General features: G+C 39.2%; 2 protein-coding genes and 1 long non-coding RNA gene across 10 annotated transcripts; 1 reads left to right on the top strand and 2 right to left on the bottom strand.

The window, feature by feature from the left end:
• Window positions 1–1,411: 1,411 nt before the first annotated feature.
• On the bottom strand, window positions 1,412–65,775 carry LOC137866399 (glutamate receptor 2-like). 6 transcript variants are annotated; one of them, XM_068702279.1, is made up of 20 exons: window positions 65,506–65,775; window positions 56,450–56,590; window positions 50,118–50,357; window positions 49,710–49,831; window positions 48,497–48,571; window positions 47,671–47,724; window positions 46,538–46,696; window positions 44,425–44,592; window positions 43,621–43,725; window positions 43,422–43,529; window positions 42,947–43,010; window positions 42,345–42,487; window positions 41,972–42,187; window positions 41,191–41,345; window positions 29,598–29,796; window positions 28,998–29,245; window positions 18,682–18,796; window positions 14,523–14,657; window positions 12,398–12,543; window positions 5,707–5,797 (listed from the first exon to the last, which is right to left on the bottom strand). In XM_068702279.1, the coding sequence occupies exons 1-19, from the start codon at window positions 65,606–65,608 to the stop codon at window positions 12,403–12,405; spliced, it is 2,691 nt and encodes an 896-aa protein (XP_068558380.1). In that variant the 5' UTR covers window positions 65,609–65,775; the 3' UTR covers window positions 5,707–5,797; window positions 12,398–12,402. The 6 variants fall into 6 exon arrangements, with proteins under 6 accessions (XP_068558381.1, XP_068558382.1, XP_068558380.1 ...); XM_068702277.1 differs by lacking the exon at window positions 18,682–18,796 and adding an exon at window positions 17,793–17,907 and having other exon boundaries at window positions 12,398–12,573; XM_068702276.1 differs by having other exon boundaries at window positions 12,398–12,573; window positions 65,506–65,774.
• A 21,201-nt stretch (window positions 65,776–86,976) lies between these two features.
• On the top strand, window positions 86,977–88,441 carry LOC137866378 (uncharacterized). Its single transcript, XR_011102116.1, has 3 exons — window positions 86,977–87,026; window positions 87,920–87,985; window positions 88,283–88,441. It is a non-coding gene; the product is annotated as an uncharacterized lncRNA (long non-coding RNA).
• An 11,541-nt stretch (window positions 88,442–99,982) lies between these two features.
• Window positions 99,983–110,340, bottom strand: ankrd49 (ankyrin repeat domain 49). Of its 3 annotated transcripts, none has more exons than XM_068702284.1 (3): window positions 110,310–110,340; window positions 109,139–109,421; window positions 99,983–102,880 (listed from the first exon to the last, which is right to left on the bottom strand). In XM_068702284.1, exons 2-3 carry the CDS (start codon window positions 109,352–109,354, stop codon window positions 102,404–102,406), a joined length of 693 nt encoding a protein of 230 aa, XP_068558385.1. In that variant the 5' UTR covers window positions 109,355–109,421; window positions 110,310–110,340; the 3' UTR covers window positions 99,983–102,403. The 3 variants fall into 3 exon arrangements, with proteins under 3 accessions (XP_068558385.1, XP_068558386.1, XP_068558387.1); XM_068702285.1 differs by having other exon boundaries at window positions 109,139–109,360; window positions 110,310–110,336; XM_068702286.1 differs by lacking the exon at window positions 110,310–110,340 and adding an exon at window positions 110,196–110,297 and having other exon boundaries at window positions 109,139–109,360.
• Window positions 110,341–111,633: the final 1,293 nt, after the last annotated feature.

Here is a 111,633-nt window from a genome sequence, read left to right as displayed (position 1 = left end):
AGCATCAGTAGCATCAGTTACATCAGAACCAGAGAGAATTTTTTAAAGTGCCTTTGTGTCTTTTTCCAAACAGTTTTCAATGACGGCTTCTCAAATGGTTCTGTGTAACAAACCATCTGGCGGGTCAGGTTATGTCAACAGTTAATTGGCCAAGGCGACTTGTTTTGTTTCCGGTTTGTAAATTTCTTCTTTATCTAGTAGTGGATTGCAGCCAACTTCCATCGAAACTACACTTTGCATAGCCTAATTTATTTGCTCTAAACCACTTTATGTAAACACATCAAATCCACATTTCAAAAGTTATCTTAACATTAACTTGACAGTTGAATTGATACACGACTGCTGTCTTACAAACTGCGCATGCTGACACAACAATTAGAGGTGTTTTAGGCCTGCTCGCTTTCTCTGCCTCTGTTCTCTCCAACAACGCCGGTGTCTTCCTCCTGAAATTGATCCTGACGATCTCCGCTGTTATCCGCTCTCTGTCAAACACAAGGTGATTGCATATATTGCCGATTCTTAAGAGGTCATAGCGGTTGTAGGCTAAGTATATTGAAAGTGTGCAGACAAACTGTGAATCAATCGATCATACTATCAATTATTGTGCCCGATATATCTTTTGTGTCCTAGAACTCCATTGTTGTTTAAATAATTCACAACACATCAATGAGCCACACTGTTGCACTGGGGGACATATTCCTTCATTATCATGAACACACTGTTGTTTATTTTGACTAAATCCCACATACATGGCCTTGCTGCTCCAAATATTAACTAGAGCACCAAATGTGTATTAATACACTGCTGAAAATAGTCCCCAACAAATTTCCCCCTGTTTGAGTAACATTTAATTAAAAATTACAGTAACCAGCTATGTTTGGAAATTACTGAACCTCTTTAAAGCACCATAAAATGATGCACCATTTTCAAAGGTTTCTTCAGTTGGAAGCAATGGGCTCGGAGCTGAGAGAATCAAACAGGTTAGGGAAGTCAGCGGGTGTTGAAAGAGCAAGGACCAAAGCTGGTTTTGCTCCCTATTGGGAAATTTGTTGACAATAAGACAAATATAGAGTAATTCCACATTTGTCCTTTACACTATTGTTAAAGTTAGGCAACTTATTAAGATTAGGAAAAGAGCACTATTGTGCTATAGAGCACTTTTTATGATTTGGTCCTCACATGCATGCACACAAGCATGTGAGTCATTGCTTCCAAACACTATTGCACGGATCTACAGGAATCTGTAATATGTAATGTGACAACAACAGGGAAGGAGAAGACTTCTAGCAAGTAAATAATACAGGATTTAAAATATTCCAAAAATTAGATTTTTAACTGCTTCATGACGGAGATGCATTCAACATATTTGTTAGACCCCAAGGATACACACAATACTTTTGGTGAGTGACACTGAAGATTAACAGAAACTTTATTAGTATACAAAAACTCCACAGCAGAGCTTTAATTGATGGTCTTCATCAGGATGTGAATGCCAGTCTCCTACATAAGAGTCAGATGCACCACAGACCTGTCCACGAATTCATCCACACAGAGATGTCTCCCCAAAGACTGACCGTCACAAAGTGCATCTAATGGGGATTGTGGCATTGACTGAAGGCTTTATAAGTTATGTCAGCAAATATTTTACAGTAGAGAAGAATGTATGAAAAGTTCAGTGCGTGTATATATATATATATATATATATATATATATATATATATATATATATATATATATATATATATATATATATATATATATATATATGATAGGTATAAAATCAGAAATGATCAGAGAGGGGATACCAGGTCAGAAAATATATCTTGCAATTGTTAACATTCTGATGTAGGATGGAGTAGCTTCCTGGTTAACTGCTTGGTACTTCTACGCTGCCCTTCTATGCACTGCCTTTCGCAAACTATTTGCACTTGTGCATTTGGTGCGAGACTGGTAAAAGGTTTGGTTAAGTTTAGGCACAAAAACTTCTCGTGAATTTTAGGATATGCAAGGCGCAAGGAAAGATAAAATGAACAGTGATCTCCCCAGTCAAATTCATCACCCAAGCATGTTTAATATATACTGAAAAAGGTCAAATGACACAGAAACTATGTGTTAATATTTGTAAAAAAAATGTGGGTGTCCATTAATCCAATACTTAATTTGCTCCGTTGAAAAGCAACTAACAAGATGTTGGTCAAAATTGATAAGTTTAATAGAAAATTAAATTATACCAGAAGCAAAGCTGTAAGTGAAGGTGATAATTCCCACATTTCTCTTAGTGGTTGACATGTTTGGGAGCCATCCCATGGTAACTCCTTATCACTTGACTATAACACCATCAAAATACCTCTGATAATTACAACATGTGGTCATTGCAAAAATCATATGAGTCCATGAGAAGAAAAAGGAAGTAGATCCCACGACATTTTCAGCTTAATTTAAACCAGACGATCAGGTCTTGGGCATTTATCATGTTGTGGGAGAAGCTTTTCAGCTAACCGGCTGGCTTCTAACTATCAGCACAAATAACAGCTCCCTGGTGAAAGAAAGTAGCAGATTTGAGTTCTTAAAAACATACACTATACATAACAAGAACCACATTAATACTGCAATTAATATTGTTAATATTATTCTTATTACTATCATTATTAAACACTAAAATGCAGCCAGGCACAAAGCTTCAGGCTGACAAGTTCATTTGAAAGAAAAAACTCAAAGTGACATGCAAACGTTCTCTTCTTCCTCTCTTTGTCCTCCTCGTCTCCGTTGCCATCATCAGTGCAGTATATTTATTAAAAGGAAGGTCTTTGTTCACAGTTTCCTGTCCACCTCACAGCAGTGAGAGCTCCTATTGGCTCAGGTTTCAGTATCAGCAGCTGCCATTGGCTGAGCATGGAGAGCTCTGATTGGTTCTCATTCTGTTTGGCACTTCATCCAGTTGGCTTCAGAACTCACATGACAATACTATGTGCATGTGCACGTGCAAAATGTGTGGCTCATGTGTGATACTGTATGTCAGTGTGTACTGATGTACTGTATATGTAAGTGGGATGTGTGTGTTTATGTCTGTATGGGTGTACTGACCTATAGACAGGGATGGGCAACATGTCTCACAAGTATTTTAATTATATTCATGTAAACATGTATATATAGAAACTGACCCTGATGATGTCATAGTGATGTTTTCTTAATCTAGAGAGATTACAAAATGGCTTGGATGTGCACTATTAGGATAGAAATTTTGTGTTGAGCTCTCACTACGAAATTCTGATTGTGTTCATTTATCTTCTTTATGATCCTCTTATTTTTAAAAAGAACAAGGGATTTCCACATATGGCTGAAGTTTTACTGAAGCTAACTGGGACTCAAAGGTCTGGATTTGTGGATGCTGGGTTTTATTTAAATGGGGAGAGAATAATATAGATTTGTTCACAGATCCTTTAACAGCATCCCAGAGAAAGCGGCAATCAACAGCAATGGTGATATTGGTTTGAATAAAGTCAGCTAATTATATTGCAAGATGATATTTGAAATTTAGATTTAGTAAAAGAGAAAACTTGAAACGTCAATTTTCAGGATACAAAAGACAGCACCGAAACCGCAAAGTGCCAGAGGATGAAATACAGTTGCGAAGCCCAAATAAATATGTAACAGATTTATTTTCAATTTTAATCAATACAAGCTGTCACACTTCCATCTTTATTTACTATCTTTATTAACTTTATTTAGTCTATTTTCTTGAAATTATGCACGCAACTACAGTGACTGAGTGCACTACAGTACTGTGGCCGAACAAATCTAATGTAGATACGGATGGAGGCCTGAAGCTGCTGCTCTTTTGATGCTTTCACTGCTCGGCTGCAGCATACAAGTTGTTGCCATTTGAAATCTTGCACAGTTAATTCTATCACATAACCGATGCGGCAAAGCATCTGAACACACCACACGGGTACTGTGTCTTCACCGTTAGCTCAGCTAGGGCAATGTAAATGTGTCTCATTGTGTATCTACTTGCAACATGTCACACACAGACACAGATTAACAGTGCAGTCAGAGAGACATTTCTTAATAAATTATATTTTTGAAAGCCTGCACCTGGCTTTACATGACAAAACCGTTTGAAACTGACCTGAAACCAGATACACATGTTCGGTAGCTAAACTCAACCTCAGACAAATGCAGCGTTATTAAACGCAAGCATTTATTAAATTTGAGCTCTGAGTTTGTTTCTCTCATATTCGACCCAATTTAGATAGTGCTACGTCCCTGTCAATCTCCAGTCTGATGACTGATGGCTTTCTATAAAATATGATAAGAAACAAACGCAATAAATGTAATGCTGTTGTTAACAATGGACATTAAAAAGTAGTTAAAAAGTAACTTTGAATGAACTTTAATGGTTATAATACCATTTTAGAAGAAGAGTTGTGTGCTTCACACAGCCAAGACAATTATTTTGAATGTTAAGCTATTACCCATAAACAGGAACAACATATAAATTGGTGAGTAAAAGCTGTTAAAGACACTATACAATGTATTAATAGGATACTGCTAAAGGCGTAGTAACACCAATAACCAAATGCTAATTTATCAAATGTAGTAGTATGTTTGTGTATAAATAATTGTGAAGTTAATGCTTTTTGGCTTTTGTTTGATCACTTAATCCATCCATGATTTTTGTGTTCATAGAGTCTTTCTAACTATTGTGATGGATTACGTTTTATGTAGAATAATGAGTCAATCGGTTTGAAAACTGGTGCAATCTACATGTTGCTCTCAAACCAGTTATTCTCAACGTTTCTAGTTTGCATTTGTTTGGTGCTCTTTGATGCTACCACTAGGTGTTACCAAAGTCAGAAATGCTCAGATCCAACACAAAGGGGCATTGTGTAAATTATTTTGTACCAACATACATTTTGATTAGTTTTTGCCCATCCCTGTGTATAGTGTATGTATTCATACCGTTGGGTTTGTGTGTGTACTGTATGTGTGTGTGCGTGTGTCAGTCCATGCATCTCTTGGGTCTCTACTAATTAGGGATATTCAGGCAGAAATAAGGAAAACAATTAAGATCAGTAACATCATTATCATTATTTGCTATCACAATTACTATTTTGTCATGGATGCATTTTTTCAGGATGTCAGGTTTTTTTCATAGCACTTGAACTCATTTAAACAAGATTCTGCTTTTAGACCCACAATTCCTGATCACATCCCTGATTAATGTTATTGCGTTAACGTCAGCATCACTGTTGTCCTTAGTTTCTATAGCCTCCATGGCAAAAATCTACGAAACAATGATGTTTGTTTAGAAAACTGTCCACTGTGCTTGATTGTTTTTCATGAATTTGTAAATGACAGACCATCTTTCTTGTTGATGATCAAGTGATTCACTTCGTTGGTGGGCAGGTCTTTGCTAAAGCCTGACAGCCAAGTGGTGGGAGGACTACACCTGTCCAGTCTTTTTAGGCTAGATGTTAAAGAGCAGATCAGAAGTCCTCAGAGAGATATGATTGGCTAAACTCCGGATTGAAAATCAGGGCAGATCACTCACGGTGAGTGGTAATTGGTCACCGAAGGAGATGACAAGCATTTCCACTCACTTTCAGAGGGGAAGGGAAGGTGTGTGTCGATTGGCTGTAAGGCACTGGCTCGGGTGTGGTCAGGACAGATCAGTCATGCTGAGGCTCATGGGTAATCCTGGACGGAGGTAAGCCACCGGGACACGACCATTCTCACCGGTCGATCCTGTGATGGATAGACGAGCTTTGGAGCGCATTGCATCTGTGAATTTCATCTGTACAAGGAAAACATATGTTAAACATGTTTTAATCATTAACACCAAAAATAGATACACATCTGCTTCTGTTGGACCATCTGTTCTGATAAAAAAGTTAACCTTGAAGGAATGGTTCATTGTTTTGGGAAATATACTTATTTGTTTTCAGAAGATTGATGGGGGAGCATACTGTATTTCACAATCCCTTAAAATCATCTACAAATTTGTGATAAAAAAAGAGTAATGTGGTACAAGACAGTAATGTAGAATAGAAATGCAACTCATTTTGATGACCCTTGAGAATATGGAATGAAACGTGAGCATACAAAATTAAAGTTATTATCACACAAGCTATCATCTCTGCATTTCCTTTATAGACCTAAAAGATGCTTTCATTAAGGCACTGCCCCTTTAGTCGTCTGTGCAGTACACTGCTGATATTAAAATATTGCTCAGACAATACATGGACTTGCCAAAGTGTTAATTATGTTATTATTTGATTGTTGCCACCAGATTGTCAATTGACATATTCATTTTAATACAGTGCTGCTATGACCTGTGTGCTTCAGACTTGCATTAGATGTCTGAAATCTAATGGAGTGTGGTGTCATCAGGTTTGATTGAATATGTTATTGAGACCCTTTCCTATGACACTTACAAAACTGACATATTGATCCGTTTAAATGGGTCAATGTGAGTCAGCCGACCTCCTCTCGACCATGGTTGGACATCTTTTCAAGAAACAGCAAGCGTGAAAGTGAGACAAACAGAGGTGAAACTGAAACTAAATCTGGTAATTATTTGATCAATCTATGGTTTATCAGTAAAGTTTACAGGACTTGAGACTTGAAGTCTATCCTTTAAGGTGGACAGCTTTATTTTCAATTTAGTGGCAAGTTTCTCCTAAAAGTTTTGCTCAGCTCCACCCCACCAAAAACTTTTTCTGACACAAACCCTGAATTGTTTAAGACAAATATTGCATTTTAATGGAATTTGCATCAATGTAATAAAGTTCAGTGATTTTCTTTTGTTATTTTATCCACAAAGATTGAAACATTTCTACATTTATTTACCAGAAAATGGACACCAACTCAAAATGTTGTTTTTGTATTATAAAATGACACACACAATTGTGTCATTCCACATCACCCAGTCATTTTTAAGCTCTCTGCAATGTGGTTATTGCGGAGATTATTTTCATCCTTCCCAATTAATGAATAGAAATACATGTTTCCTTAGTTTATGGTATTAGCCCATAGGTTATATGTGTGTTAGTGTGTCTGTGCGCGCTCACAGACACACCAACACACACACACACACACACACACACACACACACACACACACACACACACACACACACACACACACACACACACACACACTCACAGAGAAAGAGAAAGAGAAAGAGAAAGAGAGAGACAGAAATGTAAGGAATTCTTTGAAAATCTACAACATTTCCTGAAGCCACTAAATGCAGCAAGACATACTGTAGCATTATGTCACGAATGAATGGACAATGTGTGTAAAACCAAAGTATCGGGTATACTGCAGTATGACCAAAAGTGTAGAGACATTCAAGGCAAATCAAATCATTGAGGAAGAAACATTGACATTATTGGAGAATGAATACTAGTTTGGAGGAAAGAAACTTCTCACATTATCTCCTTGTTAGGAACACATGTTATGCTTGAATGAGGTTTTAAAATCAATGATTTACCTGAATGGTTTAATAAACTAGTGAAGCTAAACTAAGGAAATCAAATGTTATGACTATAGCTCTTGCTCCCTGAAAGAAAGAAACAAGGTACAATACATATAGTATAGAATATCATGTCTTTGTGTGGCCGGGCTAAAAATATGGTAGCTCATTCCTCTCATTTAGGAAGCAGAAATTATATTCATCATTGCTTTCCTTTCGGTTGATTCACTCCGTACAACACGAATAATTTGCGACGTATATATTTTCCCCCCAAAGTAGCTACGGAGGTGGCAAATCTCCAACACTAGCTTATAGTGTTGACTAAGCAGGAACATATAAACGTTTCATCTGAAAGATCAAACGGAACCAAAGCAATTGAGAACAACTGGCTCACTCACTAATACATCTTTTAGCAACTCCCATGACGTTGCCCTTGCCCCTGGTCGGGTCTGCAATAAAGACTTTTGCTGAATCAAGCCCGGAGAAGCCCCTGCTTAGACAGAGTTTTATCCATCCCTGCATTGTCAACACCGATGAACATGTTCAGATAAACACAATTTGAGCATAATCTATACATGTGTGTAACACTCGCACAGCACACAACTCCAACTTGCACTCTCTCAATATAGAGACACTCGCAGGTCTAAAATGGAGTGCGGTTTCCTTCCTTTCTGCGAAACAACAAAGTTAAGGCTTAAACTCTGAAAGTAGAACCACTGTATTGCTTTCTTTCACAGTGTACTGATGACACAAACACAGTTGTCATAACCAAAACTGAAACCGATAACCAATCGCTACTGTTCTCTCTACGCATACTGAATTTACCAATGTAGATCACTCAGGGAACCCACTGCAAGCTGACGAATCTGCAGCACCATAGTGAGAGTGGCTGCTGCCCTTTGGTGAGCAAATTGAGGATGGCATTATTTATTAATTTAGATTTATTTGACCTGCTCTGTTACTGAGACTGTGTTAAGGGATGTCATCCCTGTTTATCCTAATTTTGTTGATCAGGGAAGTCATTGGACTTTCGGAGCATCAGCGCTCCAAGCTTCACCAACGGGCGTAACTGATTACATGGAACAGCATTACGTAATTATACAAAAAAAGTTAGTTACAAAAAAAAAGACAATCAAATAACCAATACATTTTGTAAAATTTGTAATTACAAACTGGATTACCATTTTAACACTACAGCAGCAAAGCTGTTTGTTTGGAGGTGCAGCAGATCAGTGAGGGAGCCGTCAGGTAGAGGCAGGTGGTGTGGCCCACGTTAGTAAAAAAATTACTATGTATGTATATTTGTTGACGTTTAGCTTTTCAAAAACTACATTTTCACTGCGGTCAAAAAACACAAAGGGTGATGCGCACCTGTTTTAAAAGAACGGTCTAGCAGCAACAGCACCATGAATTCCATTCATATAACACAATATCAATACCACAAAATTATATAATTTTTAGGGTGAGGACATCATAAAATATGAAATGAGCTTTGAATGTAAAAAAAATGGCATGGCACAGACTTAGAGAATTGATGAATTAATTTAATTACCGTATTTTTCGGACTATAAGGCGCACCGGATTATAAGGCGCACTGTGAATTAACGTGTCTATGTTCACACATAAACCGCACTGGATTATAAGGCGCATTAAGCAAAACAAAACAGTCCGGTAAATCAAACTTTATTCAACTCAGTTGTAACAATAAATACCGGTACAGAAAAATACACTCACTTATCGATTCATTCCTCTTCCACAAATCCATTGAATTCTTCATCTTCAGTGTCTGAGTGAAACAGCTGTGCGATTTCGGCATCAAGAATGCCCGAATCCCTCTCGTCATTTTCCGAGTCAGTCTTGTTGCCGTTATCGGTACTTGGCTGTTCAGTGATGATTCCAGCTTTCGTGAAAGCTCGGACGACGGTTGCGACCGATGGTTACTTGTTGTGCTTATTGATCGATTTTGACTTTTAGTTTAGACATTACATTCCTGTTACGGGGCCGATCAGGTAGTGACACAGCGTACCGTAATGCTCCGAATATCCATTGAGCGGAGCGGCTTCGTTGCTTACCAAAGTCGTACTTATACATTTCGGCAGATTTTTGAGCGCATTGTACCACATAAAATCGATCAATAAGCACAACAAGTGACCATACATAAGGCGCGCTGGATTATAAGGCGCATTGTCAATTTTTGAGAAAATTTAAGGATTTTAAGTGCGCCTTATAGTCCGAAAAATACGGTAATATAGGAACTGATGAACACTAATGTGCCAAATGATTTGGATGATGGCAACATTTTCACAGCTAGAAGGCAGAACATGTGCTGCACTGTGATGTTTTTCCCTCTTTAACAGACAAATTAATGGGGACATTTCAGCATTGTTTTTTTCTCTTGTCTTTCTTTGCATATTTGGTATTGAGGTAATCCAAAAGTAATGAAAAGTAATCTGATCACAAAACTTTTATATTGTGATAGTAATTGTATCGGATTCAATTCCACCACACCGTTCACCAGACACATCGCCTGATAAGTTTGTAGCATGGGGCCAGAGCAAAGGGCCCGAACAGAGCCTGTCTGCTCCTGGGAAATTTTCTATAGCTGCATTACCAAAATCAAAATAAATGGCTCAGGGGGAGGGAAAACGCTGCAAACATAAATGGTTGGCAAAGGACAGGTCCACTCCAAAGCCAGTTTCTGAGCTACCTGACAGTACAGGGAGAAAGAGGTTGCGTCATCCAGCCTAAACAACGCAGGAGCAGTGTTCCGGTCTCAAGGCAAAGGCTCTTGTTCATCTTCTGACAGACCATGGATATCCAAGCCATGTCCAGAATGTCATGGTCATCATGGCCACAAGCGAGCTCAAGGTGCTGCTGGCTAGTGCTTTCAGAGGGCTAGACCTTCAACTCTGCTAAATATTACACATATTCCATATGGTCAACCTCGCTAAGTAATGCTTTATGTCGTCTCACTCAGGACAATCTGGGTCTCCTGACTCCTGACAAGAAGAAGAGGTAGTGCCATGCAACAGCAGTTTTTTTCCAAGCACTTTCTCCACAAACGTGACCCACCATTTCAGGGTTGAGTACTGGAGCTGGCAACAAAATGCACAACTGAGGCTCAGTCAATACTTTCCAAGAGGCAATAATCCCCAGGAAAACCAGACAGTGCACTTCGTGGAAGTCCTTTTTGTTCTTAGAAAAATCACAGTTTTTTCCAACCAGGTAGGCTGGTTGGAAACTTTTTCTTTGCCTGCTTTACTTTAGTATTTAGTTGGGGTAGTTCTGTAACACTGAAGTAACCAATCAGAGCATAAGTAGCTCACTTCTTATGCTTCATAAGTGGTGTCCTCAATCAGGCCATGTGTGGGTGTGATATCCCATGTGTTGTAACGAGTAAATCAACTCAAAGGGAACAGTGGTATTTATCACTGTACTGCAGTGGTATTACACTTACATTTGTTCTACCAAGAAGCCCAGTGTTTGATGATGCTACTAGTATAAACCATCCCTTCTTTAAAATGAAATCATGGGCCTGCCTAATGAAAACCTGACATTAAGACGGATGGCAATGATTGGCCAATGAGTCAGTCCATTAAAGAGGATGATTGGCTAGAAAGTAAGAAAGGAGGATCAGGAAAGGCAAAAAGTAAAAAGGGAAAAGTGGAAGTGGGTAAGAGGACAAGAAAGAGAGCGGAAGAGAGGAGAGGAAAGGAAAAAAGGAAGGAGAGAGGTAAAGGAGTGCAGAGAGGGTAGGAGGTGTGGTTAAGGGGAGAGGAGAGGTCAGGGGAGGGGAAAAAAAAGGGATAGAGGAGGTAAGCAAGCTGTTGGGTAATGAGTGAACAAAGGAAAGGAGTTTCACAGCCATATACAGTTTTGACAAGATACCTTGTAAGCAGTGTTAATCTAGAATTTATTATGGTCTTCATGCTACTTTTGTTTACCAAGAACTGCTGCATTCAGAATATGCAGAATATCATACCACTCTGCAATGCCAGTCAGCCTCAGCGGCAGCTTTTGTCTCATTGTAGTGATAATGCAAATAAGCAAAAAGATTCCAGGTTCATGGGCAATAATGAAATCATACAGATCAAAAGCGTTGTGATTTTTCTTTTCAGAACAGGTTATACTATTGATTAAGTATTACATCTAAAACCACCCCCAATAAATTGGAAACAAATCAGCAGCTTGGAGTCTTGCTGAACTAAAACTTGGAATCACATTTTTGTCTTTGGACAGTAGAAGATCTGTTTTATCCTTAGAAGGAAAACGCAAAGACTGGGCTGACATGTGTCTGTCATTTATTCATTTGGAGCATGAGCGTCCCATAAAATGAATGGTCATTGCAATGATAGACGCATTTGCTGTTTAAATGATGGGTCTAATTCTTTAAGCTGTACCAAACCAGTTTTCATGATATTAAATGAAAGCAGGTATGTCAAATAATTATGGTTTAAAAAAATAGCTGTCTGGTGACCAGCCGATTGAGGCCTCAGTACCTCTTTTTAATAGAAAATTCAAATGTTTTCATTCACTAATCATTCCCTCTTTGATTTTGCAATATGTTTTTCCAATTCAATGTGAAATCACTGCCACTAAAACTAAACAATAATCACTCCTTAACAGCCTACCAGAAAAGAGAAGAGCATTTGAGCCACTGTAAGACTCAGGACATTTAGAGTTTAATTGCTTGTGGCTTAACAGCAATCAAAAACAGTTCATGTTTTCCCACAAGTGGCATTATGGATCATTGAGGCCCAATAATGCAGTTTGCCATTGAAGCTGCTATGCATCACCATAATGTGAATGCAGCTGCTGTTCGATGGTATGAATGAAAGCCAATTCAATTAATTGTCTAAACATTGTCTATGACTGTGAGGTTAGGAAAGTTTTAGCCATCAATCATCACTCTCCTACCCGTGTTAGATCTTGACACTCTCAATGCCGTAAACGTTGTAGCCCTCTTTATAGGTGGCGTAGTTTGGCTGGTGGCTGGGGGACAGCAGGTTGAAGTTGGGGGCATGTTGAGGAGAGGACAAAGTGTGTGTGTAGTTTCCTGTGTGCTGGGGGGACGACAAAGTGTTGGCTGCCACCTTCATAACAAAAATAAAGTCATTGTTATTACTATACTGATTGTAACAATGATGACTCTTTAGCCGTGTGGCTGTTATGAATAATTCATCTTACAACAATAGTTTGAGTACTGATGGCACCAATAATAGATGACTGCAAAAGCAATATGGATTTGTAATACAATAGAGAGTGAGAGAGAGACAGAGAGAGCGAAAATGGCCTTTTAAGACCTGTCTACACATGAAAATGTGATAAAAATACAGCTACTTTTTTATACAGTAAATGGCAACAGCATGTGTGTACTCCAAAGCCCAAATGTCATGTTGCAAATAATGAAAGAATAAAAAGATAACAATTCCATTATGACAGAAATGCATTATAACCGACGACTTAATTAAATTGCCTCAATTTCAGTAAATAAAATCCAAAGGAAATACAATGATATAAAGGTGATATGTCGGTTCTGAATTCTGCAGATTGTGCTTGAAAAAATATCAACCTGAAAAACAGCCAGAATAATCATGAATAAGACTACAAATATCACTATCATCACTGGGACAGACCCAGTGAGCCCATATGTGTTTTGAGCTTGAAATTAAAATGTCTAGACCGCTATTTGCAAGGTCCACAAGCTATTAACAAATAGCTGATGAGGAAATTTGTTATTCTGAAAAATAATTTGGGGCTTTAAAACCTTCCCATAAAATGTCCTATTTGCTCCATTGAGCATTGAGCCTGTTAGTCCTTTTGCAAATATAATATAATATTAATAAAAATAGAAATAGTAATTTTTGTGGAAAAGCATAAAAAAAAAAAAACATTCACTGTACACTACCAGCAAACAGCAGACAGGAACAGTTAGAGACTAGCTGGTGAACATAGTGGAGCATTTAGCAGCCAAAGAGAAAGATATTTCACTTAGGATTCATCAGGTGGCCAGAAACATGACTCATGCTGGCAAATATGAAAACATTGAATCACTATAGATTTGACAGTGTTTACCACACAAACCACTCAAAACCTTAAGATTTCAGGTACACCTTAAAAACTGGCTCCTCTAGGGAACGCCAGGTCAGTGAAACAGCAAGGAACCTTAATCTATACTTAACATTAGTGGTTGACCAGAAGTCAGTGGATGGGCAGAGAAAGTAGTTTGTAAATGCTTTGGAGCAGACACACAGCGAGAAGATGAAAACATCTGTCTGGATATATACTTAAGACAGTAACTTCACAAATGAGGTTGAAATCAAGCGTGGATTGATGCTTCTGTGGTGTTTACGCACTGATGAGATCTTACGTCTGGTATGAATTTGAGGTATGACTCTAGTTGTGGATTTCAGATTTCCTATACACATTCATTTGCTAGTTTATTAGGTCAACCGAGATACAACTAATGCAGTCTACTCCAGCAGCCCTAGAATAAATCCTACCTTCATGAAGGTTCTACGGTTCAGTTTTTGTTTTAGAGAGGTGTTGATTAAACTTAATGGTCATGGGGCCAGAGTTTGTGCTGTGTATAATTGTGTTATACTGAGGGGTGTTTCGATTATTTTGTACAACCCCCTTGATCTAAATAGGATGGACGGTATAAAGTATAATGCAATAAAATTCAACAGCATCACAAACAACAAAAATGACCATAAAGGTGTACCTAATAAACAAGCAACTGATTGTAACCTAATAGATGGATAATATCATAAAGACACAGGCATACTATTTCTTATATAACATTGAATGCACTTCTATGTCATATAAATTTCACATTAACCACACAGGATTTTGCTTTTCTGGTTTTATGACTGGAAGGCATTTGATCATTTGTTTCATTACTCATCACACAAATTCAGACTATTTTAGTGAGAATCCTACATGTAGCATATTTAAAACTCATAATATTACAATAATACTAACTATTTTTAAGATGGAAAGTGAATTCAAATTCAAATTGGTATTTGAAAATATAAGGTACCTTCATCTTTTTGGCCTCTGCGCGACTCTTGTAGCAAAACTCTACCAGCGCTACCATCATGGCCAGACCCAGACCTCCAACCAGGATGTAGAAGACCCCTGCTACGTTACTGAGAGACAGGGCGCTGGTCTTCTCCTAATACACACACACAAAGGCAAAAAAAGAAGGCAGCCAGCCAGAGAAAAGTGTTAGTGGGGTGTTTTCATGTTAACAGCCAACTAATGTAACGACTGACACACTACCATTAACCTGTCATCTGCCTGTCTACAGATTATTTAAGATTAAGATAGCACAGAGTCACAGACAACTAAGGTAAACCTGACCTGGACACACTTAAACCATTCTTACCCTTTATCAGTTTGTCTATGTGTAAATATGTGTACCTTTGTATGTAGTGTATTTATGCATGTGTGACTTTTTTTTCACTGATATGACTGTGTTCACAGAAGTCAGCAGTTACTTTGGTGAGTACAATTTCATCATAAACGATAGAAACCTTGGAAACTGTTGTTCTATTTCATTCTTCCTGAAGGTCAAAAGCAGTGCTTAACACTGTACGTTATCCTTCCTATGTGACCTGGGATGACGAAAGGCAGCCTTGCTTACAGCCCATGTCATCATCAAAGATGTCCATTGCAGCTTCTCACAGGTAATCCGTGAATACAGGACAATACAATACAGAACTAAAAGCTTAGAATGAAAAAGCAGGTAATCGGATACTCTTTGCTAGTAGGCCTGTAACTGTATGGTCGGAGCAATGTTTACGTCCTCACAGACAGGTGTTTACGCTGAGTGCCTAACATTATGGATATGATCTTCGCCAGCTCTGAAGCTCGGCAAGAAAGGTCGCCAAATACAATGTTCACACTACGAATGACAAAAGCAACAAAATGGTGGTGTGAACACAGCATAAGGATTGCTTTTGATCCTGTGTAATCTTTTTTCTTTGACCTAACCCATCATTCTTCCTAAAGATGCTGGCTCCGGCCCAATTTAATCAGGGTTAGTGTTACAGGACCTATAGGCTTAAAAGGCGAGGAAGCTTGTTTAGCAGAACTACTCTGCCCAGTGAGGGCCTTAAGGCCTTTTATACAGTGCTCGTCGTGCCTTTCACCACTCTGACGACTTGTTTGGCTGGTATGGGGGCCCCAGGAAACGGCACATCCTGTCCAAGACTTTCCAGATGAATTGCAAAGGTAATTGGGGAGGCATACAGGTCTGCCTTTGCCTCTCAATACAAGGTGCCTCTCCACCAGGAGTGTGCCCACTTTTTGAGATTTGTGCAGCTGCCTTTTAAGAACTATCCAGCCGTAAGGCCAGTAAGGTGGGTACTGGATTCCTTGTGACTATATTGGTAATAGTCATATAGTGTTAGGCACTGCCTCTGTGGGTCAGGAAGAATGAAATAGAGGGGGAGTTATGCATGTTACTCCCGTTCTATGAATTCTTGATGAGCATTCTCTGTAACTTCGAATCTTTCAGAGAATTGAGTGGACATCTTCGATGATGATGTAGACTCACAATGGTGGAACTGGTCTACGTCTACATGACCTGCGCGTATGCACAAGATGGATAACATCCAGTGTTAAACTGTGCCTCTGGTGGTCATCCAGAATTCTTAGAACCATAGTTACATACACAACTCTTATTTACCTTTAATCTTCATATCTTAGTGGAATCAGCCAAATGTCACATACACAGTATAATCAACCAGTTTAACATCTGACTTTAAAAGATAAAATTTACACTTTCTATGTGGATGTCCAATCAGTGTTGATGGTAAATGTAGACAATTGAAGCATTAAATTACTCGGGTGCTATACTGACCGAGAAAGCAAGAGTTCTCATGCAGTAAAATCTGTTGTACTTCCTGAAAGTCAAGGAAGAACTACAAACTACTTCAGCTTATATCTCTCTGGGTAGCCAGCATGGGGGCACTGTGCTCGCTCTAGATGCCGCTCAAAAATGGAACTTCTTAAAGTTGTTGTAAATTCCATTCTATAAAAAAAAAAGTTTAAAAAAAACAAACAAACAAAAAAAACAACAGAAATTCCTTCATTTGTATTGCTAAATAGTTACGTTTGTAACAGCGATAATCGCATCCCAAAATATGAGTGCAGAGGACGTTATGGACGAAGATACATTTTACAGTGATTTGGCTGGCTTGGATATTCAGCCGTATTAATTAGAGCGAGAGTATACCGTTGGAGAAATGAAACAGAGTATTCATCAGTGAATGGGGCAGATTTAGTTGTCATCATGTGACCCAAGTGTGGAAAACTAGGTTAACGGTCCACACTTATGTGATGATGACACCTGATACACTTCCATTTGCTGAAGAAGACTGTGAGATGCAACTGAAAGACCTGAAATCAGGTAAGTGGACCTAAGAGCTTAGGTTTTCACGTACCAACACAGTTTAATCCATATCATCACAGTTCGGTCTGCTCAGTCACCAAGTGCCATCTATGTATCATACTATGCTTAAAGATTGCCTTGAGCTTGAGTTTCCAGGAGTCAAGGGAAACAGGGCTTCATCCAATAATGTACATGCTGCTTCCTGTAAGGTCTGCCAGCTGTTCAAAGTTGACAGTAATATATTCTATGTAAAAGAAGCTAGGCCCCTCTGAAGGGTCTGGGTGTAGCCTTTGGCAGAGCAGATACACCCACGCCTAAACCCACAGAAATGGGGGAAACAAATAACAAAACAAAAGAAGAAGAAAAAATGCCTTGACGCAACATGCCTACCCTCCAAAAAGTCCTTAACCTACAGACATGGCTATCCCCTTCATTACCCCACATAACACATTACTTTTTTTTATGTATATAATGTGATTATTATTAAATCTCCATATACAACTCTTACTTTGCAGACATTAACTTTGAAACTATCAGAATCAGGTTTCAGACAGACGGTCAGACTTAAACATAAGTGTTAAAACAGACAAAACAAACACTTCAGTGAGCCTAACTGCTAATGCACAGTGAGTTTATCTTAAGACGTTTCTCTCTGTTTTCAGGACACTACTTGTTATTCTTATTATCAACATTATACTTACAGTTTGAGTTAAACCTCCACGCTTTAACCTGGGGTGTCCTTAGCATTACATAGAGTTGGAACTAATCTGTACTTAACCATTCTGTGCAAGTTGTGTTTCCTTCAGGTTAACACACATGAACATGTTAAACTACTGTAACCAAGCTACATGTGCATGTTGCATGTGTGAACAGACAATGTGATTGATTGATCCACAGACATATAAAACTAACCTTATTGGTGGAGTCCTTGAAGCCACACTCTCCTTTATCGTACCACCACTTGTTTTTCATCTTGTCTAGGGTCCCTTGCTCATTCAGTTTCAATACGGCAAGGTTTACTGGCACTCTTTAATGGGAATAACATAAATAACATCATTATCAATGTTATCTTATGTTATTAGTGGGGCAGCAATTCTCACACTCTGGTCTAGCGACCAAGACAGGGCCCACTAATGTTTGTTATTCGCAGGGACTTCATTCGTCATGAATGATACAAAATTAAAGCTTGGGAGATTATTTTAGCCCCCAGTGGACTGTGTAGACCTTTCAGTCTGTAACAAAACTGTTAAGAATGAAGTCTTTTACTGTCAAGGCCCCTCTGTTTGGCCTCAGAAACAGAGAATGAGAGGCGCTGCAAAGAAAAGCCTTTCTGCTTTTTCAGCAGTAGTATTCCTCCAGGCCAGAGCCATAGATAAACGGAGTTTGCCCAGTTTGCACAAACTCTTTATCAACAGCCCTTCTCCTGCACTGTTGCTGCCATCTGGTATGAGGTCACCTGACCCTAACCTTGCCCCTGAAGCCTGCCCTAACCCTGACCTCAACCAAACAGGGTGCAACACATCTGTAAAAGAAGCAGCACAGACAACAACGCTACCTGCTGGTGGTACTTATACGCAACTGCTAAATCTAGTATATGTAATAACAATGAGTATTGATTTGTTCTCGGATTTATGTGAAAGGCTACAGCTACAGCACGTTGGTACCTTCACATGTGGCGTTATAACTGTGCTGCTTCTTTAGGTCTTTTTTTACACCTGATAACCCAGCGTTACCTTCATGTTGGTGTGTTTTAGTGTGTACGTGTGTGTGTGTGTGTGTGTGTGTGTGTGTGTGTATTAACCTTGCTCTCTCCTCCTCCGCTGCCGCATTCGCCCTTGTCATACCACCACTTGTTTTTCAGTTTGTCCAGCAGCCCCTGCTCGTTCAACTTTAACACCGCCAGGTTCACAGCATTTCTACATGAACACAGTGGCTGTTAGCAGTTCAGTTGTTGTCAATGTCAGTCCTCCTGCTGGTATGCATGTTAGCAGCATGAACTCTTAAACCTTAGCATAAACAGATTATACACAGCTCAAATGCTTCTCTTTTCTTACCAGCAAACTGATCAGTATTAGAAATGATTAGCTTTAACATGTCTTAGCAGCTAAGCTTGCTTACTTGCCAAGTAAGCATAGAAATAAGAATGTTGAATAGGTCTGCGTTAGAATCACATTATATTCCGTTATAGAACCATAAAGATAGGGTTGGGTTCTGATAGGCAGTTGTTGATTGATAATTTACAAATCTCTTTTCGAATCATTTCTCTCTCCTCGCTCTTTGTTACAAAACTTCCATGAATCAGGTTCCCATTGTTAGCTGGCACTGACTGTTGTTTTTGCAGGTTAAAATTAATTTACTTGCTTAAAAGCCAAAATAAAACTTTTTTTGTCTGGTTAATGTGCTCTCTGCAAGCTATTTTTGTGCGAAACCCTGTTTTCCCTTTAAATAGTGTTTTCTGTAGCAATGTTTAGATCGGTTATGGTAACATTGAACTCGCTAAAATAATTGAGATCTTGGAATCTTGAAACCAGTGGCATCACTGAAATGAAAGACCTCAAGTATTTACAGTAAGTTGTATCAGAGGTTGGTCTGTAAACTGTGATGGATGTTTAAAAACAGACAATTTGCGTAATAATTTTCCCACTTGCCTTCATTCTCTCTTCCAGGTAAGTTTGACTAACCAGGTGGTGTGTTTACAACCTATGCGATCATCTGACGGTTCCATTTTAGTGATGTCAACATGTCCCAAAATTAAAGAGTTTTACTGTGAACTGATTCCCAAACAACAAAAATAAATCCAAAGCTGTAATAAACCATAGTTAAACCATAGTTTGGTTAAAGTTAAGTTGTAGTTTTGCTTATCAGAAATTATTGATGAAACAGTTTGGTCTAAATCTACAATTCAGAACAATAGACCTCATGGTCCTTTCATGTTTTCAGCAATTATGTTCTAACATTTATTCTATGTTTAGGAATACATCTCAAATTTTACTTTGCCTGGAAATAAAATAGGGTCAGAATTTTAGATATATTTACAAATGTATAAAGCTGACCCTTTCTAAAATAGATTCGATACGGGATTTGAAATAATTCAGATTCAATAAGCTTGTTTAATATTATATTCAGTTCCATAAAATGCCATCAGATCCCAACCATATATAGATATAAAAACAACTCGCCCATCCCATCCCAGTTAAAATATTTGTCTGCATTGCAGAAACCAGTAATCATCCTCCTCTAAGCCTTACTGCTGTTATTCAGGGTCAAATCTACATGAGTACCATTATTTTGAGCCTGGTAACATTCACTGATGGTGATTCTGGCGACTGCCAAGTATTAGGCCATTAGTTTTCATGGGTACTTTCACATCTGTGTAAAAGTAACTAAAATTGATGGTAAATGATTGCATGATTAGACCAGGAGCAAATGAAACTGTCATTTTAACATAGCAAAGGGGCTGAGTTATGTATACTTTGGTGAGGCAGATGAATTAGGAGCAAATACATTTTCTAGCATAAGCGCCAAGTTTCCCTTTCATGCTAAGTCAAACTAAAGAATGATTCTTCTCGGTTCTACCGCCCTAATTAGGATTAATTTATATACTGATATATGAAATAACAGTCACAAATATGGTTGACGTTTAATAGATTTACTTAATTAACTATTTTTCTAACTATGCATACCTAATATTATGCATATCATGGTCAACTTTATATCAAATCATATCAAATATATTTAGAATAGTTGGTATAGCCAGTAACATTACAAGTTGATTGTGGTTGTTTTTTTTGGGCAGTATCCAGTGTCACTCAAGATTTAATACCTTTGAAATTGTCGTAAAGTAACAAGCTCTTAAAAAGTAGTTATTTTTCGAACTTCATTCTGTGTTTTCACTGTGGGAATTGCCTTTGAAGCTCCTTTGACACCACATCTGTCCGACATACCAGTCAAACCCCGTCCCCCCCAAAGTCTTTCTTGCACTCTTCCCTTGAGAAACAATACTTAGCTCCCTCATCTTCCCAAGGCTATCTTGGATACTGCTTAATAGGTATCCTGTTCCCAGAACATTTTCCACAGTTTCGAGATTGTGCTGAAAGAGTGTGAAGGAAATAAGCTGTTACTGGTCCAATTCTTTCAAGAGTATGCTTCCTATCAAGGGCTACTCAAAGCTGAAGATCACACAAATTGTGTGATGAACAGAAGGCAGCAATTGATGTGGCCAACAACATGACCAAGGCCTTTTCAGCCCAGCCTTGGAGGCTGGAAGCAGGATTGACCTCTGCTTACCCCAAAAACACATACCCACAATTGGCTTTGCTGCAGCAGTGTGGCAGAGGCAGGGGGTGCCAGAATACAGGCAGGACAACACTGAGAGCCCATGGCCTTAAGTAAACATGCCTTTGCTGCTTTGACAGCTAGGAACTGGCCCTCCAGAATGTTGACACAAGAGGATTCTTGTGTGTGGAGGCAGAACCGTTCATGATGAGAAATAACAGCATCAGAATATTCTCCGACAAAGATAACTATCTCATATGCTCACAATTGCGTGTCAGCAGGCAGTCAGGGATTCTGTTATGGTGATAAACCATCCCAGGGATCTGTCTCCCTTTTTCAGCTGGGGAAAGTTGCAATGTTCAGACTGCCTACACCCTATGTGTCTTATGGCTTCAGTGATATCGGTAGTATCTCTGAATCGTCTTATAATGAGGGATTTGGTAGCATTATCACAACTGTTCCCTTGTGATCACCTTGGGTTGAGGCTTAAAATAACAAAACATTGACTTGCATTGTCACTCTGCATCAGTGGAGGGGCATCAGCTGTGGCGTTGGTAGTCCTGTTTTCCAGGGTAACAATGACAATGGATGCATGCCTGTGCGGTGCAACCATGATGGGCAGGGCAGTGAATGACATTTGGTCCCTGAGGCAGTGTTTTTAGCACTGAAATATTTTCTACACATCAGACAACTCCCATGTATTAACTTACATCGACTACCAGGGTGGCACTTGCTCCTACACAAGAAGCCTTGCAGATAATTATCCAGAGTAGCATGATATTGAACATGGGGGCTAAATCTGCTGTCATGGGGCAACCCCCTTTGCGATAGTAGACCTTCCACGCTCATGCTGTGGAATAAATCTGGCAGAGATACGGCCAGGCAATCATAGATATCTACACCTTATAGGAAAACCCCTAGTATCCATTGTTTTTCTCTGTGTGTAGATGCTCACCCAGTGGCCAAACGTGCTGCTCTATGCCTTCCTTCCTCTCAGCGTGACCTTTCTCACTCCAGCCAGAGTGTCTAAGATGTGCCTGCAGCCCAAGTCAGATTTTGTCCCTAAATTTGATAAAGCCTATAGGTTCCACGAAATGGATCTTTCAACGTTTTACCCACCACCATTCACCTCAGTGAAAGAACAGAGACTTAACAAATCATGACCTGTGTGGGCTCTGCTTGTGCATGTGAGCAGGACAGCAAGATTCAGGAAAGCTGATGAGCTGTTTATGTCCTGGGCCATACAGGCAAGTCATTATACCAACAGAGACTGTCCCATTGCATTGGAAAGCCATATATCTGGTGTGAAGGCCTCACAGGGCCCTCAGGTTTTGAGGGCTTCTTCCACCAGAAGTATGGCCACTGTGTTGGCTCTATTCAAGGGGAGTGTCAGAACAAAACAGAACTGCATTTTGCAGGGTACCCTGGCCGACATGCTTTGAGGCTTCAAGAGCTTATGAAGTCCAAGAGTGGTCTATATGTCCCATAGTTAAACACCCAATTAAGTTGGAAAAACAACTTTGAGTTACTTGATGTTATCATTCCTCATAACACAGCATCATTTCTAACAATGCTTGAATAATTATTGGCTTCCAATAATTCGCCAGTCTTCATTTTTGTAAAAATGTCTTGCTAAGAACTTATCTACGACTGATCTAAATCTGTAGACGAGTCTAATATGTCTTTGTGCAACCAGCCCAGTGGTTTGTTTTTTTATCTTTTAAAGAGCCTACATTTATTAATTAACTCTTGAAAAGAAGAAGAGACAATCCAGCAGGAAGAGCTTTTTACGTTAGAGTAATGATGTAATGGCAAGACGAAAAGGCGGTGAAATTGATGCTAATGGAGAGTGGTATTTTGTACCCTAGTGAATCAAGCCAATGTGTCAATAGCAAACCTCATGTATTATGTAGTGATTAATGCAGGCAAATGTTTTCAAGACATCTAAAATACTCTACATAATGTTGTGTAAAAATGTGACTAATGACTTGGCATGGGCTCAGTTCACATCAGATTTGATGTTGTACGATTTGAATTTGATGATTTTCACATTCCAAAGGATTGTGAGTGTGTTTTTTCTGAACTGAACCCACCATTGAAATCACATCATTAATCATCCACTTTGACTGTGATAGTGGCAACAAGGGGAAAAATACATTAAATGACAACAGTAAGATCATGCTAGGAGCAGAGACATGGGAAGATATTGAAAGATAATTTGGGCAGAAATTAAGTGAATAATTTGTCCAGTATTTCCTGACTGAAAGCCATGGAAATTAAAAAAACTAAATGTCTCTGGTTCTACCATGTTTTAGTACAACAACAGTATATCATACAGTAGATCTATCAAAGGGTTAGACTTAAAGCTCCATTAAGCGATATTAAAATTGAGTCAAGTAATGTGAAAGGGTTTTATGGGCTGCTGATCAGCACACAACTGTCTTCCAACCTCCCCAAACTCATAGCTTCAGTTCACAAGTACATCTGGTTGAATCTCAGTGATTCTAATCGAGCTGCCACCCCCCAATATCACAGCACCCAATTGAAAAATACTGTTATGTTCACCTACAGCCCATTGCAGAGGATTAACCACCACTTGATCCTGACGCAGACATCCTTCTGCTGCTAGAAAGATATTCTAGAAGTCCATGAACTGTGCAGACAGTACAATGGATCCCACAATGCTCCACATGCACAGAAACAAGATCTGGGCTAGGACATCATATTTAATGTGTCTTGGCAATGCCCACAGGCCTGCTACAGCCAGTGCCTTGAAGACCTACATTTTGGAAAAAGGACGCCCAAGTCATCTAAGCCCATGCATGAGCCATATCAAAGTCAAAGAGAACTGCAGCTTTCAAAGGTGGCCTACAATCTCTTCTTAATTGTTTCCGATGCATAACCTGTTAGTGAGAGCCAATGAAGGCAGTCTGGGTCAGACAATCTTCCGTCAACATGAGAATGACAACCAGCTTGCACCGACTATGGAGATAATGCTCTTCCTGCAGATTATGGAGGGAGAGTTCTTCAAGGATAGCAGCAACAGTTGGGTTGCCCCTCTAGCGTTCTGCAAACCTCTAAGATTACTTCCAAATAACAGCGAGTATGCCTACAGTAGATTGGAAGCGCAATCTAGAAAATAAACCAGAAATGAAAACACACTTGGAGTGGAGTTCATGTAAAATGTATTGGGCCTCAACCATGCAGGGAGAGCACCACCGCTTGAAGAGGACAAAGAATGTTGGTATATTCCCATATTTGGAGTATGCCATCCCCAGAAACCAGGAAAGATTGGTGTTTATTCGACTCTAGTGCACAATAGGATGGTGTTGAGAAAGAGTGGCAAACATGGCTGACACACAAGAAATGTTCCACTGTTTATCTTTTTGTTCTTTCTGTGGTACCATGATAACAACTTCAACAACTAAATTGTTGACTACAGCATGATAATCCACGTCTTCGTAAACAGGCCATCCCCAGCAGTAGCTATGTTCAGACTGAAGAAGAATTCAAGAGTCAAGGAAAATGACTTTGGTAGTGATATGAGACACTTCAAGAAGAACTGAAAGAGTAGCATGTTCCACGGTCCTACTCATCCTCCTCAAGCTCAAAGACCCAGAACTTAGAACTGCATGTGTTCTCGGATGCTTCAGTCAAGGCAATAGTTGCAGTTGATTACCTGAGGCTCAGAGCAAAAATTGCTCCCAGTGAGGTAGGCGTTGTGTTTGGTAAGGCTAAACTGGCTTCTCAACTCTACCGAGAGCCTTATCCTTCAACCTTGTTGTACCCAAGTCAGATGTGGAGGTGCATTCGAAAGTTAGTCCTCGCCACTCAAGCTAGGACGCTAAGAGAGTGAACATCAAAGCGCTTTAAGCTAACTAGAAACAGTGCTCTTTACAAGCCTCACCAGCTTGACAGTGAAGCCTTACTCCAAGTAGGTGGAAGTCTTACTCAGCTTCAGAAGAGCAATGCCAACCCTCTCACCATCCCAGTACGGCATCATGTTGCAACATTGTTCATTCGCCACCATCATCAATGCGTGTGGCACCAAGGAAGACACCTTACACACTAAGGGTTTATGGATAGTTGGAGCAAAAAGGTGCATCAGTGGAGTCCTTAACAAATGAATGATCTGCAGGAAACTCTGTGAAAGAACAGAGCAGGAGCAAATGTCAGAATGTGTACAGATAGATCCATCACTCTCCTACCTTGTCCTGGATGCGTTTGGTACATGAGAATTAGTCACACGCGGCACAAGAGGTGGTGACGGCAATAGCAAGAGGTGGGCAGTGCTGTTCATATGCATGTCTATGAGCTCATCCAGCTTCCATCCATGCACTCTAAAGATTATTCTCAATAAGTGGGCCTTCCAAGCAGTTGCGCTCTGACTGACAACCAACTTTGTAGGGGCGAGCAAATCAATATACTACAAGGTGAGGCAAGCATCCAGAGCTACCTTCTTGAGCAGAAATGCTCTGTATTCATCGCCCTTGGTGGAGCTTAGGAACGCATGACTGGGTGTCATTGTCAAAACTCATCCCGGCAAAGATTGGATCGTACAAAAGGTGGAAGTCAAGGTGAAACAGCAAGGAAATGTGAAGATCTTATCAAGACATATCTCAGAGGGCATCCTCCTCTTGTCTTTGGAAAGTTAGGATATGTCTGTGTGGCATCTAGTGATGCCAGTGTCACAGATCTCCTGGACTTTAGTTTGACACCTAATGAGCAGTCTGTGTAGAGTGAAGGCAGCATAGTGTAAAAAGCACTGACCATCACTTGACTTAATAAGGATCTTCAGGTGGGTGCTGCTTTATAACCTGATTTTGATGTACTGTCTTAAAGATTGGTCCTGTTTGAAAATCTGCATTCCAGCAGAGAAATACAATACACATTGTACTGGGTAGGATAGGAACCGTGGTCAGTAGGGGCCCACCAGCTAACTACTGTCTCAGTGCATTAGTAAAGATAACTCCTTTGGGAAGTGCAAGCTAACAGATCAGCTATAAACTTGGTAAGTGAAAATACTGGAGAATACTGTATAAGACTTATTACTATGAGTTACTCCTGCCCTTTGGGGTTTAGAAATCGCTTAATGCAGCTTTAACAGCAAATTCACCAAATACAAGTAAATGTAATTGTCACTGAAAACATTCTGCAGAGGAAAATGAACTTTCACAGCCGATTGACAAAGACAGCAACACAAAGAGAGAGAGAAGAGAGAGAATGCAGGGCAGACGTAACCATATAGCCACCTGTAGTGTGCTGAAAAGACACAAAAGTGAGAAACAAACTCAATGACTAGCAGGCAGCTCAACAGACACACACACACACACACACACACACACACACACACACACACACACACACACACATCTGGATCATCATTTACATCAAAATATAAAAAATGAAGTTTGATGCAGTCTGTAAGCAGCAAGACAGTGACACATTTTACATTTGGCTGTCTCTGTACTCCAGAATATTGGATTCAAATTGAAACATGTGAGGTTAAAGTGGTGGCCTTCAGTGCACATCAACAACAGTGTTGACACTGAGAGTCAACAGTGTAGGTTATGTAGTTTTTAAAATACATCCTTAACATGTAAAAGCTAAACAAAGAGGGAATATTCTTTCTTTGTAAAATGCAGGCAGAATTCAGGCTGCTATTGACTGCATACAATTTAAAGCTATAAAATAACATAGATTTAATTACTTGTATGTTAAGTTGTCCAATATATTTTGGCCCCTACATTTTGTGTATAAAATTATATAATTCCTTCACTGTTCATCTGATGAGGATGTAAATTTAAGTCCATAGTTAAATATTGATTTTAAATCCAATATTCTGGAGTAAAGAACCAAAAAAAGATGTCACTATATATGGTTTGGACAGGAAGCTGTGTTTTCAATTGTGAAAACATCTGAAGGGTTTGTAACATTTAGAGGTTTTATTAAAATAGTTATTAAAATATTTATTAAAAAATGTAAAACCTACAATTTACACAGTTAATCAAAAAGTACAAGGCTAGTGTTATTTTATGCTTTTCTTATTGTTGAATGCAGCTAAGGTTATGATAAATAGTAGAGGCTCATTAACATGGTTGTCTGCAGCTGAAGCTGATTGTGACAGGCTATTGTGTACACTAGCTATCCTGCTTACTTGTGTGAATTGACAAAGTTGTGTTGGCTGAGCGTTGTGGTGAAGCTATTCCTGTACTCTTTTGGTGTACTGGCAACACATCTGTTATATCTGATAGAAGTGCCAGATTCAAAAAGTGTCAGACTGTATGCTGTCTATCCCTGTCTTTGCCAAAGTTACTATCTTAGTAGCCAACCCGTCCCAATCACAGCAATAGCTACAGACATAGCCACAGAATGGCTATAGCTCAGGCGATGAGGTAAAGTCAGAGCTCGGCTTTCCTTCATTATTATTGGGCAGCAAATGCAAGGGCCCTTAGGGACAGCCACTGATGCTTTCAAGCCTATTCAACCACCTCTCCCTTGAGGCTCTGTGATAAAGATAAAGATAAAGAATTACAGTTAAATGGGATAAATTAATTACAAATGTTATAAATGGAATCTAAAATTCTAAGCAATTGAACACCATCTTCATTTTCCTTTGAATTTGTACCAACAACTTTTCTAGGAACCTTTCTAAGAAGCTACTTTTACATACGAGTGTTGTGCAATAACTTTCTAATTTGAAATAAAACCACCCTTTTTCCTGCTACCAAACCACTTAAAAACCTGCTAATTTGAATGCTGAGAGAAAGCAGGAACCAAAGATAGAATGTCTGGGTTTCAAACTACAATAAAACAAGACATTTGAGGGGTTGGATAAATTACATAAATACATTTTATCTGTATAAAATATGTACCTATAATATAGAAATAAAATATGGTCCAATAGTTCTTTTGGAAGGAGACATAGGACATTTTCTAATGGAAAATACATGTAGACATACACATAGACAAACATACAAACACACACACACACACACACACACACACACACACACACACACACAGAAACATAACGTCATAAACTCATAGAATCTGGTGATCCAGGTCTTAAAGAGTCAGCTCATCATAATTGTTAAAAAAAACCTGCAGCCAAATTCTCCTCACCAGAAAGAAAATGAAATCAGTCTAAATAGAAATGGATAATGAAAATTTCACATTGGTCATTGTGTCATGATATCCTTTTTTTCACAAAAAAGAGACTACATAATACCAACTTTACACTCAATAAAACACATCCTTTTGAATTTCTGTGATGAAGTATTTCTTTAAGACCTGAAATGTCACATTTTCAACAGCCCTCCCCCAGTTGTCACGGCAACCACCACTAGCCGTTGGTCAGAGGTGGTAACCATGGTAAAAATACAAACCACTGAGATGATGTCATCAGGGTAGGTGGATTATTATAACAACGAGTAAGCCGCCATGCCCCATTCATCACACTCGCATACTGCAACACCCAATTGTCACAAAGGCTTGGGGCCGGACTACATTGCTCCCCATTGGTGGTTTATTTTCCTGAGCAGAGCTGCACATAAACACAGCCACTGCTCACACACTGGCTAAAACCACCTGACTACTATAGCAGATGGTCAGCAAGTGTATTCTGATCATTACTGTTGAGGCTTCAGAGCACTAAGTGAGGGGAAATTTTTATTCCACTTTCAACTGTAAGTTGACAATTAAAAATGTCTCTTTCAAAGTTTTGAGAGTGGGGAAATGAGCTGTGAGTGGGGAGAGGGACATTTACTAGGCAGCAGGTTAGTAGTGTGAATGGTACATGGCAGTGCAGGTTGGCTAGCATTGTTATACTGATCCACCCACCTTAATGGGGATCCTTTGGGCGTGGCGATGCCGTAGCCTTTGGAATCCAGGTTTCCTCCCACTTTCATAGTGTCGCAAGGTTTCCTCTGCTCGATGTACTCGTTCATAGTGGACTCCAGCAGGTAGGCGTACTTCCCTTTGGATTTTCTGACACGCAATACTCCCTCTGATGTTTTCTTGACGAAGGGAGAGGGCTCTGCTGATTTCATGTACTGCCACATCTTGTCAAACAAGGCAATTTTTGAGCGCTAAAAAAGAGAGACACAGACATAGATGAGATCCAAAAACTTAATTTGTGCACCTTGGGTACACGGTAATACAATTGACCACAGGGTACTTCAAGATAGGCCCTAATAAACGTGGTGAATGCATCTCCTTATAAAACATTTACAAAGACACCTTTAAGAATATTTCAAATCAATGTTTCTGTCAGTCTTTCTATTTCCAGCCTTGGCGTGTTACTGCAACCGACTACTGATCGGCGGAACAGCGTAAACTGTTCGCAGAAATGCCCATCGCAAACCTCCTTCCACACTTTTGTATTGCCATTGTGGTATCTTCTGTTGCATTGTGAAATAATACATTTGTATTTGTACTTACCCTGAAGAACTCTTTGGTGGATCCAGAGTCCAGGGTTCCATATGCGATCTCTGTCTGTTTAGCCAGGTCTTCTGCGCTCTCGATGGGAGACACCATCCTCTCCACCGTCAGAAAGGCAGCCAGGTTGGCAGTGTAAGATGAGATGATAATCAGGGTGAAAAACCACCACACACCCCCTACTATACGACCTGACAGAGATCTGCACACACAAACACACACAAACAGACTAAAGTATGCTGCTTTACAGTTATGTTGTGTTATTACAGTCTCATGACTCCAGCACTCAGATGAGAAACTCTTGTGCGTGCTGGGAGGATGTTGAGTATAGACTTCAGAAGAATGAATTTATTATTTTTAGTTTATTTCTATTTTATTTATTGACACAAATTTTATTTATTTCCTTTCCCATCCATCTACCCTATAGACGTCACCCTATACTATGACACACACCCATCTCAAATCAAAACACACGACAACCAACATTACCGTGTTCTCTTATTCTACATTATTGATTTATTTTTTCTGCATGTTATCTGGTCTGTATTCACTGTTCCTGTCTTCCTCTTGTTACTCTTGTTAGGGTTTTGCCTTTTGTCTTGCAAAAATTAAAAAAAATTAAAGCTGCGGGCAGCGATGAACGGGCCCTCGCATCCTCCCGCACGTTGGGGGTGCCGGCGGGACTCCAACGTATGCGGCCGAGATCATGTGCGACCATTGGACAACACGCCTACGAGTCCAATGTTTTTTTTTTCTTCTTGGACCGCGTGATGCAGGAAATGATGTTATGCAAAATAGTCCACCGCTTCCTGTATCTGCTGTGTGGCGCTACAAAACATGCACAAACATGTATTATGTTGCTCTACTTCAAGTGTAAACCACATTGTGAAAAAGTCATGTAAATCGGATGCTGTTAGTCAGACAACGCAGATTTCCTTTTGCCAGCAGGTGGCGCTGTGAGTATTAGTGAAAGTTAGCTTGTAGACATCCTCCGGCCATGAGTGTTATCAAGCATGTGAAGTTTGGGACTGTTTGGAACAAGTCCGGCTGAGTTACATCAGCTTCTTTGGAGGGGAATCACATAAAGTAGCCACCTGCTACGGCTAAGCCATTCCGTCAAATGTAAAGCTTTTGATAATTTTTAATCACAAAGGTCTTGAGACTGTACTGACCAAATTTAAAGTGGATCCGACAAAGTCCCTAGGAGGAGTTCGTTAAACTATAGCGACTAGAAATAAGTCTAAATCTATTGAAAAATGACACAAAAATCGAAATGGCCGACTTCCGGTACGGTTTAGAGCATGGTTCCAAGAGACTTTTTTTTAAGTCTCTCTAAGATACATGTTACTACCAAGTTTCATACAGGTACCTCAAACGTACCACTGGGGCTGCTCTTTTTAAATATTGTAGGGGGCGCTTTGGAAGCAATTTAAAACGGCCAAGCCAAAAACCCATATAAAATATGTCCTCCCATTACCTATGACACATGTATAAAGTTCCATGGGTTTTTAAGCATCCCAAGCCAATGAACCATCAGCTTCCTTTTTCATCACGAATGATGGGTTGCCACGGCAACAGCGTTCAACAAAAACTCACAATATTCATGATGAATCAATGTTTTAAGGCTATATTTCCCAAATTTCAGACTGATCTGGTGAACTGGCTAGGAGGAGTAAATAAAAATATAAAATATGACATTTCCTTTTGCCAGTAGGTGGCGCTATGAGTTATTGAAAATTTTACATTTGAAATGTGCTAAGGGTTGAATCAGCATCATGCATAAGAAATTTCGTGCAGATTGAATAATGTACCTTGGAGTTATAACAACTTCTTTTTTCCCGTCCAATGAGGCAAAATGGCCGCCCCGCCACATCAAGGTTCTTCGATGAAAACTCTAGCTTTTGATAACTTAAGGTCTTAAGAGCATCCTGAACAAATTTGAAGTCGATCGCATGAATTCTCTAGGAGGAGTTTGTTAAAATACAAAGGCTGAAAACGTGAAAAATCACCAAAAAACTGAAATTGAGTGAATTACTGTAGCGCCCTCTATTGGTTGAATGGAATGAAAATTGCAGGGGATGTTCCACCATGCAATGTGCACATAAACTGCAAATTTGGTGATTTTAAGATACACGGTTGAGAAGTTATGTGTATTGATAAACAAGCCACGCCCCAAGAAGTTCATTGGTCCGTATCTTTTAAACGCTATAAGATAAAATATCAACAAGCTTTTGATAACTTTTTGATCTAGATTCAATAATCACCCACAGCAAATTTGGTAGCAAGCGGACCAAGCGTGTAGGAGAAGTTTTCAAAAACGAGTTTTTCACATAATTCAAGATGGCGGAAAATTTTGGTAGGCGGACCTTAGGGGTCTGAGAAGCTTTTTTTTTTAGATCTAGCGGATCTGGACATGTGTGTTGAATTTCAAGTAAATCGGACATACAGGCCGAGGGGCGTCACCGGCTAGAGAGCCATTTCTTTTTTCACACAAATATGCAACCTATATCATACCTCTATTTGCACCAGGCCTGACAACTCTGCACAATTTGGTGAGTTTTAGAGTATGGCAAATACTCCAAATATGCGAATAGAAAATTAAAGCTGCAAGCAGCATTGATCGGGCCCTCGCAACTTCACGCACGTCAAGGGTACTGGCAGGACTCTGGTTGACGCGGCCATGTATTTCTGTGACCGTCATACACTGTGTGCACGAGTTAGATGATTTTTCCTGCTTCGACAAGCAGCGTAGCAAGATCATGTTGCCATGTCTTAAGCCTCAAATGTTTTTAAGTGTACCCCCAATACAATCATAGATGTAAGCCTGTTAAGATCATTAAGAAAATGAATGTGCGTGAATGCGCTTCAATGTTTGAAACATAACAAACTGTCAATTTACTGGGATGGGGTTCAACTCCCTGCAGTGTTCTGATTGTATTTGGACTTACATGAAAGTTAACAGAACAGTAGTGTCATTTGCTTTTACTTGAACACTTCAATTTAACTCTGTTTTCATTTTAAGCTCTTCTGTAACTTTAGATTGTAGTGTGAAGCATTCATTATAACATTTAACCTGATTTTCATGTAGAAGCTCTGGACAGATCATTTATACTAATGCCCACTGACATGGTTTGAGAACCACTGTTGTCTAACTTTTGCTCTCCAAGCATCTTAGTTTGCACATATTTAGATCAGAGAAGTCTTTTTCTCATGGTGTGACCACAAACCCTTTTATTAAGTTCAGTGTTCGGGCCGCTGTAATTATAGAATCCTGCTTACGTCTGTGGTTGCCAGTAGGTGGCGCTATGACTATGAGTTAATATTGGCATGCAGATGTCCTAAAATCATGACAGTAATCAAGCATGTCAACTTTGGGACAGTTTTGACAAAGTACAGTTGAGTTACAACAGCTTGATGGATGATGGCGAACCATGTAAAATGGCCGCTACACCAAGTCCATGTTTGATGAATTCTAAACTTTTAATCACAAAGGTCTTTAGATTGTTCTGACCAAATTCTAAGCTGATCTGATTAATTACCTAGGACTAGTTCGTAGTACAGCACCTGGAAATGGGAAAAATACACGAGAAATTCATACAAAATTAAAGCTGCAAGCAGCATTGATCGGGCCCTCGCGACTTCACGCACGTCGAGGGTACTGGCAGGACTCTGGTTGACGCGGCCATGCATTTCTGTGACCATCATAAACTGCGTGCACGAGTTAAACTATATTTCCTGCGTCTACCAGCAGCGTAGCAAGATCATGTTGCCAGGTCTTAAGCCTCAAATGTTTTGAGTGTACCTCCGATAAAATCATAAATGTAAGCCTGTTAAGATCATTAAGAAAATTAATATGTGTGAATGCGCTTCAGTGTTTGTAAAATAACAGACCGTCAGGTTACTGGGATGGGGTTCAACTCCCTGCAGTGTCCTGCTGATTGTATTTGGACTTACATGAAAGTTAACAGAACAGTAGTGTCATTTGCTTTTACTTGAACACTTCAATTTGACACCGTTTTCATTTTAAGCTCTTCTATAACTTTAGATTGTGGTGTGAAGCATTCATTGTAACATTTAACGTGATTTTCATGTCGAAGCTCTGGACTGATCATTTATACTAATGCCCACTGACGTGGTTTGAGAACCACTGTTATCTAACTTTTGCTCTCCAAGCATCTTAGTTTGCACATATTTAGATCAGAGAAGTCTTTTTCTCATGGTGTGCCCACGAACCCTTTAAATAAATTCAGTGTTTGGGCTGCTGTAATTAAAGAATCCTGCTTACGTCCGTGGTTGTCAGTAGGTGGCGCTATGACTATGAGTTAATATTGGCATGCAGAAGTTCTAAAATCATGACAGTAATCAAGCATGTCAAGTTTGGGACAGTTTTGACAAAGTACAGTTGAGTTATAACAGCTTGATGGATGATGGCGAACCATGTAAAATGGCCGTCAACACCACATCTACATCGTTCGATGAAACCTCAAGCTTTTAGTAACTTTTAAATCGCTAAGGTGTTTCGATTGTTCTAACCAAATTCTAAGTTGATCGGATTAATTCCCTAGGAGGAGTTCGTAGTACAGCACATGGAAATGGGAAAAATACACGAGAAATTCATACAAAATTCAAAATGGCTGACTTCCGGTTGGGTTTAGAGCATGGACCCCTAAGACTTTTTGTTAAGTCTACATGTGATACATCTGCTTACCAAATTTTATACAGCGAGGTGAAACGTACTGCGAGGGCTGCATTGTCAAAAAATTGTAGGGGGCGCTATCGAGCCGACTTGCCGCTCTGAAGAATTAAAATCACATCAGATAACTACATTCAGGATTTTAAATGTTTTTGACATGTTTGGTTACGTTTTGAGCAGTTTTAGCCCCTCAAAAACACCTTTGTTTTTCATGGCGAGGAATGCATCGCCACGGCAACGGCATTTCACGAAACAACAAGCTTTGAGTAACTTTTAATCACAAAGGTCTTTAGATTGTTCTGACCAAATTCTAAGTTGATCTGATTAGTTCCCTGGGAGGAGTTCGTTAAAGTAGAGCGCCTGGAAATTGAAAAAACGACACTAGAAATTCAGACTAAATTCAAAATGGCTGACTTCCGGTTGGGTTTAGGGCATGGCCCCAAGAGACTTTTATTTAAGTCCACATGTGATACATGTGCCTACCAAATTTTGTTAATCTATGTGAAACGTACTGCGAGGGCTGCTTCGTCGAAATTTTGTAGGGGGCGCTATTGAGCCGATTTAACACTCTGATTGAATAAAATCATATTATAGAACTACATTTTGGCCTTGTGATCTGTGTGTCAAGTTTGCTTGTGTTTCGAGCTTTTATAACCTCTCCAAATGACCATCGTTTTTCACGGCGAAGACTGCGTTACCACGGCAACGGCGTTCGACGAAACATCAAAAGCTTAGAGAACTGGCATTATAAACTTCTTACATTTGTGTGGAACAAATTTGATGTTGATCTGATTTTCCAACTAAGAGAAACAAGCCAAAGTATAAAGACTTTAACTTACTGTTGCCAGTAGGTGGCGCTATGACTAGGATTCAAAATTGGCTTGCAGATGTCTTCAGGCCTGGAGTTTAATCAAACATGTGAAATCTGGTAAAGATCTGATGATGCGGAGTCGAGTTACATCAGTTTATTCATTCATGGCGAAGGATCGAAATTCGCAGAGCCGCCACGTCGCCACGCTTCGACAACTTCCTACAATTTTCACAATGAAGCATTAACAAGGTCTTAAGGCTTTTGTGACAAAATTTGAGAGGGATCCGATTAATCTGTGAGCAGTAGGGTGTCAAAGTACACAACATATGACTTCCTGTTGCCACTAGGTGGCGCTATTACTATGATTCAAAATTGTCATATACATGTGTTCAGGGTCAGGATGTTATGACATCTGAGAAATTTGGAGCAGATTAGGCAATGTACAGCCGAGTTACAACAACTTCCTGTTTCATGGCGAATGGTGTTTTTTTGCCGCCACACCACGGACACATAGTTCGATAACTTTTTGATCTTTGAGTATCGTTTCACTGCCAAGGTCTCAAGAGCATACTGACCAAATCTGAAGGCAATCGGGTTTAATCTCTAGGAGGAGTTCGTTAAAGTACGGCGCCTTGAAACGGTCCAAAAACGTCATAAAATTCAAAATGGCCGACTTCCTGTTTGGTTTAGGATATACCTCCTTTTGACTTTTTTGTACGTCCCATCACGTTCCACATACCTACCAAATTTCATACAGCTAGGTGAAACCCAAAGTTGGGGCTACTCTGTAGGGGGCGCTATCGAGCCAAAATGTCATGCCGCAGCTGGACACCCCAATAATACTGGAATTTTCACCACGATTGAATTTTGTGCCAAATTTCAAAAGATTCCCTGTATCCCAAGCACCTCCTTTTTGCGATGAAACTGGTACGATAATAATAATAATAAAAAACATTAGAATAACAATAGGTCCTCCGCTCCGACTACGTCGGTGCTCGGGCCCTAATAATAATTAAAGCTGCAAGCAGCATTGATCGGGCCCTCGCAACTACGCGCACGTCGAGGATACCGGCAGGACTCTGGTTGACGCGGTCATGCATTTCTGTGACCGTCATATACTGCGTGCACGAGTTAGATGATATTTCTGTGTCGACCAGCAGCGTAGCAAGATCATGTTGCCAGGCATTATGCCTCAAATGTTTTGAGTGTACTCCGATGCAATCATAAATGTAAGCCTGTTAAGATCATTAAGAAAATGAATGTGTGTGAATGCGCTTCAGTGTTTGTAACATAACAGACTTGTCAGTTTACTGGGTGCAGTGTCCTGCTGATTGTATTTGGACTCACATGAAAGTTAACAGAACAGTAGTGTAATTTGCTTTTACTTGAACACTTTAATTTAACACTGTTTTCATTTTAAGCTCTTCTGTAACTTTAGTTTGTAGTGTGAAGCATTCATTGCAACATTTATTCTGATTCTCGAGTAGAAGCTCTGGACTGATCAATTATACTAATGCCCACTGACATGGTTTGAGAACCACTGTTGTCTAACTTTTGCTCTCCAAGCATCTTAGTTTGCACATATTTAGATCAGAGAAGTCTTTTTCTCATGGTGTGTCCACAAACCCTTTTATTAAGTTCAGTGTTCGGGCCGCTGTAATTATAGAATCCTGCTTACGTCCGTGGTTGCCAGTAGGTGGCGCTATGACTATGAGTTAATATTGGCATGCAGATGTCCTAAAATCATGACAGTAATCAAGCATGTCAACTTTGGGACAGTTTTGACAAAGTACAGTTGAGTTACAACAGCTTGATGGATGATGGCAAACCATGTAAAATGGCCGCTACACCAAGTCCATGTTTGATGAATTCTAAACTTTTAATCGCAAAGGTCTTTAGATTGTTCTGACCAAATTCTAAGCTGATCTGATTAATTACCTAGGACTAGTTCGTAGTACAGCACCTGGAAATGGGAAAAATACACGAGAAATTCATACAAAATTAAAGCTGCAAGCAGCATTGATCGAGCCCTCGCAACGTCACACACGTCGAGGGTACTGGCAGGACTCTGGTTGATGCGGCAATGCATTTCTGTGACCATCATACACTGCATGCACAAGTTAGATGATATTTCCTGCGTCGACCAGCAGCATAGCAAGACCATGTTGCCAGGTCTTAAGCCTCAAATGTTTTGAGTGTACCTCCGATACAATCATAAATGTAAGCCTGTTAAGATCATTAAGAAAATGAACGTGTGAATGTGCTTCAGTATTTGTAACATAACAGACTGTCAGGTTACTGGGATGGAGTTCAACTCCCTGCAGTGTCCTACTGATTGTATTTGGACTTACATGAAAGTTAACAGAACAGCAGTGTCATTTGTTTTTACTTGAACACTTTCATTTGACACTGTTTTCATTTTAAGCTCTTCTGTAACTTTAGATTGTAGTGTGAAGCATTCATTGTAACATTTAACCTGATTCTCATGTAGAAGCTCTAGACAGATCATTTATACTAATGCCCACTGACATGGTTTGAAAAACACTGTTGATTACCTTTTGTTCTCCAAGCATCTTAGTTTGCACATATTTAGATCAGAGAAGTCTTTTTCTCATGTTGTGCCCACAAACCCTGTTTGGGCCGCTGTTATTATAGAATTCTGTTTACGTCCGTGGTTGCCAGTAGGTGGCGCTATGACTATGAGTTAATATTGGCATGCAGAAGTCCTAAAATCACGACAGCAATCAAGCATGTCAAGTTTGGGGCAGTTTTGACAAAGTAAGGTTGAGTTACAACAGCTTGGTGGATGATGGCGAACCATGTAAAATGGCTGCTACACCAAGTCCATGTTGTTTGATGAAACCTCAAGCTTTTAGTAACTTTTAATCGCTACGGTCTTTAGATTGTTCTGACCAAATTCTAAGTTGATCGGATTAATTCCCTAGGAGGAGTTCGTAGTACAGCACATGGAAATGGAAAAAAACAGGAGAAATTCATACAAAATTCAAAATGGCTGACTTCCGGTTGGGTTTAGAGCATGAACCCCTAAGACTTTTTGTTAAGTCTACATGTGATACATCTGCTTACCAAATTTTATACAGCTAGGTGAAACGTACTGCGAGGGCTGCATCGTCAAAAAATTGTAGGGGGCGCTATCGAGCCAACTTGCCGCTCTGAAGCATTAAAATCACATCAGATAACTACATTCAGGATTTTAAATGTGTTTGACAAGTTTGGTTACGTTTTGAGCATTTTTAACCCCTCAAAAAAACTTTTGTTTTTCGTGGCGAAGAATGCGTTGCCACGGCAACGGCCTTTCACGAAACAACAACCTTTGAGTAACTTTTCATCACAAAGATCTTTAGATTGTACTGACCAAATTTGAAGTCGATCTGATTAATTCCTAAGGAGGAGTTCGTTAAAGTAGAGCCCCTGGAAATGTCTAAAACGACACTAGAAAGTCATACAAATTTCAAAATGGCTGACTTCCGGTTGGGTTTAGGGCATGGCCCCAAGAGACTTTTATTTAAGTCCACATGTGATACATGTGCCTACCAAATTTTGTTAATCTATGTGAAACGTACTGCGAGGGCTGCTTCGTCGAAATTTTGTAGGGGGCGCTATTGAGCCGATTTAACACTCTGATTGAATAAAATCATATTATAGAACTACATTTTGGCCTTGTGATCTGTGTGTCAAGTTTGCTTGTGTTTTGAGCTTTTTTAAACCTCTCCAAATGACCATCGTTTTTCACGGCGAAGACTGCGTTACCACGGCAACGGCGTTCGACGAAACATCAAAAGCTTACAGAACTGGCATTATGAACTTCTTACATTTGTGTGGAACAAATTTGATGTTGATCTGATTTTCCGACTAAGAGAAACAAGCCAAAGTATAAAGACTTTAACTTACTGTTGCCAGTAGGTGGCGCTATGACTTTGATTCAAAATTGGCTTGCAGATGTCTTCAGGCCTGGAGTTTAATCAAACATGTGAAATCTGGTAAAGATCTGATGATGCGGAGTCGAGTTACATCAGTTTATTCGTTCATGGCGAAGGATCGAAATTCGCAGAGCCGCCACGTCGCCATGCTTCGACAACTTCCTACAATTTTCACAATGAAGCATTATCAAGGTCTTAAGGCTTTTGTGACAAAATTTGAGAGGGATCCGATTAATCTGTGAGCAGTAGGGTGTCAAAGTACACAACATATGACTTCCTGTTGCCACTAGGTGGCGCTATTACTATGATTCAAAATTGTCATATACATGTGTTCAGGGTCAGGATGTTATGACATCTGAGAAATTTGGAGCAGATTAGGCAATGTACAGCCGAGTTACAACAACTTCCTGTTTCATGGCGAATGGTGTTTTTTTGCCGCCACGCCACGGACACATAGTTTGATAACTTTTTGATCTTTGAGTATCGTTTCACTGCCAAGGTCTCAAGAGCATACTGACCAAATCTGAAGGCAATCGGGTTTAATCTCTAGGAGGAATTCGTTAAAGTACGGCGCCTTGAAACGGTCCAAAAACGTCATAAAATTCAAAATGGCCGACTTCCTGTTTGGTTTAGGATATACCTCCTTTTGACTTTTTTGTACGTCCCATCACGTTCCACATACCTACCAAATTTCATACAGCTAGGTGAAACCCAAAGTTGGGGCTACTCTGTAGGGGGCGCTATCGAGCCAAAATGTCATGCCGCAGCTGGACACCCCAATAATACTGGAATTTTCACCACGATTGAATTTTGTGCCAAATTTCAAAAGATTCCCAGTATCCCAAGCACCTCCTTTTTGCGATGAAACTGGTACGATAATAATAATAATAATAATAATAATAATAATAATAATAATAATAATAAAAAACATTAGAATAACAATAGGTCCTCCGCTCCGACTACGTCGGTGCTCGGGCCCTAATAATAATAATAATAATAAAAAACATTAGAATAACAATAGGTCCTCCGCTCCGACTACGTCGGTGCTCGGGCCCTAATAATAAAAAACATTAGAATAACAATAGGTCCTCCGCACCGACTACGTCGGTGCTCGGGCCCTAAAAACATTAGAATAACAATAGGTCCTCCGCTCCGACTACGTCGGTGCTCGGGCCCTAATAATAAAAAACATTAGAATAACAATAGGTCCTCCGCTCCGACTACGTCGGTGCTCGGGCCCTAATAATAATAATAATAATAAAAAACATTAGAATAACAATAGGTCCTCCGCTCCGACTACGTCGGTGCTCGGGCCCTAATAATAATAAAAAACATTAGAATAACAATAGGTCCTCCGCTCCGACTACGTCGGTGCTCGGGCCCTAATAATAAAAAACATTAGAATAACAATAGGTCCTCCGCTCCGACTACGTCAGTGCTCGGGCCCTAATAATTCCTACAGTTTCAATAGGGACCTCGCGGCCCGACGTTGTCGGTGCTCGGGCCCTAATAATAATAATTCCTACAGTTTCAATAGGGACCTCGCGGCCCGACGTTGTCGGTGCTCGGGCCCTAATAATAATAATAAACATTTGAAGAACAATAGGTCCTACGCTACCGACTACGTCGGTGCTCAGGCCCTAATAATAATAATAAAAAACAGTAGAATAACAATAGGTCCTCCGCTCCGACTACGTCGGTGCTCGGGCCCTAATAATAAACATTAGAAGAACAATAGGTCCTCCGCTCCGACTACGTCGGTGCTCGGGCCCTAATAATCCTTACAATTTCAATAGGGCCTTCGCTGGCTCGACTAGTCGGTTGCTTGGGCCCTAATAAAAAAAGGTCTACGATTGTTTCTACAATTTTGTTTAGGTAACTCAAAGAACTTGGTGTAGATCAAGTAAACATCCTGGTCATGGTAAAAAATGTTATAGTTGTGGAACTAAAACATTCCGTTGAGGTTACAGAAAGTTTGCGATCTTGTTTCAATATCTAGAAGGTCAATGCTGACCAGTGCTTGAAGTAGAAACAAATAAGTGCTAGTACTCTTATTCACATGTTGGTGTGTTTTTGGCTGGTATCAGAAATCACTATTACATTATTACATTCTAACCCAGAAAAGCCTTTAACTTTAACTGCCATACCAACCTTGGTGAGATGTCGCAACCCTGCCGCATGAAAGCACCCAAAGAGAACCAAAGGGAGTTAAAGATCCCAAACTCATTGTTGGATTCAGTTGTCAGTGGCATTGCTCCATCCTCTGGCTCCTCTAGCGTCCACTCGTAGGGGCTGAATCTGGATACCTACAAGAAAAAATAATAATTTAAAGCTCTGATTTTCCACATTGAGCTGTACCTATATGCAAACACACACCTCTACTGAACATTGGTCTCCTTCATGTTGTCGGCCTCGGCTCAGCAGAAAATTGTGCACAGCCTGTCAGACACTAGTAGTAATATAATATATTAACATAATATTATGTTAATTATGTTGTCATATTGTTTATTACTGTAACAGATTTTATGTTCGTCTATGTTGAGGGGAAGAGAGGGAGAGAGTAAAATGAGAACTAAAGTGTTATGGCTGATGTTGAACTGGATTCTCTGTCTGCGTTCAATCTTTTCTTATAAAACCCAATTAGGCAAACCTATGAAGAGCCGGTTACATTGCCAATGCAATAAAAGGCAGATTTAGCACTGTTAGATTTTAGGAGTCTTGTTTATGGATCTGCATCAAATCAGAAATTGGGGTTGTAGATGAAATGCAGATGAAATTAATCTTATTCTTGAGCTTCAACTACACATTCCCGGCAGAATACTCATGCACACAACACACACACATTAAAAAACTCTGACAGCCGTGGTGACAGCAGAGTACCTGACAGTTATGGTGGTAACAAAACACATCTATACAAAACAGACTGACTTACCAGAAAGAGTACAACACTAACTCCAATATAGGCAAAGACAATGCACATCCAGATTTCATAGGCCAGTGGGTCCAGAAAGGAGAAGACGCCTGGTTTAGATTTCTGTGGCTTCTTGATCATGATGGAGATTCCCAAAGACATGAAGGGTTTGGAGAAATCTATCACCTCTTCACGAACAAGAGTGATCGTCAGAGGAGCAACGGCTATATCTGCTTTCTGTTGGGAAGACAAAGACCAATTGAGAGAGTTTGACAAGTTATTTTCAATATAAACAGTTGACATGAAGCGACATGAACCCTCACTGCTGCTTTCAACATTAGAAAAACTGAATGTTCATTAAACATTAGAACATTTTACATGTTTTAAATCTTACCCCATACACCAGCTCTCCAACCATACCATTCCAGATCTTGGTTTCTGCATCTCTTGCTCCATATTTGCCATCTCCCACAATTCTTAACTGGTAGCGGATACCACAGTGCTTTGCAATCTCGGCAGCCAGGTCAACGCAGTAACCTAGCATTGGTTAAAATATAAGTAAAAAAGACACTTACATATGCACAGAGGGACACATCAGAAGTGCTAGACAAGTGTCCTAGAATATAGACTACAGCGTTGAATACTTAATAATAAGTTCATCTAAGTTCAAGTCTTGGTCCCATTCAAGACTTCTTGGGGATTATGGTGACATGCATGACAACATCCAACAATTTAAAAATTGTTGGATTACCAACATATTCATAACTATGTAAGAACTGTATGAAAACACACAGCTGTGTGATGGTGCTATGTTAGATTATGGAAGTACCATTGTGTCTTTTTTAGGGAGAGAGCCCAGTATAAAGGTCTGGAAGAATGTGACTGTAGAGCCTGTTTTCTCTAGCTTTAACAACTCAATAAACAGGTAAACAAAAGTGAATGAAATTAGCTATTTAAGAAATAAACAAATATACACAATAGAGTATATAAACATACCTTCGTAACGGTCATTGTCTTGAAACAGCTCAGCATTCTTCTTCAGCATCACATAGGGGGCTTCCTACACACACACGCACAAGCACATGCCGAGTTATTCCTATGTGTGATAATGACATGCTTTATTGTATTATGATGTTTTCCATATTGCCACTGTGACTAATGTTAACTCACTCTCTTTTGTCATATTGAATACAGAAGTACAGAAAATACTGTCTTTCCATTTATCAATCGCAAGCTTTTGTCCATTTCTGTTCCAGCACTTACTTGGTAATTTATCATTCATTTTATCCATTGTAGTGGTGATATATCTTTGACTACACATTTACAGAACACATCGTGAATACACTGTACTACAACTTTAGAGGCCCAGCTTGTGTACATTTGGTTGATTCCACCGTGACTGTTACATTTTTGGGTGTTTTTTTCAGTTGGCCCACACATTCACATTGAGTGTCATTGATGTGTTTATTACCAGTATAGTTGTGACGATGACTGTCTTGTTTTCCATTCCCATGGTGTCGTTGGGGTAAAGGTCTGACTTTGTCACCACCATTTTATCCACCTCATTCCAATAGCCAATCTAAAAAAAACACACACACACACACAAATGTTACATATCACATAGCTATGCTAGAATTATAGTCATGATGCCAAATTGATTCTTCAGTTACCTTAACAGGTCCACTAGTCTTCAGCTCCATGACTGTCACTGAGTAGTTGATTCTCTTTCCATACTGGTCAAACTGAATATTCCCTGTTAAACCATCGACACGAACCTATACACAAATGCACACAACACACACATTCTAGATTTCATTGAAGTTCACACACGTTCAAGATGCGTTTTACTATATAAATTACTCCATGCATCTCAATGAATTTATAGAAAAATAACAACCATATTTTATGTATAAAAAGTGCCCTTTTGGTTTATCAGACACCAAAGCATTGTACAGCTGTTTATAACGCTATGAGACAAGATTTTCAAACTCTGGAAAGTTATCACGGCTACAGTCAATTCATACTTTCAAAAGTGGTCACATTACTAACTTACATCTATTTGATTGGCCACCACAGTGCCTTGCCAGAAGATGCTGAACCAGGCTTTTTACTTAGGATGACCCTGCCTTTTTTTCCCCTGCAGCCCTCTGCACGTGCAGCCCTGCTGCGCCAATGCAGCGGCCCCATTAAAATGAGTAAGAGGGCTGCTGGACGCAGCATTATATGCTGGACATCCACCAGCAATCAGACACAGAAGAATTTTCAAAGCAGTCCCTGTTTTCAGTGTCATAGCCCATAGTCTCACGCATAAAGACCAACCGCTATTACTACTTAAGCCTCAGTTATACTCAAACGGAGACGGAGAAGTTTTGTTTACACTGTTAAAGGCCCAGTCCCCAAACATGGGGCTGATATGCTTGTAGTCTAGAGGGGGGGGGCAACTGTGGTTTATATTCATTATAATACATGGTTACCTGTTTGAGGGCACGTTCAATCTCCACCCCCTGTGCCCAGGGAACTGCTGGATTGGCCAGACAGTCTCCACTGTTGCCACGGCGACTCATGTCTATTCTCTGCTTGTGAAGGAAGCGGAACGCCTCCGTCATCACATGGACAGCATCATAGGTGAGGGCTGAGGTATACTGAAAGACACAGAAACAAAGGCAAAAATCCCTATTACCTCTCTAACATGCTGCCTGCTGTGAGGCTGTGTGGAATATGGCGACATTTGGTTAAAATTTTGAAAACCATCATCCACTGTGACCTGAGGAACTGCATCTGTCTCTCTGGCAACTCAATATTACAAAACAATGAGTTGCCAACAAAAGTTCATCCCACACAATTCTAGTCAATATCATGAATTTTCCAAACATAAAGGACACTATGTTAACCTCTTCCACACCACCACTTTTAGACCATAGATACATTTTTGTCTTTTTTAGGAGTGACAGGATCTTTCAGGGGAGATAGCTCGTCAATAGTAGATGCCACATAGCTGGGAACCTGAAGATTAATATTTGAGAAAGAGCTCAGCTCTTTAAGAACTTTAGGGTAAAATTAACATAACAGTTTCAATAAATATTATAGTAAACTATGTTTACATGCATGTACACAAGTACAGAGTATTCAGATTGTTGTCAATTCTGATTTTCTGAGAAATTTGAGTTAGTACGTGCTTATTATGATTAATATAGACAACGTAATTGTGTTATCACTATATTTTGATATATAATTTTGTTGCAATATGATTCCATTAAAGATCTAGTTTGCACATGCTGATCAAATCATCAAGGTGGAAACAGAGTTGCATTGTGCCAGAAATAGGCTCCTATTCTCAGCAGTCTGACACTTTCCAACAATATACCAAAAACTGCTTTAGCACTGCTTAATGTGAATCAACCTTCCACATGTTTGTGCCTCTCTTCCCACTTGTGTATTGTGCGCTTGGCACTGGTCACCAAAATATTTCCACACAGGAAAAGACAATTTTAAGGTCAGGAAAATACCAAGTGGTCTGAGTGGTGCTCGTGTTGGTCGTTGCAGCGGCACAAAAAAATTGCCAAACAAGTGGCTCATATCATGTCTAAAACATCTAGAATTTTACAGCAAACCTCATTAAGTGCTTTGCGACAAAATCGTATGTACTCATGATATATGAAGAGTTAGATTATTAAAATCAATGTTAGCATGATGATGCTACTGTATCCTGGACTATCTCCAGATTATCTAAATCAGTGGTTCTCAAATGGTCTGGCTGCGGGACCCACCATCACCCCTTAATGACAAGTCGCGACCCAAATGTTCAACTTCTCAAATGTATTTAATGAAAAGATGGTGCAGTTTGAACCTGAGCTGAAAATGTCCTCTGCAGTCGTAGTAGTAGTGAGCTCTCTTGTTCCTGTCAGTTCCCGTCCCACACATCTTTCACGTAAACAAGTAAAACTGATTTTTTTGTTATTTCTGTAGATTCGTCCATTTGTAATGCAAAATGACCACTTGCCTTATATCGAGCTGTGGTCTGTTGTTTGATGTCATCTGACATGTCTTCAATTCACCTACTTATAGTGTCATTTGACAGAGGTATAGTTTTCAGTTTATCCGCTGCGGATTGATCCAACAAATGCCGCTTCAGTTTTGACGGCTTCATGCTTTCTTGTGTCAGAACCTCGCTGCACAAAACACACTGAGGGTTTTGCCCTCATTTGTCCTCAATGTAAGAAAATCCATATCTCATGTAGTCGGTGTCGTACTTGCATTTCACTCAATTAGCATATGAAAACAAACTTTGTGGGTGCTCTTCTATACTATGAAATGGGTGTCTATTAGCATTACAAGGCATTAACGCCAAATACTGTTATGGAGTGTGAATAACTCCGCTGCATAAAAAATCCCCTTCAAAATAAAAGCACAAGATTTAAAAAAAAAAAAAATAAATTCAGGCAAGGGTCCTCGACCCACTTGTGGGTCTCAACCCACCAGTTGAGAATCACTGATCTAAATCCTCCTTACCCAGCATCTTTCTTTCCGGAAACAATTTAAACTAATTCAAACCAGCCTATGAACGAATGATGAACGTCCAAATCTTACTTTGATCCGTGCATCAGCTCCAGGATACTCCTTCTCTTCAAGGGCCTCCCATCGCTGGTCAAACTTTGCTACCACAGGATCATCAAAATCTACTATCTGGAACCCTGACACATTCGCACCTCCATACTGGATTTTAGAGAGGTCGCCATCTACAAAACCCTGGAACAAGAACAGCAGAAATGTTATTTAAATTGATGACTTTGTATTTACACTCGATATTTCATTCTCTGAGAGGATCATGCTTAGCCGCAAGTTTGTGCCCCCCTACTGGAGGCAGATCAGCCTCCAGTAGGGAGGCTGATCTGCTGATCAGCTACTTAATGTCACTATGGCTAATTGAGCTGCTAAAGCTTGACCAGTCCATGCCTGCCGAGTCATGATAGAGACACTTATAGACACCATGTCTCACAAATTGCACTACTTTTTAGATTGTTTTGATTTAGCCTGCCTGTCATTTCAGGTCCTGCCACTCACACCATTAAAGCGCTCATTCCCCTCATCTGGTCGTCCACGCCCATTTCACCTGCAGCCCATTCTCTCATTAGACCCTCACTATTTCGACCAGTCCACTTGCACTTGGTCCCTGCCAGATTGTCTCGTGTTACTGCCAAGCTCTTCAGCATTATTCTAGTTCCTGTATCTGATGTGCCTGTTCCAACTCTGTCTGTCTATTGAGTAAACTGAACAATCCTTGTAACTGTCTCTTTGTCCTGCTTTTGGGTTCCAGTTTGCATGTACTAGTGACCGTTACAACATGTACTTTGTGTGACAGATAATGGATCTTTAAAAAAAAACATGTGCCCAAAAGTTGCTGCACTTTAAAGTAACATATTTCAGTTTAATTTACCCACCTGCTCACAATCCCCTTAGAATGGAGTTTTTGACCATGCCCCACTCAGGAATCACTGCTTTACTGGATATACACCAGTCAACCAGCAATCGACCCATTGCCAGATCTTCTAAGTTGAGCCTCATTATTGCAGCTATTTCTGCGAGACAGTTTGTAAATCTGTTCCCTGCCTATTGCAGCTTGTTTGAATGTGACTACTTGCTCTGCCAGCCAGTCAGTCGATGACTGTAATTTTATATATATATACAGTATATAGTCGAATCAGAGGCAGACGGATACTCACCAAGTTAGCAATGATATAGTGGTATCCCTTCACATGCCGGCCTATAGTGATCACCTGATGGGAAGAAAGTAGAACCTGTGTCAATACTATATTACTATAAAACTGTCATGAAAATGCATAGTTTATTTTATACATTTGCTAGTCTATCAATGCTGTCCAGTGAAATACACATATTTCCAAAAAGTTTCCTTTTCATGAGCTGAGAAAAACAGTCCAGTTTGCAGCTTATAATTACATAGGATAATCAAATGGGTTTTCAAATGGTTTATCCAGCTTAAGAAGTTATATAATATTCTCAAACCATTAGGGAACACTTGATCCTTCAATTTCAGTCAGAAAAATGAGAAATTACAAATGTTGGATACATGGTGGTTTGTATGGTGGTACATACGTGGTTTTCATTGGACAGTAAAACCATGATCCAGCTAATGTAATATTTCTGTTAGTTTTGCAATACTATAGAATGAGAGGAGTGAAAAGTTAAAGCTATGAAAAAAATCGAACCTGTTGAACAACACAAAAAGCTTTATACCAGGCAGTAACTTGGTAAAAACATAAACCATCAACTTACTGCATAGTTGGCAACAGCTTAGTTAGATAATAACTAAATAATGTAAATATTAAAGATAATAAATAAAATGATCAGCAATGAGAACCCAACCCTAATCTTATCTTCCTATAAAGTACAAAAGTACATTCCTTTCCAGAGATATAATAAACTCCAGAGGATGAATCAATAAGACGTTGAAAGGGTAGAAGAAGCTTTCAAATTAATGGACGGATTTTATTACTTAATAATAGTAGTAGTGAAAAGACTGGAATCAACCTGCTCCATGATGTCTTTGACTTTGTCTTGTTCACAGTCCAGGATTATGCGTCGCTCCTTACGGATCTCCAGGTCCTAAAAAACAGATACGTACTGTATTTAATTTCATGTTGTGAAGGCCTGCAGCATGGAAGATAGCTCTGAAAACATCAAGTGGTATTTCCCTGAGGCGTAGTGAGGTTTTGGCTGGCAGTCGGAGGAGCGGTGCAGTAGAAAGTGAGTCATCCCGCTGCATGCTGCCTGCCACCGTAGGCCAGGTCAATGACAAACTTTGGAAGCTGTGCCCGAGTTTTTTGTGTTATTTTTGTCACTTAAATTGGGTAACCAATGTAGACCTCCCCAAAATCACAGAAACCAATAACTGAAAAAATCCTTCACCTCAAAGCACAATGTATCGGTAACACTTTATTTCACAGGTCCCATAGTATATTGATAATTAAGGAAGTCATGTAGCTGTTATTTCTTAAGAAAGTTCTTGGAAAGGATGGTGTCATCTGGTACAGATTGTATGTAAAATGGAGATTGTTCAATTTGTAAATTATCAATTAATCAACTCAAATTGTTTTCTAACATACCTAATTGTTTTTACGTAGAGCACAACAGATCACCTGAACATGACTAAACTTTCTAATAATAAATTAAATTTTATAAAAAAAATGTCAACTGACTGCTCATTATCTCCACCTATCTCGATATCTTCAGTTTTCTATGTAATATCCATTTGCAGGTTCTTCAGAGGTTAATTAGTGCAAGTGTCTCGCAACTGTTTCCAAATACATTTTCACAGAACCTAAAAGTTAATTAAACCTGCAAGCAGAGACGAACGGGCCCTTGCACCTCTGCGCATCAACGTAGAAAATTCAACATGGCTGACTTTCTCTCAGGGGAAAACATAAAACAATTGTATGTGTTCATTCCCCCAAAATGCCATGAAAATTATTCTAGGAGTTCTGAAAAGTTCCATACTTGCTCATTATGGTGCCCAAAATGGCGAATTGTCACATGACCTATGACATCATTGTTCGAGGTATTGACTATTCCTTCCTTATTTAGCTTCACATTAGTTAGAGGATTATACCAACCAAATTTAAAAACAGATCTAAACATCTCTAGGAGTAGTTTGAATGTTTCCCCTGTTTATCGTGGTGTTTTTAAAATGTATGGTGTGAGTACCAACAGTGTGCGGTGCTTTGCATGAACAGAACATCAGTACCTGAAACAGAGAGCGGTAGGCTTCGTCCTTCCTCTCATCTTTGAGGTTTCCTACATTGATTGCTGTGACAACCCATTTTTTCTCTGCTGCAGTGTCCAGTATTACCTGAAGAGTAGAAAGACCTGCACACACAAAACACACACAAATGATTTGTTGAATTAGAACACATTTTTTGCAGCTAAATCAGAAATACAACCCAGTTATTATCAGTCAGTTCCACTCCGCATCCATTTTGGCTCATTCAAAAACAATATCAAGAGGTCCTTTTAATTGCAATAGTATTTTAAGTTATTCTGTGTGGGAATTTCCTAAAAACAAAACAATGTGTAGACTAATATAATTGTACAGCTTTAGGCAACAGCACTAAAACCACATGCTCTATATGATAAACAATGAGACTTCCATTACCTCGATCACTGTCGTAGAGATAGGCAAACTTCTCCCATTTGTAGTACTCAACTAATGAAACTAGCGGCCCCTTGATGTCTGGCCTCATCTGGAGAACAAACTGATTCATTCCTTCTGCTGGGAAAGACGGCGTGATGAAGGAGACATGTAATGTCTCACAGAAGGATGTGATGGTGTTTACTGACTTCTTGTCGTAGAAGCCAAAAATGGCGTAGACACCTCGAGAGAACTGGGAACAAACTAGGAGAGACAGAGAGAGAAACATTTCAATAAAACATCAAACACAGACAAACAAACACAGGATTAAAGACACAGGGAGCTGGCAGGATTTAGGTAAAATCATAAGCAGTGAAAAAGGAATTCTGTCCTTGTGCTCCACGCCCCCATAATACGTACCTGCTAAACCTTTAATATTTAAAACAATATAATATTTTTAATTATTATTTTGTTATTTTTCATAATCTGAGCTTGCAGGAGGACGTAAAGGTTGAACAGAAGAGGCCTGAGAAGGGAATCATTATTGTACACCAAGATGTGCTCTGATTGGCAAATTGGAGAGGATGATGATGGGTTTTTCAAGCTGGGCCTGGGAGCAGTTCAAAAGGGAAAAGAGGTTGGTACTTGCAGCAGGCAAGCTTCCTCTTGTGAGTTGTGGGACAGCCCAAGACCCATTGAGTATTATCATAATCGTCATTATTATAAGGTAGTAATAGAGATGGTAGTACAGAGGTGACAGTGAGTATTGTAACAATGATAATCGTTATTGCTGCTTTTTCCCCTAACTCAATATCTAACAGCTTAGCTTTCATATTGTTCATTGCCAGGCACTGCCGTCCTCACACCACTATGCATATCAACATACTTAACATAGCATGTCTTTACGCACATGACAGACACTCTTTTCATAATCTTTGATGCTTTTTATGTCATGTCTTTTTTCAAATTTTTTATTTCTATCTTTTCAAAAAGGTACCAAAGGAAACAAGCACATTACAAAACAACATCATACTAGAAAAATACCAACAACGGTTATGTAATGCAAGACAAACAACAATAAGAAAAGACTATAAAAAAGTAATAACAAATAAATAATTAAATTATAAAATAAAGCAATTACTAGTACAACAGAGGTCTTACAGAAGTGAGATGCTGGAAAACAAAGTCACAAGGCCTCCTTGGACCACTCAAAATGTTCCTCATTAAATAACTCGACAAGTCCTTTATTTATCCCGTTGAAAAAAATGGACAGTCATGCTTTTAAACTGTATTTAGGCACAGGGTTGTTTCGAGTTAAATACTCACACCAGCATGCTAACATTGTCACAATGGCGATGCTTGATGTCTAGCAGGTATAACGTTTACCAGTATAGTTCAGCTTGTTAGCATGCTCATATTTACTAATTAGTTCTAAACACAAAGTATAGCTGAGGCTGATGTCCTTAGTTTTGCATGTATTTGATCAGAATCAGAATCCAAAGTGTTGGACTGAATTAAATTTTGACCTGCTAGATGAAAATTCCAAGTATCAGAGTTATTATTATAATTCATCTATGGAATATGAACACAATTTCATGGCAATCCATGTAATAATTGCAGAGATATTTTAGTGTGGAAAAAAGTGGTAGACCCGACCAACAGACAGAGCCAACATAATGAAGGCAAATCACTGTCAAAATCCGAGAGCGCAAATGAGATCCATGCGGGCGCACAAATCAAACAGCCGCGCGCGTATTTTACTTTGACGAGCGCTTTTACATCACTCCGCGAGCGAAATTCCCTCTCGCGCCAGCGCGAAAGTCCCTCTCGCGCCAGCGCGAAAGTCCCTCTCGTGCGCTCGCGAAACTTTACTCTGCTCGCTCACAGTTTTTCTTTTGACGTGGGCCGACCCAGTCTCCGTTGTATCTCTACATCTAATTGGTTACAATCCTCGTCTTTGGATAGACCGGATATCACTGTGACACAGACGCTAGGTCTGTTAGAAGTGGTTTTCAATCCGCCACTAAACACTACTCCACTACTCAGAATGTTCTACATTTGTCTGACAGGTTTTGTAAACTTTTCAGATTGTAGAGGCTGATGAAATACAAATTATGTTAATAGCGTTTTGAAATACAATAATTAAAAATGTGTTTCTCTTGTAAATGGAGTCAAGTGGCTCAGATTGATTTAGTTTGATAGTCAAACCTCTTGTGACAAACAGCTCAAAGAAGCTCTTTGATCCTAAATGATTAAAACATGATGTTATCATATTTAATCACACTGTTGTGTTTACAGAAGAGATATAAAGTAGTTGTATATAATATGAGCAACAATTTGGACCCGCTCAAGGATCTGTAGCCAAGATTAGGGACCACTGTTTCTATATGAACTGTTTGCCCAACTTAAATCACTGACAAGTAATTAGTGGATGAAGAAGTATTCAGATCCTTCACTGCAGTAAACGTGCTAATACTGATGAAACAATCCATTACGAGTAAATACCTGCATTCAAAACCTTAGTCAAGTATGTTATTATCAGCAAAATGTACTTTAAGTGCAGAAAGTAAAAGTACTCGTGCAGGAAGATGTACATTATTACTGCACGGGTAGTGCAATCTGAAAATCTGAGTCTGTGTCACAGTGATATCCGGTCTATCCAAAGACGAGGATTGTAACCAATTAGATGTAGAGACTGGGTCCGCCCATTTACTATCAAAAAGAAAAACTGCGAGCGAGCGAGCAGAGTAAAGTTTCGCGAGCGAGCAAAAGTCCCTCTCGTGCAAACGAGGGAGAGGGACTTTTGCGAGTGCGAGAGGGAATTTTGCTTGCGGAGTGATGTAAAAGCGCTCGACAATCTCGCGCGAATCTCATTTGCGCTCTCGAATTTTGACAGTGATTTGCCTTCATACAACATTGCCATCCTTCGAGCTAGCATGGCTACAAATGAATGTATGACATGTGCAACTCTCAAATATAATCAGTTGGAAAAAAGTATGGCATACAGGTTATTTAGATTTTTGCCCAGCTCTATACTATTCTTAATAAGCTGTGTAGGCATGTCAGCAAAAGTCGTAAGTGATTCTCACCGATCTCTGATGAAAATAATGGCTATTTATGATATTATTATATGTTATCAAAGGGAGCTAACATTTGCTGTAATGTTAGAACATTAGCTTTTTTGTATTTAAAGGGTGTACACAGACGGTCCTTTGTCTACAGCTATATTTGGTTGTCCTACTTCAATGACCTTGTTCTTCCCCTAGAAATACAAAGTCTAATTTCATCTCCCTGGGTATAATATTTCATTCATGTGCATTATGTACTGTGGTAGAGCATATAGTTATGTTCTCTGCTCAGAAAATTAGGTCATGCTTTGAGCTGACATCTTGACGTGTGAACATGGCTCAACCATGACCAGTTATCTTATATAATGCATTGCTTGATTTATGAGAAGCAGAGCTGCACAGATTTTGGAATACAATGTGAACATTAATGTTTAGTTAAACAATATAGAGTCACAACATACTTGTCAGATTATTGTAATTTCCTTTTTGACATTCCATCTAAAATGGCAGCAGAAATAACGGGGACTGCCTCCCTTCTTGTCTGTTGACCCATACTGATAGTGTGCTTAACTAATATATCCAACTTTGAAGGTCCTTATAGTGTGGTGTAAACAGGATGAAGGTTTATGGATAGTTATTATTAGAGAAAATGATGAGGTGAATAACTGAAAAGAGTGCTCTACTTGCTCAAGAATTTTGTCAGAACTGGACCAGTTTCAAATGAGAGTGTGTGTGGGAGGCAAGGGGGTGTTTATTTTCAAGGCTGCATGACTTAATTATTTTGACCAGCAGCAGAGGAACACACCAGGTAATTGCTATACTAATATATGAATAGTTGTAATGTGTTACACCACTGTGCTAGTGCAAAAACAACACATTACTGCCACCGATTGTAATAAGAAATTGAACTTCTTCTAACTTCTATAATGTTACTTGGTATATTACTTTTTATCACATTGCTGAATTGTTTAAAAAAAATAAGGCAGATTTTGATTGTCCTTTTAAAAGAAAATAAGGGAATGCGTCTCCGTTTATGAGTAACACTAGCTACACACAACTTACAGTCACATGTGCCCTGCCCAGTGCGATGGGGGGAGCGCCAATGCACATATGATAATGTTGTGGCCTGGCTCATCTTGGGCACCTGTGGCACCCTTGATTAAGGGGTGGGATTGAATACAGTGTCATACAAAATATGTTGATGGGCGTGTTAGAGCATGTGACAATCTTGGCCAACACTCACTACTTTAATCCGCTTTAATCACAGGGCTGACGTCACAAAGACTATGTCCATATTATACAGCGGTTACACCACAATGATGCTGGTAGTGATCCAAAAATAAACTTGAATTTTTAAAATAACGTTTCAGGAAACACCACAAAACAATTCAACCTGAACGGTCTCTAGCACATCTTGTTAGTGATCATAGCCATCACCTCAACCTAATGTATATTGTAATTGTAACGCTCCAGGCAACACTTTGGCAGACTCAAAGAGGAGAACACACGCAGTCATTACCACCAGTAACAATTGATTTTCAATGGAAACCAAGAGAGAATTGGTAGGAACAGATGGTCTTGAGGGAGTTATGAGAAGGGAGAGACGTTTTAATTGACCTACAATTTGTCATGGGACAGTGTGAACTGTGTTCCTTGGGTCCGTCTCCAACACTCATTTACACTTAAGTAGAAACTGTATAAAACAATCAAAAACAAAGTCTCACTCAGTGGATCTGGCCCTTCGCTAAGCCCCACCCCCTGCTGCTACTCCATCAAGTTGTGAGAGCTACCATGGAGCACACACTGTCACTATCTGCACTCCCTGACGAAAAAATCTATTTCAGAAAGAAGCAAACTGAAAGGTCTACAGCAGGGGTATTCAATTCAAATTCCAAAAGGTCCAGATTGAGAAAATCTCCTCGTGCACAGGTCCGGAAAATTACAATAATATCTAACTTGCGCTATTTAGTTCCTAAATAGCGCATATATAATATTTAGTGACTTGCCAATACCAAATTGCTCCCAAAAGCTGTGGTTAGTTAGTCCTGATGGGCAGGTGGCACTTTGCATTGTACCCCTGCCACCAGTGTATGAATGGGTGTGAATGACATGTAGTATTAAGCGCTTTGAGTGGTTGGAAGACCAGAAAAGAGCTATAGAAGTATAAATCCATTTAACATTTTACCTCTTCACTAAAGCGACACACCAACATGCCAAACCAGCTCAGTCAAGAAAATAACCTCAGTGACCCAAGTAAAATGTCAATATAAAGTTCTGTTCCTCACCATGCATCGACACCAAAATAGAGCCTTCCATCTTGTCCCTAGCTTCATTAAGTGTAAAAGCACATCATTGGCAGCTGTAGAAAATGTTATTTCCTTTAAAACATTTTAATCTGTAACATGCAGGTATTCCTGATTATAACTGTTCAACCCCAAACATCTTTATGTATTGTAGCAGGTGCAAAACAAGAATGTAGACAGCAGAAAAAGAGGACTGCATGCATTCACTGCTATCACAATACTCTGTACTTAAATAGCAGAGCTTCGAGCCTCAGGCCATCATTACATCACACTCCAGTATACTGCATGCATGGAGTCCTCATTCTCATTGCTACTCTTTGGTCCACAGTTACTGAATTTGAAAAGTAACATGACTCTACACTGCCCCAGTTAAAAAAATCAAAAAATAATACTTTTGGGGGGGTTTTTTGTTCAAATTTATCTCACCAAATAAATGTCAAAGGTCTGTGGCTTGGGTCCATTTCACTAAAACACATGCATGCAGTGCTCAATTGTGTATAAACAACAAGAGTTGATGCACTGTATTCTACAGATGATGGGTACAGGTATGTCTTAGATTACATTTTAAAAATAATTAAAATTATTAAAAGAGGGTTATACAGCCGGATGCTTTTTGTTCGTCACCTCATGCAGGGAAATGGGAGAAAATGTTACATCTGCTTTGCCTAGTGTGTGCATTGGCATGTTATGTTGAATTCATGGCCCCATCAGGTTTGAGGTGTTTTTGAAGATCTTCATTAAGAACCGATGAACTTGGGGCTGAGAGCCACAGACAGGGTTGTGAAGTCAATGCCAATAACACATTGGTTTGAGTCTCATCATGAGATTTGTTGACAATAAGTATAGAATAACACCAGATCACATATTGATATTGGTAACCGCCTCAAAAAACACTGCAGTATTCTGTACTGTATTCTGTTGCAATAATGACATCTGGAGTTTATCAAACTGGGTTCAGAAAAATATTTCAAAAGAAGATACTTACAGCAGTTAGTGACAGCGAAGCTGTTGGCCACCTCCAGGTTATCTATGTGTGGAGTCAGTCGGAAATCTGCCATCCCAAACTGAACCATGCCAACTCTGAATGCACTGTACTCCTGATCTGCCCCCCTGGGAAATAAACCACCTGAGACAGACACACAGACAAGACCATGGTTAGAAATACATTTATACAATATCAATTATATGAACAAGAATACACTGTTGTAACTGTTGCTACTCTGCACACCACAATTAAGCAATATCACAGTTGTCTCTCATATTCTTTTGCCACTCTGCCCCAGAATCAGTAACGATCCCATGCAGCATTTTAGTTTTTAATTTTAACACCAAAGAGTTGTTGTTTTCTCCAACAACGACCAGGTGGCATTTTTGAGTAAGGTGGATACCATGAAAACACCTCTGGAGTCTTAGTGCTACAGAAAAGAGAAGATACACAAGAAAAATAATGGATGAAAGAAAATGCAGAGGAACATGCGCAGTAAGATGGCTAGAAACAGACAGAATGTTATGTTATGTTGTAAAAGCAGTTTGAGAATAATCTATACAGAAATGAATGAATCGATGCATTTGAGGCAATGAGGATTTCACAATTTCTTGTAGACATCCATCCATTCATCGTCCTATCTCAGCTGTCACTGGCCCAGAGGCAGATATAGGTTGCAGTGAGACAGAGTGGTTAGCTGAGTGACTGACATGTCATCACTACATATATTTTATCGTATGTTGTTTTATTATATTTTATATGACTTTTAATATTTACTATTTATTTTTCTTTCCTTCTTGGAGCCTTCCAGCGAAAGCATTTCACACTCGTATAACAAGACCATCTTGAATCTTGAGACATATATAGTGAGTATTGTCGGATCAGTAAGAACATACCAACATGTGTTCACAGGGGGACTCGCAATACACGTTGATAATTTTAAAAGAAGACTGAAAAAATCAATATCAATTAAAACAATTGTACCTCAGCTCAGCTGAACGACTTGTGGAGCTGACAGAATGAGGTCATACATCCAGACACACAATATTAGGCCCTGCATAGGGAGGCTGGGGCCATATAAGGCGAGCATCTACTGAGGGGAAGGCAGAATTATGGGCTTCTGTGACTGACAAGTTTTAACATGCTCGCTGAGCTTCTGTCATCAGAAACAAGGCCACTATTAATAATCAGCCATTAACTTTGGCAGGACGTCACATGGGCTCCTTCACTCGTAGCCTGCTGTCAATGATTGTATAGAGTAAGGGACTGTAGAAACATTATTGGGGTGAGGTGTTTAAGTTGGAACAATGAATTAATCACTAAATGTGCATAATTCTGTATTTCAACCATAATATGTAAATAAAAGAAATGGAATTAGAAATTGCAAAAATTGTAGCCAATATAATTTGGTCAAAAGAATGTTCAATTGCATTTACCAAACATTCCAGCAACTCTCTATAGTTAAACAAAGAGGGCATAATGACAGATCAGATCATGTTGAACCTGTTCCAGTATGGGTCAGATAGTGTTGAGGGTTAGATAAAATCTTACAATGTGTTGTGTAGTGTTGTCATGATACCAATATTATGACTTCGATATGATACAATTCCTAAATATCTCATTACCAATACTGAACAATTCCACGGCAAAAACCTAAAACATTAGAAAAACAATGAAATTACACATGACAAAATCACCTTTGTTTTTTCATAAAAAATTTACAAATGATTTAAAAATGACACCGTATGGAATAATCTGATGTCCCTATGATTCAAAATGTGTGATTTCTTTGATAGTTAACTTCATATTTGCAAACATCACTTTTTATGGTATAATTTAATAGGACTATTCTGGTAAAACAGCGCTCCAGCATCAGAAACAGTTCAGGTGGAGAGTGGTGCTGCAGCACAGAAGACTGTGAGAGGCTTCCAAAATAAAAACCCACAAAATAACAACACATTCAAATGAAGCTCTGTGAAAAGGTAATATTGGAAAAGCAGCTTAAAATCAGGAAGACACCACAGTAACTGTAGAAACCGCTGGGTTTGGTCGAAATGGTGTTTTTTGCTTTCAAAATAAGAATAAGAATCTTCATAGAAAGCCTTCAAACTATTACTTGCATGGCAGCTGGATTCTCTCCATATCACAACGTCAAGTGAGAATCACAGGATCACATGTCACACTAGAATCCATCTGGCTTCAAGTAATGAAGCGTGTGGTAGGGCGTGGTATAGGCGTGTGACGCGATGACACAGAGAGGAGACTGTTCATTCAAAACAACAATGGCAGCTCCTAAAGAGGTTACAAAAGCGGCAATAGCATCAGTTATATCAGAACTGGAGAGTATTTATTCATTGAAAGAAGAGCAAAGAATGGGACTGAAGACTTTTCTGGATATGTTTCCTCTTCTGCCAACTGGCTTTGTTAAGGGTTTGATTGACAGACGGTTTATCCAATCACCTGCCAAGTATTTCAGTGAAGGCTTCTCAGATGGTTCTGTGTGAACAAACCATCTGCCGTGTCAGGTTATATAAAAACCGTCACATCACCATTCAATTATAAATCAGTCCAGTCAAAACAAACTCTTTCAACACATGAAAATGGATACCCAAATTACCAGCAACCTAGTTAAATCATAACGAAATCAAATAAAAAAAAAGAGCGGACTGAGTGGGTTTCACCTAACATACATACAGTCAGGCACACATGCCCACCACATACACTCATGCTCTGATCGGTACATTTGAGGCTATTTAAACAAGCGGCAAAGTACTGTAATCAACCATAGAGCACCCACACAGCCCATTTTCAATGAATCATTTCATAATCCACTTCAGGTTATGGTGCAGAGCCTCAGCTCATGTACTCAGTTCTCTCCCTGTAGAGTTTACAGCTCATCCACATTTAGTGTTCGCCTTCTCCACGCACATTGTATTATGCTCCATCTCTAACTTTGTACAGGTACATGCAAGAATTAGTGTTCTCACAGGATTCTGGCTGTTGCCTAGCAACTCCAGTGTAATGTAGCCTACCTATCGCTACAGCGCGTTTCTGTATTCTGTATATAGTTTATTCAGTGGTAGAAAATGTGCTTCAGTCCGACGGTCAAAGACTAAATATCTGTGCAAGTTAGTGGAAACCTACCGACTTTTTCAGTCCTGATACTGATAGCGATACCTGGGCTTTAGGTGTTGGCCCATAGAAACACATGCATTTGTGTGTGTGTGTGTGTGTGTGTGTGTGTGTGTGTGTGTGTGTGTGTGTGTGTGTGTGTGTGTGTGTGTGTGTGTGTGAGTGTTTGAGAGAAATATTTTTTGTTTTAGTAAAAGATCAGAGTACTTCCTCCACCACTGATTCCGGGTACTAAGATGTGGTTTAATTATGTCACACACACACACACACACACACACACACACACACAGTCCATCTGGAAAGAAGCAGAGGTAGTGGAGTGTGAACCGTTTGTCGCTGTTGTTATTGTTATGTAATATGTACTGTTGCTGTTTTTGGTTGTTCAAATTTTGTGAAATATATTGAAGCCACTTTGTGATGCATTCAGTCAAGATGCTGTACGTTACGCCCCAATATTAAGACACGTTTATACAGTAGATATAGCACAGTAGATTGATAACAGTCTCATGTCCTTGTGTTAAGTACGGATGAATAGTAAGGATGTGTTTAGCCTAGCTTAGCATAAAGACTGGACGCAGGGGGAAACCTTCCACCCTGGCTCCGTTATAAAATACACCTAGCAACACCTCAAAAGCTCACTAATAAACACATTGTATCTTGTTCGCTTAATCCATACACAAATGTAAAAATGACATGTTGGAGCTTCTTTCTTTGAATGTTGGTTGGCCATATTTGACTACTGGCCTTTATTTGAGAAGATACTGTAATTCATATTAAGTGTTTGTTTACCTTGAAAGACAGTGAGGAGCCATGGATCAAACATAGGGATAAAAGAGGACAGGAGACATCAGGGAGGGACAGATGAGGAGAAAGAAAGGAGAAGGCAAAGTGTACAAGCTCGGGAGCAGGAGAGGAGAGGGCACAGGAAGGAGAGCAAGATGAGTCAAGCTTCCAAAAAACTTCCATACACAGAAAGTCTGAATGGGACTCAAATTGACCCTTCGCTAAGCTCCGACCCACTGCTGCTCCTCCGTCAAGCTGAGCTAATATGGAGCCCACACTGTCACCAACTGCACTCTCCAAATAAATATCTAATTTCTCTTTATTTAAAATTTAAGGTTTCAAAAAGAATATCTCTTTCCAACCTCTCCAGGACACAAGAATCCCCTCTGATCTCTCTCGCAGAAAGAAAGCAAAGAAGTATTTTTCCCTGAGGGGTTGGTATTTACTTTGATTCTCCTGCATTATTGTTCTAATATGGATGATTCTAGTGTGTTCTTAGACAATGGGGGGATTCTCTGCTGTGGTCTGTGTTTCCAGCCATGATTAGGTCTTCTTCAAACATCACACACCAGATACTACAGCAAAATGCAATATGAGACCGTGTATTTATGTTATTTACCATATCTATGTACATTTGTTTCATTTCAGCTCAGTGTGATAGTCTCATTTTGTGGTCATCTATGATGCATGGTGTTTCTCCACAGACAGCAATGGAGACCACAACCACAGTCATCACGCCACTTCAACAGCAACAAAAGCACCGCAAGCACAAAGCCAATACGAGTAATTTATGAATGTACACAGAAGACGTACAGACAACAACAAAAAAAAACAATCAACGGTATACAGTTCATTCAACAAAGGCTGCACCGAAGCAACAAACAGTGGAGGACACTTTTAAAGGGAGAGAGACAGCGACAAGGACAAAAAGATTACAGAGAAGGTTTGTGATTTTATACTTAATTTTGTAAAAAGTGGAAGTAAAAAACATTAAGGAACAGCTTGGATGCAAACTAATTTTTTTTGCTTATGCAATGCAGAGTTATTCAATTGTCAAGCATGTACATTGAATGGATTTTAATAACTTTAATGTAGCGTGCACTAATCAGCTGTACTTTTTAGGAAAATAGATGTATCGGATTGTGACTCTGTATCAGCAGAGCAAAAAAACGTGATCGTAATAGTAGTCAGTTTCTTATTTCGGAACCTGATAAACGTACAGACGTAACAAAAAGTAATGGTATATTGATTACTGTAGGAGTTGTCCCATGTATCGTCATGAATGTCAGACCGGTTCCACTTACCGTAGTTATTTTATCCTGTACTACGTCCACTTAACTGACGGTGGACTTACTGATGTATAAAAACTGCTCTGTGATTTTTTTTCATTTTTCACAGAGTAACTTAGATCTTTTCACTTGAAATATTTCTACTTGTCAGACAGTTACTGCCATATTTATGCTGTGAAATACAAAGTTTCACAAAAGGCAACTACTACTGTTGCTATTTAAAACTTACAGCTTCCAAGTTTGAAGTTGGGTCACAGACGGCAGGTACAGATCCGTCCTGAGCTTTAGTTGTGAAGTGAATCTTGCTCTGTACTCGCACTTGTAGTAAATAGTTTTCCTGTTGTGAGGTAAAAAAAATCCTAGAAGAAGCTAAAAAATAATGTTCATCCACTGGGTCTTCACATCCTTAGATGATGGGAGTAAGTTACATAAATACTTTTCGGTGGGTTCTTGCTGCCAATAACATAACAACTAGCATGCTTTGCTCATGGCCAGTGTGAGCAGGTTCATGATAGCGTGGAAATCACAATGGCGGACTGCGGTAGATTCAGCAGTGACTCCATGGATCGGGCATACAAACCCCAGCTGACGTCAGAAGAGACAAATCTGATCTGCTTGTTTTTACACATGTTTTCTGATAGATGGAGCCGGAGAAAAGAGAGGGTGGTCTTTTCTGTCACACCTAGGACACATATTTACGTTTAAAAAGTGCATTTCGCACAATATGTGACTTTTAGTTGTAAAGTTGTAAAACTATTGGATGGCTTGCCAATAAATGTGGTGTAGACATTTATGTTGCAGTAACTTTGGTAATCATTTATCTTTTTATCGAGGGTCATCTTCAAATAGTTGCAAAACTAATGACCTTCCCATCAGCCACGGCTGTACTTTGTGTTTAGTGCTAATAGCAAATATTAGCATGCATAGACACTGACCTAAAGTAAGTAAAGTAAGCATGTTATTCTCTCTGCTGTGGTTAGCATCCTGAAGTTAGCATTTAGCCTCACAGAGTCACTACCATGGCTGTAGACCAGAGGTATTCAGTTATAATTCAACGAGGTCCAGTTAGAGAGAATTTCCTCATGCAAAGGTGCGGAACATCACAGTAATGTCTAACTGGCGTTATGATTTAGTCCCATATTGAAGTAGCCTAGCTTGTATTAACGTCTGTATGTCGTCAACAACTGACTGTCAAATCAAATAAAGAAAGATCAATCGAATAATATCTCAACAATATTTATTGTCATTTTTCAAATTTAACTGGATGAATTATAAATACATAATCTAATAATAAATACATGTTATTTCAAGTAAAATAAGGGCTGGATTAAAAAAACAAATGACATAACAGAAAGCTTTTGAAAAATGTGACTTTAAGTACTTCATTTTAGAAAAATGAATTTAACTGAGGTGTCTTTGCCCTGAAGCTTTATGTTCAGTTCAATCAGGTGTGATGTCAACCAAAAAAACCCACAATATAATATTCTTCTCATCTTCTAATAAGAGAACTTGTGTGTGCAGGGACTTTACATGTGGTTATTAAACGTCTTGTTTTAGCTCTATTACTCTCTGGTAACATCATTGTTGGGCAGTGAATTAATGTATTAGGATTCTGATCATATTCGGCTCTTAGATTTATTTTCTGTGCCTTCATTTTGGATGTGAGTGGGTACATTTGCTTGAAAAGAATTGTGCTTTGTCTCTTTAGGGGCGCTTCACATTGCTACTTTGAATAATCGCCACGGTCTCTGAACATATGAGACACACTGGTTTTAAACTGCCCGTGGGAAGAATTAACCTATAAGAGTCTGTCCATTCTTGGTTAAAGGCTCTGGTCTCACTGGTCTCTCTGACCACTTTTCTCTTCTTGGAGAACGGCACGTGAAATAACTTTTCTGACTCACGTAATTCTATGACTATTCGGTCTCTCCCACCATGTATGAAAATCTCACTCAAGTCAGGATGTTTATCAGAATACACATTTGATTGGCTGAGTAGCATCACGTGATGTGATTTACAACGCATGTAATTGGTTGGTATTGTGAGGAATTCTAAGTTTTAAAGCATTCCTAGTGCTGGATATTATGTGTCACAGTGTGTTTAGGAAGTAACCAAGGAGTGTGGTCATTGAATGTATATTGAGTGTCTGTGATGGGGGTTTGAGGAATGTCAGAAGGTGTAAATCTGCGGGGGAAGAGGGTAGTTCACAGAGGTGTCTGCCCAGGACAATGGGTCAGGATCCAAGGAGGAGCCCATTGGACTTCAGCCAATCGTGGAACTGATCGATAGGTTGAGGAATGCAACTCTGGGGGGGCAAAGGAGCTGTTTGTCCCCTGAGAGAATCAGACTTCCTTCGTACCATGGGGCAGATGCATCTAACTGTCCTGTGGTATGAACGGGGTCTCATATTTCTTGAAATATTTTACTATCGATAGTGTAATTTGGTTTGTAATTGTATAGCTTCTGTTTGTTATTAAATATCTTTTGATTTGATTGTAAATCGGAACCAGCTGGTTATTTGATACGACTCTGTTGACGAAAAGTACAGTAGAGAGCGTGAGCTGCGGCCTTCCATAGCAAGAGAGGTAGAATCCCAACAGTATGTTTCCTGCGCCGCTGAATGAGTACCGTAAAGGCTAGAAAAGCTGCGCCGGTTAAAATAGAAGTGCTCTGTCAAAATTTAATAATTCTCAATTATCTATCGATTTTAGGTCCAGGATCCGGATACCACGGCATCTGGGTCCGGACCCGGGCCGCAGTCCGCCTATGACTGACCCCTGCTGTAGACTCTTATGCCTGATTTATACTGAAACGGCTGTGCGCCCATGCGTTCTCTGCGAGCAACACTTACGCATGCCAGGCATACATAGTACTGCGGTAGGTCGCAGTAGCATTTCATTTCTATTTGATTAGTACCAGTGGTTTTCAAATCCTTTGTCACGTGTTTTTTTATTTATTTGATTGGCGTGAATCAATAGTTCTATATAAGTTTGGCTCAACACAACTCCACCGGCAACCTTATATGCGCTGCAGCTGTATCTAGTAAAACGATACGGTCAACATCTGTTACATCTTCAATGGAGCCAAAGTCTTAACAGATTTTTGGATAAATGGGGTTCATGGCACACAGGAATAAGGCTTTGAATACACAATACTTGATGATGTGATCAATTCATTGTAAGTTTCATTGTAAAATTTTAATGAGAAAATAAATGACATTTGACAACCCCTTTAATGTGAAATGACTGAAAAAACGTCACAATAAGTATTGTGAAATATTTTTTATGGCTAACTAAATAGAAGCAATAGAAAATAAAGTAATTGTCTGTCTACTTATAGACTATGAATATATTTCAATGCAATTGCACAGGGCTGAAAATCCAACACATTGTTTCAGGGGTTGTATGCAGTCCAACAAAGAATGGAGCTCAGGAAATACGTTTGAAGTGCCGAATTTGAATCATTGTGGATTCACCTGGTTTTAGCGGTGTGCCAGTCTGCTGTGCAAGCAACACCTTGGAGACAAACAAACCCCGCACATATGCACGCACCATACGCTCCACTGGTAGTAAGATGCACGCGCATACAAGCACATACACAAATATAAAAGATGAAAATGTTGACATAATTAGAACACTGCAGCAGCCACCGTACAGCCAGGAGGCCTCTCGGTACGAAGAGCGGCACAAGGAGGACAGAAATGAGATAGGCCCATTTTAGCAGGAGGAAGACACGGGGGACGATGAACGGGTGAAGGAGAAAAGCGAACGGTGAGAATAAATTTAGACAGACGGATGAACGGGAGAGGTGATGATGCGAACGGTGGGGCGATGACAGAGAAGGCAATCCTACCGATCTGGACGCTCGGAGATCCGCACAACGCCTCGCGCCATAAGAGTGTCACCACAAACAGCAGCTTCATGGTCGTGTTCAGGCTCCTCGCGCGACGCCACATCAGCCTACGGCAGCAGGTTCCTACCAGAACATTACCTTCATCACACACGATGCGAGCTCATGGCGTCATTCCAGGTTCGCTCAGAAGCGTCTCGAGCTCTGCAGATGCCCTGTCCTCTCTCCTGAGATGCGCGTGCCGCTACTGCTGCTGCTGGACTGGGGGCGCGCGCCGAGGATTGCCCAGGAATACCGATGAGACACGAGAAGGAACCGATGAGACACGAGAAGGAACCGAGAGAAGCCGACTGCGAGACGCAAAACAGCGTTTATGAGACCAAAATGAGGATTGCAGGAATAGCAGTACAGTGCGTTAAGCATGATACGTTCATACTGCAGGACTATCACATATAGCCTTCCATTTTGAATAATTTTTCATGTGACTATTGATTTTACCTGATATATCACAGTAGGTCTATCTGAGTAGGCAGCCTCTTAGATCTCTGTTTGGCCTCTTGGGTGTCATATAATGACATAATTCATACATATAATAATACATAATAATAATAATAATAATAATAAAATAGCATGACGTACGTAGACACAAAACCCCTCTCTAGTCCGCTGACAACACAACAAACTATAATTACATTAACATATAAATATAAACAAAATATAAAAAAATGACCCAAGCTTACTTTCACGTTGTTTCTTTCTCTCCAAGGAAAAATAAAATCAGATACACCACCTAAGACATTTAAATACAGGTAGGCTATAATGTAAAGCTGAATGGATTCATTTCCATTATTACTTTCTAGTCATTGTGTTTTATCCTTAAATCCCTCTTAATGTAAACTATTTTCTGGCTGTAGCTACATAGCATAATATCATGTATGGGCCTTCACTTTCCCTTTTTCTGTGTTCTTTCCAGCTCTTGATTCGAGCCCTCTTTGTCACACCTGTGATGCATACTTCTCATTGAGACTGATAAACATACTTACTTTTCCACTTCCAGAAATGTTTAAACAAAGACAAAGAAGTTTTAAGTTAAAGCTATGTCTTCAATTTAGATTTTTGTCCATTGTCTGTGTTTGCCCAGAACCTGACAAAATTACACTATCTGTGCACATGATTTCTGATTTCCTAACTTCTGCACTTGGTGTGAAGTGAATCATTTATTTTTAATGATAATGACTTGACTATATTGCACTGCTAAATTATTCTGAAGATTTAAAGTGGATTTCCACTGATTTTACACATTTAAAGGGATAAATCTAAGTCAGTTTAGTCATCATGACGAATATTCTGTGGCTCTGGAGGGGATTTATCAAGTCTAAGAAAATAACCTCAATTGATCTTTTGATCATTCTCTTAACAATGCATGTTTGGTCATAACTATGTACGAAACAATGCCTAAAGGTAATGTCCAAGCACACTGATGAAAGCTATATCACAGCAGATTAGGACCTAAACAACCAGAATGCAGGAAGGCATAGCCCTATACCCACGTGCCATGCAGCTGCCAAGAGTAAGCATTTATTAGGAAGAATGGGACTTGTTTTGGCTGCATGTCAGTGTAACCTTCAATCTTATACTTTATTTTATAATCAGTATTATTTTACGATCAGTTATATACGCCTATACTTGGATGAATGAGGAGGCAAAAATATTTTTCAGCCAAGTTAAGTTTTGCTCAAAGCGAACTACTCAACACAGCATCAGCTTTTAGAGCAAAATGTCAATTTAGTTAACATGGCAAAAGTCATAAGGCCTTGTCATGTCACATAATGTATTTGGAACATGTGATGTTTTTAAGATGTGCCTGCAAACCTGTCACAAAATTTGAAGTTGGGCTTTACTCAGTTTCTATAATATACATTTTATCAAACAAAATATCAAGGATTACACTTAAATTCACTGATATTCTGCCTCACTTTCATCATGAGGTCTTACATTTAGTCTTTCCATTCAAATGTAATAACAAGGGTTGATCAACAGATGTCACCATAGTGACTGACTGAAATAATTAACAATGACGAACCATTTTCAGCACAATTGTTTCAAAGTCCAAATCCAAATATTCAGACCATCCCACATTTGCAGACTTGTAGACTTTAAGGGATAGTTTGGGTCTTTTGAAGTGGGGTTTATTGAGGTATACCTACAGATGACAGTCAGCACGTCCCCGGATTGGAGAAGCAGAAATGGGGGCAAAGTAATGTACTGCTGTGGACGGGGACGTCAATAAAACATATTTTAGCCACCATGACACACAACCACCCGTTATATAAACAGCAGGTAACAGGAGTGGACTAGCAGTTGGGGAAACCACTTGTAAATACTGTACATACATTTAAAAAGATAATTTTGCCAAACAGATATTTACAATGTATACAATTTCATTCTCAAATTGTAAAGGCAAATAAAGAGCCAAACATCTATGCAACTCCCAGCTTCAGGAAAAAACATTTTATTAAAATCGGACATATGCTCCTCCCCTTCCTTTCTCCAAACATGGTGGAACCAAGAAGTAGGCCCAGTCCCAATGTCCCCCCTAAAGCCTCAAACCCTGAACCCTCAGGGACTCACTGATGTCACCTGGTAAGCGGTTGAGTGTTGTTGGGATTCTACCTCTCTCGCTATGGAAGGCCGCAGCTCACGCTCTCTACTGTACTTTTCGTCAACAGAGTCGTATCAAATAACCAGCTGGTTCCGATTTACAATCAAATCAAAAGATATTTAATAACAAACAGAAGCTATACAATTACAAACCAAATTACACTATTGATAGTAAAATATTTCAAGAAATATGAGACCCCGTTCATACCACAGGACAGTTAGATGTATCTGCCCCATGGTACGAAGGAAGTCTGATTCTCTCAGGGGACAAACAGCTCCTTTGCCCCCCCAGAGTTGCATTCCTCAACCTATCGATCAGTTCCACGATTGGCTGAAGTCCAATGGGCTCCTCCTTGGATCCTGACCCATTGTCCTGGGCAGACACCTCTGTGAACTACCCTCTTCCCCCGCAGATTTACACCTTCTGACATTCCTCAAACCCCTATCACAGACACTCAATATACATTCAATGACCACACTCCTTGGTTACTTCCTAAACACACTGTGACACATAATATCCAGCACTAGGAATGCTTTAAAACTTAGAATTCCTCACAATTCCCCCCTTACTCACTTTTCAAAGTGAGTATATTAAACAGTTTGCATGCTAAAAAACAGTGGACAACACATAATGCCTCTAAGGCCACATAGTTCTCGGTGTTTCATTGTCGTCCAACGGTGGTGAATTGAGTCTGACTTGCTGCCGGTCCGACATGTCCTTCCACAGCATTCCTGGGCCTCGTACCAGAACACATGTGGAACCTCGTCCTTAAACAACTCAGATTGTGTGGGAGACAGAAACAGAGACAACGGCAGTATTTCTTCCAATAAACTCTCATTCGAATACATGTGCTATGTGGGTGTGAGTGGTGTTTGTCTAACTTCCAATGTGTGTATTGCATGTACAAGTTTGTCATCTAGAGAATCTAAAGTTAACTCACCCTCTGTGTTGTAATGTGTGTGCTCGTCGTTGGTCCATCACCAGGGTCCACTCCGCTTGCCTGCTGCCCCTCCCCAGTCTGATGGCTGATTGTCGATCCCTCCCACCACTCCTTGCTCCATGGAGAATGAGCAGCCTCTTCTCCAATGTCCGAGCTGCACAGTTATGGCACCCAAAGCCTTCAGTCAGGGCCAACACTGTAGATCTTGAATGAGTCTCTTTTGTCTTCTTCATCCTCGGCGTGTTGAGTGGTGGGTGTCGTTCATGATGTTTGTGTCTGGGGAGCGTACGGCAGCAAAGCGGAACCCCAGATCAGGATCCACCCGACCATGTACCTCAACTAAAAAACAAACAAAACAAAACAAAAACTTCCCAAAGATCAGCAGTAAACGTTAGAATACATCTTCGCTAATCTGCAGTTGGGTGCAACGTTGTCTCATGTAGAGATAAAATTTAGAAATTTACAATCCAATTCTTAGATGTATGTATGTATGTATGTATATATGTGTGTATGTGTGTATGTATGTATGTATGTATGTATGTATGTATGTATGTATGTATGTATGTATGTATGTATGTATGTGTCACCCCCCTTTCTGCTCCTGCGTTCCTTTCTCTCCACATATCATATGCTTTCCAGTCCACTTTAAACATTTCTGTCTTTCCCTCTTGGACATCATTTCATTTTTATCTGCTTCACCTTTTTCTTTGCTCCAAGCACACTCCAAGTTGTTCCAAATTTTCATAGGCCAAAACTTAAAATTGATAAATCAAAAAAAAAAAAAAAAAAAAAACTGAAAATCAATAGATTATAGAATTAAAATGAAATTGTAAAACAATGAAAATCCAAATATAAGAAATCTCTCTAGACTCACTCTATTGTAACTTTTTCTTCTTGTCCACTGGGTGACGTACTTTTGTAGTTCTATTTTTAATTACCCCTTCTGGTTTCTGGGTAATGAAGTTTTCTAGCAAAACACGCTAACAACCTGCACGTGCTAACGGCGTCCACGTGTCTTTAGTCAACACACACACACAAAAAGCTAAGTTATCGGCGACTATGTGCCCGTAGCTAACACTCTAACTTTACCATTCAAAATGGACCCTTACATGAAATACAACAACTTTACCATTCAAAATGGACCCTTACATGAAATATAACAACTTTACCATTCACAATGGACCCTTACATGAAATATAACAACTTTACCATTCACAATGGACCCTTACATGAAATATAACAACTTTACCATTCACAATGGACCCTTATGAGTCACTGTTTCATCAAACACAAGACGCCATCGTAGGACTATTTAGCGATCGTCACCCACTAAACGTAATCTACCCGCAATTCATTGTATGGCTTGACTCACTCAGTGCTCCTATATCGTCCAAGACGTACCTTTGGCTAGAACTGCAGAATTAATACATTTATGACGGCTTTGCCGCAACCTTAGTTCAGCTCACAGAGTATACATTAACCCGGCTTTAGCCGTAACCTCGTCCCACCACAATAAGCTATTAACACGGCTAGGCTACACTCTTGCTGGACAACAATCAAATATCACAAACAACTATTTGTAATTCAGCTTGCAAATGTGCTTCCGCATTCAATACAGTCTTGTAGCTACATTGAATTACTTTAAAATATACTTTACCAGCTTGCTGCGGCGTCTCCTCCTGTCCGGCTTTCAGAAGCGCTGGCCTCCGATACCTTCGCTAAGTATTTCTATGATAACTATACAGATTTTATTAAAACGGTTCTGCTTTACCTTTGTCAGTGGGGCCCCGAAGGTATCGGCGGCCAATGCCTCATCCAGTCCGTGTCTCGAGGTCCGCCAAGAGAGTCCCTTCGTGGTTTCCATTTGTTGGGATTCTACCTCTCTCGCTATGGAAGGCCGCAGCTCACGCTCTCTACTGTACTTTTCGTCAACAGAGTCGTATCAAATAACCAGCTGGTTCCGATTTACAATCAAATCAAAAGATATTTAATAACAAACAGAAGCTATACAATTACAAACCAAATTACACTATCGATAGTAAAATATTTCAAGAAATATGAGACCCCGTTCATACCACAGGACAGTTAGATGTATCTGCCCCATGGTACGAAGGAAGTCTGATTCTCTCAGGGGACAAACAGCTCCTTTGCCCCCCCAGAGTTGCATTCCTCAACCTATCGATCAGTTCCACGATTGGCTGAAGTCCAATGGGCTCCTCCTTGGATCCTGACCCATTGTCCTGGGCAGACACCTCTGTGAACTACCCTCTTCCCCCGCAGATTTACACCTTCTGACATTCCTCAAACCCCCATCACAGACACTCAATATACATTCAATGACCACACTCCTTGGTTACTTCCTAAACACACTGTGACACATAATATCCAGCACTAGGAATGCTTTAAAACTTAGAATTCCTCACAGTGTGAGAGACTGTGAGGGCTTGAAATTGTGTAAAAAGGGACAGCACTTTGCTGCAACATATCAAATTACCATGACAACAACAAAAAATAAGATGTATAATTGTGGGGTTTTATTTTATACTCTGTACTCCCTGATTTGAAAGTCTTCCAGGCTCTTTCCTCACAAGATGAGAGGTAATTTCATATAATCTATTTACTTGTTTTTGTCAAAACAGCTTCAATGACAAAATAAATTATTTGATGAATAAATAGATAAATATTCTCTGATTTCAAGTTTATTTTTTGTTCCATCTTTAATCCTTAATGTTTTACGTCTCCATGGCTCCACATGGTTACCCCGTGTTTAACGTCACATTGCAATGATTCGTGGTTTCCCTTAAGTCTGCATCTCATGCTGATTTATGGAAAGAGTTCATAAAGGGCTCAAAATGTCTGCCAGAGAGCCCTCAAACACTCAATGATTTGACAGTGGGACAGCCCTCACAGACTTTGAGGCGCACTCCTGCAAAATCTGTAAGGGTGGAGATTGAGATTGGGCAGTATAAACACATACAAAACCCTCAGCCCATCCTCTTGCCTGTGAACCAAAGAGCAGGTAACACAGAGCGGGTAACACATATGGCCAACGAGTTCTGTAAAATCTTTAAAAATGGTTACAGTATTTTCTATAACTGTATAGTGGAGATTGGAGTGTCTAGTTTAAACAGTGTAATAGGAGATCAACTTTAAAATCCTGAGCTCCATAGGGTTTAATGGAGGAAAATTTAATTTAAGATATCACCAAAAATATTTTTTAAAAAAAAACGTTTTATTTTTGCATACTGTGTTACACATTAACAAGAAAATCCATTTTCCTCACACATTGTGCTTCCCCTTATTGTTTATGTCTAAAGTTTCTTTATCACTGTTGTGATGGCCTGAACTGTGACCACATACAGTTGTGGTCAAAAGTTTACATACACTTGTAAAGAACATAATGTCATGGCTCTCTTGAGTTTCCCCGTTATTTCTACAACTCTGATTTTTCTCTGATAGAGTGATTGGAACAGATACTTCTTTGTCACAAAAAAAATTCATGAAGTTTGGTTCTGTCATTACTTTATTATGGGTTAACAGAAAAAGTGATCAAATCTGCTGGGTCAAAAATATACATACAGCAGTGCTAATATTTGGTTACATGTCCCTTGGCCATTTTCACTTCAATTAGGCGCTTTTGGTAGCCATCCACAAGCTTCTGGCAAGCTTCTCGTTGAATCTATGACCACTCCTCTTGACAGAATTGGTGCAGTTCAGTTAAATTTGTTGGCTTTCTGACATGGACTTGTTTGTTCAGCATTGTCCACATGTTCTCAATGGGATTTAAGTCAGGACTTTGGGAAGGCCATTCTAAAACCCTAATTCTAGCCTGATTTAGCCATTCCATTACCACTTTTGATGTGTGTTTGGGGTCATTGTCCTGTTGGAACACCCAACTGCGCCCAAGACCCAACCTTCGGGCTGATGATTTTAGGTTATCCTGAAGAATTTGAAGGTAATCCTCCTTCTTCATTATCCCATTTACTCTCTGTAAAGCACCAGTTCCATTGGCAGCAAAACAGCCCCACAGCATAATACTACCACCACCGTGCTTGACGGTAGGCATGGTGTTCTTGGGGTTAAAGGCCTCACCTTTTCTCCTCCAAACATATTGCTGGGCATTGTGGCCAAACAGCTCGATTTTTGTTTCGTCTGACCACAGAACTTTCCTCCAGAAGGTCTTATCTTTGTCCATGTGATCAGCAGCAAACTTCAGTCGAGCCTTAAGGTGCCGCTTTTGGAGCAAGGGCTTCCTTCTTGCACGGCAGCCTCTCAGTCCATGGAGATGCAAAACACGCTTGACTGTGGACACTGACACCTGTGTTCCAGCAGCTTCTAATTCTTGGCAGATCTGCTTTTTGGTGGTTCTCGGTTGACTCTTCACCCTCCTGACCAATTTTCTGTCAGCAGCAGGTGATAGCTTGCGTTTTCTTCCTGATCGTGGCAGTGACAAAACAGTGCCATGCACTTTATACTTACAAACAATTGTTTGCACTGTTGCTCTTGGGACCTGCAGCTGCTTTGAAATGGCTCCAAGTGACTTTCCTGACTTGTTCAAGTCAATGATTCGCTTTTTCAGATCCATGCTGAGCTCCTTTGACTTTCCCATTGTGGCGTTTGTGGGCGTTTGTATCCAATGAGCCCTATTTAAATGGCCTCAGAGAAGTCACCAGCTGTAGTCACTCATAATCGCTCACAAGAAGTTAAGAGGCCATGCTATGAAGCTCATTTCATTGACACAACTTTCTAAGTCACTAAAATTGCTAATTCATGTTGCTGTATGTATATTTTTGACCCAGCAGATTTTGTCACTTTTTCTGTTAACCCATAATAAAGTCATGAAAGAACCAAACTTCATGAATGTTTTTTGTGACAAAGAAGTATCTGTTCCAATCACTCTATCAGAGAAAAATCAGAGTTGTAGAAATAACTGGAAACTCAAGAGAGCCATGACATTATGTTCTTTACAAGTGTATGTAAACTTTTGACCACAACTGTACCATCATACATTACCTTATGTAAAGTATTACAAAATGGGTGAGTCGATATCTCCATTTCATCATTTTTTGTTGTATGACTTCTTTTTGTGTAAGAAGTGTGTAACAATTTCGAAAGCCAAAAGACAGGCTGCTTTTTTCCTTTGGTCCAGAAGATGGTAGTAAATTGACATCTTCTTGGTTTCCATCTTCTCATTCTCAAACCATATACAGACAGGGAAAGTGTAGATTTATATTTACCCATGAAAGGGGGGACTGTGTGGCTGCAAACAAAACTATCTGTGAGCCTGGAGTCCTATTAAAAACAAAACTTATCATTTAACACAACACTTTATTATCATCAGAGAAGGATATCAGGAAGATGTATTTAATATTTCATATAGCAATTCAAGTGTTTGTTTTTTGCTTCCTGGGTCCTCTTTACAGCTTGTCAAAGTATCCTTGAGTAAGACACTGAGCCCCACAACCCCTCCATATTTCACACGCCATTGGTCGAGTACACAGTACAGAGTGCGGTGTGCTCGACCTGTGGGTGAATGTGAGGAATTGAAAAGCTTATAAATGCTGGATAATACATTCAGCATAATACCATACCATACCATCCAAATCAAATAAAGCACAAGTCTATATTTGGGGTCAGAAGTCAGGAACAGCAACTGTGGTTTTAATTGAAGTCTTACTAGAATCAGATTTTTCATTTACCTGATGGAAAGAAGTGAATGAGTAAATGCTGTAACCTTTAAACTCTTTACTCAGGTGAAAACAGAGCAGGTCAGCAGGCAGCCAACTCGCGCCAACACATGTGACACATACTATGGCCAGGCGGACATCATCTTTTCAACGATGCTCTGTCTTTTAAAGATAATCTCGCTGCATGTAGCCGACAACATATATCTATAAATCAAAGGTTTTATGGTAATAGCAAATCTAAAGCAACATGGCTTATTCTCAGTGTCAGTGTCATGCAGACTCTTATGTCTGCATGACATCATGTTCACATAGACAATGTTTATGTGGTGATGTTAACACAGACTGAATGTTAGTTTAGTATTCTAAAAAACTAAAACATTTGATAATTATAATAATAATAATTGTCATAAATTGTTATGACCGGGCTCACTAGGGGAAGTGGAAGCAACATAAAACCATTGGGAATTTGTAAAATAAAGTTATTGCATCAACAAGGAACTAAGATTGTATAAAAACACAAACAAAATGAAATGTGAGAAAAAATAACTTAAACAGCACCCCTGCTTCTAGTGTTTCTTAACAGGATTAAACTCAGTGTGTGCAATCAGTAATCAAACACACAACAATAATTTCTGGCCCAGTCATCAGGAAATTGTATTTAAATTCAAATTTGTCTCTGCATTTAACCCATCCCTGTATATAGGGAGCAGTGGGCTGCCCATGACAGGCACCTGGGGAGCAGTTAGGGGTTCAGTGTCTCGCTCAGGGACACTTCGACACAGGACACGTACCAGTCAAGGATCGAACCACCAACTATGCCCTCTTAACCCAGTGAGCCGCGGTCACCTCTAAGATGTTGAGCCATTTCACAAACAAACAAAAAATCTCGAGTTCATGGTGGCGCTGGAGGAAACTGCCTGTATCAAGTAAATTAATTTAATACATAGAATAAAATCTTGTCCTGATGGCTAGTTGAAAGGTTGCTGTTGAGATATTTCAGTCCTGACCACAGTGATTGACGGATTAATCAACCAACATCGCAATCTCTAGAGCCAAGACACTAGCTCAGGAGGTTTATGCTTTTTATATCCGATTTATATGAAATGGAAGCTACTTTGATTAAAATACATTTAATAATCTCTATCAAATTTGCATGTATAAGTTATATAAGATATTTCTGTTATTCAAAACATGCTCCAAAGTGCATTATGGGGGAATATCTGGTTGACAGTTTTCAAGTCTGAATTCAAGGATCAAAAGGGCAGCTGCTTGATCAAGCTGGCATGAGCCTTGATGGTGAGAGGCAACTCATGCTGCGTCAGATTCGACCCAACATTCAACAAAAGAAAACGGTACCTTGATTAAAATGTAATCACAACTCTTTGAAGCACAAATTTTGCCTGCAGCTCTAATGGGAGTCTCTCTTTGTATATTTTGCGTTCTCCCCTTGTTCATGTCAGCAAGTCCAAACACAAACACTGTGAATGTATTTGTTTGTTTTTTATATATGGATCTGGTTTGGCCTTGCGGCCCAGAGTATCTCAAGACTTCTCACCTGATGCATGCTGGGAAAGGGACCCTTGATCCTGAGCAAAGTTAGTGGGCAAAAAAAATTGATTGATAGAACAGGTGCATGGTAAAGCATATTATTTGAAGCTTATATTGCTTGTAGTCAAATACATATAAAGATATAGAAAACAAAGATCTCTTTCAAGGTTGGAAAACAATTGTTCTTCAGACATGTGAAGGTAGCAAACAGAAAAGGTATATCAAAAGCCTATAGTTCCCAAGTGTCCAAGGGTGCCAGATTGATATTCATGTGTTTATTTTTATAAAACACATAAATATCATTATGCTGTCAAATTTGGACCTTTGTGTTTTACAAATAGAATAAATCAGCAGCCTGATGATAGTCAACTATATAGGGTGGTTTGACCATCTAAATTTTCTCCAAATTACTAACAACTACCCAAGTATTCTTTATCTTTTAACTTATATCATTAATGCCTATACGTGAGAAAATTGTGTTTCACTTTCAACATTGTTCCTATAACACTTTTTTCATATACACAAAACAGTTATTCTTATAAATGGTGCTGTATATATATATATATATATATATATATATATATATATATATATATATATATACAGTATATATATATATATATATATATATATATATATATATATAAATATATATATATATATATATATATATATATATATATATATATATATATATATATTAACAGTCTTACTCCTTTAATTAGATACAATATGCCCCAAAAAAAAAAAAAGTTCACCATCACCTATTGGGAAATAGGTTCACTCATTAACATGTTAGATCTTGTTTGTTTAATCCATATAAAAACCCAAGTGTAAAAATTACATTTGCCATTTTACAGTTGTTCTGTGCCCGACGTGTTACCTCTGGACACGGCAGGCTTGCTGTTTCTCCCTACTTTCAGTCTTAATGCTAAGCTAAGCCAACCATGTGCAGCTTCATCATTTACTGTGCAGACAGAGGGTGGCACTGATCTAACTCTTGGATTGAAAACAAATAGGTGTATTTCCCTGAATGTCTAAAATATTCCTTTAAGAATGCCTGGAATTACTTGACATGCAACTTTGCCTCTTGCACTTCATTGTGTTTAAATGATTTGCCTCTTTAAGAAAATGTGTTTACTCTGTAGCTTTTATCTTATCGTTTGAAGCTTGGTAATTACACGTTTTCGTCTTATGCTCTCTATACTTAATTACTGTTTATCCTTATCGCTGGTTTCTTCCACCAGGATGATCAAAACAAAACAATAATTGTTAACTGTGCAATCTTCTTTTCGTTTAACTGAATGGTTATATGACAGTTTCCCATTTTTTTACACAGTCCTTTCCATTTTTATTGAACACTGCAAACTGTGTAATGACCAAAATCTACATTATAAAACATACTTCTTTCTGATTACCACTAGATTAACCACTAGATAATTAAATTGAATAGTTGCAATTGTGATAATAAGCTCAGATGGTAGAATATAATTATTTTTATGATTGATTAGGCTGCCCTTAAGCAAGGTTTTTCATCTTTGTTCCCCAGACTCAGAACTTCAGAGTGCCTGACTGCAAACGGCTCTGAATATCTTGTCTCTTCCGCCACTGCTTTGGACTCATGCTGAACACCTGAAGTGATGTGCAAAATATTTACAGAATACATGCAGGTTCGCAGCATTACCTCTTTAATCTACATTACAGTCATTTAGCAGACACTTTTATCCAAAGCGACTTACAATTCAGTATCTATCTACACACCGTATAGCTACGGGAGCAGTGTCTTGCTCAAGGACACATTGACATGAGACTAGTAGAGCTGGGAATCGAACCACTGACCCTCTGACTGAAAGGCGGCCCTGCTTTCCACTTAGCCACAGTCACTCTCCATCTCTCAATTTAAGAGATCATATCATATTGTTGCATTTGTTGGTTATGTTGTAGTTGTGTTGTAGCAATCAGCTTTTAGATCTGTCTAAACTCTGTCTTTGAACATACCCAAGTAGAACAAAAACACAATTAAATGTGATTTTCTACCACTGATCTCCTAGGGTGTACCCAGATACCACACACACACACACACACACACACACACACACACACACACGACCGAATAGCCCTAAAGCTGTGTTAATTTGACATTCTGTTTACTGTAATACCTTCAGTATGACCAGGTTCCTGTCCCTTCCTCAAGAACAACTGTGTTCAAACAGAACAAACATAATCTGCTGATTGTATACAGAAACATATGTAATTGTGAAAACTATATTTTATAAATCCTACTAACTGAAAATTCACATCTTTGCTTTCCTATGTTCCGTTAAAAAGTAACTGAACCTGCAGTCGTCTTATGAGGTGACTGAGTCACAGCTCTGTGACTCACAGTCTGGAGGAGTAAGCCTTCTGTGTAAAGAAGGTCTGAAGTGCAGGGACGCTAACATGTCTTTATTTACATTTAATTAATTCTCCCCATTCCTGACAAAATGAATCCCTATTTAGAGAGGGCAGACAGCATTTCATGAAATTAAATTGGACACAAGTCTATAATTTTTATGTCAGAAATAGGCTTAATTTTGATTGCTCTGCAAACATACATTTATATCTAAAAGTAAATTAATTTGAAATGCATTTTATACTTATAAAAAACAGATGTATTCCACATTTAACCCCTGCGTAATGAACAAGCATCAACACAAGACAAGAAAGAACTTATATGTTCAAAGGAAGCAGGATAGGTGGAGTCACATGATATCAGCAGTGGTCAAAGAAGTACTCAAATATTTTATTTAAGTAAAACACAATCCAACAGTGTTACAAGTAAAAGTCCTGAATTCAAAAATATATTCCAGTAAAAGTACAAAAGTAACAATCAACACACACAACCGGAAACTGTAGATGAGAGGACTACTCTATATTTTAAATAGTCTTTCATTTTAAAAATAGATGTAATTTTGTAAGAAGGGTTTGCAAAAAAAGTCATGTACATAGAGAACAAAATGCGGTACAATGATTCAACCAGATTGACAACTGAAAGGGCAGAAAAAGTTTAACAACAGTTAAATAAGAATAAAATGAATCACCAGTCATTGGTAAAAGATGATGCTTGGAAGCTTATGTGTGCAGATTTAAATAGAAACAGGTTCCTGTTTCAGTGTCAAGTGCACTATAATACATATAAAAGCTGGAATATTAACAGGTGTGTTGATTAAGCAAAGCTATTCTTCAAACTTCCCAATATAAATAGAAAGTTAGTCAAACGTTAGCAATATAGGAATTGGCTGAACATACTAATGACTGACAAATCACAGTTTAAAACTTCTTCAATCTAACCCTTGAGTAGAGTGCAGAGAATTCAAAGAAAGACTGTAACTCAAATTATTTAGAGCACAAATGCCCAATTGTGTTTCAATAATGAAGGGTCACTTACAATTTTCTGGACTGAAACAAACAAATTAAAAATTTAAGGGTATTTTGTGTGTGTAATTGGCACACACCCTCTGGTCCCCCTTTTTGAAAATGGGAACCACCACCCCGGTCTGCCACTCCCTAGACACCGTCCCAGACCTCCACACAATGTTGAAGAGACGTGTCATCCAAGACAGCCCCTCCACACCCAGTGACTTCAGCATTTCTGGACGGATCTCATTAATCCCTGGGGCTTTGCCACTGTGGAGTTGTTTGACTACCTCAGTGACTTCCACCTGTGAAATTGATGATGCTCCCCCATCAGCCTCTAGCTCTTCCTCTACAGTAGAGGGCATATTAGTCGGATTCAGGAGTTCCACCACCCGATAACCCCCTCAGTTGAAGTCAACAGAGTCCCATCCTTGCTGTATACAGCTTGGATGTTTCCCCGTTTCCCCCTCCTGAAGTTCCGGATGGTTTTCCAGAAACACCTTGGTGCCGACCAAAAGTCCTTCTCCATGGCTACTCCAAACTCCTCCCACACCCGCTGCTTTGCCTCCTTCACAGCTGTAGCCCTTCGGGTCTGTCGGTACCTTGCAACTGCCTCAGGAGTCCTCCGGGATAACATATCCCGGAAGGTCACTTTCTTCGGCTTCCCTGACCACTGTTGTCCACCACGGTGTTCAAGGTTTACTGCCCCTTGAGGCACCCAAGACCTTGCGGTCTTAAGATTGCATCGCTGCTTTTTGCAGATGATGTGGTCCTGATGTCTTCATTGGGCTATGAGCTCCAGCACTCACTGGATCGGTTCGCAGCCGAGTGTGAAGCAGTTGGGATGAGGATCAGCACCTCTAAATCTGAGGCCATGGTTCTCAGCAGGAAACCGGTGGATTGCCCACTCCGGGTAGGGAATGAGTTCTTATCCCAAGTGAAGGAGTTCAAGTACCTCGGGGTCTTGTTCGCGAGTGAGGGAACAATGGAACGTGAGATTGGCCGAAGAATCGGAGCAGGTGGGGCGGTATTGCAGTCGCTTTACCGACGAAAAGAGAGCTGAGCCGCAAGGCAAAGCTCTCTATCTACCGGGCAATCTTCGTTCCTACCCTCACCTACAGTTATGTGAACTGGGTCATGACCGTAAGAATTAGATCGTGGGTACAAGCGGCCGAAATGGGTTTCCTCAGGAGGGTGGCGGGCATCTCCCTTAGAGATAGGGTGAGAAGTTCGGTCATCCGTGAGGGACACGGAGTAGAGCCGCTGCTCCTTTGCGTGGAAAGGAGCCAGTTGAGGTGGTTTGGACATCTGGTAAGGATGCCACCTGGGCACCTCCCTAGGGTTCCAGGCACGACCAGCTGGGAGGAGGTTTTAGTTAAATACTATTCTGGGGCCAAACCTATGTCAAATGTAAATGATATATTTAGTGTTTGAATTAAACTTTTTCCATGACTGTTACAATATTGAATAATATTTTACATTATATAATATATTTCCATTGAATATCGAAAAAAAGAAAAACACCAATAACACAGGTGATACCAAACTTGTGAACGGCAATGTAAAGGCTACACTTTTAGTAAGGGTGGTGAAAGTACCCTTTCGGAAGAATAGCCCATTTCTGTCACAGCTCTGCCCCTTCTCTCCTGTCACTCTATCTCTCGCTCACCTAATCAGCTCATTCAGTGCACCTGTTAGTCACACCCACCTCATCAGCCCAATCACTCTCACCTGCTCTCTCTGCTGCACCTACTATTTAGACCCTAGTCTCACACACACTCACTGCCAGATCGTTCTCCGCTTCTATGCCAGACCTTCCAGCGTTTCCCTTTGGACTTATTCCCCGTTACCAACTCTGCCTGTCTTGGACTACCCCGCCTTGCCTCTACCCCGGTAATTCACTCAGCCTTCTGTCCCCGACCCTGGATACCGACCCTGCCTATTTGTGACTACCCTACCTTGCCTCTGCCCCGGTAATTCACTCCGCCTTCTGTCCCCGACCACGAGAGCCTGCCGCTGTGTTCCTTCCAACCTGTTGTGTGTTACAAAGAAATGAAAGCTTCGATTCAAATCATCCCTGGTGTTTGTTGTACTGCTCCTGGGTCCTTACTACACCCGTTACAATTTCAGGTTAATTATATTATATTATTGAATTATGATTATTGATGCATTACGGTTATGTGTACCCAACTTTATTATTGCAGCATGGGGTTTATTTCTATTCCTTTATTGTAAACATGCTACTTTTAGATACTGCTGGGTAGCTTGTGAATTTCCCCTGGATCAAGTCTTAGTGCACTTAAATATCATCATCTTTTCATTACAATACATTTATGTATTATGACTCCAGTCTGGAGAGGTGGTGTGTGTGTGTGTTTTTTTTTTTTTTTTTTTTTTTTTTTTTTTTTTTTTTTTTAATACAGGACCAAACTCCTGCTATATTGTGCTGTTCCCAGGCCAGAGATCTGTATCTATGAACAGACGGAGGGTCATGTCTGAGGTCATGTGATATGGTGTGTTGCTTGTAATGGCTTTGCTGTGGAGGCATTGTGTGTGTGTGATGTGTATGTTTTTGTTCCTATTGGAGGCAGTTATCGTGGTGAAGAAACAGGGGCAACAATAGAGGAGAATGGGTTTGCTCACACGCTTTCAACAGTAACTCACATTTTTTATCAAAGGTGGCTCAGTTGTCACAGCGAAAAGGAAGACTGTGAGGTGCAGTTGAAAGTTGTGGGAAGAAGTTGCATTAGACCGTGAGTGACGATTTGACTGATCTTTGAGGTCCATGAAGTGAGGCATTTCACATTTGCAATTTTTACCTTCGAAAGCTTCGACCAAGAAAACGAGCCTAATGGAGGAACAACAAAGTCATAAAGTCAGACTTCTAATGACGTCCCTTTTTACGAGCATCTAACCAGCTTTAGAGGGACAGCCAAATCAACCCACAATGCAGCCAGTGCTCTCTTGTCCTCAACTTACTGTTTAATTTACATTCACAACACAAACTTAATTTTCCCTTGTGTTTTAATCAACTATCAGCCAATAATGCAGTATAAATGTAATTGCTTAATTGAATATATTTCTAGCTATGATGTTATGAAAACTACAGAGCTATCCAGCAGAAGAAACTGTAGCACAGCTCTGAAATATTGTTTCATTATGGAGAAAAAACTAATTTTTGATTATCTATTCCCAGTTTGTTGATTAGAGAAAATGCCTTGAAGCTATTAAATAATTATTCCTGTATGCCCTTTCCATCTACAAATATATAAGTATTAGAATATCCTCATCAAATTGAAATAAACTGATGTTTTCTTATCTAGTGAAACTGCTTATGGTTTAAAACAAGTCAAAATAAGTTGCAGTTTAATTGTATAGATAACATTTGCAAATGTATACCGACCCTTTCTGTAATGAAAAAATAGGCAGCTAGTACTTAAATATTAGCTGATAAACAAATTAAACAAATCCAGTGGTTGGGAAGCACAGGGGAAACTTTGCTTTCCCTCCAGGGCCAAAGTTGATGCTGCCGTTGGGGCTAATCTACTTCACTTCACCGAGCAGTTAAAGAAGCAAGACAAAGGAACTTTACTTCGGTCTTGAGGAGCTGCAGTGTTTGTTTACGTACTGAAACGTTTACTACCACTTGATGACTTTACAGCTAAGAGCAGAGAGGTAATTTGTTTTCTTCATTTGCTTGTGTTTTGACTATGTACAAGTTTTCTTAATTTGCAGTGCGTTGAGGTCTCGGATCCAATGTGAATATATTTGTCAGGTTCGAAGGAATGATATGACAGGGAAATACACTTATTGGCTTTCTTGCATAGAGTTTGGTCGGAAGATTGATCTCACTCTAATTAAAGTTGGAGCCAGGAGGCAAGTAAATAGTTTAGCATAACGACTGGAATCAGGGGAAAAGCTAACCACTGTCCAAGAAAAAAAACACACCTGTTCACTACTTAAATGTGTTCTGTGGAGTTTTCTTGTAAACAAACAAAAGTTGCGTATTTATACTACATTGCCCATTAAACTACACATTTTAGTTTGAGGATATACAACGATATGCAACATGTTAATTAGTGAACTTTGGAGATGTGGTTGAGGTCATTATTACATTACATTACAGTCATTTAGCAGACGCTTTTATCTAAAGCGACTTACAATAAGTGCATTCAACATTGGTAATCAAAAGAACTACTAGTCACCAGAAGTCATAAGTACATTTCCTTTTCCAAACAAGCATCTAAGAGCATGAAGCAGAGCATAACTCAGAGCCAAAGTACAGTGCAGAAACAAGAAAAACAGTTAGTGCTATAAGTAATACGAATACAATAAGTGCAACAAGCTAGTATGAATACAATAAGTGCTAAGTGGAAGTCTCAGGGTAGCACTTCCTGAAAAAGTGAAAAGGAAGACTGTGAGGTGCAGTTGAAAGTTGTGGGAAGAAGTTGCATTAGACCGTGAGTGATGATTTGACTGATCTTTGAGGTCCATGAAGTGAGGCAGAAGTGAATTAACTTAGACAAAGCAAGGATAGATGTTTCCCCCTGTTTTCCATATTCGTTGCTAAACTAAGATAATTCCATCCTGGCTGTAGCTCCGTACTTAACAGCCATTAATTAAGGTTAACCTTTTTATACGCGAGGCCTATTTGCAGGCCTCAGCTAGAATAAAGATAAGAAATACCTAATTAAGTGTATAATTAAATAAAAAATTTTAAAAAAATATATATATTTTTTTTTTGATTTTTTTATATATTTTTGAGATGAGAAAAATGATGGAACTATCAGAATACATGTTACAGGTTCACATAAGATAAGGATGGAACACAGCACAACTTGGAAAACTCAAAAGCTCGATCTGGGAAAACAGCACTTTTAGGGTATTGTTTTTTGGAAAGTATGGATATCCAAGACTTTAAATATGCTGAGCTCTTAGAACAACTGATATAGGCTCTATATACACAGCTATACAGTGAAACATTTATAAAATATAGAGCATATAAAATTAGAAAACTGATCAAATATTCCAATATTTGAATAAAAAAGTATTTTTTAAATTCAAAAACACTCTATATCACTTCTATGTATCACTCCTGATGTTCAATGAATCAATAGACAGAAGATTGGACCTTTTTTGAGTGTTTTAAGCTCTTTCTAAGCCCTTTTTAGTTGTTTAGTTTAAGGTCAAATACTGCTTCAGATTCAGCCATTCTCTCTGTTCAGGGCTGTATCTCAGCCCCCCCTTCTCCGATTTTCACCATTGAGACATCCTTCGAACCGTAGGAGCCAATAGAATTGCCTGGAATTGAAAGCTAGATGATTGACACTATTAGCCAATAAAGCTCAAAAACGTCCCATCTCTGAAATCTGATTTGCTGAGCTTCCAACCCTCCCAAGAATCCGAGGAGTGTCGGAGAGACACGAATCGAACGGATTCACACGGAGCACCAGCAGCTGGACATGCATGCAGTGGAAGTACGGAGATATTCCATTTTTTCGCTGAGATTCGACCAAAAGTAAGTACAATATTCGATGAAAGCTGTGTGACTTTTTGTGTTCGAAGCTGAATATCTCTGCGATGGTTTACCGGGGAGAGAAATGGAAACTATGTCCGTAATCTCCGTCAGGCGGACATGCTTTTTCATGCTGCATGTTCGTAGGTAGCACGTTGCTAACGGAGTGTAGCAGCTGTTTTCTCCGGTCTGTCCCAGTCATATCGAGTATGATTTATGATATTTTGTTATTTGTTTGCTTGGCTGATGGGAGATGTGTTTGTCTCATGTAGAAGTGACCTAGTTCATGTTGTTCCCAGGACGCTGAGGTTTCTGCAGAACTATAACATCATTATATTCGTTCTTCGTGGGTTCTCTGCCAGTTACTTTTAACACAAAACTCTCTAAGTTTTGATGTACTCTGCGTCCAAATGGGGGACCCACGGGTGTAAGGGATATCAATCTTCTCATCCAAATCTCTACAAGAAATTGGATGAGCGTATTTTCCAAAATATTCAACTATTCCTTTAATCCAAACTTTAAGCTAACTATTTTGGAAGTTGGGATTCACAATTATTCTGGATGATTGTTGTTCTCAAAGGTTTTAGCTTGAATCCAGTGTCTTTACAAGTTGGAACACCATGAGGTGGAATAATTTGTTGACCACAGAGATTTTAATCAAGACGGACAACTGAATGAAGAAAATACATTTGTTCATTACAATTGATGATGTGATTATAAAGTCTAGTCTTTAGCTCTTAGACTCTACAGGTAGCTTTAATTGAGGGCCTATGCCCTGAGGAGCAGCAAGATAAATTCCCCCGTGGAGTCCAGACTGTAGTGATGGTGACTAATGAGGCTGATGAAATGACATAGCTGATGAATCAGCTAGGACTGGGGGAGGACTGATGGGGAGGTGGAGGGGCGTGAGTAACAGCAGCATGAACGTACGAAAGGCAGAGAGACAGAGAGCCTGCCCAGGCGGAAAAAAAAATGTACTTTTTTGTATTTAAAATATACTGACATTTTCAATAGTACACTGCAAATATACTATCAAAGAATTGTACTTTCTGTAAATATATAAAAAGTATACAAAAGTTACGCTTTCACCTATTTTCAAAATTCAACTTTTAACACACTTTAAAATAATTGTACTGTAGTATACTTTCAAGAAATATATTATAAAAAAAATATACTTTAAGTGAAAGTTCTGTGCAATTACTTAAATGTACTTCTTTGAACTTTGTTTTCAAACATATTTTTTTTATATTTCAAAACGTATGCTCTAAATTACCATTGAAACAAATGCACCGGATGATGATTTAAACTATTTTGATATCTTGACGTTTTGGTACATCTTATTCATGCTTATATTTCAGTACATTATGTGTATATTTCTTGAGGAAAATGTTAATTATTATTGATTATGCGTATTAGAAGAATGATGCACCGAAAGCCCCTTTATAACCTTTCCAATTGTTTAAATTATCAAAATTGTATAAAGTACACAAATAGCTACACTCATAATCATTCAATAATATTTTTAAGTAAAATGTAGCTGAAATGTATGAAATCAAAAGTTTATTGATTCAAACACTTAAACATTACGTAAATATGCAATAACCTGAAAATATGTATAACCTGAATGTAGGCAAATCAAGTAAACTTTACGTGACTGAATCATCACGTGACGCTCTGCGTAAGGAAACGTCACTTCACCAACGTGACACGTGACTCTGAGCGTGGACTTGGCATTCTGATCAGATTCTGACCGACCGAGCAGGACCAAGTTATAAGGTAAGTCCAATCATTTGCCATTTTAAGTAACATGTTATTTTAGAAGTATTTGTTTTACGAACACGGATATGGTTCTTTTGACAATTATATTTGAGAGGTTGGTGAATTTAGGTTAGCACGTGTCCGAGGATGCTGAATGGCCTGCTATGTGAGTTAGCACGAGCTAGCGGCTTTGGCGCCGGTGAGCATAGTTGCGCTGATTGTGAAATACTCTGGCTTCGTCTCAATGTTGCTTCCAAAGCAGAGGACCTTCGGTAGAGAACACTCTGCTCACCAAGCTGCTGCCTCTCAGGCTGCGTGCGTCAACAGCTAACTTCCACCATGTGGCTATAGTCACATCGTGGTTCGCTAGCACTTGCTATCTGGCTCAGCACTAGCTAGAAACACCGCGTGAAAGGTAACAACGCTGGTTGTCGTGCACTGCGGGGCTTGTCGCAACCCGAGCCTGATACTAGGCTTCGTTTCACGATGCCCCGAGGCGGAACGCCCTTCTGCTGCTAATGGTTATCTAGGCTATAGCCGGTTATGCTAACGCCGCTCAGGCTGCGTCATTTGCTAACACAGGCTACCTACATCTTAACCGGCTGGCACCTGCTGGTCGAGCTCGGCATGAGCTAAACTGCAGAGAGGTTTACACAGTTGGTTGACATTACAGTATAAGTGGCTCGTTATACTGCGGTGGCCTGAAAAAATAAATAAAATAAATCCGATTTATTGCCAATTAATGTTATGGTTTCATATGCAGGGAATGTGATTTGGTGTATTGCCAACGAAATATGGAATAATATACAATAAAATATGTACAATGCAAGATCAGGCAGACGCACCTCTGCAGCTGGTTATTTGTCATTCTGGTTGAAAACTAACCTTGTAATATTTTCCATTACTTTCAGGTACAGCACTACGGGGCCGAATCAACAAAGTAGCTCACATCTTGTCCAGGCAACCTCTCAATGCAGGTGAGTAACATGACATATGATGGCATTGATAAGTTCTATATGAACTAAGCCATAGTTTGCTGCAGAAATGTTGGCTCTATCTTGACCTTGTTGTTTTTTTTTCTCCTTTAGGTAGAATATGTGAATGGGCGTATGGGGATGTAAGGTGTGTGTGTGTGTGTGTGTGTGTGTGTGTGTGTGTGTGTGTGTGTGTGTGTGTGTGTGTGTGTGTGTGGAAAATCAGTAGGAAGTAGGTATGAATTGCTTAAACATTGCAAGCTAAAACAATAAAACATTTCTTTCACTGTTTTTTTTCAGGTAAATGCAGAATTCATGCGTATAACCACTTTGGTCAAGCCACGTTCCTGGCACAGCTTGACAAATACACAGGCAACATAATGATGGTCGTCAGCAATAGAGGAGGAGCTGGAAGGGAGATCCGGCTCGTCATATTCATATGTGAATAACGTCTATCAATTCATAATAGGTAGGTAGAGATCTTCCTACTGTATACAGTGGCTTGTAAAAGTATTCATACCCCTTGAACTTTTCCACATTTTGTCACATTACACGCCACAAACATAAATATATTTTATTGGAATTTTATGTGAAAGACCAACACAAAGTGTCACACAATTGTGAAGTACAAAGAAAATTATACATGATTTTAATTTTTTTTTCACAAATAAAAAACTGAAAAGTGCAGTGTGCAAAAGTATTCAGACCCCCTGAGTCAATACTTTGTGGAACCACCTTTTGCTGCAATTACAGCTGCAAGTCTTTTGGGGTATGTCTCTACCAGCTTTGCACATCTAGAGACTGAGATTTTTGCCCATTCTTCTTTGCAAAACAGCTCAAGCTCAGTCAGATTAGATGGAGAGCGTTTGTGAACGGCGGTTTTCAGATCTTGCCACAGATTCTCGATGGGATTTAGGTCTGGACTTTGACTGGGCCATTCTAACACATGAATGTTTTGTTTTAAACCATTCCATTGTAGCCCTGGCTTTGTTTAGGGTCGTTGTCCTGCTGGAAGGTGAACCTCCGCCCCAGTCTCAAGTCTTTTGCAGACTCCAACAGGTTTTCTTCCAAGATTGCCCTGTATTTGGCTCCATCCATCTTCCCATCAACTCTGACCAACTTCCCTGTCCCTGCTGAAGAGAAGCACCCCCAGAGCATAATGCTACCACCACCATGTTTGACAGTGGGGATGGTGTGTTCAGGGTGATGTACAGTGTTAGGTTTCCGCCACACATAACGTTTTGCATTTAGGCCAAAAAGTTCAATTTTGGTCTCATCTGACCAGAGCACCTTCTTCCACATGTTTGCTGTGTCCCCCACATGGTTTCTGGCAAACTGCAAACGGGACTTCTTATGGTTTTCTTTTAACAATGGCTTTCTTCTTGCCACTCTTCCATAAAGGCCAGATTTGTGGAGTGCACGCCCAATAGTTGTCCTGTGGACAGATTCCCCCTCCTGAGCTGTGGATCTCTGCAGTTCGTCCAGAGTCACCATGGGCCTCTTGGCTGCATCTCTTCTCAGTGCTCTCCTTGTTCGGCCTGTAAGTTTAGGTGGACGGCCGTGTCTTGGTAGGTTTGCAGTTGTGCCATACTCTTTCCATTTCCGGATAATGGATTGAACAGTGCGCCGTGAGATGTTCAAAACTTGGGAAATCTTTTTATAGCCTAACCCTGCTTTAAACTTCTCCACAACTTTATCTCTGACCTGTCTGGTGTGTTCCTTGGACTTCATGGTCCTGTTTGCTCCCCAATATTCTCTTAACAAACCTCTGAGGCCGTCACAGAACAGCTGTATTTGTACTGAGATTAGATTACACACAGGTGGACTCTATTTAGTCATTAGGTCAACATGCAATCATTCAGCAGTCATCAGGCAACTTCTGAAGGCAATTGGTTGCACTCAGAGAAAAGGGGGCTGAATAATTTTGCACACTGCACTATTTGTGAAAAAAATGTAAAATCATGTATAATTTTCTTTGTACTTCACAATTGTGTGACACTTTGTGTTGGTCTTTCACATAAAATTCCAATAAAATATATTTGTTTGTGGCGTGTAATGTGACAAAATGTGGAAAAGTTAAAGGGGTATGAATACTTTTGCAAGCCACTGTCCATTGGTTCTCATATACAGCACACCTTGGCTGGCAGCACAGTGACAGTTTAATCGATCACGCATGACCCTTTTTTGCCAGGAGCTGGCTGCCCTGGTGTTCACAAAGGAGGTCCTTCCACTGTCCACCCTGACTGGGAAGTCTGGGAAAGTGGGACCTCCTAAAAGACAACTGGACGTTGCCAAAGTGCAGGCCAAAACGGGTAGGTAAGTTGAGTCGTATGTAGACAATTTAAGGCTTCTGTGATTTATAAAGCAGCAGGATCACATGTTCGTGGTAAACACGCCACCAGTGATGAAATATGTTTGACCTGCAGTGGCAGGAATATTAGCATATCATATTGATATAGTTCCTCAAGTTAATCCTGATTTACTGTTCAAAAAAATAATATTGGTTCAACAGGATTTCCTGTGTAGTCAAAATAGAAGAAAATGTTGTATGAATATGCTGTGACATCATCTCTCGTATCTTCTCTTAACAGACGCTGTTATTCAAGAGTCTCCGCAGACGAGTGCCTCGGCCGTGCGAGCGGCCATCAGACGGAAATGAACGAGCAGTTCAACCAAAAGAAAGGAACATAACGTGGATCATGTTTGTGTTTCTATTTAGTGAGCGAGAGTCTGCAGCGGTGCAATTCTTTTTGATGGTTCAGTGTTCTTCTGTGTTTTAATCTGAAACATGGTCATTCAGTTTCGTTTAGTAACACATGTACCATGTAAACTTAAATCAGAACATGTTTTGCTCTCAAGTATATTTTTCTTATATTTCTCAAATGCATTATATTACAATTATTTGAAAGTGTTTAAAGTTTTAATTTGCAAATTGTTAGATTTACGATGTTGGTACATTTTATACATTTGCAAATAGTGCAATTCTTGGCAGTGTATTTGCAATGTACTATTATAAATATAATATATTTGAATTTCAATAAAGTGTTTGATTACTATCTGGGAAGTTCATTCAGTATTTTGGATACTGGTAATACATTTATAATGTGATGTATAAGTATGTAGTATACAAAGTAATATAGCATAGTAATAAGAAAGTGCTTTCTTAGTAATTGGAATAAGCCAAAAGTATAACTTTTGGTATACTATTACCACAATATAAATATATTAATATTGTAATATTTACATATTTGTAAAATACTCCTAATATATTTCAAATATACTTAAAACACACACACAAAGTATAATTTAAGTTGGCTATCAGCATGTATATTAGTACATACACAGTCATATACTTAAATTGTTCCAATTTAGCACAAAAAAATATACTAAATACACTTCAAATTGTCCATAACTAGTATTTAATCACAACTAAAATCTACTAAGTACAAAATATGTTGTTCCAAAATAGCACTCTAAGTATACTGATGATTAGTAGGGCTTCAAGTATACTAGAGTATACTCAAGTATGCTAAGATTAAATATATTTAGCATATTTATTTTTCACCTGGGTGGACAGAGCTTCATTACAGTAAATTGGGTAGAAAATGAAGGTGATAATAGTTGCAATTTATCTTGTTCTTTTAGATGTAACTTGCATCGCTTAAACCTGAACATATGCAGACGAGGCCATCCAAACTCATCCAAACCAAATAATAAATGTTATCATATCAAAGGTATTTTTATGTCTGGCTTGCTGTAGTGTCATTCTGATCTCACCACTTAACCCTCTTCCCATGAAGACAATACCCAGGCTGGGGAAAGAGCTCTATCCATTCAGAGAGTTTTCTCATCACGGTTATTTCTCACAGGGAGGTTAAAAAGAGTATTTTCCACCACAATAATCTGCATTGGAAACAACGTGAATGTTGATAAGCACAACGGACAACAATTGGAGTCATACATTTTGTGGAGGGAGCTGTAGCTCAGAGATGCAAAGAGATGAATAGTTTTTGTTGTTTGACAAATTGTATAAAGGTGGCTTGCGATGTTTTATCAAGACAGGAATGCAATGTATAAATCCAGCAACATAAAAAAGGAAAAAACTCCCATCATGTGGTGATTGTTAGGTGGAAGCAATTAAAAGTGATCAAGGACATGTGATGTAAAAGATGTGAAGCACTACTTTGACATAAGCCCCCAGTGATCTGACAGTGTTAATACTGTAGGAGTTAGCTCAAGGATTGATTACTAAATATGGCACTTTAAACACAGAACATATAAATAATTATCAGGATTTATCTACAGCCATGTTTCTACACATATTCAATCTTAAAAATCACAGCAATAATCAGATGCATCTATAACAGCAGTACATTGTGGATTTGTCATTTTGCTTTGAAGAGAATGAAGCAGGAACACACTATTCTTATCTTACTTTCTTCCTTTGTCATCTGGTTTCAGAAAAAAAACAATCAGCCAACACAATGCAGACCCATTGTCCTTTACGTGAACTATAAGTCCAAAGACGCCTAGACTGTCTGTACAATGTAATCAATAGGCGATTACATTGTGAATACAGTTTTGAAGGCTCCACTGAAGAATGAGGACATACACTGTCATGTTTGCAGTTATTGATCTGAGTAATTTGTAAGCCAAGAAGAAAGCAATGTTTTTAAAATAAATCCTTGCCCTTCTTGGACTATGTTTGCATGTGAATAGAGTGATAATAGCTCAAATGACGATTGCCTCATTTCCATTGCATGTGTTACGTGTTGTGTTTTATCCCCTCCTGCCCTTATTATTATATTATTTTTCTCTCTCTCATGTTCCTAACAGGTGTCAATCAGTTGATTGGGTTCCACCTGTGGGTGCCGGTCATGCTGCTCGGTGGGTTGCACCAACTGCAGGCTGGCCAATCGGCAGAGGGGGAGCCAAAGATAAAAGCAGGAAGACTCAGTAGTTCAGCTGGGGGAGGGGGGACCGAGAGCAGGAGAGGTTGGAGAAGTTGGATGGTGAAAACTACACAACAAAACAGTGAGGGGAATTTGACAGATGATTCTGTCATCAAGGCACATCTGTCAGTTGGAGGTCAAAAAAGAGAAGTTTCCAGAATGGGGAAACATAATGACATGAAGAAAATTGTGGCGGGGCGGCACAACTGTGTTGTGAATGGACCAGAGTGGGGAGATTCTGACTTGGTAGAGAGTGATAACAGTATGGAGACTAGCCAAGGTAGTGGGAAAAGGAGTGAGAAAAGAAGTGGGGATTTTGTCACGTCTAGCACGAAGAAAATCAGGAGTGGTGGAGGATCAGAGGATCCAGACAGTTCGGAGTTTAAAATAATTTTGAGGTTTGGAGAAGAGAGAGGGGTTTCTGCCATGAGCACGGTGAAACTAACCACCGTATTAAAAAATCAGATCGGAGATATTCTCATGACGAAAGTTTTGAAAGATGGAAATTTGTTGATTGTTTGTAGAAATGAAGAGCAAAGAGAGCGAGTGGACAGGATTAAGGAAATAGGACTACTTTTAAAGTAGTGAGTACAAACCGTATCCAAAAAGAAAGTAAGTGGAGTAAGGGAGTGATTTGGGGGGTGTCGTTTGGAGTCACGATGGAGGAAATTAAAGCGAACTTTAAAGGAGGAACTTTGAAAGGAACCCAAAGGCTGCAAATAACTCGAGAGGGGATAAGGAAAGACAGTGATTACGTTGTGCTGGATTTTGAGGAGGAAGAACTACCACAGAAAGTCTCTTTAGGCTACTTGAGTTACACTGTTAAGGAGTTAATTCCAAAGCTTATGAGGTGTTACAACTGCCAAAGGTTCGGACATACAGCTAAAGCGTGTAAAGGCAGAGGGAGGTGTGCGAGGTGTGGAGAAGACCACGAGTGCAGGAAATGTAGACATGAACAACCAAAGTGTTGTAACTGTGGGGGTGATCACAGTGTGGCTTACTATGGGTGTGAGGTGTTGAAAAGGGAGAGGGAAATACAGCAGGTGAGGGTGCAGAATAAAATCACCTATGCAGAGCCAGTGAAGAGGGTCGGAGAGTGGAGGGACGGAAGGAAGAAGTAAGGCAGTAAACAACCTACAGCAGTCCTACACCAGTCAAATGAGGGGAAAATAATGATCGAGTAAAAAAGCTATCACTTTCATAGCAGGGTAGTAAATGCTACAATGGAGGTCAAATCCAAGACAGAGAGAATCTAGATCATTGTTAAAGCAGCAGTTCACCACCTAGAGGACTAACTTGGGAGGAAGTAAGAAATGATCTCAGTAGTCAAGCAAGTCAAGAGCAAATATGGGACGAATAGTTTTAATACACAATGCTTCACCTACTAAAATGGAATGCTAGGAGCTTGTTGGCTAATGGACAAGAATTAAGAAAATATGTTGAAAATGTATCTAGTAAACCAGATGTCATATGCATACAGGAAACATGGTTAAGGGCAAATTTGGACTTCAGAATAGCTGGATACACGTGTGTTAGGGGTAATAGGAGGAGGATGTGCCACATTTATTAGTGAAGTCATTTAATTTAGAGAAGTTAAAATAGGAACTGAGCTAGAATATGTAACTGGAGATCTGGACAAGCGAAGGAGAGTTCATAATTATTCATTTTTATAATCCTTGTAAAAAAAAATAGAGGCGAATAGATTGGCACAAATTGAAGGGATAGGTGGCAACAAGGTGTTGGTATGTGGAGATTTGAATGCACATAGCACATTATGGGGTGGAGTAAGAACAGATGCAAATGGAGAGGTAATAGAAGAGTTACTAGAAGAAAATAATTTGGTTTGTTTAAATGTTGGTAGAGGGACTAGATTAGATGTCCACACGGGGAGTACGTCTGCACTAGATTTACCTATTTTATCAAGAAATTTAGCAGCAATATGAGTGGGATATAGAAGATGAAACATCAGTGGGTAGTGATCACTTCCCAATAAGTCGTAAAGTATCATTACAAAGGAGTAAGGAACAGGGAGATATAGTAGGTAAGTGGGTATTTAGTATGGCAAAGTGAGTACTTTTTGATTATATATGTGAGCGAGAAATGGATAAAATAGAATTAAATGAAGATATTGAGGAGATTAACAAAACTGGAAGCAGCAAATCAAATATTGCTAAAAGTAAAGGAAGGATAAAAAGAAAGGTAGTCCCCTGGTGGAGAGATGAGTGTGGGAGTGCAGTGAAAGAAAGGATCAAAGCTCTTAAGTTATTAAGAAGATCACATAATTTCCAAAACTTAATACAACACAAACAAGAACAAGCAAAGGTTCGTAGAATCATTTGTAAAGCAAAAAGGGAAAGCTTGCAGAATTTTTGCAGCAGAATTGGAAGATCAACACCTGTGGGAAAGATTTGAGGGATGATAAGAAGCATGAGAGGAATTAGAAAAGTGCGGCAGTATCCAGTATTGAAGAGGGGGAAGGAAACATCAGCATCGGATGGGGAGAGGGCAGAGATGATGGCAAAAGCATTAACAGAAATCCACAGCTCTGCCAACCTGACAGTGGAAGGTAAGAGAGGAAGAGAATGGACACAATCAGCTCATCCGGAAATTCTTGTAAAAAGAGACAATACTAATAGTCCAAATGATGCTCCATTTACTTTAGAATAGTTGAAAAGAGCAATAGAAAGAGGAGCACTTACATCGCCAGGGAAGGATGAAATTTGTTATATAATGCTTAATCATTTAGGTAGTATAGCAATGATGAAATTGTTATTTTTTTATAGTAGGGTTTTGTAAGTGGAGAGACTACCTAGTTCTTGAAAAGAAGCTGTGATTATCCCAATCAGGAAACCAGGCAAAGACTCATCAAACCCAATAAATGATAGACCCATAGCATTAACATCCCATGTAGGTAAGATAATGATTACAGATAGATTAACATTTTATATGGAGTCCAGTGGATTTCGGAAAAGGTAGGAACTATGGACCCAATTATTTGTTTAGAAACAGAAATCACGAAGGCCCAGGTGAATAAGGAGTTAGTGATGGCTGTATTTTTTGATGTAGAAAAGGCATATGATATGGTTTGGAGGGAGGAGTTATTGATTAAATTAAGTATGATAGGAATAGGTGGCAGAACATATAATTGGATTAAAGATTTTTTAAGTAACAGATTTATCCAAGTCAGAATTGGGTCAGCACTATCTAGAAGATACCTGGTAGAGAATGGTACACCACAGGTTAGTGTCATCATTCCGATTCTGTTCTCCATCATGATAAATGATGTTTTCCTTCAAGTTCAGGGTGATATTAGGAGATCCCTATTTGTTGATGATGGAGCACTGTGGAAGAGAGGGAAGAACATAAACCATATTAAAGGGAAAGTACAAGAGGCTGTGAATGTGGTAGAAAGATGGTCTTATTCATGGGAATTCAAATTTTGCTGTGGGAAAAAGTAAAACAATCATGTTTACTAGAAAGAGAGGAGTTGATGCTCAGATAAAGATGTACGGACAATAGATTGAAGAAGTGAAAGTTTTTAGGTTTCTTGGTGTGTGGTTTGATGATAAATTAACATGGAATGAGCATATTCAGAGGATAGTTATGGAATGTAAAAATACTTTAAATGTAATGAGGTGTCTAACAGGGTCAGAATGGGGAGCTAGCAGGTCTGCAATTAAATTGGTATTTTTGTATCATTTATGTGGGTACCAGCACACAGAGGGGTAAAAGGAAACGAAAGAACAGATAAATTAGCAAAACAAGCTTTAGAAATTTGGCACACGACAGACATTTTATTCAGCAAAGCAGAAGCTAAATCAATAATCAAAAGAAACATTTTTAAGGAATGGCAGCATAGTTGGGACGTAGGAGAAACAGGAAGACATCTTCATGCTGCTCAGAAAGAAGTTGGCAAAGGGAGGACATCCAGAACAAGCACCACAGAAGAAAACATACTAACCAGACTGAGAATTGGACACACAAGGCTGAACAAAACAATGCAACTAATAAATAAACACACAACAGGACTATGTGAGCACTGCCAAATACCAGAATCTGTAGATCAAATCATTTGTCATTGCCAGAAATTCACACTTGAACGAGACAGGTTGAAGAGGAAGCTGGGAGTTGAGGAACTAAATCTAAAAGATACATTAACCTTGGGGGCAGGAAATGTACTACAATACATGAAAGAAACAAGAAACCCTGTACATTGGCAAACACGTAGTTGCTTTTCTGTGTCTAGATACACTAGGCTTATTGGTCGGTGCCCCATCTGTATTTGGTTTTGTTGATTTCAGAGGTTAGTTAGTTAGGCCAAGTTTTGTTATATTGGTTTGGCATGACCACACCTGTCCCATCCTCTCCCACGCTGTGTTAAGACTCACTCTGATTGAACTGTACGTGAACAAAATAAATATTGTTTATGGTTCATGGTCTATTTCTATATCATTTGGGTTGCTTCGTGTTAGTTCCTAACCCTTCCCTGGACCAATAGAAAAGGGACGTAACATAAGGTTTAGCTCAACTCGACCCACTTCTGGTACCAGGTCAATTTTGTTTCCCCCTGCAGATGGTACCCTGACAATGTAGGTTAGAGTCGTAGTTGACCGTCAGAGCAACGCCACAAAAAACTGCTGTGATCGAGAGGAATGTCTACATTGGGGGGTTTTGCCGGCTGCCTTTTTTTAAAATCTGAGTCAATTGAATATAAATTTGCAATTGCTATTGACAGTTGTTTGGCTATTTAAAATTGTCCTGTGTCGTGCTAGTGACAATTCTCTCTGATCAAACAGTGGTCTGCAGTGTTTTAAATCCACCTTCTACTATTGCCTTGGGTCGCTTAGAACCTCAACTGCGGAGTTTCCAAAAAAAAGTACTGGGTACAAGGTACTATCCACAACTTTTACTAATTGAAAACCAAAAAAGATTGGTTCCAAGCGAGTTGAGTCAAGTCGTGCCTGTACCATGCAGTGTAAATAAGGTATATGTGTGGAGGATCAATAAAATAAAATAAAGGCACTGCTTTACTGTTTTAATGCAAATATCTGAGCAGGTCTGTATGATGTGATGTCCTTAAAACTGACAAAAGTATGTGATCAAATGTTAGGATTAAATTGTAATGGGTGAGTGTTTTGTCTTAGATTCACCAGCTGCCTCACTGATTAAAGGTTAAATCATTCATCAATCCTTTCCCCCTCCAAAATAAATACCTACATAAAAATACCTCATCATTGCCTCATCAAATACACGTTGCAGATTTGTTGGTTGTCTTAACTCAAGGGTGATTGTGTCTTTAAAGTAAGATCTGAAGGTATGAAATAGCTTGCATGATGCTTTTATTAGCTCAACAAGTCCTCCAGGTGACACTGATGTTCCCTATACAACACTTAAAATAGTTTTCTGATCAGGTGCTCCTTCCAGTAAGATGACACAATATGTCCGATCAGGGACGTGCGGTCAGGGGAGGCAGGTGAGGCAGAGCCTCATATATTTATATTTCTCTACTGATCTGTGCTATAAATTTAATTTCTGTATGATTCCAATCATTTCAAGCATTTTTATAATCAAAATCGCTGAAGTAGCGCATGTCCTGTTCAAACAGAGGAGACACGTGAGGTGAGGCAGAGATGAGCTGTGTCTCACCTCAGATTGCGCAATCCCTCACAAGCTAGGTTGAGTGCGTGCCTTTTGCTTTCTCATTGTTTGTCACCACTGTAATATTTGTAGACACTTTTATGTCCTTTCCTTCCATAGAATAGGTACTGTATTTCACGTCTGTGTAGAACATATTTAGTGTTGCTGATCTGACATTAAACCGCAGTGAAAAAGCACACAGGGGAGGCAAACACTACTCTGCCTCAAAGAAGAGGGCGTGCTAGAGCCCACGGGTCGGGTTTATGCTTGTTCTGACGTTGCTCTTCTTCTACACTTCTTTTCTTCTTCTTATATTTGCTTTGACCACAAAAATGTAAGATTCAATATCCAAGCTTAAAAATGTCTCAAAAAACAAGGAAATATGACCAAATCAACAGCAATCCAACGTCAGACAGGTAAAGTAACCGTTTATGTGTTTGTTGTTCTCTTTATACATCCGTGGTTGTTACACAGATTATCGCGGAATCTCCCGATTTTCGCGGGTGGCGCCCGCGAGCGCGCCGCTTCTGAAACGCTCCCGGTGGGGCAGGTCGGTGGGGCAGATCGCGGCACACATGCTCCCGGTGGAATCAAATATGTACCTTACCTATGTGTGTGTAACGAATGCTGATATGAAAAACAACCAGTAGTCAATGTGCAAGCTGCCAATTGAATGGTGATGTAAGCTACTCTATTGGGTTCATATATTTGTAAATTTGACTTATTTATATTTATATATTATTGTCAGTGCCTCACCAGCCACGATCCTCACCGCACGTCACTGTGTCCGATGATGGGGACTATCTAGTTTATGCACACCACAAACGAAATAATGTAGCAATGTATTGTGTTGTCTTATTACAGCAAATCCAAATCTACAACTATTAAAATGCCCATTTAGTTACTGATAAGTTGAAGGGGAAAATAAACATTTGTCTGCATGAGTTTAAGGACGACAGAGTCAGTGTCCCTTCCATTATATTTAAAGTTTGCATTTATAATCAGAGAATCATTTTCTGTGGTTGTCTGCAAATGTATCTGTATTGTGGACCATGGGGAACTTCGGGAAAGATATTTTTCAAAGAGCTGGGGACATTCAGTGCATCTCGTCCAAGCTGTGAAGTCTAAAAGGGGTCAACATGTTCTCATCAAGAGGAGCTACCAAATCATTTGAGAAATGAACCTTGGTCTGTATCTGATCAATTTCAATTTACTGCAGCTACTCTTATCATACTACACTAGACTTTAGAAGATGACATGGAAATAAACTGCTCATTTAATTGCAGATGGATCAAAACTCCATAGTGAAGGCTGAAATTTGCCCCAAAATTGATTATGTTATGTATGATCACAGTCCCATTATTTCACCCTACATTTTAGGGAAATGGAGAAAATGTTTTAAGACAGTACACAGAGTGAAAATCCATTTATTCATGAGTTTTTAAGGAGTAATCTGTATCTTTTTTTTTTACACTTTTGTAGAGTTCCTGAGGAAATAATCTTGAAATGTTATGTACTTTTACTCTACTCGAGTACTTGAATTTCATTCGACTTTCTACTTTCACTTTACTACATCTCAGGGGGAAATATTGTACAGTTTACTTCACTAGATTTATCTGACAGTTTTAGCTACTACTTACTTCACAGGTGAAGATTTTACAAACAAAACATGAGACAAATTTATAAAATATAATGTATTACAGATCCAACAGTATATAAATTGGTTAAAATGTGTTCCACTTCCACAAGCTGTACATTAAAATCTTGCAATGTTGTTAAAGCATCCGTAACAATACCATCAGTAACTATATATAATATATAATACAAACATTTCTGTTAATAGTGTTATCTTAAGTGAAATCTTGAATGTGTGACTTTCATTGTAACAGAGAATTTTTACAGAGCGGTATTTCTACTTTTACTCAATAAAAGATATTTGCACTTCTTCCACCACTGCTAGTGGAAGAGTAAGGACATTGTTGTTCTGTTTTACCATCACCTTTATGAGGATAGATCTTTGGGTTTGACCTTTACTTTTTCCATTTATTAAAATAGCTTTTTTTTATTAAGACCATTCTACCTACTTACGCTATCATTAGTATTAGTTGCTGGTAGACACTCCTGGCTGAAATCAATTTCTCAATCTTTCAGGCTTGGGATTTAATTGAAGAAACATTTTAATTTTGCTCAGTAGCCACAATTAACAGCTGCTCAAAAACACAATGCCCCTGGGAAAGACTTACTTAAACAAATATTCAGAATACAGCGTGCTGTATTTTCCTTATGGTTTGGATATATATCCATGGATCCATTTATAGGTTGCCTTTTAGACCATATATAGGCTGCCAGGACCCTACGGTCTGCAGGAGAGACTGTGGCCGACCCTTTTGGATCATCGTCTCTGTACATGATTGCCCATATTCTCTATAATCTGTGATATTTGGCATATTGCATAAAACTGTACAGCTCTTTCTTTTTAAAATAAATATTTTGTAAAAATAAAATCCATTTTAATTATGTTTCTAGACTGTTAAAGGACTTACTTAATCTTTATTTTCTATTACTAAGTTTATTGTTTTGCACCAAACACTACGGCAAATTCCTTGGATGCGAAAACCCGGTTGGCAATACACCGGACTGATTCAATGTAAATGTGATTGAGTGAAGAAAATGGGATTCAAGCTCCGTTGTTTAGTGGCACTTAGTGAGTGTTTTGGTATAAATACATACAACAGTACATTTCGGTGCCTATCTCTCTGACTGAGCAGAACATTGTGGGCACTCTCAATTACAGGGAGAATCATGATGCTTCCAAACACAATATATCTCTGTTGAAATGTTCTCATAAGGTTTTGTGAGTCAGTCAGTGTTCAGCAGAAAGATGTCATAGCAACCAGTTGTTTGAGAAAAGCCTGCACACTGACCACAATAGTATATATTTAAATAGGCAACATTTCCAACCCAGTCAGATCTTCAATGGGCCATGAAACTCCAGTGGTGGAAAGTAACTTTACTCAAGTACTGAACTTAACTAACAATGTCAGGTATTTGTACTTGAGTCTTTTATTTTCAAGTTACTTTTTACTACTACTCCCTACATTTAGATGGACGCATTATACTTTTACAAATTGTAAATGTAATAATGTTACTTTACAAATTAAGGTTTGGTTTGTTTTGCACACAAAAGTAAGTAAGAACTAAGAATTAAATATGTCTTGTTATGAATTAAATTACCCAACAATATATACAAGTACAGCTGAAATGCTTAAATTAATTAGTCGATTGACAAAAAAAGAATCATCAACTATTTTGACAATCCATAGTAATCAGTTTAAGTATTTTAAGAATTTTAATTTATTTTTAACAGCTTTGTTTGGACAAAACAAGCATGGTGATGGTGTCATTTTGGTCTATGAGCACTTGATTCAATCAATTGATTAATAAAGTAAAATTAGTAAAACATTCACCAAATAAGTCACTGTCAAGATGTGTAGCTGCTGCATATGTTGCACAACATCTGGCTCAACTGCCTCATTGGACCAAACAAGGGACATATAAAGAGTATTGTGATGAATCAAAAGATTGAACTATAAAAACAAACAAAGAAAATACTTACTCCACTATATCTCTTTGATTTATACATTGATAAAGCTACTTTATTAAAATTCAGTGCATTCAGCATTAGTTTCACGTATTTACACAAGTTCAAGTAATGAATGGCAAGTGATATAACGCTCAACTTTAAATCTTCTCTATAACATCTGAGAAATAGACTTTCATCTCTCTGCTGTCCATTGTACTTACAAGAAGGTAAAAAACATATCTTTTCTCATTAATGAGATGGTACCACATTGAGACAGTTTTCTACCATCTCAAACAGGACGTGATGTGGGCCAGTACGCCGGGCAACCTCACTGGCCGTCTCCCCGCTGCTGCTGCAGAGCTCTGGCTTCAGGTGACGTTGAGAGAGAAGGAGCTCTAACGTGTGAGGAGAGTCTGTTCTGAAGGCGGTGGTGTTGGAGGCGGCCAGGTGCAGTGGTGTGAGTCCACCGTTGGTCTGGGCATTCAGTTCGGCTCCATGTTGCAGAAGAAAACTTGCCACAGTGACGCAGCTCCAGCGGCAGGCGCTGTGAAGCGGCGTCCAGCCGTCAATGGTGCGAGGGTTAACCTTAGACCCGGCAGCGATTAAAGCAGAAACCACATCAACATGGTCGCTGTATGCTGCACGATGCAGTGGAGTGTATCCATCCTTATCACAGCAGTGCACCAGCAAGGGATCAGCGGCTAACAACCTGTGGACTGTTGCAAGCTGAGAAAAAAAAAATGCATGTTTCATGAACCAATTACTTTGATTATTCTAACCCCCTTTTACCTCTCTATATATAACATCTTCCAACTGAATTATCTTCTATTCCGGTCACACTTATCCTGTGTAAATACATACATTAGTATTTGTAGAGTATAATTTCTTCCTTCATCTGTATGAAGATCACAGTGAAAAAATACTTCTGAAGCAGGACCATCCAAGCAAAGAGGGGTGCCTGAACCTTTGTCCAAAGTAGGGTTTGTTGAATCTATTCAGTTTAAGTTACGCTAATAAACATTTATAAAAGAGTGTGAAAAATGGGGTGGACAAACATAACAACACTCCCTGATGCAAAAGACTACACAATTCTCCGGCCAAAAATATTTCACAGAACTATGAGATTATGAAACCTCTAAGGGTATCTTTGGGTTATGTTGGTGGGACATGGATAAGGAGACTCACTAGACAGACGTAGTGAGTACCCTACAATTACCTCCTTGAGACAGAGGAAAAAATACAGTGATTTGAAGACACACATGGGTCTTAAATGCAACTAAATGCAAAGTCACTGCACCAGAAATGATCACAAAGCAGACTTTCAAAACATAGCACAGCACTAAACAGACATCACACACAAGACAACTCTAGTGGGTTGTAAACCGTAACATATCAACAGTATTAACTGTCCAGAGTTGTGTATATAATGAACTGTGATTAAATTAGGTTGGAGCTGATTCCCCCTAGGGAAGCATTGTATAATCCACAGGGTGCTTATTGTATTTCATGGCCTTAACACCTTTGAGAGGTTTCAGGGTTTAGGAAATGTGTTTTCTTATTGTCAACTGTTCCCTCTGTGCCATATATTGCCTCATGATTTGCAAAGTCACGCAGTTTTTCAATTATTCATCCTATTCTGCATTTATTTACAACTCAATGTTGACCTGCTGCAAGGGACAGCTGTATCCTCTGTACAGAATAGTGTTTAATTTGTGGCTAGTACTAACAAAAGGTTTAAACAATTCAGATATAATGGCACTACATGAACTTCTTTGAAAGTCACATTTTCAATAGAAAAATTAGAAGAATTATCAACCATGATATTGGCATAAAAAAAATAATAATTTTTTACTCAATCTTAAAAAGGTTATCTGAACACCAGCTGAAAGAACACAAAAAACGTCTAACATTAAATCAACGACTTCAATGTGTTCATAAATTTCTTACAAAATACAAAAGATAAAAAAGGCAAATCAAACCCCCGCTCACAGCTGCAGTCCAGACCACTTCGGTAAAATTGTGTTTTTTACCACATGGCTCTTTCTTATCCTACAATAATTTTTAGTTCAGTCTCTGCTTCCACTTGTTTTATATTATTCTATCTATCTGTGTTGGACTGTTGGTCCCCCAAAAAAATTTATATCAGCCAGCACTACATCGAACATGTGTTCTTTTAATCAAATTAGCACAGCATAGACAGAAAGTGTGTGTGTTTTACTTGTGATGTTTTGTCTTTGCAGAGTCTCTTCAGCAATATTAAATAAATAATCCTCCAATATAAATACTTCACTGTGTAAAGCCCATTTAGTGGAGTAATGCTGGGTACTTTATTCTTAACCAGCATGGTAGCCAGTCTCTCACAAACACATTTAATACGCTCCGATTGCTTTTCATTAAACATAATAAAATGATAATATCAAATATCCGATACCAGGCACACAAACAACATCCAATTTGTATTAAATAATCACATGCAGTTTACACACTGTCTTTGCTCATAACAGTTTTAAGAAATGCTTGTTGGGGTGAGATACTGTTCATCCTTGCGAGTGCTCACTCTTTCAATACAGCCAACATCTTCACACAATATGCTTTGTCAAGATACGCCACTGTTGGGCTATAATGACAGTGTATATACTGTGAGACCACATACATGTGTACAACAAGGACAAGTGGCAAATCCTTACAATTAAGAAGCTAGAGCCATCAAATGTTCGGCATCAAGCTTAAAAAAAAATCACGTAATAAAATAATAAAGGGATTATCAAAAGATGTGCAGTTTTTTTTCTGTTGATGATTAATCAACTAATCATTACTGCTTTAAATGGCACACACATTTGAGCCTGATGATCTTCTAGCATGGTAAAGACATTCACAAAAATGTACTTGATATATATGTAAAATGATACCACAAGATACCATACATCCCATATTGAAATGTTAAAACAATAGCATGCAGGAACAGAGTTCCTTATACAGTAGACAAACTCAAAGATTGAAAAACATGATCCAGAGACTAAAGCTTTTAATGTAACACTTAAGTTTAGCATTTTGGCAGAAGGTGGGAGTCTTAACACGCTCCACTCCAGGCTGAAAACATTTCATGCCTAAATATTAACTGAAATAATTTCTTATTGACCGGTTGCTTTCACTTCCATGGCACTAAAAGGTGAAAGGCCTAATAACAGTCCTGTGAGCTTGATCTCCTAAATAAATATTATTTCTCCATTAAGATCAAGCTTTTTTTTGGAGAGACAGTGAGATCCTCCTTGTGGCACTGACACCTCAGACTATCAAAACGTACACGGACCAGGGGGGCACACTCCTCTGACTACTGGAGAAACTCCTGTCACTAGTGGTGGCACTCCTGTGACAACTGTTGGCACTGGCAGCTTGTGGCACCTAATGACACCTACATATAAGCAGAGGAAGAGTGAAGATATTAAATTTTTTTTTTTTAATATTCAAACATTTAGGCATAACCACTTGTCAGGGTCATGCACTCTGTAGATGCTTGGATGTTACGAAAAAGTGAAAAACAAACAAAAAAGAATTGATTGATTATTGCAGCTGATAATCTTTGACTATTAAGGCCTAATAATCAGTAAAGATTGTATTTTTGTTTCAAAATGACCTAAATCATGACGTTGATGGCGGAAGTATTTCAATAAAGTAAAAGTTGAACCTGGTTGCTCACAAGCATACCGTTTTAAGCCAGCTACATAGATTGACTTATTCGGACCGTTACTGAGTTACATTTCCCATCCGATTTCAATGGGTGCTGTTTATATTCAGGGGTTTACGATCTACGTGTTAGAAAACAAGTTTTTTCTCCAGTTAATTAGAATCTACTATGATGATAAAACTGATTAATGGCAGCTGACCTATTGTAACAACAATGGGTGTTCTCAAGAAATGTGGCTCAGCTCGGCAGCTTATTGACGGGTGTGAATCGCTTGCTTGCCACAGTTGTGGCACCTGACTGACGCCTGGCTCACGCTTGCCACTGAAGTGCCACTGACTAGTTACTGAGGTGCCACAGTCCTGACGCCTGACTGACTCTTGCTACAGACTAGCCACTGCGGTGCCAGTGCCACAAGGAGGATCTCGGCCTTGCACTTTTTTTGGGTACAGACCAACATGTGTTTGAAGCACCATTTCAGACTTTGGCTTCTATTGTTCAATGAAAAAAGGTTTGGCAGAAAAACGTAAGGTATTGAAAAAGTATTGTTTTGAAATCAGCACTAGAATTAAATAAATTCAAATGATACCCACCCTTAGTTTATCTATATTCATTAAAAAAAACATTTTTAGAGTCATTGATGGTCAGGAAGGAGCATAAACCTTACAACTGTCTAAATACACTATATATATATATATATATATATATATATATATATATATACGTGTATATATATATATATATATATATATATATATATATATATATATATATATATACACGTATATATATATATATATATATATATATATACGTATATATACGTATATATATATATATATATATATATATATACACACACGTGTGTGTATATATATATATATATATATATATATATATATATATATACACACACACACACACACACACACACAAACAACAGTTATTACCCTGCAAATCCTGTGAGAATACCAGTTGTTACATGATCTTGTACCAAAACAAACAGACGGCAACCAACAGCTTGCATGGTATATATGCAGTGTAGTTTACAGGGAAAAGGCCCAAAAAACTGAAAACGCACAGCTTTTGGGTGGGCAACATAGACAGCCTACAGGCGGACAAAATGAGGCAAACCTCAGGGAAAGCTGTTTGTGTACTAGTATGTCTCCTTTGGGCGAAACACGAGAGACGTCATCAATCTGCATATGTCTCAATATGTTTTAAAAAAATCTTTCTGAACAAGACAGTTCATAATCTGAACTATTGAATTGAACTGAAATATTATGCTAAATATTTTTGTGAATTATGGTAATTAGCTTGCACATGTTTACTTTGGTGGGGGGGGGGGGGGGGGGGGGCGTATGCATGCGAGGATGAAAGTAGATTGAAGTTCTTGCAGGTACTATTATTTTTACTATGTGATGTAAAAAGAAATTACAATGACTTGTATAATAAATCATATATTTAACCCTCTTCCTTCCAACTGACCCCAGAGGACTACTTGTTGTCATATCTCACAGGTGCTTTATTCTATCATTCCAATTTTTCCTGACCTTTTCAATCAATTTGTTCCTAACGTTAGAGTTTTCGGTTTATATTTTAATTAGTCCTTTTTAAATAATAATTTTGAATACCAATGCATTGAGTTCCTAGGGGAAAATATTACATTTCACTGTAACTTTCCTAAGATGTCTGTTTTTATCTTCAGATGACATTAATTACATAACAAATAATATTTTGACATTTTGCTATGAGTACATGGTACGTTAAATATGTTGGCAGGATGAGGGTTAAATGGTGCCATAGAAATATTTGTAAATGTTGACAAAAATGTATAAATCATACTAAATCAAAATTTACAACTAACAACTCCATAGACAGCTGTTCCTTGATGCCAGACGATTTTGTGAGAAATTTAAAGTTTTAAAGCATTCTTAGTGCTGGATATTATGTGTCACAGTGTGTTTACTTAGGTAGTGTTAAACCAAGGATTGTGGTCATTGAATGTATATTGAGTCTGTAAGAGGGGGTTTGAGGAATGTGAGGTGTGAACCTGCGGGGGAAGAGGGTAGTTGACAGAGGTGTCTGCCCAGGACAATGGGTCAGGATCCAAGGGGGAGCTTATCAGATTTCAGCCAATCGTGGAGCTGATCGATAGGCTAAGGAATGTGATGTATGAAACTTTGGGGGGACAAAGGAGCTGTTTGTCCCCGGAGAGAATCAGACTTCCTTCGTACCATGGGGCAGATACATCAATCTGTCGTGTGGTGTGAACGAGGTCTCATATTTCTTGAAATATTTTACTATCGATAGTGTAATTTGCTTTGTGATTGTTTTGGCTTCTATTAACAATATTAAATACTTTTGATTTTGACCTGGACCTGCTGACTCCTGCCCTGCTTGCTGATGGAACAAAGAGTGCAAAGGGGGGGGGCGGCTGCTTCTTCGCCTCAGTGGCCTTCTTCCCCTCTGTTTGAGAAATTTCTGAACATTACAATTTACAGAAGTTGGATTGCTGGACCTGATTTCCGTGTTGTTGGAATAAAACACCAATACTTATTTTGTAATTTTACCTTGTAATTTTTTGGACAAGTTTCTGCCAAAATCCCACAGCACGCCATGTCAGACATTCAGCTGCAGCTTAAGTTGACGGTTGCCAGCAGAAGCCGAACTGAATAGTTTCATAAAGGCAGCTAGCACGGATTAAAAACCTGCTGGTCTGTGCTGGCCACAAAAACATACGGACACTGGAAGAATTTAACAGCAATTAATAAGAAAACTAGACGGGCACTCGGAAAGTGCAGACAATGGTGCATTCACATGCTCCTCATATTTCATTGCTTAAATAACACTTTAGCTGTTTGTTGTTTTGGGCGTTCACATGAATTTTCAGTTCATTTTCCTCAGTCAGGAACAAATTTTTTCTGATAATTCTGAAACTACATGAATTCAGCACAAATGCCCTAACTCGCAATGTTAATGAAAGTGAAACATACTGTAATGTGTGTAGAAACAAGCAAACAAACAAACCAAGTACCTCTTTTGAGGAGTTAACTAACGGTTGTTTATATTGACATTAGCAGATGTGTTTTCTTGTTGGAAATGCGATTGTTGTATGCAGGTTTTGGCAGAAAACTGCTGTCCCTTCTTCCTGTTACTGCGTACCATACTGTACTGTTCCTGTAACAGTCATCTTTATCATCTCTATCTCAAGCCCAGTTTAATCCCTGTTTATCCCTAGTAGGGCCAAGACAGGTGAAGTATGAGTTCTGAGAGTGGTGCCAAAACAAAATATCACTTACACGTTGGTTTTCCGCAGCCCACAGAATGAGCACCTTTGGTTTGTCTTTGAGAGTTTCTTCTTTTTCTAGATACCACGCCTCACTGTGGTCCTCCTCCTCTTCCACCTCTTCCTCCCCATCCTTGCTTCTGGTCCACAGGCTGCTAGCCCCTCTGGGGATCAGGTGTCCATGTGTATTCAGAAGCTCGAGCTGGTTGAATCCTTCTGGAAACTCCATCACTTACTGTTTCATGTCAGAGAATTCCAGACAGAAAGCCACAGAGACGTCAGACAGATACAGGGACCTGACAAATGATGAATCAAAATCACAGGTGGAGATGGTGTGAGAGAACGTTGAAATGGAACAATTTAGGGCATTAAAGTTTGGTACTTTTACTTGAGTTGCCCTTGGATTGAATTTCACAAACCCCTGCTGATTCATTTCTATGTGCTTATTAATATCTTCTATCTTGTGACCATCAAAGGGATTTTACACATTCATTCTGTCCCCGACAACCCTTCAGTTGTCATTTGTTAACTTTATTCTGACTAGACAACATTAGTGTCCTTTTATAATCTAGTGTGAAAAAAATAAATCATTATTTCTATTTACTTGTATTATTTTGAATTTTTCATATGTAGTCCTATATGCGCAATCACTCAAGGTGACCAGCAGCTTTCATTTTTTAGAATTCCTTTAAAATCATATATGATATTAATGCAGATGAATAATGTCAATAGTTAGTTGCAGCCCTAGAATCTTGCTCTGACTTTTATTTTCTATTTTGTAATGTACATATAGTTGTTGTTAAGTACATCACAAGACGTGCACGACGTTAACGTTACTATTATATATTATGCCCGTTTATACCAATGTGGTTAGGTCATACACTAGAAATCCCACTCAATATAATGCAATACAGTTCAACGGCACCAGAAATTGAAGTCTGCAAAATGACTGTAGACTAAATAAATTGTAACACCTCGATAAACAGATTCAACTGGGCTAGTGTAGCAGAAAGTAGTGTGTAGCATTAGCTTTAGCTATCTTAACGTTAACTGTGTAATGTTTACGTTACCTAACTAATGAACTGGCAAATGTGTAACGTTGTTAAGTGCTGTAGATATCGTGTAGCCAGACGAGAGTACTTAAAGGAATAGACGCTGATATGATTAAACTCTCCCTGACTTACAGTTGTGTCGGGTTCTTCTTCTTCTTCTTCTTCTTCTTCTTCTTCTTCTTTGATGGCGGTTGGCATCAAAATTCATGGTGCATTACCGCCACCTATTGCTCCGGAGTGTGAATAGGACAATACCCCCCCCCCCCCCACACACACACACACACACACACACACACACACACACACACACACACACACGATCAGTATAGGATTAAGGCTGATGTATTGGCAGAAATGTAATATAATTTTCGTTAATGTATAACCTCCTGAAATGTATACTAGTTGGGTTTTCATGACCTCAGAATGAGCCTTTTATATCTTCGTATGGAGCAGGTCCTCCTCACGGACTCCGGTGTGTACTGCATGTTTCCACAGTAGCCCAGAATGGACAAACCAAAAACTAGCCCGAGCGTGTACCTTTCGTATTTTTACATAACCTGAAGGCCACTTCTCCAAAACGCTTCTCACCTCACTTCTAGATGTTACTAAGTCTTACACACTGTTCCACTTCTCTATGCTAACAAAACTTTAGCAACGCTTATACTGGCATAACCACAACATAATTAAAATAAATTGTTTCTGGATTTGAGATGCACCGATCGGGTAGCAACTCGGGTTGTCCGCTGACCAGTCTCAAACTTATTATGTTTACATGCCATTAAAAAACCCACGTGCCACATTATGGTTTTACGTTGCGCACAAAGTGGAAAGTGGAGAGACAGTAACGTCACAGCCTCACACACACAACATGCACGCCGCACACACGAAATGAAAAGCAAATATTTTTCAAAAGTTTATTCCCACACAGTGCTCATGTACAGAGCATTATCTGGCACAGGCAATGGGGGGTGAGACATGTACAGAAAAGTGGCTTAAACATGAGAGTGCTATCAATCTTATCACTCATCAAGAAAGTGAATTAAAGTATTTCCCAAAATTGTACTTATTTAAAAGGTGATGAAATATATTAACCAAACCATGATAAAATAAGTACAACTTCCATAAGATTAAAGACATTAATTCTAAATAATACATTTTATTCTCCACATCAGGTTCATGGGCAAAATCAGTTTTCAGCACAGGTCATTTGCAGAACAATTTCCGACACGAAGTAGCAGGCAACCACATCTTTGACTTAGATAATCACTCTATAATACTTAGTAAATATATGTAAGTGTTAAGGGCCCTACTTCAACAGATAATTTCCAAAAAATGTATTTGAATCATTCTCTTTTTTCACTATTAACACTGTTTAGACGTTGATGACATTTTAATTACATTTCCACTTTACCCACCAGATTAGCAATAGACAAATTTACACTTAAATCAAGTAGTA

This window comes from Cebidichthys violaceus, unplaced genomic scaffold (genome assembly GCF_023349555.1).
Source record: "Cebidichthys violaceus isolate CVI_PGR_0920_01 unplaced genomic scaffold, fCebVio1.0.p SCAF_82, whole genome shotgun sequence".
Lineage (NCBI taxonomy): Eukaryota > Metazoa > Chordata > Actinopteri > Perciformes > Stichaeidae > Cebidichthys > Cebidichthys violaceus.
This window is presented reverse-complemented; position numbering and strand designations above follow the sequence as displayed.

Coding starts and splice junctions, on each gene's coding strand:
- LOC137866399 (XM_068702277.1), bottom strand. CDS start 65,608: ATGTGGCGTCGCGCGAGGAGCCTGAACACGACCATGAAGCTGCTGTTT. Junction 49,832..50,117: donor TCTCTACGACAGTGATCGAG/GTAATGGAAGTC, acceptor TTGTGTGTGCAG/GTCTTTCTACTCTTCAGGTA. Junction 12,574..14,522: donor CAGAGGCCAAAAAGATGAAG/GTACCTTATATT, acceptor TTTGTTATGAAG/GTGGCAGCCAACACTTTGTC.
- ankrd49 (XM_068702284.1), bottom strand. CDS start 109,354: ATGGAGTTTCCAGAAGGATTCAACCAGCTCGAGCTTCTGAATACACAT. Junction 102,881..109,138: donor GGGCTGCGGAAAACCAACGT/GTAAGTGATATT, acceptor TTTTTTTCTCAG/CTTGCAACAGTCCACAGGTT.